General features: G+C 45.4%; 2 protein-coding genes across 2 annotated transcripts; one reads left to right on the top strand and one right to left on the bottom strand.

Moving 5' to 3' along the window:
• Positions 1-24,843: 24,843 nt before the first annotated feature.
• LOC142583275 (cytochrome P450 4c3-like) lies at positions 24,844-54,837 on the bottom strand. The gene is made up of 11 exons (XM_075693675.1): positions 54,430-54,837; positions 53,964-54,076; positions 53,798-53,883; positions 51,214-51,404; positions 44,340-44,409; positions 44,085-44,211; positions 40,856-41,062; positions 38,344-38,517; positions 32,823-32,889; positions 27,190-27,369; positions 24,844-25,208 (listed from the first exon to the last, which is right to left on the bottom strand). The coding sequence occupies exons 1-11, from the start codon at positions 54,686-54,688 to the stop codon at positions 25,033-25,035; spliced, it is 1,650 nt and encodes a 549-aa protein (XP_075549790.1). The 5' UTR covers positions 54,689-54,837; the 3' UTR covers positions 24,844-25,032.
• A 23,107-nt stretch (positions 54,838-77,944) lies between these two features.
• On the top strand, positions 77,945-130,930 carry LOC142582173 (uncharacterized). Its single transcript, XM_075691604.1, has 21 exons — positions 77,945-78,009; positions 78,608-78,801; positions 83,373-83,442; positions 85,905-86,031; positions 88,890-89,087; positions 90,334-90,507; positions 93,159-93,225; positions 93,939-94,118; positions 96,061-96,217; positions 97,731-97,758; positions 116,254-116,569; positions 117,270-117,382; positions 118,104-118,189; positions 119,367-119,554; positions 124,418-124,487; positions 124,625-124,751; positions 125,859-126,011; positions 127,118-127,291; positions 128,544-128,610; positions 129,669-129,845; positions 130,541-130,930. The coding sequence occupies exons 1-21, from the start codon at positions 77,945-77,947 to the stop codon at positions 130,711-130,713; spliced, it is 2,904 nt and encodes a 967-aa protein (XP_075547719.1). The 3' UTR covers positions 130,714-130,930.
• The last annotated feature ends 13,249 nt before the right edge of the window (positions 130,931-144,179 follow it).

The raw sequence follows: 144,179 nt of genomic DNA, 5'->3' as shown, positions 1-144,179 counted from the left end.
TTAACTAGGGCTTTTACGTGCCAAAACCACGATCTGATATGAGGCACGCCGTATAGTAGGGGACGCTGGAATAACTTCGACCACCTCGGGTTCTTCAACGTGCACCTAATCATGTCCAGGAATTCTGGACATTCTCCTTTGGAACTTCACAGCAATGCACAAGTATAATTCAATAGGAATTTTTTTTTTGAAGATGATATTTCAGCATATCGGCCGAGGGTCAAAAAGTTTCAACTGACTACAACGAGATGGTACTCCCTTCTAACAACGTGTGCATTCTGGCACTTAGTCGGAACATTGGTGGTGCGTTAAAGCAGTTAAAGCAGGTCAGAGAGGGGCGGTTAAGTCCCACGACAGAAGGAAATCGTTTTGCACCCTCCCCGTAGAGGGCACATTGTCTTCAAGTTGCGCCAAATTTAAACCATAAAGCGATTTATTACAGTTGGCATCGAGATGGTAATGGCAGAAGGAGTGTTATGAAGTCTGTTAGCACGAGCAGAGAGTGGTTATGCGTGTGCGTGTCTTGAGCGTGCCTGGATATGGTTGCACGGGCGTGTGCGCTCTCTGTATGTGTGTGCGGGCTTGTGCCTCCGTATTTGCGTTTGCGTGCGCGCGAGTGTGTGTACGCGTGTGTGAGCGTTCGCGGCGTGTGTGCGTGCCTGCGTGTGCGTGCGCATGTGCGTGCGCTTGCAGTGCATGCGTGAGCGCATGTGAACGTGTACGCGTGCCAACGTGTGCTTTCGAGTTTCAGCATGCACGGTGGTGAACAAATGTGTGCGTGCTTGTGTGCGCATGGATGTCTGTGCGTGCGTATTGTGTGTGTCTGTGCGTGCGTGTGCGTGTGTGTGTGTGCGTGTGTGTGTGTGTGTGTGTGTGTGTGTGTGTGTGTGTGTGTGTGTGTGTGTGTGTGTGTGTGTGTGTGTGTGTGTGTGCGTGTGTGTACGTGCGCGTACGACGGATAGAGAAGGAGTACGTGCGTGTGAGGGAGAGTGCGTTTGTGTGCGAGGGAGACAGAGAGAGTGTGTGGGTGCGAGAGAGAGAGAATGTGTGTGTGTGTGTGCGACGGAGAGAGAGTGGGTGCGTGCTAGTGCCTCCGTATTTGCATATGCATGCACGCGAGTGCATGTATGCGTGTGTGAGCGTTCGCGACGTGTGTGCATGCCTGCACCTGCGCATGCGTGAGCGTGTGCGCGCGTGTTAGTGCACGTGTGCGCTTGCTTGCGTGCTTGCGGTGCATACATGTTGGCGTGCGAATGTGCACGTGCGCGACAGTGCATGTTCGTGTCTCAGCATGCATGCCTGCGGACAAAAGTGTGTGTGTTTGTGTGCGCATGGATATCTGTGCGTGCGATGGAAAGAGAGTGTGTGTATGCGTGTGAGGAAGAGAGTGCATGTTCGCGCGAGGGAGAGAGAGTGCGTGCGTGCGAGGGTGTTTGTGTGTTTGCGGGTGTGAGCGAACATTTTCCTGCTTACACATACTCTTGGAAACAAACGCGATGTCGAGACCATTAAAACTCATATTTAAATCCACGATCCAAGAACGAATGACACTGCACTTGTAACATTATCTCTTTCTCAGAGCGAAACCAATAAAAAAGAAAGCGGCTGTGGTGTCAGTTTTGTCACCCTTGGCTGGCACGGCCGCGTAAACCGGCCTCTTCAAGCTTGTCGGGATGCGCGATCCCTTCAAAGTGGGACTGTCGTGGGGGCGGGGACGGGGGGGGGGGGAGGGGCCACTTGAAAACAGTGAATTGGGGTCTGATTTATCTCGAATGAGTAATTGACAAATCGTGCAACAGAAGGTCCCCGGACTGATCTATAATGACATTCTGCCACTAGCGGACAATGCACGTGATTTAGACACTTGCGATTATTTCTGGCAACGTAGCGACAAGCACAGGTTTTAAGTTTAGCGCAGAGAAATCGGCAATTATGATCTTTATTGAAAATAGGAATAATTACGACGGCAAACAACACTACCTTCGTTCTGTCCAGCTACGTTGCATTTAATAGTTTAAATGTTTGGCTCCAGTTACGTGGGAACCTTTATATAGGCATAGGTATTTATATTGTTTGACTGTGGGTATGACTTGATGATCAATTGAACCCATGTAATTATTCGTATTTTCATTAAAGATTACAATTGCCGATTTCTCTGTGCTAAACTTAAGGCCTCGGTTTGTCGCTGCGTTGCCATAAATATACACAGAGTCCACGTGGGAGAGAGGGTGATTACGGAAATGAAGAGGCGCTATTTTCTGCAGCAATGAATGAATGAATGAATGAATGAATGAATGAATGAATGAATGAATTTATAAAGAAAATGGAGTACCGAGTGCCCGGAGAAGCACGTCTTCGCACATTGCGAAAGGGGCGAAGGACATCAAGAGAAAAAAAGAGAAGAGTCCTGGTAGCAGGCGAAGTCGCAAATAAGGGTTTAGAGAATACAAGAGGGCGTTGGTGAAACCAGTTGAATTCCAGTGTAGATGTGTCATGCGGCGAGCAAACGATTGCAGTCACCACCCCACATCCATCCTTTGTAGTGGTATAGGCGCCCGCAGTTCATGGTAATAAACACTTCTTTAATACCGTTCTTGGCAGTTATTTCGTCAGAGGCCATACCTCGTTACGTATTTCTTAGCGGCAGGCGCTGTGAATGACAACTCCGTTGTCGTGACAACTTACAACTTGGAGAACAAGTCACACTTTTGACTCTTGCGATTGTGGGAATACTAAAAATATGGCTTCAGCGAAACGCTGTTCTAAACAGGCAGTTTAGAATAGCGTATCTCGGCTTACATGCGTAGGAGAGATACGTTACATATGTTAAACGTAAGCAACACTACCGCATGTTATGTTGCGCGTCCGTTCAGAACTGAGTTTACTGTACGGGAACGCCAGTATAATAAGTCGTTAGCAGACAGGGTGCTGTCTTGGGTCTCCTGACAAACATATCGAAGTCATCAAAATGCATTAGCAACCATCCTGTTGTTTCTAGGCCGACGCGTCTCGTTAGGTCTACGGAGACTGGACACTCAACGCCTGACGCTCCACGCTCGGCTCCAGGAGCTCAGTATTAATCGCTTGGATGGCAGACTGCGCTCGGAGGAAAATGTCTCGGAAGGTGTCCTAAGTACTAATAGATGCTCAAGGCCACAAAGACCAACTGCGCTTCTCGAAAATGACTGCAACTGTATACGAACGCTTGCGACTGTTAGCGGTCATTGCTCTTGGAATTCGTGATCTTGGATTGTATCGCGAAGTGAACACGGACACAGAAAGGAGCAGACAGGACGAGCGCTAACTCTCAACTAAATTTTTATTAAAACGAAGAACATACACACATATATATATAGGTGATTGCAAAAACCGCAGCATAAGACCATGACAAGGTAAAAAAACATCAGTTAAACATATCAGGAGGTATGGAAGTCAAAGAAGGAAACACAAAAAGAAACATTACTTCAGATTAGTACACGTATTGTGAAGGTACAGCAATTCGCAATCTAACGGAGACAACGATGCATGGCTAATCGCAAGTGTCTCCCAATCCAAGATCATGTTACCGTACCAACTCGCCCAACTTTCTATCATTTTGCATTACATGTCTTGGAATTCGGCCGCTCTGGCTATCCCTTCAGTATTAATCCTTATCTTTTATTTTTGGCCTATTTTTCCCTCGTTTATCCTCCAGTCGGTATCAGCGTGCAAAGCAGGAATTCAAATGAATCGTTTCCAAGTGGACAGACTTTTAAATATGCTAAGGATATTTTTTGTTGAATTTCCCTTTTCTGCCGTCCGGTGAGACCTGAATAATAAACAACAAAATCTTCTTTTCTCTTGAGACATCCTGCGAATATCCAAGTTCCTGTATTTTGCAATCTGATAGAGGAAAAATTAGGTTGTGATTTTTAAAATATTGTGTTAGAAGAGTAAACGCAAGCGGAGCAAAAGTCTATGGTCCATTCACCCGTATTCACTCAACGAAAATGTAGCATATCTTTACAGTCACGTAGAAGTGAGAGTGAAGAACAAATACAGTTCCAAAATTGTGAGTCGCGAATCTAATTCCATGTTTCGTGCACTTGTCCGCTGAAAAAGAATTAACGCTCAAAGCACAACAAAAGCGGCGCGCACTGTTTCGCTTTAGCAGCGAAGCTGTGTATGACTAGAGTTCCGTGCCTTTTTGTTCTCCGCGAACAAAAAGTATCATCATCAATGGCTCATATCTCCGTTAGCATTCACGCTCCTATAAGCAAGCGAAAAATGCAATGCCTCATCGCCACGTAATGCAGAGGCTACAAGCACTCAGCAAAGTGAAGCGAGCAGTGCTTAAATTCTTTCTAATCACGTATACAACATACAAAACAGCATGTCGAAAAACGTCATGATCGATGGCTTATACCCCCGTAAGCAAGCAAAAAATGCAATGAAGCATAGCCCCGTAAGGTTCATGGCTACTCACTTTGCGTGAATTAGCTGCGATGACACTACCTCTGTTGTCGTTGTCGGTGACTTCAATGTGTATGTGTCGGTACCCAAAAAGGGGCGGTTTACGCGTTCTGTGTTGCAGACATATCCCTTGCGATGCCATACCAGTCGGGCCGAACCGACCACCCAGCGGCGTATGTGCATTGATTTGACATCATCAAAGAATGTGATCTTGGATTGTAGCGCAAAGTGACACGGACAGAGCCTAGAAGCAGACAGGACGAGAGCTGGTCCTGTCTGCTTCTAGTCTCTGCCCGTGTTACTTCACGCTACACTCCAAGATCATGTTGCCGTACCAACTCGCCCAACTTTCCATCCTTTTGCAAAGAATGTGATAGCAGTTGCGAGTGAAATAATGACGGCCCATCAAGACAATAAATGAGTTCGTACTTTTCTTCAAAATTATGTGTCACCTCCGTGTCATGTGCTAGACAGCCTCGCTGGTCAACCACCTTCACAGAGTGGAATGGCTCATGATTTTTCTTTACTTTCCTTCTTTCTTTCTTTCTTTCTTTCCTTCTTTCCTTCTTTATTTATTTATTTATTTATTTATTTATTTATTTATTGGCTCTCTCTCTTGTTCTTTTGTTCCTTCTTTCTTTCATTCATTCTTTTTTTCTCTTATTTCTTCATTACATACAGACGGATCGGTCTCGTCGTATACGTCTGGTGCAGCTTTCTTCGTGCCTGCGCATCAAGTCATTCAACGGTTTCGTCTGCATAACAAGACGACTACAACATCTACGGAACTAGTGGCAATAAGAGAGGCCGTTCAATATATTGCGCGACAGCCTCCTCAAATATGGACAGTCTTCAGTGACGCAAAATCGGCTCTTCAACTACTTAGAGTGGTGTTGAAAGAAAGCGCTTACAGAGTGTTGGCTCTTCAAACTGCCGAGCTCTACACTTTAGCGCAAGAAAATGGCCGCCACATCACCTTTAAGTGGATTCCCAGTCACTGTGGTATACAGGGCAACGAACTGGCCGACGCCGAAGCGAAGAAAGCACTCGAAGAACGAGAGTCACTGCTTTCAATTCCTTTTACGCCAACTGTCTCCTCTCCAGCGTCATCCGAAAATTCACAGCAAAGCACTGGGACAATCCGGATAATCGCCACAGACGACTCCAGAGATTGGACCTTACCATGAATTTTAGGCTACCACCGAAAATTCAACGAAGCTGTGCCAGTCTTCTGCACAGACTAAGGGTGGGGGTAGCGTTTACGCGCGGATACGTACACCTCATGCGACGCACCGAGTCTCCACACTGTGAGGTGTGCAATGTGACTGAGACTATATGTGCTTTGTGACTGCCCTAAGTACGTGGAAGAGCGTGAAAGGTTGGACAACGACCTTACGCGTCTAGACAGCGCACCGTTGTCGGAGGACGTTATTTTAGGCCTTTGGCAAGATGCTCAATCGAGTTTAAAGGCCATCCAGGCATTACTGAACTTTTTAAATATTACGGGCTTGTATTGCAGACTTTGAGCATGCCAAATTGCTTGCCATATGTTCTACATCATTCTTCTATCGTCATCGTCACCCATCATGCACCTCTTTCTTCCCTCTTTCTTTCCCTCTTCCCCTTCCCCCAATGCCGAGTAGCTGAGGAATATACCTCAGGCCGACCTCTCGGCATTTCGTATCATTAAACTTCTCTATCTCTCTCTCTGCTTACAGGGGTATGAGCCATTCCTGATTATGTGATTTTTTTCGGGAATGAGCCATTGCTGCTGGTATTTTTTGTACCATTCATCTACTTTTCCTATATCACTCTTCTACTTTGTTTCACTAGACTAGACGCCGCTTTTTTTCGGGTTTGAGCTATTGCTACGAGCCAGTTCAGGCCTTCGCCTTAACAAACCAATATTTCATGTGTCAATGTAGCCGTGCGGTTTGGGGCTGCTTCCAACACGAGAACTACATTGGAACTCATGTTTCACTTGACTGTATACGTATATCAGCATTAATTATATAAAAAACGCGATATTTCTTTCTTTATGTGTCAACAATCGACAGTTAAAATATATTCCGCAAAGCACTCATCCCAATACTTCAGTACTTTTTGTTCTAACACACGTGCGCGCTACTCCATTTGATACAATGTACTAAAAAGTTATCCATTGCTTTCCGCCAGGCAGCTGTTTTTATTCTTAATGACGCCAGGAAACCGAGCCTGATGCCATCAACGCTCATATATGTAATCGGGAGCGCGCACAATATTCTCGCACACCTTGTGTGATATACCGTAGCGCTGAAGTGCTTCTTGTGTAACGTAGGAGAGTCCGCCGTAAAGGCAGAAGTGTACTGTTGGGCACATGTGCTTAAGTTTATGAACTTGAATTGCGCCAAGAAAACCCGTCCATGCATTCACACCTGCTTCATCAGGAGTGTACTGCGCCATGAATATCCAGGCAGTTATTTTTTAACAGCGCCAAACTTTAATAGAACAATGTAAATCTTGCTGACATTATAGTTATCATTCGAATGTTCAAATTAGTAACCTCTGGATAGGGAGTAAATTGAGCATAATAAACGAAGCTGCCATAATTAAACTTTCAATAATTGATTTTAGGCCGCTAACGTAAATGAATAGTTTGGGGCCAGTCCTCGAGATTATCTAGCTGAGCGAATAAATGTTAAACATGCTTCTGTTCTGCACAAATGTTTTGCAGATAAGCTCTTTCAAAGCACAACTGATGCTGAAAAAGAAGTCTTTAAGGGCGACCTGACCGAGCCCAGCCTTTTGTGATATTGCCATCAATTACATCACTGCGTGAACATGTTCCTTGCGGCTAGCCCGCTTTCGATACGTATTTACGTTATTTTTTTTCGAAAGTAAGCAGTTTAAAGTTTTAATGTCAATACAGCGGCGAACGTGTGCCGCCGAAAGCTTGCTTGGTCGCAGCAGGGATGCACGACGCAATGATGGTGCAGATTTAGCGCGTCATCACCGTCAAGAAAGTGGGCTGCCACTGATGCAAGGAAGATAACGAACGCGAACCGCTAGCAGCTCCTGGCTGGACCATGCCGATAGGGATGTTGCCGTCGAAACAAAATACAGGGCGGCAATACTGACTGCACAGGCGCTTTGACAGCGAAGCTGTGAACCTCTGCTCAGAAATGCATTTGTCATGTCAGTGAGCAAAAATGTGGGCCCATCCCTAATAATAATAATAATAATAATAATAATAATAATAATAATAATAATAATAATAATAATAATAATAATAATAATAATAATAAGAAGAAGAAGAAGAAGAAGAAGAAGAAGAAGAAGAACAACAACAACAAGAAAAAATAATATAAGTAAAGATGCATTGTTTCAAGTCGATGAGTATGCTGGAATAGTTTGTGAACAGCACACGGACTCACGAGCAGAAGGCATTGCAATATATGCAGAGAAGGAAATGTACATGTACAACCTTACAACCCTGACAGGTAAAAGGGCACCGACTGTGGGATTGTCTGCGCCGTACAAACGAAAGACGGAATTATTATATCCACTGTCTATATATATTCAGGCACACCCAAGTGTGATATCGAGGAGTTCATGACCACGCACTTTGCATTGGTTTGCAGCGATGACACTACCCTTGTGATCACCACTTCACTATTGGAGACTTCAATGTGCACATTTCGAAACCAAAAAAGAAATGGTTCACTGAGTTTCTGCAAGAAAAATTTGGTTAGTAGCGCTACACCAATCTAACTCAATTAAGTAACAGCTGTGATTCTTCTTTGGCCAAGATTCTGTCTAAGGTTGTAACCAGACCAACCCGTATATATCACAGTAATCACAAGGCTATCGCCGCTACCATTACCAAATGATGAAAATAAATACATGTCCCCTTGTCTAATCCTGTGTGACATGCTACAGCTTAGCTCGTCATCCATCTTCACAGAGTGGAATGGCTCCTAATATTTTTTTTCCTTTTTGCGTCGGTTTCGCTACCAGAAAGTGATAATGCCATAAAGGCAGTGTCATTCGTTCTTGTCTCCGTGGATTTAAATACGGTTCAAGTAAACTTTATATCCGCGCCGTGCTTGCTTAGCGTCTGTGGTGCTGGGCGGCTAAGCACGAGGTCGCGGGATTAAATCCCGGCCACGGCGGCCGCATTTCGATGGGGGCGGAATGGGAAAACACCCGTGTATTTAGATTTAGGTGCAAGTTAAAGAGTCCCAGGTTGTTGAAATTATTCCGGAGTCCTCCACTACGGCGCGTCTCATAATCATATTGCGATTTTGACGCGTGAGAACCCCGTAATTTTAAATTCTATTACCCATTTGCATAGGAAAGTAGGCGTAAGCAAGGAAATGCTCGCTCGCTCACACACACATATACACACAAACAGACATTCATCACTCTCTCTCTCTCTCACGCATACAGACGCAGAGATAACAGGCACGTTTGCATCCATGCACATTTACACGCGCCCACGAATCTACACACGCAGAAAAATGTACGCACGCACTCACGCACGCACACGAATATGCACGCATACACAAGCGCGCGCATGCTCGCAGACGCGTAAACGCGCTTGTGCGCGCGGAGATTCAAATAGGAAGACGAACACACAAACTCAACTACACGCGCATGCACACTCAAGACGTGCACACGCATATACCCTCTCCCTCCCTGCTGCCTCTCAAGGCGCTACTGCGTGCATAGTGAATCACAGTTGCTCTGCAATTACAGTTCCAACGCCAGCTCTAATTAATGGCTTTACTGTTTAAATTTGGTGCTTCTTGAAGTCAACAGGGCTATTTTTTATCTACAGTGGCTGCACGAGTGATGTTAGTGTAGGAATTCACCATATTTTTACTTGGCGTAGAGAAGTTTACCTCCGCCTACCTACACGAAGTCATTTTTTATAGCTGTAGTGTAGCATGAAAACTACACTTTTTACACTGCAGTTTCAATGAATGCAGGAATTGAACGTCAAACAATATTATTCATATAGCGACGATAGTAAATATTCGCTGAAGACGGTAGCGAAGTACTTGCGGGACCATGTGTCACAGAAGGAGGTGAGCTAACCTTCCAAGAAGGTCAAATTAGATATCTTGCTCATGGATGGTGTAGGATGTTTTGGAGTCCGCGCTGTTTTTGTGCTAAATAGCTGCAGTTTTTCTATATTTGTTGGCGAAAGAAAAATCGCACGCTGCGGTTTCGTTTCAGGGTAGCGTGATGTGGTTAATGCTACGGTCGTCCGCGTCGTCGTCAGTCCGCGATGCCAGCGTGTGTGACGGCGATCTCTGCTCCTGCAAGGGGCGATGGCAAGCGGCTACGAGTAAGGATCGATGCGACGCTCCCTCGGATGTTGTCGCTGCTAACACAAATATGCAGCCGGTAAGTGCGAAGTCACGTGATTTTCGTCTGCTGATGCAGAAGACGACGCGCCGTCTGCTGTGATTGGCTACAGCCCAGCGAGCCAAGTGCAGCACACGACTTCATAACCTCTGCGCCCAGCACTAAACTCGTCTGCACGAGTCTACAGGAAGTGAAGGTAAAAAATAGCCCTAACTTTCCCTTTGCCGGGAGGGTGCAAAACAAGTTGCTTCTGAAGTGAAATGTGGCTTCAACACCGATCCCTGACCAAAACACTGCTTTAACGCACCACCAATGGTCCGACTAAATGGCATAAGCACATATGTTGTTAGAAGGGGTAGCAAGGCCGACAGTCATCTCGTCGCAGTCCCGCGACCCAGGAACGTTTTTCGATACCGACAACCTTGATGTCGATGAGCGGCTCCAAATGTCCAAGAGCGTCAGCGCCAACAACAGGTGGTACCAAACTGTTATGCTGTTTAACATAATTTTCTACCAGAAAGGAATGGCATGGCTCTGGTTTTGAAACCACAAGGAAGAATTGATGAGCTGGGAGCAATGTAAGCAAAAGCTCCACGAGTTGTTCGGGAAACCTGTTGGCCGTCAGCGAGCTGTGCAAAGGGAACTTGGGTCCCGCGTAGAGGCATCAACCGAATCATGCGACATACATCCAGGACGTTCTCGCCCTTTGCCGCAAGACTGACGAGAGCACGTCAGAAGAAGACAAGGTGAACCAAGTACTGAAGGGCATAGCAGACGATGCTTGTAATCTTTTCGTGCATAAGATTTTTTCCACCATAGCCGATGTCATTAATGAATGTCGACGCTTCGAAGAAGCAAAAAGTCGTCGCAACGCGTACCACTTGATGGGTCTTCGAAATACGGCTGCTACGTCTTCGTGCGAGGACTTTCACTCAGTGCATCAGCCATCAACGCCTGCGAGCCTTGTCCGTATCGCTCGCCGGAAGATCGGAGCCGCGGCACCGGTTGGCTTCCAGACCTCTTCGAACTATTCTCGACCGACGATTTCCCATGTGCAGTCTGTTGTGCGCGACGAGTTGGCGAATGTTGGAATTCAGGCTACCAATTCGGTCAACCGAGAGGACACCTACATTTTCCTACAATCTCTTCTTCATGCGGCCAGTACACCTGTCGGCCTTTTCGCAACCCAGCGGAATGGCGAACATCCAATGACCGGCCGATATGTATCAAGTGCCGGCGCGTTGACCACATTTCCCGCCACTGCCGCAATACTTGAACGTCATGCCAATATCAGTCTACGCTCCAACCTTACCGCCACTTCTACCAGGTACTTGTCTACAGGTACCTGTAGGTACCACAGGTGGTACCTATGGTACCTGTGTACCTATGGTACCTGTGGTACCTACAGGTACCGCCACAGGTACTTGTCTACCACCACAAGATTCCACAGAGCGATACAACTCTACGCAGGCATCTTCATCTACACGGCAGAGTCGTTCACCCTCACCACGACGACCCCTGTCTCACTCATCCCATATTTCCCGTTCTCTGTCCCCCATGTACCTGCACTCTACGAGAAACTGGCGGGTGCAGCTTCAAGAGGTGACGCTGCTAGAACGACCGGGATTACAATTGCTCTACTTACCTTACCGACCGAAAGCAATTTACTTGGTGTGACGTAGATGGTGTCCCTGTCGCTGCTCTGCTTGATACAGGCGCGTACATCCGTCTGATGAGCGACCAGCTTCGTAGACAGCTCACTTAAGCCCTGACACCTGCGACGCCCTGTCTTGTGCGAGTCGCTAGCGGAAGAACACTGGCCACAATAGGAATGTGTGCCGCTCTCGTTGGTGTCTGTGGCCGCCAAACATCTGTTTTGTTTACTGTTCTTTAAGAGTGTCCCCATGACGTTATTCTAGGCCTTCATTTCTTTTCCGCTCACTCCGCCCTTATCTACTGCTCCGCTGGACTCGTTCCACTTGATTTACTTTGTCCTCCCCCTCCTGAGGAAGTTCCCAGTAGGCTCTACTTCTCTGAGCACATTCGGCTCGGCCCACAAGTCATGACCAGCATCCTGCTTTATACAGCTCCATCTGTCCCTGATGGTGACTGTGTAGTGTCTCCTCTCATGGAAGTCCTCCTTGATCATCACGTTGCTCTTCCACAAACCGTCGTCGGTATCACCAACAACTCTACAAGTCTTCGTCTCGTCAACTTCGAAATCACTGACCACGTCCTACCACAAGGCACAGCCTTAGGTAAACTCTCTTCCTCTTATGTTTGCCTGTTTGCAGCATTGACTGCTTATATTACGTCGTCTCCCGTTGACTGTTCTTTGCCGACTGTCCTTCCTCAGCTTCCAAACGTAATTGCTCCCGAACTTCCGCCTCACCACGCCAACTAGTTATGCAAACTGCTCTACGTGTTGAGCGACATTTTTGACCTAGGTCGCCCTTCATGCCAGACCTCTCTCACGACACACCATATTGATACCGGTGACGCACAGCCTATGCACAGGCGACCATACCCTCTGTCCTTGCACGAACGAAAAGTAATTCAAACAAAGGTCGAGAAGATTCTCTCTCGAGGAATCGTTGAACCATCATCCAGCCTTTGGGCGTCCTCTGTCGTTCTAGTTAATAAGGACGCCAGCTGGTGCATCTGCGTGAATTATAGGCACCCCAACGTGATCACCAAGAAAAACATTTATCCTCTACCACGCCTTGATGACGCCCTCGACCGCCTGCACGGTGCGAAGTACTTTTCTTCCATCGACAATGGTTCCAGTTACTGGCAGACTGCAAGTGACGACATGGACCGCGAGAAAACCGCCTTTGTAACACCCCATGGCTTATTCCAGTTCAAATCTATGCCCTTCGGCTTATGTAATTCTCGATCTACTTTTGAACGCATGATGGGCAGGTTCCTTCATGACCTCAAGTGGTCCATCTGTATTTGTTACTTAGACGACGCCATCGCTTTTGCTCCTACTTTTGCCACGCACCTCTCACTCGTTTTTCTGCTTTTCGCAATGCTGACCAACTTAATTAATATAAATGTCACTTCAGACGCCACCAAATTACTATCCTTGGTCATCTTGTTGATTCATCTGTTGTGCACCCAAGCCCGGGCAAAGCTCGTGCCGTACAGAAGTTTCCCGTGCCAACATGTGCTAAATATGTCCGGAGCCTCGTGGGCCTGTGCTCATGCTTCCGCCGCCTCATGCACAATTTTGCGGAGGTCACCCGCTCTCTGCTGTTCTGAAGGTAAACGTTTCATTGTCTTGGGGACGTGAACAAGCAACTGCTTTCTTGATGTTTGTCCATCTCCTAACATCTCCATTCCTTCTTGCGCACTTCGACCAGACTGCTCCAACAGAAGTCCGCACTGATGCCAGTGGTCCTGGAATCGGTGCCATTTTTGCCAACGTCAACGACGCCACAACCGCGTCATTACATATGCCAGCCGTCTGCTTTCTCCAGATGTGCGGAATTATTTTATTACTGAACGTGAGTGCCTTGAACTTCTCGAGGCAGTGGCGAAATCTCGCCCTTACTTATATGGTCGGTCCTTTACATTCAACACTGACCACCTTGGGCTCTGCTGGCTTTCGTCCCTCAAAGATCCTACCGATCGCCTAGGTCACTGGGCGCTACGCCTACAGGAATACTCGTACACAGTTGCTTGTACGAATTTACACCAAGATGCCAACTGCTTGTACTATCACCCAGACGATGCCCCTGATGTTCCTGCGACCTATGCTTCTGCTTCTGTATTTTCGCTATGTGCTTCGCTGACCTCGCTACTAAACAGCGCAGAGATCCAGCATACATGGTAACATGGACATGCTCACATCTAGGTCATGTGATCCTTCTCTTGGTATATTCCTATTCCAGGACGGCACTTTATATCGGCGCAACATGTACACTAGTGGATCTGAGATGGTGCTGGTCATCGCTAGGCTTCTTCGCACCACTGTTCTGTCCAAGCTGTACGATCTACCAACTTTTCGTCACCTCGGGGAATCGGTACGTACGCCCGTGTCCGGCGACGATTCTTTCGGCCTGGTCTGTACCGATCCGTGTTTACAGGAGGTATTCAGAGACCTGGATTGGGAAGAATCGGGGATAAAAGTTAATGGAGAATACCTTAGTAACTTGCGATTCGCTGATGATATTGCCTTGCTTAGTAACTCAGGGGACCAATTGCAATGCATGCTCACTGACCTGGAGAGGCAAAGCAGAAGAGTGGGTCTAAAAATTAATCTGCAGAAAACTAAAGTAATGCTTAACAGTCTCGGGAGAGAACAGCAATTTACAATAGGCAGCGAGGCACTGGAAGTCGTAAGGGAATACATCTACTTAGGGCAGGTAGTGACGGCGGATCCGGATCATGAGACGGAAATAATCAGAAGAATAAGAATGGGCTGGGGTGCGTTTGGCAGGCATTCCCAAATCATGAACAGCAGGTTGCCATTATCCCTCAAGAGAAAAGTATATAATAGCTGTGTCTTACCAGTACTCACCTACGGGGCAGAAACCTGGAGGCTTACTAAAAGGGTTCTACTCAAATTGAGGACGACACAACGAGCTATGGAAAGAAGAATGATAGGTGTAACGTTAAGGGATAAGAAAAGAGCAGATTGGGTGAGGGAACAAACGCGAGTTAATGACATCTTAGTTGAAATCAAGAAAAAGAAATGGGCATGGGCAGGACATGTAATGAGGAGGGAAGATAACCGATGGTCATTAAGGGTTACGGACTGGATCCCAAGGGATGGGAAGCGTAGCAGGGGGCGGCAGAAAGTTAGGTGGGCGGATGAGATTAAGAAGTTTGCAGGGACGGCATGGCCACAATTAGTACATGACCGGGGTTGTTGGAGAAGTATGGGAGAGGCCTTTGCCCTGCAGTGGGCGTAACCAGGCTGATGATGATGATGATGATGATGATGATGATGTACCGATCTGTCCGCCGCTACATCGCTTCTTGTGAGTAATGTCAACTACAGAAGAAGCCATGTGTTCTCACTGCTGGTTTACTCCTAGCTCTCGGCATTCCTACCGAACCCTTCTATCGCGTTGGTGTAGACCTCTTGGCACATTTCCCCCCATCTGACTAATGCAACAAATGGATTACCGTCGCAAGTGATTGTACAACTTGGTTCGGGTTCACCGGAGCCCTTCCAACAGACGTAGCCTACTTTCTGTAGCACAACATTATTGTTCACCACGGCGCTTCTCGTCAACTTCTTACCGATAGGGGTTGCTCCTTCGCCTCTACAGTTGTGGACTATTTGCTCCGCTCCTGTTCTACCAAACACAAACTTAGTACAGCATACCACCCTCAGACGAATGAATTTACGGAGCGGCTTATTTGAACAATAACGGACAAGCTATCCATGTGTCTTCCTGATAACCATCGTGATTCGGATACTGCTCTCACTTTTGTCACATTCGCGTACAATTCATCACGCTTCGGCACTATAGGTTACTCGCCATTTTATTACTTGTATGGCCGAGATCCATTATTGCCTTTTAATACAATACTGCCTACCGCTCAAGAGCCCGTGTTTCAATATACCCCTCACCATGTCATTGCTCGAGCCCAAGAAACATGCCAAGTTGCTCATCGTCGCCTTTATGCTTCTTAGAACAAGCAGAAAAGCATTTGTGACATTAGTCACCGGGACGCCGATTGCGTTCCCAGGATTTTGTCCTTCTGCGATCTCCCACCTTCCGCTTCGGCCACTCGGAAAGCGAATGTCCCGCTACTCAGGCCTTACTGGGTCCTTTGTCAGGTAACCGATGTAACCTACGAGATCCCTCCGGTCGCACCTACTACTCGCTCCATCCAGACGTTCCATGACGAAGTTCTTGTCAGCCGCCTAAAGCGCTACTCGTCCGTTTCGGCATAACAAACAGCGGCACGGCGCTTCCGCGCCAGGTGGAAATACGTTGCATAGCTCTGCACAACGCTGAGGAAGATGAGCACGAGCTTGGGACTGAAGAAGACAATGCTTCAGGGACTAGCCTGCTGTAGAATTATCTTTGACAATTACTGTAAATTAGTGCAGATTCTGTAAATGAAAAAAAATTGAATTATGGTGTTTTGCCTGCCAAAACCACCATCTGATTATGAGGCACGCCATAGTGGGGGACTCCGGAAAATTTCGACCCCCTTGGGTTCTTTAACGTACACCCAAATCTAAGTACACGGGTGTTTTCGCATTTCGCCCCCATCGAAGTGCTGCCGCCATACTGCAAATACGCTACCCGTCTTACTTCTTCTTTCAGCAACAATATTCTAAATCGAACCTAACGGGAAGCTTTAGCTCCTACATGGGAAATGAGTAGTCCTTTCTTCTGACAACCACTACACCGAAATGAATGACTTAGGTTGAACTCAAAAGAAACAGTTAAAATGAGATTTCTTAAAGTGAATTTTTATTTAACTTCCACTTTTTTTTCAGTTCTGAAAAAAAGCGAAATTTCAGGAAACAATACCTGAAGTATACAACCCTGCACCTAAGCAACTATAAATGATATCGCAATTATCTAAGCTACACCTAATATTTGATTTAATGCGGACGAAAATGATATACCATATGCAACCCTGAAATACCCCACTAACTTCTGAATGTGGCATTCGCAACACCTTTATGAGCATTGTAACAACTTCACATACGTCATAAATTCATACGTCAAATTTGTCCGATTTAGATGCTCCAACCCAGGTAGCACACAAAGTCTTGAAAACGTCGTATTAAGGGATTCAACGTCTGAAACGGATTTTTGACCAAAATCGACGCATCAAAGACGTTCCAAACAAGATAGCTTAAAAACGAGGGGTGAATACGTTTTGATAACGTTGGAAGCCAGACAGCTTAAAAGCGAGGGGTGAATACGTTTTGCAAACGACTCAAAACGCCACCGCCACGCCACGGCGCGTCAGCCTCTTTAGCGGCTTCTACAATATTCAACAACCCATCAACGCGATCCAACCTTGCGCAAGGTGGCGATACCGTCGTCAAATCATGTGACCAAGGTGGCCACGTGATTCGTGATGCCGGGCAGCCGGGCGAGCCGGGGCATAGTCGCGTCGTCATGGCGTCGTCGCGTCAGCGCACTCGCATTGCGCTGTGGTGTGTTTGCGGCTGTTCTGAACGTGCTGCCGCTGCCCTTTGCTATGTAAGTGTTGCAGTGTTTTGCTGTCAAGAAAACGATATTCTGTGATCAGTTTGGGTTGTGCGATATGTTTGTGTGGTTTTAATTTGGAAATCAGTAGTGTTTTCAATTGTTATGTCACCAAGGCGGCCACGTTATTCGTGAAGCCGGGCATAGTTACGTTATCGCACTCGCATGGCACTATGGTCTGTTTGCGACTGTTCTGAATGTGCTGCCGCTGCCCTTTGTCATGTAAGTGTTGCAGTGCTTTGCTGTCAAGAAAACGACATTCTGTGATTAGTTTGGGTTGTGCGATCTGTTTGAGCCGGGCATAATAACGTTATCGCACTTGCATTGCGCTGTGGTATGATAGCGGCTGTTCTGAATGTGCTGCCGCTGCCCTTTGTCATGTAAGTGTTGCAGGGTTTTGCCGTCAAGAAAACGACGTTCTGTGATTAGTTTGGGTTGTGCGATCTGTTTGTGTAGTTTAATTTGGAAATCAGTAGTGTTTTCAATTGGAGGGCGCGGAGTGGAGGGCACTAATCAGCTCTTCAAGTTCATTGTCATGTTATGTGAGGCGCCTTTTCACTGACGCTGTAATTAAGGCGTTAAGGGCAGTATAAGGACGAAAGTTAGAGGGACGAAATCGTGCCTGTGTGTCCTTAGCGTCGGGGTCGGCCGCTATGCGTGATCCTAACAAGAAAGCATTTTGCAGAATGCGAAGAAAGGCGGCAAAATTTCTGTCTGTGCGCACCTTGCCGATCTCCGCAATAGAGCCATCATCGTGGTATTTTAGTCTCCCGTTTAGCAAGAGTGTTGCAGACAAGGGAACTGGTTCAAACAGGCTTTTTTTTAATGATTCACTACTAGTGCGGTATCCCAAAAGGTGAGGTCAAGTGCTCGCCCTATTTTCTTCCCTCGCGCTACAGCGCACTGACAGAATTTTGCGTGCACCACACCGTGCTTTTATCGTTTGCGCTTCAGGTTCTCGATTGTGTTTTCGCCCCCTTTACCCACGTGATGGGTATTTCATGGTATTACCGGGTACCACATGTGTCCATATATTCTGTCAAATATATGAAACGGCCAAATTCGATTTTATTTGACGCCTCAAATGGTAGTAATGTATTGAGTCCCATGTAGCTTTGTGCTTGTTATCAATTTTACTATTTGGCGAATGGATACAGCATGTACGCTGCATAACTCGCTTGTGCATACTGCATACGTGAGTCGAGTATGCCCTTGGTATAAAATAACTTGTATGCTTTAGGTAGTACGATTGTTTGCAGTTTGGGACATGTGTCGGAATGTACGCTGTGCGCCCTTCGCGCTTTACGGCGGCCTGCCGAGTTCGTGCGGGTGCCATGTGTGCGCATGGAGTTCGCGAAGCGCTCTCGCAGTTTTTTTTAATATATATATATATATATATATATATACATGTGTTCTGTTCGCGCGCTTCGCACAACAGGGCATGTCGCAGTTCTTTGTCCTTGTGCAACACATTTTCCTAGCGTACGTCTGTGCATTATTTGATACCGGTTTCACACGGGGCTCTTTTAGCCGCTATCCAGTCCGTTACAAATCGAATTTCTCGGTCGTGATGGCTCCTCTGCGCAAGCTACGAGAGTGAGCCAGTCGCATCGATAATTTCGATCCGGATCGGGCTTGATCGCGATCGAGAGTGGTCGTGTGACACCGGTTTTACACATGGCTCCCACATAGGGAAGTTCAATGCTACTGAGTGAAGAGCAAGTGCATATATATGCCAGTGGTGGTATGTGGGCAAGTCTCTCTGGTGAAGCCAATACTTGTGCATTCAAAACATTTCAATTACCAGCGTAGTGCATCAATGTGTCTACTTCGACAAAATGGAGCACCAGTGCAGATATCTGAACATACCTGTCCAGGGCAGCAAGTGTGTCTAGATTGAAACCACTACCAGCATGTGCGGCAGTTCTATTTCCAGCAGCGGGACTGCACAATAATCAGTAGGGTGCTCTCAAGCTGTTTATCTATGAAGCTGTGCCTGGACTGTGTGCCAAATATTTTTGGACGTGAAAGTGGGGGTGAATTGGTAAACATCAGTGGAACTGTGCCTGGACTTTGTGGCAAATGTTTTTGGATGTGAAAGTGTGAGTGAACTGGCAAAGAATTTGCTCTGGGCTACATGTGTTAAACGTTTTTCTCATTCAGAGTGCTTTTTTTTACTTTAGGGGACTGGAGATGTGCGCAAAGTGTGACATGTCAGTGTGCTAATTAATGTATTTGCTGGTTTGCAAATTATTCGTTGCAACTTTATTTTTGCCAGAGAGGTACAACTTTGCCTCTTGTAAAGGGCTTTTTAGATAAAACACTTACTATTTATTATGACCATTGCTTCCTTTGTTACACAAATGCAGCTTCCAGTGCATTCCATTTTATTTCCATGTTTATGTAAGTTTCTAATATGAGGCTTGCATATTCATTTCTCACGTTTAGGAGTGGCAAGATGCAGCATTACTGTCTCATCGTTCGCTGTACTACAGTAGTGTTCACTTGTTACACTGAATCCCCCGTTTAAGTATTCTGTACTAATTTCACTTTATTGCTTTTTTGTTGTATGGTTATTTTTCTCGCCATTACCTTCTTTGATATATCCTAAAGGCAATATTTCCAATTTTGCATTGTCCCCATTTTTTTTATTTCTGTCACAGGATTGTTTTATGATGGTATGCGGTGGTATTTCTTTTTGTGCTCTTTTCAAGCTTCTAGATGATTGGTAACATTGCTTGGAGGCAGTTACCATCCAATTCATACTCTTGCATTTTTCAGTCTACTTCTTCCATTCGCTCCGATGTCACTTCTGCGTAACTCTAGTCCATCTAATAGCACGCGCACTTTACTATGATAAATTAGACACTTTAGTACACTCCAGGTTTTTCTGTTCATTTTTGTATGTGTACTTGGAATTTTGTTTATGTACTAGTGAATGTTCACTTTCGAGTTCATTACGAATCCTTTCTGCGACTTTTGTCATTGTTGATGTACTTTTATTTCTATTTGCATTTCTCACACAGTTTGTTCGAACCTTGCATAAGCATTACATTTTAATAAAGTGTTCTTGCTTTGTCACAATGTTCTCATTTCATGCACTCTTGGCATGAAGGGCTTGGTCTGGCCACCTGCCAAGACGTGGCCATTTGTTCTTTGCAGGAGGTCATTCCCATTGTGGTTGTAAGCATCGTAGCTTACTAAAGGCGGTATTACGGATTTATTATTCCTAACAGGCTCATTTTCGTGCGCCTTGGTAGACGATGCGCCGGCCATGCGGGGAACAGTGCTTGGCACTGCGCCATGGCTCTTACAGTCAACACCGACGCTTCTGCTCATCTGGGGCGCGATTGGAGATCGTTGTTCGAAACGCCCGATCAGTTTCACCTCACGCGATTGGCCTAGGCCGTGCCAACGGGTGCGGCTGACGACGTCTGCGCGGCATAGGCCAGTCGCGTGAGGCGAAACTAAACGCGTGTTTTGAACAACGATGTCTGATCGCGCCCGTCACCCGCGAAAATTAGCTTCAGATGATCGTAAACCTTTCAAGACCGCTTCTAGACCAGCTTTTTGATAACGTCCTAAAAACGTTTAGAAATTGGTTACGAATAGTTTTGGCAAAGGGATTACTTGTGTCTTTCCCAATCCTATTTCTAGACCAGCTTTTCGAATACGTCTTGCAGACCTGTTCTAGATCGTCTCAAGAAAGTAATTAAGCCGGACATTAGCAGAGATATCCGACGTTTTCCCGCCGAAGTTCTCTCATTCGTGTCTTCTTGAACCCGTTTTTATCGTCTTGGATAAACGCTACGAAAACGTTACGTATCTCTTTTGTGCTACCTGGGAAGGGATGCAGTTTATAGAGATGTGACATTAGTTTTTGATGATAACTAACGGATTTGTGAACTTCGTACTTCTATTCTTTTTTCAGATTTACTGATTTCCGACAAGTCTTGCCAATGCTGCCAAGGCCTAAATCAAATTTTTTTTTTGCTGCAATCACTGTGATTTAACGTTCCCTCTTAAATGCAACAATTCTCATTCAGATCGTTGAGCGGTTTTCTCATAAAATCATACGTTTTACATGTATTTCAGCGGCCTGCATCGAAGATAGGCCCGAGCTAAACCTTCCTCTTATTGCATCACACCGGTTCTACAGGAAACCCACGAAACATAAAGCTGACTGTACGGAAGCCTGCGACCGCAGTGGTGCACAAATTATAAGAAAAAAGCAATGACGGAAACCGAGGGGAAGCTTTGCGGCAGCCGTTATCTCGGCCAGACATCTCACCCGGAATGCCGACGAGCTGTCTGGCGTCGATTCATTGCCAGCCGAGCAAGTAGCTGGTCGCCTTCGAGATAAGGCTGATGCATAAGCCGGCTCGCTTCCGAGCGCTGAGGTGAAGCAGCAGTCTCAGGGTGTGCTTCTTTTTATTGTTTTTTCTTTTGTTGTGTGTCATGGCATACGTCATGGCGCGAATTTCAAATCTTTAAGGTCGATACGCCACGTGGTGGCGAAAAAGGAAACTAAACACATGTCCAGAATTCCTGAGTATGGCAGGGTACAGGGCCTTCTTGCATTTTGTCCCCATCGAAATGCGGTCCCCGAGGCCAGAATCTCCAGCAACCTCGTGCTTAACAGCGCAACACCAAAGTCACTAAGCAACCACGATGGGTTTGTTTCTGATGTTTCCTCTTGAGTGAAACATGCTTGCAGTTTTCCTGCGTTGCTGTATTCAGGCACCTCGTGCTTCCCGGTCCCTTTCTAAGCCACTGAAGATGGAGGATGAAAGAAAGAAAGAAAGAAGGCATGAATGCTCACCAGAAATACGTCTGCAGTGGTTGGCTACTTTACGCTAAGCGAAGCGAGAAAAGAAAGATGAGAGAGAGAGAGAGATGAAAGACAGGGTGATTTCACGCATGCGCGCAGAGGGCACCACTAAGTCAAAGGAGTTGACACAGGAAGGATGATGTATTGACTGGTGCACGTGAAGTCATACAATGCAATATCTCGCTAATTATAATAAATATCATACATAAATATAATATTTGGGGTTTTACGTGCCAAAACCACTTTCTGATTATGAGGCACGCCGTAGTGGAGGACTCCGGAAATTTTGACCACCTGGGGTTCTTTAACGTGCACCTAAATCTAAGCACACAGGTTTTTGCGCATTTCGCCCCCATCGAAATGCGGCCGCCGTGGCCGGGATTCGATCCCGCGACCTCGTGCTCAGCAGCCCAACACCATAGCCACTGAGCAACCACGGCGGGTATCATACATAAAAGAAACACCTCTGTATGGCGGTTACGGTGATTGCCTGGCATCCAACCTGGCTGGTTCGATCCCGCATAGGAACACGCATCTTTCTTTCTATTGCCCAAAACTTTCTCGTGAAAAACATACAAGTACTGCACAGTTTTGGTGTACTCGGCCATCTATCAGATTATCACTTAAAACGAACGTGTGAGCACGCGGCAGATACATGTTCTACTTCCCATGATGACCTGGTGAATTACGTCATTATGTCGAGGCAGGAGCGGGCTGCATTTAGGAGCAAACGCTTAAGTTAGTACAAAACATTCTGTCATTAAGCTTGTAAGCAAGAACTACCAACCGCACTGAAATATATTCGCGATCCATCGCGTCTAAAGAAATAGCCGCTAGAGAAACTTCTATTTTCATTTAATGCAAGAAGACACCGCGAGGGCACCGTAATAATCCCACTCAAGGTATTCGCTGTGTTGGCTGTAATAAAATATTAGAACTGAAACGGAGTAGCATGAGGCAAGCGCTTCCAAAGTTTTCCCGTCCAGCGTTGTCCACTACGTGCAAGTCAAATGTTCGCTCATCGGAGAGCTTACACGTGCGCAAAGCATTGCGCACGTGTTTAGGACTTCACCGCTGCGTGTAAACAGCTGCAACAATCGTGCTCGCCAAAGATCATCCCATCCAAACATACGTTGTTGTGGATTGTCTCAGGACGCATATTCGTCATCTTTCGCGCGTCCCCGATCGTCACTTGGCGTTCTTGCCCTCGCAGAGACCTCGTGTAATATTTTCTGACGTCATAATCACTCATACAGATTGTCTTCCATCAGGATACACACCAGCAGCAAGGCCTTCAGTCCCCCTTGTGGTGCCTCCAACAGCCTCAGGTGCGCCTAAGTGTTCCGGGTGTAAAGAAGAATGCCAATCACCCAAAAATAGCTCGGAAAGAGATAACGCTGCCACTAATCAACGAGACTTATAGGGACCAAATACACATATATACCGATGGTTTGGTCTCATCCACCAGCTCTTCAGTTGCCGTTGTCATTCCGGCTACGAAAACCACAATGAAATTCAAGCTGTCACACATGACAACATCAAGGGCGGCAGAGCTTGCTGCCCTGCGTCCTGCTGTCAAATACCTCCTGCAAGAGACACCTCAGAAACAGGTCATATTTTGCGACTCTAGGGCAGCACTTCAGAGTCTGCATTTTGCCCTATATCATAGGACTCATGAGCAGCTGACAAATGAAACAAGACAAGACCACCATCAAGCTATCGCTAAAGGGCTTGAAATTATATTCCAGTGCCTACCTGGACAGTCCGGCATTGCTGCTAATGGTCACGCCGACGGAGCCGCCCGGTCTGCTCATCTGGATGCCCGACCAGTTGCAATCACCTTATCCAGAACTGACGCTGCAAGAAACCTTCATATCGTGGCTATTGTTATGACAGAAAAATACTGGTTTTTTCCCAACCTCCCGAAGTATCACCTTCATAGGCTTGATCCATCTTTATTAGCTACAAGTGTCATCAAATGTTTCCCGCTCTGAGGCGACAGTATTGTGCCACCTCTGTGCTCGGGTTGACATTTACGAAGGCCTCCTCGTTCCGCATTAGAATGAGGGACACACCCATGTGCGACTCTTGTGGAACTATAGAAACAACTGAACATATCTTATGTCTCTGTCCCCAGTACTAAGTCGAGCGTGAAGCTCACTGGACAGCATTGAACCAGCTGAACTCTAGACCATTTACGGAAAGGAAAATCCTTGGACCATGGTTGTACGCGTCGATGGCACAGAAAGCCACGAAAGTGTTGTTGATGTACCTCATGTCGACAAGTCTTGGCAACCGTGTGTAGCCTTCGTGCGAACCTTCAAATGTGCGCGTAACTGAGCTCTCTCTATCTCCTCTTCCTCTCTTTTCGTCCTGATACTCGTTCCCCAGTGCAGGGTAGCAAATCGGACGTGCATCTGGTTAACCTCCCTGCCTTTTCTCTCTTATAATTTTCTCTCGTCTCCTGAAAAGGAATATAAGATGGCTACCCACCGATCACTCTGGCACTGGCTGCTCGGTGCTGTCGAGGAAAATGGATTTCTCTGCGTATAATAAACATGTTTGCGGAGCAGTATGACGCTATCGCGACCTTTCGGCATGTATCCGACATCGCTCTGCCCACTCTTTTTCGCGGAGGATCTGTTTTAGCTACATCTTTAACGTTCCCTTGCTGGATGCCGCGACTTTCGACCGGCCACCACAGACTAAGCAAGGTAAAGCGGACCAATCGCAGACGCCTGCACGACCCTCATAAGCCGGTTATCTACTTTAACTACACTAGCTCTGACCCATCGAAATCCTCTCCACTTCTGCGTAGTCCTCGCCTCTTGTCAGCCAAATAGACAAGAAAAATCTGTCTAGCCAGACACTGCTAATTGCACAAAAACAAAGGTGACGTCCTATAAACAAGGAAAGCGTTTGATTGGGCTGTTCAAACAACGCTGCGGGTCACCATCCGATGCTTGCGCAGACGGTTAGTAAATTTGATGTCACGAGACTGGAATAAAATCATAATGCAATGGTTTTATTTTATACTACCTTTGAGATTGTTATTTATTGAAAGGACAGAAAGCTGCAGATATAAGCGAGGTGACCGTAGCTGTCATAGGTTTCATTTATTCGGTCCGTTTGTAGACGTGGTCCGTTATTATTATTATGTTAACGCATGAAACCTTCTGAGGAAAGAATTGTCGCTGAATCCTTTCATTTCAAGTTTGAAGGCTCCCTCGGAATAAATTTCACATGCAGACCACTCTGTGGCCTCAAAACAAGCTCCGCCATGACACGGATCTTGTCTCGATGATGCAGTGAAACCAGCTTGTAGTTTCGAAGGATGTTGGCAATGACCACTTTTTCTTCCATCATGGCAAAACGTTGACCTAGGGGAAAGTAGTACGCAACCATTGTAGAGCAAACGCTTTGAATCGATGCTGTAAGCATCGATATGGTTGCAATAAGAGTAGAAAAAGAAGTCCAATAAGAAGACGCGTCAAATTACGGCCGTCCCGGTAACACGCTTTCTCGTGCAGGATTGCAGGCACTGGTTGATTTGCTTGGGCGGCATTAGAAGTATTTATTGGCTTCACACACGAACGTCCTAGGCCCTTCGGGAAAATCCTTAAATATTAGTGCAATCTACACCGGCAACAGCAATCCAATGTTGTTCACAGCCACATCGCGGCAGTCTAAATATTTTTACACACTATGTATTTTACCCATCCTTGTGAACCCGTGCCAGCGTCAGCCTACATTCCTGTCAGCGGTCTGTTCGGTCAACTTGCGGTACAACATTCTAGGAAATTATGCACAAAATAGCCTGATTAGGCATATGTTAAATTTTACACATATGACAGGATGGCCCTTATTACGTAGGAGGACAAATGCAATACATTTAAACATCGTGGCGTTCACAAAATTGAAACTGAGGGCGTTTATGTCGGGGTACCCGTTCCTTCAACCGAATGTTATCAACCGCAGCTATATTTAGAGAGATAATGCGACAATATCATTCCAAACAACAAAATTTAGAGGTTACAGGAACGAACGTTTTAAGAGAACAAGCAGGAAGGTATGCAGTACCATAGAAAACTTCATCTATGACTCCCATTGAATGAAATGTTGATGTTTCTGTTCTTTTTTATATAATCATATATAGATTATATAGCCTGCGTCTGACTCTTCAATCACATTCCATATTTTCTGCCCTGGCAAGTACGCTGTTTTCGGGCACAGCAATAAACAAACAAATCAAATCTTCGTCAGACAATTAGACCATTTTTGCCCGCGGTACTCGATTCTTGGCCTATCCCCCTTGGCGGCTGTGCCCCATGGTTTGAGATTATCGTAATCATCATCGTCACCATCGTCACAATGCGGATGAAAAGAAATGTTGTATTCAAAAGAATGTGTAAGCATGAAGTGCTCGTTTCTTCAACACACCATGTGTGTACGTTATTTATTTCACCACACTCTCCTACATGATGTGCTCGACAACGTTCTGCATCATAGTCTTCGCTCAGGATTGTGGTATAATGGTGAATCTAATCTAATCTAAGCAAACTTGCAAAAAAAGCTCACATTTTGCATCGATACCCCCCCCCCCCCAACGGTGTCGTTATACTTATCTGTTTGTTTCTTTCCCTTTCCTTTCCTTCATGTCAGTCATCAGGCCAAAATTAAACGCCCTTTTGCCACCCACTCGGTTTCTTCTCTCTCTCTCATTTCACTACAGCGTACCAAGGTTCTATGGAACGACGCATCTTTAAGTTGCAACCACGCGTTCCTCACTAGCGAAGTACTTTTATATTTATTTATGGAACAATGCACGTAAATAGTTCAAGAGATTATTTCAACTAGATCACTCGGTAGATGCTCAAGTACGCGCGGTAAATCATATTTCAGTGCTGAAATATTAAAAAAAAAGATCCAACCACACAAAAATTAAAGTAGCCCCCCCCCCCCCCAGTACAGTAGCAGGGGACGTATTCTGAAACGTTCGCCGCCGCGAAAGTTTCGCCCTGGCCACGCCTCCGCCGTTGCGGCGCGCTCTGAATGGCTGCTTTGACAAAACCGGAAATTCAGGTGGCGCAAGTGAATTTCCGGTTTTGTCAAAGCAGCCATTCAGCGCGCGCCGCAACGGCGGAGGCGTGGCCAGGGCGAAACTTTCGCGGCGGCGAACGTTTCAGAATACGTCCCCAGGATTCAATTTCATTTGCATCTACATCTACACTTACAGCACGCGCGGTACGTCATATTTAAGTGTTTAACCGTAAAAAAATTTAATTGCGTAAAAATTAAAAATGTTCCAGTGCAGTAGCAAGATTGAATTCAATAGAAGCACATAATAAAGCACAGACTCACCAATGCAGTTTCTCGGGCCAGCAGAGAAAGGAACGAAAGCAAAAGGGTGTCTCCCTTTCACGTTTTCAGAAAGAAACCTGTCTGGAATGAATTCTTCCGGCTTGGGGAATACTTCTGGGTCACGATGCAGGTTGTAAATGCCAATTTGGACGGCCGCGCCTTTCGGTAGCTTTCGGCCAGCTGGGAAAGAAGGTGGGACTACGTCAAGCAGCGAATTCTTGTCATCTAACCTCTTGCAAAATCATTAGAATGATCCGACGTCAGTGGCTATGGTGTTGCGCTGCTGAGATCGAGGTGACGGGTTCGATCCCGCCTGCGGCGGCCACATTTTCAGGCGAGAGGAATGCAAGAACGGTTCCTTAATGTACACGTTAAGGAACCACAGGTGGTCAAATTTATTCCGAAGTCTCCCACTATACGGCGTGTCTCAAAATCAGATCGTGGTTTTGACACGTAAAACTCCATAATTATAATAATTATTGAAATGTTTCAGCATCGCGCTATCCCTCCCCCAAAGTTACACCAGCGCACATGCAGCTTCCACTGCGTATTATTATTATTATTATTATTAATATTACTATTAATATTATTATTATGTGTGCATACATAGGACAATTACAGCGAGGAGAAAGAGAGCTAGCTGGCCACTGCCACAAGGAGGGGCACAACACCTGCCAGCTCTAAAAGAGAAAAGGCAGATAGATAACGAACAGTGAGTAAATAAGAGAGAGTAAGCCGTAGGGGCATGAAAAATGAAGAAAAAAGTAAGATAAACAAGGTTAGATACAGACACAAGAATAAAACATGCTTGTTTGTCACTCACTCATCGGGTGGCACTTGGCGTCTTTCAAATAGTCCACAAGTTAGCACAAAATTAGCGCCTTATTTCAAGCTATAATCGAAAGTATAGATTTGTCGTCTTCAAAATCGGTAGAAGGGCTCTGTGTGATTGGTCACGTTCAGACGGGACCAGCGGGAAATGTCATGTCATTCATTGTAGCACACCTTAAGTCAAGTGGATGGTAACCTTTGTAAAGGGCAACCCGCTGCGTAGTATAGGAGAGACAGTTCGATATTAAATCACCAAGTGTTTCTGTTGCACCTCAGAAAGCAGAGGATGCACTGAGTGTCAGCCCAATTGTCGGTGAAACCGCTCAGCGACCATGACATCTCATAATCGAAGCTCCAGTAACATAGCTCCAAGGCGGCGAGGTAAACCACGCCAACGAACGCGTGGGGGAATTGATGATCATGCGGAAGCCCGCTTATTCAGGCAGGTGGTGGCGGATCAGCCGATGCGTGTGTACTCGAGGCCCCGCATGGAGCAAGGGCATCGCGCATCGCAAGTATGCGAAGCTCTTTATTGCGACAGCAGTTATACGGACAAAAGAGGCGAGTTGGCACCGTCAGTGACGCCACTGCCGTGATATCCCGGGTGCGACGGCGCATGCGCGGACCGGGCGGCCCAGGACACCGAGCGCGCTTGGCCAACGTCACGTTGATTACTGGAGGTGTACTTTTAGCGGCTGTTGTTTGGGCCCGCGCGGCCGACAGTACGCGCGCCTAGTACGAACCGTGTGTTGCAGGTCACGTGATCTGCTGCCAGTACCGGGGGCCCCTTTCCCCGCTTAACCTTGCTCTGCCATCTGTTAGACCCCCCCCCCCCCCCACCCCATTCCTCCGCCGCCCCCCGATTAATTCAGTTGGCAGATGGAACGAGAAGGGCTTAATCAAAGGTTAAATCCCCGGACCTGCATGCTGTCTTCTGCGACTACGAGGCTTTCTTTCTGAGAGACCAGTGTTCTAGCTTCCTGCTATACCCTCTGGCAGATGACAATTTGAGCTCTCATGACATTTTCTCCACCTTTCGGCATTCTACATTACTGGTTTGCCATCTCGAATAAGTGTACTTACTCAAGATTAGCATTAAAATAGAGTGTAAGCATTGTAGGTAGAAACGTCCTAAACAACGTATATAGAACCTTGGTTTTATAAACGTGGGAACAGACGCCGCCAAATACCATGCGCCTCAAAGGATGGTAATTCTACTTGTGTATTTCTGGACATACAGCCCTCAGCGTGCTTCTGTGCTTGAAATTTACTGTTTTTGTTAAGTACTGCTTCTTTGTGGACTTACATATACGATAATCTGTGTCACTGAAGCTTCCTGCTACACTCTCAAAGAAACTTGCACCCTTTGGGGCTTACCTTGTCCCACAACAATAATCGCCATCTGTCTGGCCCGCATTTTCTTTTTTGAACGCCGCGAGCCCGGTATTTCCAAGTGACGAACGGCTTGCGGGTTGTCAGCGAGACACATAATTCTTGACCGGAAAGCGAGTGCCGAGCTTCCAAGAAAGGAAACGCAAGCAAGGCAGATGACGATTATTGTTGTGGGACAAATATACACCCCAAAGGGTACAACCGTTTCAAAAGTGTAGCACTTACATCTATTTTACAGTGAATGTACGCGATGAGTAGCCGAAGGTTATCTGATGCCGACATTTCTGTAATAAACTAAAAAAAAACGTACGTCTGATAGGCTACTTTAGCCAAAATACGCTTCAGCAAATAATAAAAAACTGCTAGAATGTAGTGACTGATTTCCCTTTAACTATGAAAATTATGGGGTTTTACGTGCCAAAACCACTTTCTGATTATGAGGCATGCCGTAGTGGAGGATTCCGGAAATTTCGACCACCTGGGGTTCCTTAACGTGCACCTAAATCTAAGTACACGGGTGTTTCCGCATTTTGCCCCCATCAATATGCGGCCGCCGTGGCCGGGATTCGATCTCGCGACCTCGTGCTCAGCAGCCGAACACCACATCCACTGAGCAACCACTGCGGGTTCCCTTACACTATTAGTGCCAACAAACTAGGAGCGGGCGAGAAAGGGAAACTGCCAGCCAGAGTCAGAGTTTCAGTAAGGAGACTTGTTTTCGTCATGACCCTTGACAAAAGCGCCAACATCTCCTAATTATCAAACGTTAAAAAAAAGAAAACGTCCATCTTCCTGTGAACCCTTTTAGATACATATTTAGAATCCTGCGTGATCTTGAAAAAAAAGAAATAAGACCGAGCACTCTGGTAAACACTGACAGAAATATTTTGTCACCTGAAGAACTCCTGAAAACTCCTGGAATACACTAAGAGGCTCCCTCGCAATCTCAAGAACCACGTAGTGCCTGCACGCAGCAGCAGGCAGATGCGTCCTGTGGTATCCCACAAATCCCGGAAGGTTGCACTCCCCGTCGCGCGTGTATGTCTCTTGCAACGCGAGCACGTCGTACTCGTGCAGGAGTAGGTGTTCGGACAGTTCGGCGTGTCGTCGGCGCAGCGAGCGGACGTTCCATTGCAGGATGCGCGGCCGATGTTTGGCTGTGCGACTAGCCCTGGTGATTGTGTCGCTGTTGACATGCCACTGCCTGCAGGCAAATGGCCCGGAGCGGATGGTCAGCTGGCAGCATGGTGCTGACTGCTTGCATGGTGAGCAGCGGGTTTTCCACCAGCTGATCCATAGTAGTTTGGGCGGGTGGAGCAGCAGTATCCTGTGTCTGCTGGCGTTGAGATGCACGAGGGGCTGGTACCGGATGCCTGGGTGCAGGGCTGGGGCCCTTCAGCACGCTCGCGTAGGACCGCGCCGGAGATAAGGAGGACTGCTGCGGCTGCTTCTCCTCCCGGACTGCTGCGCTGACAGCACGCCTCGACAAAGCCGAGGTGGAGGAAGCCATGATGGTGGCCACCTCCCGTTCTTCCTGCCATTTGGGGCAGGCGGGAGTGTCGGCCCTATGGGGGCCGCCACAGTTCCCGCAACGGACTTTCTGGCAGGATGCGCCCTCCGCGTGACTCTTGCCGTAGGAGATGCAGTCGGTCGGCCATCTGCAGACTCCAGCACGTGCCCGAAGCGGCCGCACTGTCGACGTTGCACTGGACGGGGCCTGGCAGGCCTCACCCTGAACCCGAGCTTGAAAAGGCGCACGTGTTCAGGGGGGACCGGTCCCGCGAAACGGATGGTGATGGTGCTCTCCTCCCTCGTTGCCGACAGCACGGGAACGCTCGACTGAATGGCTCCCAGCAGGTCTATGTCCGCGGGTAACCCGACTACTCCGTGCAAGAAGCCGGTGCTCTTGCCGCGCTCGGCTGGCAGTCGGGCAGTGACTGGGATTCCGTGCAGCTCAGTGACTGCCAGCAGCTTCTCCAGGCACTCCCGGGTGGTAGTATCGGCGGCCACGATGTTGCGTCTATGGTTAACGCGAACCACTGCAACACCGGGCCGCGAAGAGAGGGTTGCAGCGAGTGAGACCTTTGTTGTCAAACGCAGGTGAGAGCGCGGCTGTAAGCCCCGCATTGCTTCTTCAACCTTCCTGTTATTTTTTTCCGCCTTCTTTTCCTTCTCTCCCTGATCTTTTCCTCCCCACTCCGCTTTCCCCGTGCAGTGCTGTTGAGGTGTCCTCCTCTGAGAGACAGTTACGGCACTGCACTTTTCTCTTCCTCTCCTTCAAAAGTCACTACACACACACAGATGCGTCCTGTCCTCAGCGGCGTCCATTTCCATGTAGGACATGGAAGACACCCGCCGTAAGCGAGGCCTCCGCGAGGCGCCCTTTCTACAGTTTGCCTTTGCAAACTTAGGAAAGGGCTCTTGAAATTCATTTCAAGTGGATACGTCTTGCAAGCTCACCGGCTACAATTCGTAAATAGCAATATGTGCCGCAAAGTAATTAATTAAGCAGTTAATCAGTGATTCTTTAATTAGTCGAATATGCGTTTTCATTTCTCGTGCTAGTAATGTCCGTCTCTTCGAATAATCCAGTTCAACGACAACAATTATGCCATATCTGCACCAGGCGATCTTTCAAAATTCCATAAAACTTAAACATAATAACCCTGTATAATTCACATACATTGAAACGTAGCGCTTCATCAGTATAAATGCTCAGATATTTGAATGAAGAGTTGCCTAGCATATATTACAAACATTTTCTGATTATAATTCAAATGGGTCTTTTTTTTACATTCGACGAAGTGAGCAAATGCTTTCGAAGTTGCTTGGACTACTATAGCTCAGCGCGCAGGGGCTGATGCAGCAACAACAAAATTATGCCTAGATTTACTTCGCTCGTTTAGAACATTAAGCCGTCATTTGGTGTTTGTTCTTATTTTTATGAGGGAAGAGGCGTCACGGCCACTCATAGCTTCATGTCACGTCATGCTATGTCGCGTCATGCTTTATTTTATTTTGTGTTTTCCTTATCCCTTTATTTAACAATCTGTAAATGCTTTTCTTTCAAGTAAACTGACTTTGTTGACACTGATATGTTTAATGACAGTATACGTTTAATGGAACATAAGTATAACTTCCCTGTTCGTTTCAGCAAGAGAACAGTTGGATTTCTTTCTATTTGTTACATCAGCTGTATTTATATTGTTTTTCACAATGCTCTTCGCGATGCCAGTGCTTCCTAGAAGGCCAGCCTGGCCTCTGCACTAACAAAGCACTCACTCACACTCGCACGCTCGAATTCTGGCCTTAAGAAAAGGCACATTATAGTACCATTCTATGGGCACACGGTGACCTGAAATGGACGACTAAAGCTTTCTGCTTCGAGACAAAATAGGGAAAAACCTTACCGATCATGACGTCTTGCTCGCACGTTCTGCTGATGTATGGAACTGATGGATACAATCGCTGGGACTCCTGTAAGCAAAGACAAAACACTCGCAAAACAAAGTGCGGATAGCTTTATACGCATAAAATCTCGTATCAATTGGCCCGATCTAAAATAGGCCAACATCAGAAGCGAAGCAAAGTGAAAAGCTGTTGCAGACACTCAAACTGTCTGTAATTATGCATATATTATCCAAATGAAAAGAAGAAAAATACGTGAATGTACACGTTCTGCATGCGTTGCACCAATGCGCAGCCGTACTTTCCTTACGGCAGGTAAAACTGGCTTTGCTCTTTATGTTTTTCCTCTTCATTGAACCCCCGCAGACTCAAGGCTGCAGGCGAGAGTGAATGACCGCTCCCTCCGTTCGGCCCTGGAAGTGGGACAGCGACGTCGCTTACACGTGTCAAGTGATATGTTTCAGACCACCAAGAAGACATCGGATTCTGAAGCCTCAGGACGAAACACGCGTAACGGCCAGTGTCTCCCCGCTACCCCTAGAGGCAGCGCCACTTTTTGACTGGGTGAAAAACTGAACGTTTTGAGTATCAACTTTCCTTTAATCTACTCAGTGTAATCAATGTTCCTTTTAAATGTTCAGTTGCACTCGACCTTTATCTAGTAGTATAACGGACGCATAAATCCTGTTATATGTGATCCGCTAGGCCAGCATGGTAAAGAAAGGTCGAGGCAGTGATTTCAAACGTGATGCAAAGGTTGGAACTATCACAGAAGCATCGTCTGTCAGCAAGCACGAGTTTAAAGATAGTGCTCACTTTCTTCTTTATTTTAGCATCTGAAGCTTCACCGAAATAACTTTATGCCTTTGTTAGACAGTCAAGAGGTTGAACTGATGCACTGTGCGCGTGGTTCTGTGAATATTTCCTGCTTCAAATAATTTACGCGCTTACTTAATTTTATTTCTGCTGATGATTTCCACTTCTCATAGTACCTAATGAAGAACTAAATTCTCTTAGATCAAGCTACTGCTCCTGATAGCGAATAGTTGGGCACAAGCGCAATGCGTAGTTTGGCGTAGCTAAACATAATTATATATATAATACACTCTTTCCCAGTAAGTTAAGCACTGTCACGCCTATACGGGTTACAATAACTTTAATTATGGGGTTTCTAACCTAACTCTAACTCTAACCACGATCTGATTATGAGGCACGCCGTAGTGGGGGACTCCAGAAATCCGGACCACCTGGGATGCACACAAATCTAAGTACACGGGTATTTTCGCATTTTTCCCCCATCGAAATGCGGCCACCATGGCCAGGATGCAATCCCGCGATCTCGTGCTCAGCCGCCCAACACCTAGCCACTAAGCAATCACGGCGGGTTCAGCAAAAAGTGACGAATTACAAGAGTAATTACTTGATTTAAAAACGTATGCTGTGCTGCTAAGCTCGAAGGCACGCGATCAAAACACGAACGCGGCGGCTGCATTTCCATGGGGTGAAATGCAAGAACACACATGTATCATGAATCGGGTGCGCGTTAAAGAACCACAGGTGGTCAAAATTATTTCGGTGTCCCCCACTACAGCGTGCATCATAATTATATCGCCGTTTTGGCGTGTAAAACCTTGCAATGTAATAGTTCATTACAAAACTACCGATAAATCTAATAGATTACACTTACATGTAGTTCGGTACGTACAAGTCTGGCGCTTTGGTGTCGCTTTTTGCCTCAATAACCACCATTTTCTCTCTTTGTGCATGTGTGTGCTATTTTTCTTTCTTCAAAGTGAATAAGGACGCGAAATTTTGTGGCACGTGGCGCTACAGTGCACCCAGACAGCGAACTCAGGCCGATATGAGCACCGGTAAAAGAAACGCGCTTATCAAGCGTCACTACTACGGTCAGCTACGTGCGCACTCCTACGCCATCCTGCTTAGACGAGGTCGCTATTTCAACCAAGCATCCGCTGCCAAGCGTTGCTTGCGTAGTACATAGATAAGCACAGAACACTCGAGCGCGATGCTGCGCTATGCAGATCGCCAGGTCAGCTTCGTATCGCCTGCTGCGTTGCTCGGTTGCACCAAAGCTGCATGCGCTGAATCCAACTGCACTCGCAGTAGTGTTGCACGAGCAGACCCGTAGCGACGAAACTAGCCATGTGTTTGCGCCCCGCATGCAAACGGCTGGCTTTTTCCCTCGGAGGCACATGAACCGCATTGCCTTCAAGCAAATTGTTCTCTCTTGAGGGAAATGCATTTGTTTTTTTTTTTTCTGAATTACTTCCAGCTTTCGCAGAAGGCCTTAGGCAGGAGTGGGACGTACATAGCAAAAGAGCAAAAATGCATAACGAAAAAAAACGAGCTTAACTATATGTGAATCAAGTAAAAGAAAACACAATCTAACAAGAAGTGAGTATAAAAGAATAAGACTTGATGAGCTCGCTTGGGGAGCTGGCCTGTGGCGAAAAATGTGGGTCGAATGACTTGCACATCGGTACACTGTTCGTACAGTAACTGTGACGAAAAGTAAAGAAATTTGGCTCCTTCCTTGAACAGCTGAAGGTAACAAGAGGGCACAATTGCTTTTCCGTGATGAAAAACCACGTCTATCTGGTTCATTAAGGCCCAATCTAGTGAAACCGCCGGCCTTTTATATGCTGCACACAAGCGCAAGGCTGAATTCTCCGTGACAGCGATGCGCTACTGAGGCGGCATTCTTTTGAGTGCAACACGGGCTTGCCGAACACTGAATGTAACAGGCCATGTTGTCAATCAATGTGCATGCGCAGGCTTCATTCGATGCGCGGCCACGCTGGCTACAATGTCACTTCATGGAGCCTAGGTAGCCGCCTGGCCGCGCGCTCTCGTGTTCGCCCGAACTCTTCTCATCGCTGTACATAAGAGGTGAAGGGCTTCGATGCCAGTGCCGAAGCGGAACAAGCTCATGTGCTCTGCCCAGCAGTGAACAGACTTTTACTTATCAGCGATGCCTGTGTTTTGATTTAGCAAATGTTTTAATACGAGAACTGCACCCTTGAGCTCAAAAACAACAATTTTTTAGAGCATTTCTCCTTTAAAAGCAGAAAGTGTTTCTAAAGCGACTATGAATAAGTAACGCCAATAAGAACCTTGCAACATAAGTGACAAGGTTCCACTGCCCTCTTAGTTACAGAGTGTTCTTTTTATTTTATAGAATATACAATTTTTTGCAAATCCCCTGTGGTAGATAGCGCAATTATAGATTTGAGCTCGATTACTCGTAGAGGTGGGTGGAAAACATAAAACAAGCCTGTTGCTCTTGAAGCCCACAATATCAGTTCTTTTTGAGACATAGGATGTCTAGATCTCTCTTTTCTTGTTCATTGACTCAGTGGGTACCTTCAAATGTGCGCGAAACTGTGCTCTATCTCTCTCTCCTCTCTTTCTCTTTTCATCCCTATACCCACTTCTCCCAGTGCAAGGTAGCAAACCGGACGTGCGTCTCGTTAACCTCCCAGTCTTTCCGTACTTCTCTCTCTCTCTCTCTCGAACGCGCGCGAACATTTTCTTCTCGTTCCCTTAACCCAACGCAGAATTACAGAAGAGGATCATGTTCTGCCACCAGACCTCTTCACCTCTCTTGTTAACATTAAGTCCAAACACCAAGTCCTCCCGCTTCCATAGACGAGTTTACATAACAGCCAGTAACGCCAGTCTTACTGTGAAATCCTACCTTCAGTGCTTTCACTTTCGTGGAATGAATGTGAACAGATTCGGGAGATAAACTACTTAATGAGGCAGTACAAGCGATAATTCAAGCCTCCCAGGATGCTGCACTTTCGGCATCACTCCGGTGCTTTTCATTTGAAGGCTGCACCGTTCGTTGCCTGCAGAACCCTGCGTGGAATGCATCTCTTCTTGTCATTTAGTTTAATCTTGTGAAAAATCCGAAAGCTTGCAATCAAGTTCAATTAATCGAAATCTGGAAGAACGCTAACATAATCCTAATCCATAAGGAAGGCGACGCCAAAGACTTGAAAAATTATAGACCGATCAGCTTACTATCCGTTGCCTACAAACTATTTACTAAGGTAATCGCAAATAGAATCAGGAACACCTTAGAATTCTGTCAAGCAAAGGACCAGGCAGGATTCCGTAAAGGCTACTCAACAATAGATCATATTCACACTATCAATCAGGTGATAGAGAAATGTGCGGAATATAACCAACCCCTATATATAGCTTTCATTGATTACGAGAAAGCGTTTGATTCTGTCGAAACCTCAGCAGTCATAGAGGCATTACAGAATCAGGGTGTAGACGAGCCGTATGTAAAAATACTGAAAGATATCTATAGCGGCTCCACAGCCTCCATAAAGTAGTCCTCCATAAAGCAAGCAACAAAATCCCAATAAAGAAAGGCGTCAGGCAGGGAGATACGATATCTCCAATGCTATTCACGGCGTGTTTACAGGAGGTATTCAGAGACCTGGATTGGGAAGAATTGGGGATAAAAGTTAATGGAGAATACCTTAGTAACATGCGATTCGCTGATGATATTGCCTTGCTTAGTAACTCAGGGGACCAATTGCAATGCATGCTCACTGACCTGGAGAGGCAAAGCAGAAGAGTGGGTCTAAAAATTAATCTGCAGAAAACTAAAGTAATGCTTAACTGTCTCGGAAGAGAACATCAATTTACAATAGGCAGCGAGGCACTGGAAGTCGTAAGGGAATACATCTACTTAGGGCAGGTAGTGACGGCGGATCCGGATCATGAGACGGAAATAATCAGAAGAATAAGAATGGGCTGGGGTGCGTTTGGGAGGCATTCTCAGATCATGAACAGCAGGTTGCCATTATCCCTCAAGAGAAAAGTATATAATAGCTGTGTCTTACCAGTACTCACCTACGGGGCAGAAACCTGGAGGCTTACGAAAAGGGTTCTACTCAAATTGAGGACGACGCAACGAGCTATGGAAAGAAGAATGATAGGTGTAACGTTAAGGGATAAGAAAAGAGCAGATTGGGTGAGGGAACAAACGCGAGTTAATGACATCTTAGTTGAAATCAAGAAAAAGAAATGGGCATGGGCAGGACATGTAATGAGGAGGGAAGATAACCGATGGTCATTAAGGGTTACGGACTGGATCCCAAGGGAAGGGAAGCGTAGCAGGGGGCGGCAGAAAGTTAGGTGGGCGGATGAGATTAAGAAGTTTGCAGGCATGGCATGGCCACAATTAGTACATGACCGGGGTTGTTGGAGAAGTATGGGAGAGGCCTTTGCCCTGCAGTGGGCGTAACCAGGCTGATGATGATGATGATGATGATGAGCCTTCACTTCTGAAATGACTCACGGAAACAGGCAGTGCACGCATACGTACAGCATGCAATGCCTTCCACGGACCACGGCGCTGAGCCCGGAGCTCTGCATTCTGGGCTGCAGAATGACTGCTTGTGATGCACAATCAATCATACGCAAGCCATCTAGAGCATGCACTGATAATTGAATGTATGATATTTTCACAACGCTTCTCACCTTTAGGCAGCATTCCATGTACTTCATTTGTTTCAAGTCTTCCGAAGTGATAGGCCGGGTCTGGTTGGTGCCAAATATGGTGTCTAGCTCTTGGTGCATGAGTTCCTGGTGCTCCGAGTACAGACCAAAGAGATACAGAGCCCAGCTCATTCCCATGGCTGTTGTGTCGTGACCCTTAAATTCGTTGCACACAACATTTTACACAACACAAGCAAAAGATAAGACAGTGCCGTAGCAAATAAAACAGGTTTTATCAAAGGCTTTCTTTAATTAGGGAACTGCTTTTTCATGTTCACAGAACATGTAGCGGCGACATTAATTTGTCTTGGCAATCCCAGAAACCGTCGGCGAATGGCACAAACCACAATGCAGAGGTGAAGTTGTTTTGTTACATCTTGAGCTAGTCACCTTTAGGCGTCTTTTTTTTTCTCCATCATTGTAGAGCATTTCAACTTTCCGCTCAGCTTCTTCAAGAGGAAGGTATAGCTGGGGGCTAACTCCTATCCCTCAGTTCAATGACATGTTAAAGCACAGAAATGCTCTCATGAGACCAACGTTGGACCGATTTCAATTAATTTTGTTGTATTTGAAGAAGTTGAAGTCTAGCAAGTATACGAAACATAATCCTGATTTAAAATTTCGGAAATGATATTTCTTTTCAGAAACATTGCCGCAAATGAACAAGCTTCAAAAGAAATGAAGCATGAAGTTTACAAATCCGTAACTCTGCACCAAGCACCGATATCGTAGTTCTGTAATGTGCATCGGTAAGAGCACCTAAAGTGGGCAGATTGGACGTACGAACTTACAGCTTACGTGACGTTGTTATAATACGCAGGAACATTTTGCAAAAGTCCTTCTACCAAATTAGTCATATATTTGAGAGCGGTGTATGATGCATCATTTCTGTCCTCTTCATAAGTCCTAATAGGTACAGTTTACAAAATTGTGATATAATCATGTATCGTTGAGTTGCAGAGTTAAGAATAAAGCGCTTGTGTATTGTTCACATTTAGAAATTTTGAAAAAAATTTTGAAAAAAATCACATGTTTGTGCAGAAGCACAAACATGAGAGTTCCGGGCTTCTGGGTGTGAGGGGCGGCTATGATTTGCACAAGGCACTCCTTTCTTACCGTCGCTAGTTGTCTTATCACGGTCAATGATAACATTTACTGCTGCTGCCGCACGGATTCTCAAGCCACGCATATGATTGCAAAATGGTTCTGCAACCAAACAAAATTAGAAGACAAGAGTTGACCTTTGGTATGCTTGTTAAAGACAGAAAATCTATGGGCACTTTGCTGAGCTAAACTGCGATAGGCGAAAGCCTATGACTGCCTCTGTTGCTGTTGTCTGAACTGTTCTGCGAACGCACGCAGCCATGGCCGCGAGCATGGGATGCAGTCACAGCCATATGGCTGCAATGTTTGTCGCCGATGTTCGCGCACCCCCACGCTCATGTCCGCGCTCTCCCACGCGCCCGCTCGCACAGCGCTACTGGCATGGCGCCTTCTCTCCTTGCCGGTGATCACCGCTTTCCTGCGTTCACCACGGACTGCACCCAGACACTCATGAGTCACTAAAGGCTTACGCATTAAAAAAAGCCGCTCTAAGATGTCAAAAAGTATGTAACGCTTACTGCACCGATCATAATTTGCTTCTAACGTCCAGAGGTGAGAACCGCTAGAGTAGAACACGAGAGCGCCAGACCGACAGTGCCGTCTGCGCCGTCTGCTGATAACCAGCATTGCTATAGGCGAGGGCGCAGAGTTCTCGGCACTAGGCCTGCTGCGCACAGCACGCGTGAAAACCACGACTTATATCGTTCACCTTACGGACGGAGCCCGCTTTTCTCATTTATATATTTTGTTTGTTTGTTTGTTTGTTTGTTTGTTTGTGTGCTTGTTTCATTTTGGAGGCGTAACTTCACGTCTGGTGTGCAGGCTAGAAAAAAGTAATAATAAACAAACCTCCATCTATGTCTTACGCCTGTAATGTAACATCGTAGTTCTGGCATGCGCTAGTATGATCACAGCTCTAAACCCCTTCAAGACAAGTACAAGCGACAGCACGCAATACTGGATTCCTGGATGTGCACTCCCGTCACGAAAGCGCTTTGTGCTCAATGCCTTTATACCAGGGAAGAAAATATAATCAAATTATTCCCCCCCCCCCCTATCCTCCCTACCATCCATAAAAAGAAAAAGAACCAGCCTTAAACCGGCCACGCGCCACCCTTCTCTTCAATAAACGTGTTTTCATTTTTTTTTCAAGCGCATGATCACGCCATCGACCGGCGTATATCAGCAGAGGGCGCGAATGGTTGTACCAGCCGTGCATTCACGTGCTGCTAATAAAATATATCCGCTGTGCAGTGTTGCGTTCAGTAATACAGCTAAAATTTTGCAGACCTTTCTGAATGGCACTGAAGATGGCAGCGAGCTCATGACGCTACTGATTCGACACCGCTATAGCCTTGCTAATTACAGTGTCTGAGGATATGTGCTGTACCTCAAACATAAAAGTGTCCACTTCTTCTCGAACATCTTCTTCGGTAAACTTTTCAGGGTCCTTGATGTGTTCTCGGAGGAGGATATCGAGAAATGGTTTCCTGGTTTTTCCTTTCACGCCGTAGGTGTCACTTTCCAGAGATGTTTCCTCGAGAGACTCTTGTAGTTCAGGACACGACAGAAGCTCTTCCTTTCGCTCACGGATAACCTGCAACATTGCACCGGATGAATGTGGTACAACAAACTCGTTGCATAGCTAAAACCATTCGGATGGCAGGCAAAAGAAACAGAGGATTACTTAACAAGAATAGTAATAAGGACAAGTCGGTCTATGTGTACGGCGAAAATGCAGCTTCGCATGCATGCCTTCATGCTGCTTTTTAATCATGATCTTCAACGAACTCTTTGAAGTTGTCATGAGCAGCAGCTTTCTCCATTGTGTCGACTGCACGACGAAGGAACCAAGGGAAGAAGGCCCTTCCACCATCAATTGCCACAGTTTTGAACCAGCCAATCGCATCCTATTTCAGCAAAGTTCCTAATCACATCACAGTTCCCAATTCCATGTCAACTTCGACTGCATTCATGGTAAGGGTTGTAACAGCGCACCCAAGACAAGGACAACAGAAGGAATAAAACGACGACACAGCGCTCTGTCGTCGTTTTATTCCTTCCGTTGTCCTTGTCTTGGGTGCGCCGTTACAACCCTTACCATGAATCCCAACCAACTGGCCCAACTTGCCATTCTGATTCGACTGCATTACCCAACTCATTGAAACGCTTTGTATTGCTATAAAACATCGTAGCTAGCAGTAAAGTAGTCAGCATTTGAGTGCGCTCTTCTGCATTACTTTCTGCTCGATACACTTCGCGCTTTCGCACCGAATTTTAACTACGATGACGCGTTGCACCTACCAGAAATAAATATTTCTTTGGGAATAGTAGTTAGCTCCATAGCTGCAGCACATTTGTAGCGGCAGACAGTACGTGCTCAGCCTGTGCGCATGAACCTATGGTGCGTGTGCTGTTTATGAGCTTGTGTGTATGCAACGAATGTGTAGTAGAAAATGTAAGAGCCATGAATAAACCATAAAGCACTCCCATGTCTGATTTTCGTTCATGTAAGTAAGCCAAATTCTCTTATCGACATGACTTTGTTGCTTTATGAATGGCTGATTACACATGGTATACTTGTGCCGTACGGGTGCAAAGATCACCTTTCTAAACAAGTTGAAATGTTCCTTTAGAAGTAATAAAATCCCCTCCACTGTCATATTCTCTTTACCGAAGGCTTCCCATATATGAAATACATGCTACTGGCCTGAATTTTGCGGCGCGGATGTTTAATTATTTCGCGTATGGCACTTGGCCACTTCTTGGATATTCAACGCCGCCAACTATCATCAGCAATGTTACCACGGAAGAACGGCGCCGCGTTAGACATTGTCACAAGGCACAGACGTCAGCGGAAGAGGTGAGGGAACTGGAGCCGTTGCCTGCAATGAAGTGCCCTAATGGGCTTTGTGCATACATTGTGGACTAAGACTTTCTTTTATATTTTTAGTGATTAGTCTTAGTGAAATACTTGGAAGATGGAGTTGCAGTTTACGCCGTAGCAAGCGATGGCGTGCATAGATACGCAACGGGAGAAGCCATTCAATAAAAAAAATGTGGCTACGAGACACCTATGAAGTTTCTTGCGTTGTCATGCATTGCTTCTTGAGCAGCCCTGTTCCTGGCACGAACGCATATCAAGCATTCTTTTTTCTTTCAATTTTTTTGTCAGATAGGTCAGCAAGTAATCACGAAAGAGCGTCGCATTAGTTAAGAAAGTTGCTTATATTTAATAAGCGAGATCGCGAGCTCCAGCATAGCTGAACTGCAACCACATGCAAAGGTGTATGAATGATAGTGAATTAACATTTACAGTGTGTATTAACATGGAAGTTGACGGAATATAGTGCGCGTGGGAATTATGTAGTAATACCCCCTCTAGGTGACAATTAATTCGGCCCATTAAAAATTATTGTCACCCCATTTCTTACACATTCAGCTGTGAAAGGATTGAACATTTTCATTTCATCAGTGAGTTTTATCAAGCTTATAGAATTTGGACACCATGCGAGGACTTTTTAGAGCACTTTCAGATATGAGAGCGTCAAGTTTTCATTCCTGCGATACTTGTAAATCACCTACGTAGCTTCTTCGAGAATATGTTTGTATTAAAGCACTGCGAAAAACAATGAAAGAAGTGAGAACCAGTTACATAGATACATACTAACTCTGTGAGCAGACGCTTCGCCATATACCTCACCAGTTTTACTAAAAAAACTTTACAGTTATTGTTTTAAGTTGTACCACTTTTAAATAAAGATATATTAAGCAGTTCTTTCGTTTTTGAAGAACTATCAATTAGCGTGCACAACTGTGCACACAGCATCTGAAGAGGATATGAATGCGCGTTGAACCCCATTATATTATTATTATTATTATTATTATTATTATTATTATTATTATTATTATTATTATTATTATTATTATTATTATTATTATTATTATTATTATTATTATTATTATTATTATTATTATTAATTTGAACACGTATACACAAATATACAACGAGGAAAAAATAAGGGAAAAAGCTGCCACCGAAAGGAACGCTACTCTTCAGGACGAAGGGAAGGGGAACATATAAATTGGAAATAGGAAGGAAAGAGAAAATAATGGAGCAGCACAGAGCAACACAGGTCATGTAAGGGCACCGCACACAGACGCTCGATGAAAACGAAGGGCAGCCACAACAAGCAGCCAGCCTTGCTAGCGGTGGGAAAGAGGAGCTAAAGTTCTGAACGGAAGGCGTGGGCTCTTTGCACAGGGCGATCTGCAGTGCATCTACCGCCGTCAGCGAATGAACCGCGATGGTGCGAGCACCTCACCTTTGTCAAGCATTGCGCCTTCGTGAGACAAGTGTACTTGCAGTTGCAGTGAAACGAATGCGAACCGCAAATTCGCTCTCGAAATTATCGCGTTCATTTCACCAAGAGTGAGATATTTGGCTTGAATCAATGATGTGACACGAAATGTACTCAACGCCTCGCTCTACGGATATGGCGTTTCATTCGATGAGCAGCGAAGGTGTTAGCAGGACAAAAGTCTTAATGGAAACGATGTTACGTCGACACACATTCAAAACGCATTAACAAGAGCGACAATATCACGCGGAACGTTACCTTCAAAGTAAATTGATGAAGTTCTCCAATTTTCTGATGGAACAGCTTACCAGGCTTCGAAAGACGGAATATCGCGTCTATCCAGTATAACGGTGACTCTATGCGCAGTGTGAAGCTGTGACCAAGCCTGTGCACGTCAAAGAAATACAGAGCTTTGTAAAGTCCACATGAGTATTCTTTTAGCGGAAGTTCAGCATGACAGCGTGCCTAAAATGTACACGGCACAAAGTTTGATTAGCGATTCAAAACACTTACACTTGGATGGCTTGAACATAATCCGAATGCTGGTTACTTTGAGCATTGATCGTGTAGCCCATTATAGTATCTGAAAATGAAAATTTTGATTTCATAGCTATATAAAAAAAATGCCTGATGTCAAGAATACTGTGAAATGTGAGAGCATGTGGCGTGTATAGATGTATTTACACGCATCAGCGCTGCACCAAGAAAACCTTCGCTGTCAATAGGACGCACGACAACACTGTGGCATTATCGTGCACCTAATCTAGCACCTCTCAGCGTCAGATAATAAGGTAAGTAATGTGTAAATCAGCAAATGCTAATTGTGGAGTTCAATTTGTCACACTTATGTTAATTACTGGTCAATTGTCCAGTTTACTTTCTCAAACACAGTGCTCCATTATCCCTGACTCATTTCATGCGTGGGAGCATAGTGCATCGAGCTGTCAGTCGCGCGCAATTTGGCGTGTATTCGTTGGCTTCTTTCACGCTCGGAAAAACAAAAAAAACTTATGTAGCCCGTATTGAGCAACAGAAAGCTGTATCGGGAGTTTTTAATGTTGCCCTACCATTTTCTCATCGGCACTTTTCATCTAGTTATAATATTTGAGAAGCTGATTAATTAATTACGGGTCGCGGGATCGAATCCCGGCCACGGCGGCCGCATTTCGATGGGGGCGAAATGCGAAAACACCCGTGTGCTTAGATTTAGGTGCACGTTAAAGAACCCCAGGTGGTCAAAATTTCCGGAGTCCTCCACTACGGCGTGCCTCATAATCAGAAAGTGGTTTTGGCACGTAAAACCCCAAATATTATTATTATTATTAATTAATTACGACTACTCATGTAATTAGGCGGAATGCAAAAAATAATCAGAGTATCTCCAAGCGACAGCAAACAACATTACCTTGGTGCTGTCTAGCTACGTGTCATATTTAAATCTTGGTGCATGATAGTTGGGACACCCTGTATATTATTTTTGATAACAGCTGCACTCGAAGAAACTTCGTGTAACCTCGAAGAATTTTTCAGTGAAGTGACGGCTTTATATGAGAATTTACAAGACCCAATAGTGGGAGAAAGTTCAATTTCACAGCCTGAGTCCCCTCGCACCACCAAGAGTATGTGGAGTCTCTCAGCTGAGCCCCGTGACAAGCGGCTTCAGTTAGACGCATTAGGGAGATATATTTGTTTTGTGCCTATTAAGTCGCACAAATGCACATCAATAAGAAAAGTCACGTAACGCAGTTGAGAAAGTTTAAGTACACGAAGATACCATCAAGAAATCATTTCCTCGCGCCGAACGCGATTGCTTCTCGGTTGGATTTTTTTGTTTTGATTTTGGCTGTCAATTTGGGGGTGTGGCCCTCCCTCGGGTGCGACCCTTACGCGGATTTATACGGTAAGAACCTTCCTTCTTGTAACTTTGCTATCACTAACTCGGCTCCACCTTTCCGATGAAACTGCTGCCTCTTCTTTCTTTCTTTTTTTTTTTTTTTTTACTATGAGTGTGAGTAGAAGCGCTGCTGCGCACGACTGCTATTGATTCTGATTTCGAGTGAACCCATCTTGGCCTCATTTCGGTTACTGAGTAAATTATATATATTTATGACCTCTGCATGCAAGTGACGATGTTTCCATCTCTAATAAATGTAAATTATTAGAAGAGGTTTTTTTTTTATGAGAAGTTAGCATTTACTACTGGAAATAGAAACGAAACTGAGACACATATCATCCACGGAAATTTCACATGCCGTTGGTAAAGGACTCTGCCGAAGGGGTCACTGAAGTCTGCAGATTTATTTTCAGGATGCAGAAAGCAGGCAAAGCAATTTGAAGCGCGGTGAACACACATCAACATATTCATTCCCTAGGCATAGTCTATCCATACGATTACAAATAATTGTTTGTAGACTACCTCATTCTCTTCAAAAAGTATATTAAAGTTCGGTCTGTCTATATATTTAAATATATTGTGTCGGTGCATGGTGTTCACAGTGGAAATTAGAAAAAAAAAATGTGCTGAAGTGAAAAAAATACGGATGAGGTAGCCTGCCGCTGATGCTTCTAATGCGCTTGTCCGCCTATTGTCAGGATTTGCAGAAATAAAGCAAAAGTATGAATTAAAAGCCGTGCACGTCTGCACCAAAAATGATGCAGCAAGTTTTTTTAGCCACAATAGAATTTTGAGTGAAAAGCTAGAGGCAACTGAAAAGAAACATCCAATGATGTGGGTAACAGAACTCTGGTAATGACACTACTCCTCCCCCTCCCCTCCGCCCGGGAAACTTCAAGGGGGGTTCGATCCCCGGAGCATCCCCGTAGCTGGCGCATATGGAGTAGATTAGTGCTCATATATTCCATTCGTAACACTCCAGCTGGAGCCTCCCGGATTTTCAGTGTGGTTTGTTAGATGACAGCTAGGAGCGCAGACCTTAATCAGCAGTGCCCTACTGCACACGAGACGCACCGGACCCGCAATTCCCCCATTGCTCTCGACAGCCACCCATGAGAGAATGTGGCCATCATCAACCCCCTGTACACCCGCGCAAATGTACCATAACTGCGAATACAGTATTCACATCGGCATGGCGGACGACTCGTGACGACTGTGGCGACTACATGTGGATCTGATGTTCTCTACACTTGAAAAGCCATCTCTCAAAAGGCAGCAAGAATCACTGCGACCAGTCACCACAATTAACACGTCCTTGTTTGTGGGTCACGCCAATGTCAAGGTGCGCGCGACATCGGGTCACATGGCTTGAAGCCTGTCATTAACTAGATGTGGCCTCTGGTACGACGAAGGAAAAAATAAACAGAAAGCAGAAAGGAAAGCATCAGAATGCTGCCAGGAATATTTCAGAATATTGCAGTGAATACGGCAAGTGATTCGTCCTACGATCGTGTCGCTAAATACAAAAGCAGGTTCTTGCAATCGGTAATTCTAGTTGTTAGGTGTTCTCACAATCTCTACGCTAGGCAATTCATCCTTGATATTTTTACTATGAAGCTGCAATGGTACTAAGGGACGAAAATTTGGTAATTGCAGACGGGCCAACCAAAGCAGGTTGATTTCAAGCTAAAAAAGCAGGAAGTCATCGTAATCACCATAGCATGCGATCAGAATAGGTGTTTCAAGGTAGAGCCTTGCTCCGCGTTTCACCTTGAAAGTGCATCGTGATATAAAGCCCACTGCAAGGCTTTGTAACGTTGCAGTACGCAAGGTGAGGAGTGTGAAAAGCAAAAAAAGAGATATTCTATTACGAAAGGTCAGATGATGACAAGTGACAAGCCTGTGTGCAAGGAGACGTTTGTTGTTTTCTTGGCGTTACGGCGCGACGCAGGCGACAGAGACGGAGCATATTATAACTTTAGAGGTCATTCCTACCTTATCTGTTAGAACATCGCTCGCGCACGATACAGAACGGGCGGCCAGCCGATCTGTGATCGCTTTTCTGTCTCGAGGCTACAGCTCCTTCAGTCGAAGGACGAATTTCGTAATGCATGACATCCGTAGATACCTTGCAAAGCACTATAGCCAGGGAAGATGAAACAGAACGTATACATGTCGCGCGTGCTTTATTTCATTGCTTGCATACAAAATGCCTTAAGACTTGTTATAGTCCATACAAAAATGATAAGGGCCCTCTTCTGATGGACGTTCGCAGTTTATCATATGTATAGTTTAAAGAATAGAAGCACGTGCGAAAAATACCAGGACTTTACAAACTTGCGCGTACACACGGTGGTACTTTATATATATATATATATATATATATATATATATATATATATATATATAGAACAGTCTATGCCCACAAGCACGCGTGCAAATACAGTGGCATTGTGCAGAAAAAAAACGAATGAAAGCTAACCAGGTGTAACCCACACGTCAGCAGGTATATATATATTTATCGGCTTTTGTTCGGCTTCTTAGGAGCCGATGAATGAGTTAGCGGTAAGAGGGAAAATAGAGCAATTCCGGATCAAGCTACAGAACAGGTATTCGGCCTTAACTCATTCAGAGGACCTTAGTGTTGAACATATGAACGACAATTTTATGGGCATCATTAAGGAATGTGCAATAGAAGTCGGTGGTAACTCCATTAGACAGGACGCCAGTAAATTATCGCAGGAGACGAAGGATCTGATCAAGAAATGCCAATGTATGAGAGCCTCTAACCCTACAGCTAGAATATAACTGGCAGAACTTTCCAAGTTCATCAACATGCGTAAGACAGCTGACATAAGGAAGTATAATATGGATAGAATTGAACATGCTCTCTGGAACTGAGGAGGCCTAAAAGTAGTGAAGAAGAAACTAGGAATAGGCAAGAATCAGATGTATGCGTTAAGAGACAAAGCCGGCAATATCATTTCTAATATGGATGAGATCGTTCAAGTGGCTGAGGAGTTATACAGAGATTTATACAGCGCCAGTGGCACCCATGACGGTAATGGACGAGAGAATAGTCTAGCGGAATTCGAAATCCCACATGTAACGCCGGGAGAAGTAAAGAAAGCCTTGAGAGCTATGCAAATGGGGAAGGCAACTGGAGAGGATCAGGTAACAGGAGATTTGTTGAAGGATGGTGGGCAGATTGTTCTAGAAAACTGGCCACCATGTATACGCAATGCCTCATGACTTCGAGCGTGCCGGAATCTTGTAAGAACGCTAAAATAATCCTAATCCATAAGAAAGGGGATGCCAAAGACTTGAAGAATTATAGACTGATCAGCTTCCTGTCCGCTGCCAACAAAGTATTTACTAAGGTAATTGCAAATAGAATCAAGAACACCTTAGACTTCCGTCCACCAAAGGACCAGGCAGGATTCCGTAAAGGCTACTCAACAATAGACCATATTCACACTATCGATCAGGTGATAGAGAAATGTGCGGAATATAACCAACCCTTATATATAGCTTTCATTGATTACGAGAAAGCGTTTGATTCAGTCGAAACCTCAGCAGTCATGGAGGCATTACGGAATCAGGGTGTAGAACAGCCGTATGTAAAAATACTGAATAATATCTATAGCGGCTCCACAGCCACCGCAGTCCTCCATAAAGAAAGCAACAAAACCCCAACAAAGAAAGGCGTCAGGCAGCGAGATACGATCTCTCCAATGCTATTCACAGCATGTTTACAGGAGGTATTCAGAGACCTGGATTGGGAAGAATTAGGGATAAGAGTTAATGGAGAATACCTTAGTAACTTGTGATTCGCTGATGATATTGCCTTACTTAGTAACTCAGGGGACCAATTGCAATGCATGCTCACAGACCTGGAGAGGCAAAGCAGAAGGGTGGGTCTAAAAATTAATCTACAGAAAACTAAAGTAATTTTTAAATGTCTCCGAAGAGAACAGCAGTTTGCGATAGGTAGCGAGGCCCTCGAAGTGGTAAGGGAATACATCTATTAGGACAGGTAGTGACTGCGGATCCGGATCATGAGACTGAAATAATGAGAAGAATAAGAATGGGCTGGGGTGCGTTTGACAGGCATTCTCAGATCATGAACCACAGGTTCGCCATTATACCTCAAGAGAAATGTGTATAACAGCTGCGTATTACCAGTACTCACGTACGGGGCAGAAACCTGGAGGCTTACGAAAAGGGTTCTACTTAAATTAAGGACGACGCAACGAGCTATGGAAAGAATAATGATAGGCGTAACGTTAATAGATAAGAAAAGAGCAGATTGGGTGAGGGAACAAACGCGAGTTAATGACATCTTAGTTGAAATCAAGAAAAAGAAATGGGCATGGGCAGGACATGCAATGAGGTGGGAAGATAACCGATGGTCATGAAGGGTTACGGACTGGATTCCAAGGGAAGGGAAGCGTAGCAGGGGGCGGCAGAAAGTTTGGTGGGCGGATGAGATTAAGAAGTTCGCAGGGAGAACATGGCCACAATTAGTACATGACGGGGGTAGTTGGAGAAGTATGGGAGACGCCTTTGTCCTGCAGTGGGCGTAACCAGGATGATGGTGATGATGATAATGATATATATATATATATATATATATATATATATATATATATATATATATATATATATATATATATATATATATATATATATATATATATATATATATATACACACTAGGCTGAACACGACATTCATTCATGCACGGCACGTTTTGGATTTCAGAGCACTGCGATCGTGGCGCGGAGGCAGAATGTCACTTGTTTTTAGCCATTTCTTTGTTTATTTGTCATATTTCGTGAGTCCCACAAGAAAAAAAATATTCCGCATTTAGGTACAAAGTTAGAACGTGCTAAACCGCGCGTTTCCATTGACCGCTCCGTAGCTTTCTCGTTGGATGTATTCACTTGCATTTACTCCTTGTGAAGCTGGTTAATTAATCTTGACTATTTTTGCTTATTGACAGAATATAAAAAAATTGTATGACTTGCTCTACTGAGTGGCCAACATGCTTTAATTGCGTTCCACTACAGCAGACCAACACACATAAAAAAATAGATTTGCTAGAATTGGCTGAAACGCCCTGTATATTATGTTACACCGCGGCAGCGAAAATGTGGAACGGCTCTCTTTCTGTCTTTTACTTAAAAGCTACAAGAAATAATGGTTGCCGCTCTCTTTGCATCGTGTAACAAGTGAAAGGACTATGAACTTGCGCCACCTCATAGTACCCAATCATATAGCGAAATTCTGTAACGCCAGCCTGTATATCAAGCGCCAGCGAAATACATGTACTATAGAAGTTGAACATGCGCAAACTCTATTGCCACCAATCCTTCAAGGAAGAAATGTCGCTCTCTATTTTCGCGAAGTATCATATGGTTAGGTCAAGCTTTGGCACTCGTCCGGAACGTAGGCACTAACATGGAGCATACAATAATTATAAAAACTCACCGCATATAATGTCTAAAGCACAAAGGGTTACTAGTGGAACGATGTCGCAGGAACGATCTTTTCCAAGCTGGCCAAGTTTGTGTACCAAAACTTTGGACTGTTCATCGACGGCAGGCATAAAGTCCTCCAGGATTCGAAAGTGGAACGCAGGCGTCAGAAGTTTCCGCCGAGAGCGCCACTTTGATCCTGAACTGTAAAAAATAAAGCTTCCTTTACAAATATCAGGTGACCACGAAAATACCGGCTTTCTTCAGCGGAGCGTTGTCATTCGCCTCAAATAACAACGCTACCCTTTGCAGCTATAATACTCCTGCTGCAACAGCACGACACCCTACGATTCGAGATGAATTATTTGGTTCACGGTTCTGAAACGATGGTGTTATAGGAGAACGCAGGTTCAGTTCCCTTATGTTGCTTTGTTCAGATCAAGTGCTGCTTGTTTACTTTTGCTTCGACATAAGCGTGCTAATCTACAGTGTTTTTGCTTTTTTTTAAGACGAATATGTGAGCTATTTCTGCTGCGAATCTCGTTTTGTCATTCGTGCTTGCATTTCTTAAAAGAATAACAAGAGCAGTGATGCGGATGTAGTCAACGCACAAATATAATTGAGGCGCTGACACTGGGGTATATACACTGGGACACGGACACTGGGACACTGGGACGCTGACACTGGGACACTGGCTGATAAGGCATTACTGTGACATGGAACTAAACAGGAATGTGAATGTATTCATAGCGTTGCAAAAAGCACTGCGCGATGCGGGACAAGATATCAGCGCTAAGGAGTGAGCCAGCTTGACGAATGCGATAAAGACGCCAATGCCCCGCCCCGCGCACGCACACATGCGGTGTGCGTGCGGGGAGCACACACGCCCCACAGGGGGTGTAGATTGACGGCGCAGAGTAATAAGAGTTTTATGAGAACTGCGGAAACCACTTGTCAAATAGTGGGTTATGGTGGATACGGGGTCGTCGGCTCTTACGAGAAAGACAGCATTAGTACGCGAGCCCATACAACTCTAGTATTTCCTCTAGTTCGCAGACGCCTCCTATTTTGATACGACGCCTGCTGGGGGTGTCTAAAAATAAAAGACTTACATACCTCATTTAAGCTATTATGAGCGGTTGAATAAAAATGAGCTGTTTCTAAAAGGCCGTGCCATATAAAAAGGAAAAAGTCAAATCTTTTTTGCAAATAAGTTGTCTTATTTTCAAAAGTCATCAAGGAACTTCAATCTGTTGACGAACCTCCAATAATATGCGGCTGATAAGGCATTTCTCGTAACGCCCTCAAAAGCGGCAAAGCTTTCGTTTTATTTTAACACGACTCACTTTGCTGCCTTATCGAAAGGTAATAAGCGCTGCATATGTGTTCTGGGACGACAATAAATTTCAAACGCAAAGTAACTAAGTTTCAGCTCAGGGTTGAATGCTCCAACTCAATGAGTTTTCTGATTTCCTTTGCTTTTCTTTTTTACCCTAGCTGGCGGTGTCACTTTGCTATCACTGAGTATAGGTTGATTACGCAGTCAGGCGAGGAAAGTTGCGAACATTTACAATGTCAACTAAATAAATCACTCATTAAACTGAGTGCTATATTCGCCGTGGTGGCTCAGTGATTGTGGCGTTGTGCTGCTATAGGTTCGAGGTGGTGGGTTTGGTCCGTGCAGCGGTGGCCGCATTTCGATGGGAAATAAATGGAAGAACGCTCACGTACTTATATTTGGGTGCACGTTAAAGAATCTCAGGTGGTCAGGGTGATCCGTAGTTCCCTACCATTGAGTAATTCATGATCAGGTCACAGTTTTGGACGTGAAAGCACCAGTATTTAATTAATTTTAACTGAGTGTTTCGCAAGTACTACTTGCGCGTGGGCTTTATGCGCGCGAGTACGTGTAATTTATTAGCATGAATTATTTTTAATTTTCCAGCTCTTTCACCGCTTCCCAATGTTGTAAACTGTTGAAGCGAAGGCGAAAAGCCGAATTTCACAGGTTTAGCAACCAGGTTTCTAAACAAGTGCAGCTGCTTGCATGTATTGTTGTGATGCATTCATCCTCCGTTAAACTGTGGCAAATTTCATCGGTATTTTAAGCAGTGCAAGAAAACCGCACTCCACAAAGTACACACACTGTACAATGAAAATAAAAAAGAAAAAAAAGAATCGGAAAGAAATGAGACCACTTCAGCGCGCGTGAATAGCGAAGGACTTGTTAGATATGTGATCCCTGATGAGATAATACCTTATTTTTATTGAATATTGATTCGTTAACTTAACCTTCCCTGATAAGACTGGCAACGAAGTTTGACATTGCGGGAATGTTAATGACAGAACATGCATATAATGAAAGATGTAGGAAGGTGCGACTATATACAAGTATCCCCCATGCATATTCATTTCCCTATATGAAATATCCTTACATAGCAATAAACTGAAAAAGTCTCGCACAAAATATTCGTCTGTTTACTAGCAATGTGCTGCTATAACGTCGTTTTAATCTCCTCCCATTTTCTCTTTCTGTATTTAGCAGCAAAAGTTAGAATAAAACACAAAAAAGAGTACGAAACGATAGAAGCATTTACCTTGTAAGAAGACCAGTTCCAAGCCATGGCCCTAATAGGTCGTATTCATGACCTTTCTTAAGTATTGTACTACTTGTCAAAACTTCCTGAAAAAAAAAGTTGAGCCTTCAGACTTATACCACTCACAGTGATTTCGGTCACAAGATATACTGATCTTTATAATTACCTCAATAGGATCAGCTTTGAACACTACTAGAGTGGGCTTAGTGGCGTCATAAAAGTGAAGCATGCCATGTTTCTGGTACATTCGAGAAAATCCGACGGACAGCTGGAACAAATCTGTTAGCAGAAACAAAAGACAGCTCACAGAGGCACTCACAGAAACAGCGCATAGAGGCGCACACGTGCAGAGTCAATATTGGTGCCTCGATGGCTTACGCAACGCGACACGGCTGAACGCGAGCATCGCTGAAGCCATACAGTGCGATCAAATCAGCCGGCGTAGACAGAAGATCCAAGGTTAACGGCTCTTACGGTTTCAGCTAGACGATGCACGACTGCCACCAGGCTAAGGTGGCATAGGGGACTGCGCCAGCTGATGAAACGATAATAGATGGACACCGAGGCAAATCGCCAGAAGCAGGACGTGCCACTACTGCTCGAGGAAACGCGCGAGGAGTGTGAGAGCTTACGCGTTCCGACGTCCAAACGATGCGCCTCTTTGGAAAGGGTCCGATGTATCGACCACGTGGTCAGCATGGGGATGGGCTCCGTTAGCCCGGGAAACTTCTCCATGTAGACCATCGTCTCGCGCCGCTTGTGTTTAACGTAGTACAACAGGCCGGCCAAGCAGGCAAACGCACCGACAACGAAGGCCACGCAATACAGCACGAATGATGCGAGTAAGGCCGGTAGAACATCGCCAAGCCCGTGAAAAAAGACTGCACCCATAGCGCTGCTTGCCGCCTCGCCGCTGGAACCCAACAGCGAGGCGGCGAAAGGAGCAACCCCCTGCTTCACATTGTCATTTTTGCTGAGCTCAAGCAAAGTTCCGATAATGCATCCGTCAATGGGGCGGCCGCCGCAGGAGGCAGGAGACAGGCTTGGGCCGCGGCGCCATTCGCGGAGGCCCTCATCTGATATTTTGCCGCTGCGCGAGGAAAGATTGCGCAAGATGGGGGTCAGACACGTGGGCTCGAGGCTCCCTCCTGATTCGGTCCGTCGAACTACGCAGCCCGAAGCGCCACGCGACCGACAGTAGGTGGTGCTCGAGTTAGCACAAATTCGTAGGATAGGGGACGGGCCAGCGAGAATTCAGCCCCAGCCAGAATCACTGATGATTTGTCATCGAGGAACTCGTTACGCAGCGTAGCTGACATGGATGTTTTAAGGACATGGTATGAAAAGGGGTCTAAACGTGGAAATCATCCTAAAGCGAAGCTGTCGCTTCGTGATTATTGGTTGATTCGAGTGGTAACCGTCGCGGTGGGAGCGAAGACCGCAAACGCTCAGCAAAAAATAAAGAAAAAGAATAAAAATCAGCAAGGAAATACAAAATGTAGAAAACAATAAACACAACCTAGGAGGGCCCGCCGGTCAGTTTAACATGGAGAGTATCCCTCGACAACTTTCTTTCTTTTCTTTTTTAACCTGACCATGCCAATCTCATTACAACGATATGCGTTTGCTTCCAACATGATATGAAACGCCTCCCCAAACCTAAGTATACCGAAAAAGGCGCCAGTTTTCGCTCTGCCTTTTTATCTCATATGTACGAACAACATGTGTGAAGGTTTAGAGGGTCAAATTCCGCGACATCACTTTTGGAAATACGAGCGTTTGTAGCTGTTACGTTAGCTGCTTCTAAAAAAATTTCGGAGGGAGAGTTTTTTCAGGTTATGCGCGTAATATTAGAAATACCACGTGCCTTTTCTTAAAATCGGGATCGAATTTATTAAAAATCGCCTAAACAATCAGAATTCTACTGTCTGAGTTCTATTACCAAAGGATGCAGACATTAGACATTAAGTGTATGAGCAATTGCTGTGTATACCTAGATAATTAACAAATTTAATACAATTTAGTATACCACAGACGAAGCCGCCGTCATGGCCCAGTGGGACCCACGGCGCGGCTGTGGGAAGTACGTGGCTCCATCCCCACCACCGGACGCCCAGCGTTCTCTAACGCTGCCCCCAACCAGCATCCGGCTTTGCAGGATGTGTTGCGTGGGAGAGGTTCGTACAGATCGCTATGCTTGCTGTGCAAGAACCGAGACACACAGAACACCACACAAATTGAAAAGGAGCTCGCTGTCACATGCCGCCAACTTCCCAATAGGTGGGTTGATAGTTTAAAGGGCATTAAATATATTGTAAAGTTAACACTTCAGGTTAAACGTCACAAGTGAGGAAATGAAGCCTTCGCAGCAGTTCTCAACGCACGTCCACTTGTAACGTATATTAAAACGCGCACCAATTTTAAATTGAACACCCTAAAAAAATTAAATTATGGGGTTTTACGTGCCAAAACCACTTTCTGATTATGAGGCACGCCGTAGTGGAGAGCTCCGGAAAGTTTGACCACCTGGGGTTCTTTAACGTGCACCTAAATCTAAGTACAGAGATGAGCACCCTTAAACTTGTGGCAAAATGCACTGCTGTTCCACTTCTCCCTTTAACGAAACGCCTTTTTAAGCAGTGACGGACAGGCTTAACTAGAACATCGAAGCATTTCGTCGCACATTTTGGCATTGGATAGCTAAAAACGGGTGCCGCTTCCGGAAATACATCTAAGTGAATAGGTAGGGCGAACTCCATCAGCTGTAATTGGGAAACGCAACATGCACCTTAATGTTATTTCGTAAAACTATATTTAATAGTGCTTCTTTTTTTCTTATAATTATTGATTATTTATTACCAATTTTGATTTAGCGTGGAAATGAAGGCTCACCATTCCGAGTAATAAAACTCAAGCAGCACCATTGCGCTAGCAGTCAGGCGCACATTTAAAAGAGAAAGAGAAATCTGTTCGAACTCAAAAGAGAAAAAAAACTGGTATATCAGGGGAGTTTGGCACCTATGCGTGCCCTCTGTGTTCACTTAGAGCTGTGGCCCCGGAATCATGGCTTGCCATGAGCAAACCCTTCCTGCTACGCGCATTCGATCAAGTTGCACACATGCACGACACATCATCTTATGCGCAAGGACAAAGTTCATTCTTGCGTATGGTACTCGCTAAGATACCGAATGTAACGTTGATTCGGCTAGTAATCTTGTTACTAACTTCGACGTGACCGAAAACGAAACAAAAACAAAAATGTCAAGGCAGGGTTGTGCGAGATAGGTGTAGCGAGATATACATAAACCGAACATAGATCCAGCGAGCACGGCAAGCGACTCGGCGACTTCGACCGAACGAGCTGTAGAAAACGCGTGCGCAGAAAATTCTGGCGTCGGATCTTAAAGATGCAAGAAAAGATCGACCTCCGACTCGTTGTATAGTTTCCGCTCGAGCGGTGCTGTGTGGAGCGGTGTGGCATTGAAAAAGCACGAACGATGCTTCGCTCTCTTTCGCTCACAACTCGCCACTCGCTGAGCATTCGCATCGCAAGTGCGCGCTGCTTTGACTCATGGACCTTGAGGCAGGGCACGACACGACATCTTAAACGAATATTCCGCGGCCTCCAAGTTTTCTTGCTGTCCATGGCCCGCGTGGCGCTAGCACTTCGCACGCAATCCGCTGGCAGGAGCAGTCGGTGGTCGGCAAGGTGAGGCTACGTTGCTTGCAGTCACCTTCATTTTCTCTTCTCTCATTCCTTTGCAGCAAACTAGATCATTCCAATATGTGATAGCTCCTTGCTATTCGATAGATGGATGGATGGATTGGAGTTATGAGCGTCCCCTTTGGAACGGGGCGGTGGGTTGTATCACGAAGCTCTTGCTATTATACTGTATAATTTCCTACCTAGGTTAAAGAAGAAAAAGAATAAAACGAAAAAGAAACACGATGAATTCTGACAACCAAATTTTCTGACCCCCTATTGTGGTCTATCTTTTTGTACGTCTCCGTTTTTTGTCGTTTCCCTACTTCCGCCAATCTTCCAATAGCCTCTTACTAATATATGTTGCGGACATGTTTACTTTGCCCCAGCTCTCGCTGAATACAAGGGCTTTGAGGAGGCCAGTGGCGCCTAAATCGACCGCTGGGCAGATATCTTCACGTTCTAAGAAAACATGCTCCATCGTTTCCCTAGCTTTACCGCAGCAAGCACAAAGACGGCCCTGCAACGACTCCTACAAACACAGCTGTTTCTTAGCATCACCGCCTCTCTCTCGCACCTCTCTTTTCGGGACAAATGTGATGCATTGGTCCCGGTGGCAGCATGTAATGCCCGCTACTCTCCTCCAGCCACATGCTATCCTGGGGAGCACTTATTTCGCGCCAACATTTTTAACGTGCCTTGCTATTGCAGTCAACACAACATGTCATTCCTTTTGTGAACGTTTTTCCCTTCCTGCACTGCCGTTTGAGAAATGCGGCAAGATTGAGTAGGCACCTGTGAGTAAAAAAATATACAAAAAGCAAATGCTTTCAAATGCTTTGAGGTGATTTTCAAGCGAGCGATGCATTAATTTCGCGCACTCGTCTTTCAGCGGCAATTATACTTCCCGGGGTCATCAGCCCTTTAGCGCTCAGGCTACCTTGAAATCACTGTATGGGCTTAATTTTATTTCGCAAACCGCTTGCGGCTGTGCGTTGTCAACACGGTGTGAGCCAACAACTGTGACTGCGACAAGAACGGGGAACGCACACGTAACTATAGTTGGTAAGTACAGGAATAGGCGTGTAAACACGAAACCTAAAGCCGGACCCGACGCTGTTGTCGATGCTTACGCGGTCACTGCTGCGCCCGCTTTACAGGAGATGCACGGTACAATACATAGTATGCACGTGTCGTCACATCCGCTGCTGTCGTCAGCTTCCGCACTACCTTCCGCCATCTTGGCGTACCTTATCAACAGGCGCGCGCATAGGCTGGCATAGGCCTATAGGTTCCCCAACATGGCGCTGCCGTAAACCGGAAGCCGCGGAGTATCGTTGAATGACGTACGTGCATACTATGTATAGGTATAGTCGGACTCGCTGCCGTTTGAAAGCATCCAGTTTTTCCGTTTGACGCTGTGGAAGGAGAAAAATCAGGGTCAGTTTGTTCTTAGATGATAATGGCCGGCGCCCGAACGACGGCCAATTGAGAAACGCTCTCACGTGCGACATGTTTTGTGAATACAGACAGAAGAAGGTAGAACTCACTGAGCTATTTAATTTTGAAGGGACCCTCGCCAGGTTTGGCCATTTTGAACAGAATAGCACAGCGTATACATCACGCGCTGACGACCATGTTTGCAAAGTATTACAACGCTGCGTGAGCACTCCGAAAACAGCTGAAATTTCAAACCAAACGCCGCAAGCTCTCCCTCAAGGAGAAGCTGCTCTGCCAGCCAGGATGTCAAGGTCACACGCACGAATGCCTGTACGTAAACGCATCGGTAGCTACGTGACTGATCATAACATGTTACTTCGGTTAATCGTCTAATGCGAAGGGCGCAACGCCGCTGGTGTCAATGCTCCGCGAAGCAGGAAAAAGGAATAAAAAAAAAAGAGGTGCGGTTCGACGTACGAGCATGACGCGGTCCCTGGACTCTGGTATGTAATAAGGCAGGGAAGGAACACCACTTGCGGATGCTAGTCGAGACAAAGGGAGAGAGTGTCCCCGTTGGCAGTGACAATCCCCTTCTGGCCCGATATGGTAACGGGACAGTTAAAGTGTTCTACCTCCTCCAATACTGAATCAATTAGAAAAATTTATTCCTGTAATGTGCTCCTTAAAAAACGCACATTTTACAACTTTCCAACGTATAACCAAAATTGACAATAGGACCTGGTGAAGTCTGGGGTTTTACGTGCCAAAACCACGATTTGAATATGAGGCACGCCGTAGTGGAGGACTCTGGAATAATTTTGACCCCCAGAGCATCTTTGACGTGCACCCAATACAAGGGATATGGACGTTTTTGCATTTCGCCCCCATCAAAATGCGGCCGCCGCGGCCGAGATTTGATCCCGCGACCTCGTGCTTAGCAGCGCAACACCTAACATTCCTAACATTCAAGGTGTGGAAACATGAGTGGAGAGCGCGCGGCGAAGTTCACAATGGCGCGCCGGTGCGGCACCGGTCGCAACGGCAGAGCGGCGGCCGCCGCCTGCGTCCCGACGAGTCGATGTGACCGGCATGCCGCATGCGAAGCCCCGCACCGGCGAGCGGCCGCAACGAATGAGAGCGGGGAGAGCGCAACGTCACGATAAAGTTGTAGCTAATTCGGCGGAGCACCTCAATAAAACAAAAAGAAAAGCACAGCCCACTGCAGAAACATGCTGCGACCGTCATAACAAAGCTTGCGCTAAAACTAAACATTTTTGTAACTCTGTTATTACAACAATCATGGCACACCAGAATGTACAGGGGAGTTCACTTATAATGAAAGACGACTGTACCACACGTTCGAAGAACGTGAATTGCCCATATGTTTTCGATTCTTTCACGCGGATTCAGAAGAAGGGAAGAGCAGTCTAGTAACAATGAAAATAGGGGGAGCTTCACCGAACAGGCGCCCCCGGCACGCCGCTGCTGCCGTCGCTCCTGTGTGATGCCGCCGGCAGTCCAGCGGCAGTTCGTAAGCGGTGACCGGCGTCACGTGCCGGTCAGGTTTCCGCACTTGTGTCCCTCGCTTTAATCTCACAGAAATTGAGACGGATATCGCCAACACGATCCCCCTCCCCCCTCCGCATCCTAACTCCCTTCCCCGTTCCGACGACTTTATTCGTTCCTGGACTTCCCGGGTGCGTCTTTAGTTGCCTTCGATGTATTGCAACGTACAACTCTATCTCGCACTGCTCTGCATGCACCGGCAAGTAATAAGTTTATTGAGCGCAGGTTGCATCAACAACAACAAAAAATGCCAGGCTAGACACCAATCAAATATAATAAACTACATTCAGACAATTCCTAGAGTAAAATATCCCGCTCGCTGCCCGTAAGCTCTTGCGGGCCAGGTGAAAACGAATCCACGTGACTCATCGTGTTGCTGTTGCTCAAATGTACGGCGGGGCTACCTTTGTTTGCGAGAAATGTGATCGGCACGAGTGGCTTACTGCCCAATGGCTCAATGCTCGAGCACCGAACGTTGCATTGCACAGACGCCGCAAGTCCCTAGCCCACACACTACAACCATCCCAGCAGGAGGTAGGGTTGGTTCGTTGCGCTTATTGACAATGTTGCGTCGCGGTCCACGCTGAAAGGAAAAGCAATCCGTGACAAATTTGTTTTAGAAAACGTGCCCGGTGTAAGCACCCCGCGGCATAAGGTCTTGATTACGATATTACATAGAGTGAAGGGGCTTCTTTTGAACTTCGCTCACCTCTTGTATCTACATATACTTGCCATTCTTCTTAACCCAGCATCGTTGCTCGCTTATAGCATTACGACTTTAACGAATGAGAGATGAGGGCTTCTTAAACGTCTTTCATTGTGAAAGCCAACGGCTCGTTTCACTACATTGACACATTTCTTGTATTAAGTGTTTCAAAAGCGCCCTTAATAGTATTAGACCCTCCCTCCCTCGTCTATGTTAGGCCGGACCTGTAGCGCCCATCCTCAGCCCTCATCAGCGCCATGATGTTCCATATATATGCAGCAGTAGCAGGGACAGGCATCGAGCGCATCTGCTTTATTTCTCGCATTTATACTGGCCTAATACGTGGCTCTAATTCAACTGACGTTATAAGATTTCCGTACTTTTTTTTTCACCATGCTCATGCGAACAAAGCTTCAGTACAGTATCCTGGCCTCGGCGCCCACATTTCGATGGGGCTGAAAGGGAAGGCGCTCGAGTAGTTATATTTATTTGCGCACTAAAAAAGCATACATGTGATAAAAATTAGCCCGGAACCCTGAACCACGACCATCGCGGGCGCTTCCAGGGACGGCGCCATGCGAAAGCGCTCGCGTACTCGGATCTAGGTCACCGAACGCCAATTATTTTTGTCTAGGAGTCGCATAAGGCACTGTGACTGCCACGGAGGGTCGAACCGATTTACTAAACAAAATTTAATCAACATCAGCTAATTATGTGATTTTTCTTCTGCGTGTGTGTGTGCGTGTGTGTGTGTGTGTGTGTGCGTGTGTGTGTGTGTGTGCGTGTGTGTGTGTGTGTGTGTGTGTGCGTGTGTGTGTGTGTGTGTGTGTGTGTGTGTGTGTGTGTGTGTGTGTGTGTGTGTGTGTGTGTGTGTGTGTGTGTGTGTGTGTGTGTGTGTGTGTGTGTGTGTGTGTGTGTGTGTGTGTGTGTGTGTGTGTGTGTGTGTGTGTGTGTGTGTGTGTGTGTGTGTGTGTGTGTGTGTGTGTGTGTGTGTGTGTGTGTGTGTGTGTGTGTGTTACTGCTGCCGCTAGGAATGTATCCCGATCGAGCAATAAAAATGTGGAACAGGCTGTCATAACAACGTTGGTGGCTATATTGCGTGGCAATGGGTCAGGTTTGGCGGGCACAGGTGAAAACTGATGGAGGACCTCTTGCAGCCCTCCATCTGCTTTTTATATATGTATACCTGGGCCGGGAAAATGTTATGATTTCATTGCATTTCTTACTCTTTTAGAGCTTCGTCAGTGGTCCGCGATGCGCTCCACCTACATTATCGCCAGCATCGGCCTATCGTGAGGGGTGATGATAAAAAAGAAATAGAATCGAGAGGAAGGAGTAGCTGCATTATACCGGCCCGATACACGATATTTGCCCAAAAATTCATTTGCCATGCACTTAAGTTATATTGCCGCATGCTAAAGAAACTTGGGTGATCAAAATTAATTCGCATTCATGCGCTAGGGTCTCTCTCAGAGCCCATTGCACAACATCATGACGTAAAGGCGCCAGTAAGTTTTTGCAGCTCCTAAAGTATTCCAAGTTAGAAGTAATGCGCGATGTGATGTATGATGCGTAGTGGGGCTTTTTTATGACCAAATTACTCAATGTATTTGCAATATCTGGCCTTTAATGTATTGGTTTGTTTATTAACGGTGACGGTACGGGAAGCGCGGCTCTGAAATGCCCACTATGCCAAAGTTTTACCTGAAAGCTTATTAAAAAAACACTAAACGAAAGACCACTATACAGACAGGCATAATTAAATTAATCGCAACATTTCGCGAGAAATTTACACTACACACTAAGAGCATGATTTAAAGCTACGAATATACATATCATGTGTGATGTAAAGCCACATACATAGTTATCTCTATAAAAATGGACAATAAGTTCTGTAAGCTGCGGTAAGAGCCCCCGTGGCGGCTTAGTGGCTATGGCGTTGCGCGGCCAAGCACGAGGTCGAGGTTTCACTTCCCGTTTCCGGCTCTCGAATTTCAGTGGGGGTGAAATGCAATAACGTCCGCGTACCGTGCGCTGTGTGCTCGTTAAAAAACATCCAGGTGGTCGAAATTAATTCTTAGACACAACGTTTGGCTTGACGTATTTTAGCATATCATCATTATTTCAGAATATATATTTCGTGTCCTTGGTACTCCTCATTATTCATTCCCATAATTTTATTACATTTAGCTTTGACAGGTTTTACAGAGATCGCTTTGAGGCCCTTTTACAGCCACGTCACACCTACCTCTCGGAATTCATCACCAATTCGAGACCAATTACTTACGGCACGCCTTACTATCTGATCATGGTTCTGGCCCGTAAAACAATACAATTTAGTTTTTAAGCTCTTGTAGGATTGCTGTCGTGGAAGAGATGGCGTAAATAAACTTTATCCTTTAATCGTACCAAAAGATAAAGTCGCAAAATTTCAACAAAAGCAATCCATGTATAAAAAAAAGAAATACAAAAACTAAACAGAGACTGCGCGATCGCAAAATAAATCATCAAAAGACAAAAAAAAACGCTGACGGTGTCTCTGCTGGTACGGCTCGGGATGTCCGATACGAATACAAACCGCATACTTCAAGTCTTAAAGCATGTGGTTACACTCGGGCGCGCTTCGGAGCTAGAATAATGTAACAGTTCTAGACCAGTTGTTTTTATTTATTTAGTCGTGTTCGTCAGTGGTCCGAGCGGCTCTCTGCCTACGTTATCACCTGGATCGGCCGGTCGGGAGGAGTGGACGTGAAAATGGGAACGTAATCGAACGAAAGGAATTGTTACGGTGCACCGAACCATGGTTTCATTCCTCGTATTTAAAGAGTAAAGACCGAAGCATAAACAGGAAGTGTATTCAGATCAGTTTGGCCGGGCATGTCCGGTGACATTTTTTTAAAAATTTTAATGAACAAAAAATATTTTTCTGCCTGAGTGCCACAGACAACAAACGCAATATTGGCTTTTCGAGAAAAAAAAAAGCTGTCTTCGGGACAGAAATGCAGAAGGGCTGGGTCAGTCAGAACTCGCAATTCGGTTAGCTCCCGAAGGAAGATGGTTATTGCTACGTCTACAATATTGTTTAGTGGTAGACTGCGGGTCACTAGCATTGATTCTAACTAATTACCACGGAGTATCCCCACTCTGATATGGAGAAACAAAAATCGCGAGAACGAAAAATGCACAATATCGGGAAAGTGCATATTTTTTTAAAGATAGCCTTCTTTGGCGACTTCACACTGGTTTGACGCACATTCGAGCTGGGTATCTATTTATTTGTTTACTTATACATACTGCAGCCCTAGAGAGTTTTTGCAGGAGTGGGCACAAGGTACAAAAGAACCCGACGCGGTTGCTTGGTGGCTGTGGTGTTGGGCTGCTGAGCACGAGGTCGCGGGATCGGATCCCGGCCAAGCCGGCCGCATTTCGATGAGGGTGAAATGCGAGAGCACCCGTGTACTTAGATTTAGGTGCACGTTAAAGAACCCCAGGTGGTCCCAATTTGCGGAGTCCCCCACTACAGCGTGCCTCCTAATCAGATCGCGGTTTTGGCACATAAAACCCCATAATTTAAGGTACAAAAGAACAAGGTGCCCCCCAAAAAACACCTGATATATGATGCTAAACAGACAAGAGCCATAAATACTCTAAAAGAAGCAAAAGTGGAAGCACGCGACTATGTAATAACCGCCAAATCTGGCTTCTTGATATTCGCGCCTCCAGGACGGCGTATATATATCGCAAAGGGTATCAAAATGTAGGTCTGCACGAAACAAGAAGACATAATTAGTCACGCAGTAGGTCTACAGTAGGTGTACAGTAGGTGCCAATATTGCGGAAAATTAACCACATTGCACCAGAGACTGCACAACCTCCGAGATCGGCCCATCTGGCCTCTTAGTCAAGAAAGAAAAAGGCTGTCAGCTGAAGTTGACGCGAAAGAAGAGAACGTCGACATAAATGCGCGTAAAGAAAGCGCATGTAGAAACTGGGAATGAATAAATAACTAGGGGGTCCGGAAACCAATGTATAATGTCTAACAAGGTACAATGAAAATAATGCAAATGTAGAATATATGTTGCCACATTGCAACATATTTATAGCTTCGCCCCCATTTCAGTACAAATAAATAAATAAATAACTATAGCGTGTGCGTCGACCTTGTATTCTTTCGCGTCAAATTGGGCCGACAAGTCACTTTTTCTTCTCTCCGCATCTATCAAGAGGACGGTCTTCATTCAGTACGGTAGAAACTTGGACAGTTTGATGATGCATAGTTGAAACACTGGAAGACCTTTTCTCTGTGTTTCGCTTGAGTGATGGTCTACCAGAAATTGAATAATCTTCAAATTTTTTCATCCTGTTGTCAAGAGACTGTTGAAATTTGAAGCTTTGAGCTCATCGACGCTAAAAAATTCATGAGCGGCCCTCAAGTTTGGGCCGATATAAGTAAATTAGTGTTCCATTAAAATAAATTCTTAAAAAAGCCACTGTAGATTTTATGAAAGAATCTCCATTGAGTCTTGGTTTGAACTAATAAAATATGAAAGAAAAACTTTTAATATTTGCTTGGTCTTTTCCTTACAAAGCGAGAAACGTGAGCCAATAAACGTTCAAATGACATATGGCGCATGGGCCCCATATGACATATGGGGCCCATGCGTGTTCGTTGTTTCAGGTTTCTTTCCTTTATGGCACGCAAATTCTCCGGGATGGTTTGGAACCTTCCCTCATGTCTCACCAATGGCTTTTGTAGCGAAGAGGTTGACTGCTCGATTTTGCATTTGCTTGCTTGTTGCTAATCCCGGGTTTACTGCATTCTGTCTTGTATGTTATCGTTTGCAGGAGCTGAAACCTATGCAGCGCCATCGAATGTGCTTTCGATTGCGAACACATTCAAAGCAATGCTCTGCGTAAGTGCATGGGGCCCTTCAAAACTAGCGTATTTATATCGCAAGAAAATGTGCATCCGTTCTTGCATATCTTACGGGCTGCAATGCGGGAAACGTTGTAAGCTGCCTTGCGTGTTGTCTCTATCACTTAAAGTGCGTCAGTCGACGAAGCGTTGGTTGCAGGGCAGCGAATATACTCTTTGAAGAAGCCTCGGGAGCAAATAAATCAACTGTTTACGCGAGCCGTCGTTACTCAAGCAAACGTTCACTGTGTCTGCAGAATCCTAAGTTAACTTCCTTGGGTCATGCAATGAATGCCACTGGGAACTGTCGAATCGCTGTTTCACAGTAGCCTCTATAGCAAATTTTATGCGCTACCTTATTATGTAAATCTAAAGCAACTGCACAAAATTTATCTGTATAACATTTGTTTACATGTTTACAAAGGGTCCTTGCTAGGTAATGGCGTCCGGGAAAAATACAGTTTATAAAAATTCAGCGTTTCACTCCTGCAACAGGAGGCGGGCACCACAACAATTAAGATATCGTAAGTAGCAGAGTAACTAACAAGGAGGCATGAAACAAAGTACGGAAGAACATACGGCGTACATATATGTATATATATATATATATATATATATATATATATATATATATATATATATATATATATATATATATATATATATCAACCGAACACATGCTATCCACTGCACCCTCAAAGCACAGTGTATGCAGCACAGTAACTTGAACCTAGGGCGCTACACCGTAAAGCTATTCCAAACTTTTCTATTCCAATTGTGCAATCAACCCTCCGCGCTTGGTCACAAACTTGTTGGACCCCTCCCCCACTTCGCCTGTCTGTCACGCGACGTCATGAAAACCACGATAACTCCCCATGTTATAACTCGCCGCGTCCAAGCGACGTGTACGAGTTAAAGATGCATTAATATGCCGAACAAAACTGAATTTCTTTCTGAATGGCCGCAGGCTGCCCCGTTCCGAAAGGACTAAAACATGGCTGCGGCCGATCGCTCATGCTCTGGCAACTCGCACTTGCCGGAGTCGCACGGATTTATTTTTGTACGATAAAGCTTTTTGCGTGGCCGTGTAACGTTTTCGAGAACTTTTGGCACGTTTGCGACCTCGCTCTGCCAGCTGTTCTTTGCTGAGGATCCGTTTTAGCAGTATTTTTAACCCTCCGTTGCATGCCACCGCGATTTTCGACCAGCCACCGCAAGCTAAGTAAGGGAAAGTGGACCAATAGCAGACGCCGACACCACCCTCTTCATCGGTTGTCGATTTTCAGTGCAGTGGCTCGACATAACGAACGCTCTCTACTTGAGCGTGCTCCTCGCCTCTTGTCAGCCAATTAGATACGATAATCCGCTCAGTGTAAACAATGTTATTGGTTTTTAAAGCCAACAAAAGTGACCTCCTATAAATGAGCAAAGCGTTTGATTGGTGTCTTCAGAAAACTCTGCGGGTCACCACCCGATGCTTGCGTCGGTGGTTACGCAAACTTGACGTCAGGAGATTGGAATAAAAACATATTGGCATAGTTTTACTCTATAGGGACGCTGATGCGCATATGGACGTTTCCTTAGTTCAGTTCTTGGACTGATTTGAATTATCAGTGGCAGAATGTATTTGTACCTCTAAATTTACGCATTATGAATTTCGTCGGCTTTAAAGAGGCCCGTCATGCTTAATCTGCAATTGTTCATTCCTTCATTCGTCGATGTAAATTATACTGTATATTTTGGCTTAGAAGTTGTCACCCGATTCCCTTCGCGTCAAAAAGAAGCTAACATAATACAGTGTCAGTGGCTTCGAATTGTGAGAATTCCTCACTGCAGATAATTCAAAAGGAACGTTGCATATATCCTACCGGATACAAGAGGCATCCCCTTCTGCCCGTGCCCAGCAGTGCAGGGCAGCCAACCAGGATCGGCCATATTGGCCTCCCGGCCTTTCCTTTATCACTGCTATTTCTCTGCAAGCAGGAGTTATGTCGATTCACATGACAGCACACAACGATTGGAGCGAAAAGATGTGATCGCATGCATTGTCAATGCATGGATCGACGACAGATGATGCGATTGACAACAGACGCTGGCTATGGCGTTGTTTGACCACGGGACTGTGTGGACTTTCTGTGAGTGAGCGCTAAGTCCCAAGTTCAATTCTCGGCTGCGGTGGCTGCAAACCGATAGGGGCGAAAAACAACAACGCTCGTGTGCCTAGGTTTAGGTGGATGTTATAGAACACCATGTGGTCCAAGTTATTCCGGAGCCCCCGACTGTGCCGTCTAACGTTGCCCCAGGGTTGGTTTCTGACGTTAAACACAAAGAATAAATCAACCGAGTAAAAATAAGAATAAATTGCATAAGGATAAGACTTGTTTCGGCACTGGTTCTCCACACAAGGTTTTTGAAAGCGCGACATAATCGCGACTCTCTCCACGCAGACAGTCAGAGAAATACAACGGTGTGCTTGCAGCGTTTAGAAATTCAGCAGCGCTGTAATACTGCAGAAATAGAACGCTATTTCTTGATAGTTAATGCACCGCGCGGCTGTTAGTCGTTCTTATCTCATCGCGGAAACCCGAGCTAAAGGAGGCACGACGTGATGACCTAGTGATATGTGAAAGGTGTATGACCTTGATACCTCGATCGGGGTCCTTTCCGCGAAGTTGTGAGCATCGGAGGTTGTACACAAGGGCAGTGCGGAAAAGGCACCCTATCGCTTCATCGAGGACATCACCACAAGGATATGTTATCAGCGATGTTTTATAATCGAAGGTTTCATCGCGTAACGTGTTACGCCGAAAGCTAAATATCACAAAGAAAGTAGCCGTCTGTACTGAATGTGAATTTTCTATGACATGAGAAATAGGTCAGTCAAGGGTGCGGGCAATGGAATGAGTATTGCCCGGAACGTTTGGTTTTGGCAGGCTGTCAACTTTCTTCGGCATAGGTGATCGAAACCACGTGATCCAGGACTGAGGACGCCGTTCTACCTGTCTTTCAATGACGCCGTATAAAGCAGTGGGGCCAAAAAAGCCTCCAGTGAGACGAGTGAACTGCTGGAAGCGAGGAGATGGACCCGTCCATCGCTAGCTTGCCCTATTTCCTGCCATGGACAGCGCTGAAAGTTGTGGCGACCTTAAGTGCGACATTGCTGGGTATTGTGGCCGTTCTGGTTGTTTTCATCTACTACCGGTGGAGACGCACACATGTGCACTTGAAGCATCTTCCGGGCATCGAAGACGACTGGCCCTTCATACGGAATATTATCACCCACTGGCACATGAAGAGCAGGGAGAAAGAGCACGATTTGGATTACAATGTCCGTAAGTACGAGATCATCTGCGAACTGCACGCCAGCTCTTGACGGACTTGTACACATTCAGCGTGGACTGAGGGATTTATTCCCTCCGCCTACGTAGGATGTGTCAGTTTGCGGAAAAAGTTAAGAGCACAGGTAGCCAGGAAGCTGCGCTCTCCCTAAGACGACTTTGGGAGGGCATAACAACACTTTCAGCGCGAAGGCGAAACGAGAAGCTCTATGTTGAAGGCGTAGACTAATATTAGGCTAACGTAGCTCTATGGAGAAAGATGAATGACGATGAGGAACTGACGTTTCGAATAAAAATTAATCTCCGTCTCGATTTTCATCTGAGCAGGTCATGACAAACATACGGGAATAACTGTAATCTGGAGATGCAAGAATGATGAAAAAAATTTGTACATTAAAAAACAAATACTTCAATATCAAAATCACCACAGCACGTACGCCGACCAATAATCGTTACACATAATTTCATGAAAATGCTACTAAACTCCCGATGACCCTGCGTCCGCCAGACTAGTTTAATACAAGATGTTATAACTTTAGTAAAATTGACATTAGAGTGTAACTAGTCACTTCTGAGGCCTGAGAAGTGAACAGGTTAGGCTCATAGTACCTTCCTGGTTTATAGCATGCAGTATACTAAAGTAATGCTTAAGAGGTGAAACTAGGTATGTACAATCTAAATTACTAGTTGCGATCTTCGATCATCTACGAAGTGCAATTGTCTTCAATGATGGGAGCATGGGAGCTAGGCCTACGCCGATAAAAGGAGGCGCAGGTCTAATTTTGTATTCTGGTAAATGTGGGGAATGAAAGCAAACTAATGCGACGTAGAAACACCAGGATGTCGGAAAATTTCCACACCAGCTTCGGAAGTGTTCAGGAACGAAAAAGAAAAGTGAGAATATAGCGTACCATAATTTAACCGCATTGGAGTTCGCCACGCTTTTGGCCATGCCGCAGAGCAGAAGGTCTGGATACAAGAGTCGTCTAGAAGGACATTTATTGTCTTTCGCAGTCTTCTTCGAGTACTTGAATGCGGGCTCTCAAAGGATGAAGCACCTGCCCTACTTCCGTGCCTACATGGGAGACGTCCCCTATCTGGTCATCCACAAGGCGGAAGCTGCTGAAGTACGTGAACATCCATTGATGGACTATTTGTCATGGAAGGCGTCCGGCTTTACTACATTGCGCGTTGTGGAGGTTGCCATGGTTTGCATAGCACGACTCTATAAAACACAATAAAAGGGTAATGATGCTTTGTGTGCGCCCTGTATTTCGCAAATTATAAATTATCGCTCGATGAAAAATATCAGCTGATTGATTTAAAAAGACGGGGCAGTGTTGAGTTTTGATGTGAATGCCCGAATGTTTTTTATGCGAAGATGCCAAGAAGTTATACATTGCTTTTGATCCACGTGAACAGAAGATGCGAGGTATTGAGGCGTTAAGAGTCAAAACAAAGCATTGTACCCGTGAACTAATTTAGGTACCTGTTAAGACCTCAGGCGCACTGAACACGCGGTTAAAGCATTTAATGATATATTGTACAGTATCAAATGAGGTGAACACGCATGGACATGCCGTTTGCTATCAGATGCTATAATTTCAATGAGCGGCGCAACTAGAACAAATATCGCAAAATTATAGAAAGTACCGGTATTTTATAAAATTTGGACTTCCCAATGCTAGAATCAGGCTACGAAATTAGCAAATATTTGGATAAAGAAGTCTTGCTCACCATAGTCTAAAGAGTGGTGCCATCACGCTCCGCATTTCTGCAGCAGGTAATAAGTAACTCAGTTTCCTGGCGAATAGAGAACAGGTGGCATGATACTGATGGGACATATGGGGCATTATGGCAATGCAATAGAATTTGCTACACGGATCAACCGCCATCGGTGAATAAATTAGCGACCCGATCAGGCACACGTGTAGGTAGGTGCACAATAGTTGCAGATGGCTGAAATAAATGGGGTGACGCGAACGCGCTTTGTAAAAGCTCTTATATGACTCTCGATTTACAGCAACGTGAAAACAGAAAAAAAAACTCGCTGCGGTAGCTTAGTGTTCATATCGATTCGCTGCTGAGTGCGAGGTCACGGGTTCAATCACCGCCGCGGCAGCTGCATTTTGATTGAACGAAGTGCAAAAACACTCGTGTACTTAGATGTTGGTCCATGTTAACGAACCTTAGATAGTCAAAATTAATCCGGCGTCCAACTCTACAGCCTGCCTCATAATCAGATTTCGGTCTTGGCACATAAAACCCCAGAGTTTTGTTTTACTTTTATGTTTTTTTACAGGCTGATTATTTAAGCAAAGTATGCGAAATTCATTCTAACTGGCCGAAAGCTTATGTCGCAAGAAGTTTGTATGGTAACAAAGCTAGTGGATTCATGTTTTATATGGCCCTCCCCATGAACTTAAAGATGCCTGCAACAAAATCCTCGTAAAATTCAGCAAGTGTTGACAAATGCCGAGGAAGGGCGAATGAAGTTCAATGCGAGGAATGCGGAGCGGTTGGCCTAAGGAGCATGGATTTGGCGTGCTACTGCGCACTGGGGCGAAGGGGAAGGTACAGATATACCGTAAATTAGTGAGGAAGGTGACGCAATATTACCATGACCTGAGCAACTGCAGTTCGATGATGTGGATGAGCAGTAGTTGTCTGCACAAATAGTAAGAGTTAAATGAGGACATGTGACACAGACTATCCAACACTATGTTGATACGCAAACCATCTTCATGAAGTGTACTAGTGCGTTACTAGTGTAACAAAAAAAATAAACATATAGAAACAATTTTCACTCGGTTCAGTCTATGCCCAGAGAGACAGTCAAGAGTTAACTTGTGAGAGATGCGCGCGCAAGATCATTATGTTCGCTCCGCAAACGGTGTATGGGTAGACAAAGCTATGTGATTAAAATGTTGTACATGCCCTAACGACTACATATCGCAAACGCGCATCTAGATTTGTTTCTGTGTTGCCCCTGCACATTTGCCTAGAATGTATATCCTCTGAAAGGGGGAGGCAGTGCTAACAAGACAGAGTCTTTTTGAGCGTCCTCCTGTTAGTCGGGCACTCTAATAACACTCAGATGATATAGTTAATGGTCTCAGCCCGTGCAGGAATCAGATCTGAGTATCTAAGCTGGTCTAGGCATTTCCGTCTATAAAATGTAACGCCAAGTCTCAGGCGACGTAACATTGCCTCCCGGCCTCATCGTAAGCGAAGAATAAATCGGTACCTTTAACCTGCCTTCAGACTGTTCAGATAGTCTTGTCAATGATTAGGACCACCCAATTTTCTCCGTGGCTATTGAAATGGAACACAGAACAAGGGCTGTAACGCCAGCTCGTAAAAACTTGAGGCCGGTTTCGCATTTTAGTGAATACTGTCCGTGACTTTTAAATAAATACCATTGGAGTACGCCAGGTTTGCTTGTGCATCATCTTGTAAACTGCACGACAGACTAAAGTGACATATAATCCCCTATACAGTGCAACGACGTGCCCATTGAGAAAGGTTAATTTAACAAAATCACAACAACAGTGATGCTATTAATTATCGATGTGCACTTAGTTTTCGGTTTATATACGTAATTTTCAAGTAGTCGTATAGCGCTATCAAACCAGTAATGAAGAAAAAAATAATTTGTCGCAGTAATCCTTGCGGATTACTGTAACAAATCTGTAAGGATTCTTGCCCATCCGTGGAAGCAAGGGATGCAACAAATCCGTAAGGATTTGAAGCGGCCACATCTTGCCTTCTGGGCAGGGAAAGTATTTAGTTTGCGTAGAGCGGCAGCAATGGCATCACTCTCCGTAACCGTAGACGAGGCCAGATGGTCCAGCCGATCAGGCCAAGCTGCTCCATAAGTTATGCAGAGCTCAGGCGCACAGCGATCTGTAACCGCGCTTGGACGAACCCGACCGTGTATATTACGTGATATCTCAGTAAGCTTTAGTATAAATGCGCGAGAGCGTAGATTTCGCTTCTACATGAACGCGCCCTGCTGCTTAGATTTGCGTTCATTTAAACTCACTAGGTACAAAGGTCAGCAAATTGACTCTAGTTTTTATCGCAGTAAACGTGTTTGCAGCGTCTAGACCATTAAAAGCGAAAAAAAAGATGCCACTCTATGGTATTTATGGGTCATGTTATTTTAGTCATGCGACACATTTTCCATTGTCTGTGTGCGTGTGTGTGTGTGTGCGCGCGCGCGAGCGTGCGTGCAAAATTACCTGCCACGTCACATGACATCATGTAGAAAGGCCGACATTTCCAGTGAGAGCCATACTTTAGAACAAAATGAAAGTAAATAAAGCTTTGCTGTTGCCATGCTTTGAATACATGGGCTCTCGACCGTCTTAGATGACGTCATGTGACGTGACATGCATGCCTGGAAGTTGTGGAGAAGGTGTCAGAAGCACACCCTATAAAGATGTATGCTGGGAATTGTCGCATTTTTCATTTCGAATATGTTCCTCTCCCTACCCACCTTTTCTTCAATTTGACTTTCTTTGCGGTAAAAACGAAGTACAGCGCGAAAGACAAGGACTGAGAGAGACGGCAAACACTGCGCTGACTTCCAACAATATATTATTGCCGCTGCTACATCATGTGTATATCTACAAGAAGGGGCATGCGCAGAAAATGAAAGGTGGTCAGAAGGGGTGTTCTAACAGCAAGTCATTGTACCAAGTGCATGGTCACATGAAAGAAAGCACAAAACTTTCACTATCGGTTCAGCTACATGACATCACTATGTGTCAGCGCGACAGAGGGGGCACTAACGCACGAACCAACAAGTTTTCTGATGAAATCTGCTTCTATTATTTCCCGCGTGAGCTGTGTCTCGTTGAAACCTCCGTATCTTCAAACAGAGGCACGCAGCCAACGCAGCCACAATCCCGGCAATGGATGCCCACGTGGTCTTGTACAGTGTTATGATATCATGATATCATAACACTGCCTCTCTTTGAAGATACGGAAGCTTTAGCGAGACACAGCTCACAGCTCACACGGGAAATAATAGATGCTGTTTTCGTCAGAAAACGAGGTCGTTCGTGCGCTAGTGTCCTCTCTATCGCGCCGGCACCTAGTGAAGTGATGCATCTGAACAGATAGTGATAGTTTTGTGCTTTTTTTTTCACGTGACCATGTACTTAGTACAATGACTTGCTGTTAGAACACCCCTTGTGACCGCCTTTTATTTTCTGCGCATGCCCCCCTTGTATATACACATGACGTGGCAACGGCAATAAGATATTGTTGGAAGTCAGACCAGTGTTTGCCGTCTCTCTCAGTCCTTGTACTTCGCGCTGTACGTCGATTTTACCATGAATCACCAACTAGCCCTAGCAACCACCCTTGTCTTCTTTGTTTTTATTGCAGGGATTTAGAGGGTAAACGATTGAACTACTAGTATTACGGCGACATATACTCGGGCTATGGATTTGCATTGCAGTATTGCCAGTCTGGTCCTGCTCATTTTTAATGTTACTAAATTGATTTACCGAATGGGATCACTTTCTGTAGTTTTCACTGCTTATTTGCAGTCAGTTGACGTTTGGTTTCAAACTAAACAACGTTCATTCATGTAAAAATAACACCATGAATAAGGCGTGAATTCGAACCCCCTAAAAGATAAATACTGACAGATGAGGCGTATGTGGGTGGCCTGAGAAGATTACAAGCTCCGCTACTCAGTTCCAAGGGTACTTGTGACAAAGAGTAGTAAATGTGTAAAAAAAAGGTGAGAATTTTAAGCCAGCTGGCCAGCTATGCTTAGTTGATACTGTACTAAAAGGTACGAGGTTTAGGTACATTTGCGTCTTCCATAGTGAGTAAAGCATGCTTTCTGTTAATGTGTGAAAGGAGATGCGAACAGTTGGTAGTTAGTTATACGAGTATTTAAGTACTCGTCGCTCTGACTGCGGGGAAACAAACCCATAGCACCATTAGTCGTAAGAGGCAATGAAAGAAGACATGCAGATGGGAAAAGTTGGGAGAAGCTCTTAGACAAAAAAAAATATTACGTAATGTCATATCTTCCGCAGGTCTTTTACTGAATTCAATTCGATGAAGAGATATAATGCCTTAACAGTTATCTGAAAACCTAATAAGAGCAGCAGGTGCAATTATTTTGCTTGAAACACTTTATAGGACTTAATGCATTCGGGGATGGCCAAGATGTCTAAACATTCTGCTTAAAGGGAAGCTGAAGAGTCTGTCGAATTCAATAAGACACTCATATACGGATGCGGGAACCTTACAAACCATGCAGGTAAAATTTTGGGGGTGATTTTTCACTTAGGAGTGACATAATCATCGGTTAAAATTGCACTGTAGCCCCGCCCCCCGTCGCGCGCATCGTGCTACTGCTGACGCTGACGATGCCAGCGGAGACCGGAAACCGCGGCGTAGTGACGTCAGCACTGGTGTTCCGTTCCTTCGCAGTCTCCGCGAACGTGCCTGACCGTGCTTATTTCTGCGTGCGTGCCGTCCTAATCTGCTTCACTCGACCCTGCATTCCTTTGTTTGTGTGTATGTAGAGTGGTAGTTGACATGCGCAGCATCAATTGAACTGGTAGGCCGATCATGCCGGCGCTCTGTGCAGTCTGCGGTTGCACGAACACCAGCGGCCGCGACGATGTTCCGATGTTCCATTAGTTCCCGCAAGAGAAGACGCTTTCAGCTAAGTGAGAGGCTGCTGTGAATCGAAAGAACTTCAAGCGCTCAAGAGCAATAGCGCTGTGTTCTAACCACTTCCGTGACGACGAGTACTACCAGAGTTTATCGATAATGCGTGAATGAGTGAGAGTACGACTTGCTGCTCGCAGGCTTTCTAAACGCAGCGCGAAATGGTCGGGGCAGCGAATACACAAAGACGGGACGGGTGCGGACGGACGGATGGTAATTGGTCTTGGAACACCTTATGAATACACGAACTCATACAAACCTGGATTTTGATTTACTGCTAGCTCCTTCGTGTTAGCACGCTGAACGGAAGGTGCATGTTTATCTCCTACCCTTGACGCAGGTTTCGTCGGAAACCGCCGTTAATTTTCTATTCGCGCGTGTGTTGTGAAACAGCCTACATGCAGCTATCATAACGCAGTGCAACTGTAAAGTTTGCATGTGTCTGAAAGCCGGCGCACGCCAGGACGCTGCGCTCCCCCTTCTCTCGCGCACAGAGAGAAACCGGCCGTCTCACGCAGGTGACGGAATTCGACGCCTTAACGGTTCCGGTTGCGAGTAGCGTGCGCATGGTGCGCTGATCAAAGTCACTACACGTGCTACAAGAGCCGGAAAACTTTTCGCGCATGTAAACCGTCTATGTAGATTCCCGACAGCTTTGCGGCAGCGCACAAATGCCGACAATCGCATCCCCGCTTACGTTCCACGAGGACGCATGCAGGAACATAACAGTGCAGTTGTTCCTCCGGAAACGAACTCACTGTATCACTGAATGCAGCTTTGCAAAAAACATCCTCACCAAAGAGCATTTCTAACACGAGGAGATGCTAACACTTCGCTTTCGTTCGTGTCGAAAGCACTGCTTGCTACCAGCATCTTTTGCTTCTTGGAGAGGCTGGCTCCTCGCAATCGGCTCGTAGATGGAGGGAGCATCGCCTAACTCCTCAGAGAAACGCAAGATCTCGAAATTCACCATTACTGTCTCAGCAAAACAGCAGCGCCAAACCACCTTCCACCGTGCTTTATGTGTCGGGGTAGCGCTCGGTCCGAACGAACACCGTTGTTGACGTCAAGAGGCGCCCGACCCATCACAGGCGGAAACGAGGCGCGCGAGCTGCCCCCATTCTGCTGCTACACTTTTCGTTGAAATAAAAGCTGTTTGCGCTTTTTTTCGCTCAATTTTGATGCGATATTCGAATTTGGAGGGTTGAAAACCATTATTACGTACAGCTATTCACTCATTTGTACTGGAAAACCTTTCAGCTTCCCTTTAAGAGAAAATTGAACCCTTTTTTAGAGTGTACTTACATGAACTCCCAAGGGATACGGGCCAGTTTTCTCAAAAATTCTCTTACACAAATGCTGCTTGTAGTTAGCCATCACTGCTTCGATCCTTTTATTGCGATAGCATATATACGAAAACTCTAGGTGCGTTCACACCATCGCCATAGCTCTTCATCATGCAAGCGTTGTAAGACGCTTGCCAGCTTCCAGGGCGCGGTTCCTTTTGTCCGGGAGTAGTTGCATCTGGTGTTACGTCGCACTAACATGCCGCACCCGCGTATATTTCTAACACCATCCTAGGAGTTCGAGCGCTCAACTTTGATATCGCTGTCAATACTTCCCTTTTTTGTGTGTATGTTTGTACTATAAGTCCATTCCCGGTCCAGTCGTTTCTCCTTCGCATTGCTTCAGGTCATCTCCTAGGTCACCATGTCATCGTATTGATTTGTCTTGCTCATTTCTTCTTCCTCAGGCAATTTTCGGCAGCCCTACCATGCTGCAGAAATCTATCGAGTACACGTGGCTGCACCCATGGTTGGGAACAGGCCTTCTGACAAGGTAAATCATTGTTACGCTTGCTTCTTCATTAACGATTAGCAGAATGTTGCTGCTCTTACTTTTATACTTTTATGAATACTAAGAAAGGAACAGCCTAACTGATCCCCGTTTGGCTCCTCCGTATATTATTGATTTCCTTGGCGAAGGTAGAGCGTCGACAGATTCAGGGACAATGGATGCAAAAGAGTTTCAGAGGCGAAGAACGACACGCCTGCTCGGACGACCCGTTTCTTTGCACGAACAATGGTCTGAACAGTTCAAAATGGAAGTGAATGTAGAAGTCCAGCCAAAGCAATGGAATGAGGTTTTCGAACTGAACAAAATATGAGCGAGAGTTGAGGAAGGTTCATAGTCGCAGGCTTGACATGTCCTGACTCAGAACTTGATAGACAAAACTTTCAGTGGAACATCTGAGTCACCCTTTCTGCCATGCCTCCATCTGCAGACTACCGTTCTCTGCCGACTTCCAAAAAGTGGCAAATTAACGCGTTGTATTAGATCCAGGTCATTGCTTTGTTTTCTGATAAGCAAAAAAATTTACGTGAACATGCACGAGCTGGTGCGACGCGTACGCGACACTATGCTCGCCGCTTTGCAGCACGGGCGCCAAGTGGAAGACGCGCAGGCGAATGCTGACGCCCGCGTTCCACTTCCGCATCCTGGAAGACTTCCTGCCCGTCATGAACGAACACTCGGTGGTGTTCAAGGACTTGCTCAAGCAGCACGTGGGAAGACCCGACGGTGTGGACGTCGTGCCCTCGGTTGCACGCTGCACCTTGGACGTCATATGCGGTGAGGTCCGCAAGGCTGCTCTTGCATGCGCAGATTAGCCACTGACGCCTGTTTTATGAGAACCCAAGGAGACTGGTCCATAGAGAGGAGAACACAAACACACTGGACTAGCACTGACTTACAGCCGTTTTTTTTTTCACTCCTTTCGGTGCTGCTTCTAAATGCTCACAAGACTCGCATATCAAGACAACTAGAGCAGAGAAGAAATTGGCGACAAGTAATCGAGCAATACCGCACAACTGGACAACATCATCATGTTATATCAATCCAGGAAAGCTTAGTCTCAAGATTATGATTACAAGTTATCATTTCTGATGAAACAAAACCAGATAAAGTGTGTTGGTAAAGTGTGCAGAAACGAACAAAAGCAAACAAACAACATACATACAAAATCTATACTAATAATCTACTTTATGTGATTTAGACTGCGTCTGTGACGAAACGCGATGACAAATTGAAAAAAAAAGGAAATGAGAAGCGTAGGACATATACAACCTAAATTACTCATTTGAGAAAGTCTCAGCACCACTAAGTAATACAGAACACTTGCTGATGCACTTACCAAGAAAAAAAAATACTGGTACACTTTTGCTTCAGATTTGTGTTTGTCTTTACGTTTAGTCAAGAAATTTGAGTACTGCAAGATTTTCTTGCTGCCCCGTGATCCCTGAATAGTGGCATTCTACGTGCTCACCAAGTATGAACGAGCTCTCCCAAGTCAAGGCCTTACTCGACTTCCACTGATGGCATATATCGGCTTTAGGGACGGTGCCGGGACAAAACTATTGCGTTTCTCAGCCATGACTTCTTATACGTGTTCGCCATTATACGGCGCAGATATTAACGTTTATAATTCGAAGGTATTGCTAATTCTAGTAGATTAAGGACAAAGTCAATAGCTGCATAATTATGAAATTGCTGGCCTATTTCATTTAAGCTATAAAATGTTGTTCATCCACATTGTAGGAACTAGTTGAGCTTAAATTATGGTGTTTTACGCGCCAAAACCACTTTCTGATTATAAGGCACGCCGTAGTGGGGGACTCCGGAAATTTGAACCATTGGGGTACTTTAACATGCAACTAAATCTAAGTACGTGGGTGTTTTCGCATTTCGCCCCCACCGAAATACGGCCGCCGTGGCCGGGATACCTTGTTGAGGTTCTATCGTAGCAAGCATTTTAACGCGAGAGAGAGAGAGAGAGGAGAATTCAGGAAAGGCAGGGATGTTAACCAGTCAATAGTCTGGTTGGCTACCCTACACTGGGGGATGGGAGAAGGGGAAGAGAAAGAAGGGAGAGAGAAGGTGTAGATACGCGTACGGACAGCACTTCAGTTAGAGTCGCTCGAGCAAACCAGAAGTTCTGAGAAAACACAAAAGTGCCTTCACTGCCTTCTGAGCCGATGATCGGTCGGGACGGTGCTCTAATATGGACTGTTCACTCAGAGGACGATCGTCTAGTTTCCTCAATGTGTTGGACAAAGACTGTCTTTGTGCTTGAAATTGTGGACAATGGCACAATAAGTGGTCAATGTTCTCCTCGCATCCGCAAACATCACATGCAGGAGTATTAGCCATTCCAATTAGTGCTGAGTAGGCATTCGTGAAGGCAACTCCAAGCCATAACCGACACAGAAGAGACGCTTCACGTCGGTGTAGACCCGCTGGAGGTTTGAGTCGAAGTGACGGGTTTAGTCTGTGCAGTCTTGTGCGCCTTGTAGGTGCGGTGTTCCACTCTGCCAAGGAGATCGTGCGTGCTAGAATGCCAAGTTGCCTCGCGGCGTCGGTCCTTGAGAGAGGAATGGGGACGCAGCGGTCTTCTTGGTTTGACGTCCGAGCTGCCTTATCGGCGTCATCATTTCCAAGGATATTGCAATGACCTGGTATCCACTGAAAAGAGATATCATGTCCTTTTGCTATTAAGTGATGAACAAGTTCCGCGATTTCGCACGTGAGCTGATCGTGAGTTCCATGTCGGAGAAACGACTGCACACATTGCAAGGCCGGCCTTGAATCGCAGAAGACTGCCCATTTTCTAGGACTTTCAGCGTTTATCACTTGAAGCGCGTCGCGGAGAGCCGCGAGCTCTGCAGCTGTGGACGTAGTGACATGGGAAGTCTTGAACCGCTTGGTTATTCTCATTGCTGGTATAACTAGAGCGCCGCCGGAACTGGTTGATGTAGTTGATCCATCAGTGTAGACGTGTGTGCAGTCGCTGTATTTCTCGTACAAGAGAAGTAAAGTTAGTTGCTTGAGCGCTGATGATGGCAAGTCCGACTTCTTCTGAAGGCCTGGGATTGTAAGGTTCACTTGAGTACGGCGCATACACCATGGAGGAATGGAAGGCCTTGCCGCAGGTGTGTAACCTGACCTGAAAGAGGCACAGTGCGCGAAGACAGTCGCACTGAATGTCGTGTGGGGCCTATCTACTGGGAGACTTGCTAGGTGGTGGGTAGGGGTCCGGGCAAAGTGTCGTATGTGCACACGCATTGTTTCAATGATAATGTGCGTTTTAATAGTGAAATCTTGAGCGACTGCAATAACCTCAGTCGTTGACGCACTCCGCGGTAGACCGAGACATATCTTGAGGGCTTGGGCTTGGATGCTTTGAATTATATTCAGGTTAGTTCTGCAGGTGTTGGACATGACCGGTAGACTGTACCGTAGGAATCCAAGAAAGAGGACCCTGTACAGTTGCAGCATAGAGTGTATTGGTACTCCCCAGGTCTTTCCTGCAAGGAACTTAAACATATGACAAATTCCTGTCAGGCGCTTTTTCACATAATTCACATGAGGGGTCCAGGAGAGATTTTTATCAAGGACCACCCCCAAAAATCTGTGACTCGTGTTGTACGAGATCATGTGTCTGTCGACGGATATCATGTATGGAGACATTGTTTTCCTGGTAAATGCCACCGCTGCGCACTTTTCGTATGATATACGAAGTCCTTGTTCTCTAAGGTAGGATGATGTTAAAGTGACTGACTTTTGAAGCCGCGCGCGAAGCTGCAGTCGCGTCACAGCCGACGTCCAAATGCAAATGTCGTCGGCATAGATGGAGAGCCTAACGGTGCCTGGCAGGATGTCGGAGAGTCCAATGAGTGTTAGACTGAAGAGCGTTGGGCTGAGTACTCCGCCCTGAGGCACCCCACGGTTACTGTAATGCTGTGAGGTCGGGCCATCCTCGGTAAGCACGAAAAAGGATCTCTTATGTAGATAGCTACTTATCCAGAGATAGACTTTGCCGCCAAGTCCTACTGCCTCTAACGCGTTGAAAATCGCTTCGTGCGTTACGTTATCGTACGCTCCTTTAACATCCAGAAACAGGGCAGCAGATAATCTTTTGCAGGACTTCTGGTGCTCGACGTACGTCACTAAGTCGATAACGTTGTCTATGGAAGAACGGCCACGCCTGAAGCCGGCCACTGCATCTGGATATACCTGGTAATGTTCGAGGTACCATTCTAGCCGTGCTAGAACCATCCTCTCCATTAGTTTTCCGATGCAACTGGCAAGCGCAATTGGTCGGTATGATGCAATGTCTACAGGCGACTTGCCAGGCTTGAGTAGTGGAATTAGGCGACTGGTCTTCCATTCCTGCGGAACCGTACCTGTCTGCCAGGAGCTGTTGAACAAGAGCAGGAGCTCTTTTCGAGCCTCTTCGCCAAGATTACATAGGGCACGGTAGGTTATACCGTCGGGTCCTGGTGAAGATGAACGCTTGCACAAGGCCAGTGCAGCTTCGAGCTCGTCCATGGAGAAAGGACTATCCATGCGGGGGTCGCGTGAAACCGGTGAGTGGTGGAGCGTCGATGTTCCAGCGGAACTAGTTTCGCCAGCAATCCTCCTGCAGAAAGCTTCCGCTACGTCAATCTCGCTGCATTGTTGGTGAAGGGCCAAAGACTTAAAAGGGTGGCGCTGCAGAGGGGTTCCACGGAGACCACGAAGCATTTTAACGCATTATGCAAAAATTACAGTAGCCAGCCCCTCCACATTTCGCCTTTGCTTCGTTCATACATTTTCACGCATTTTAAACAGCTGTTATGATGATAATGACGATAATAACAGGATAGTTTTATAGCGCATGGGAGAAATATGGCCAAAGAGTGCCAATACACTCTGTTTTGCGTGCGCTTTTGTTACAATGCACTAAAACCATTCGACCAACGGAGGAACAGAAAACTTTAAGTATTAAACGGATACGCAGTCATCATCAGTTCACGCGTGCAAGTGCGTTCCACTCGATGCTGCTCAAATTTCTGCTAAATTTATTTGAATTGGCACGATATAGCTGGCTCTTTCCAGGAGTCCTGTGATCTTGACAAGCAGCATATGAAGAAAAAATATGCTTTGAAGTTTGTTGCGTCAAAGAGATAAAGAAGGAGGAATGCACAGAAAGATGCTGTGATGTTGAAAAAAAAATAAATGAAGATTTATGTTTTGTTTCTGACATTTTCGTTTCCTCTGTGCCTTATAACCGACGCCAATATTTGCAGATTCAAAGCATTAAACTTTGATTACAGAGAATACAAATTTAAAATGAAATGCTTGTGCCGCACCTACATCTGCAGAAACCGCCATGGGCACATGTGTCAACGCCCAGCAATGTTCCGACTCAAAGTACGTCCGGGCTGTGTTGCGGTAAGTCTGACCCTTTCTTTCAGCATTCCCTTATGGCACGCCAACCGTGTCGCCATAGATTACTTGCATATTCTCACACTGTTAGAAAAATGACAAATGAAGAAATCACTTACCACTTCCAGATTCAGCTGTTGTTAGTTTATATTACCTGAGAAACTATACACGAAGAGAAGTGCAATTTGCCACAGTATTCCATACTAAAAAAGCGCATTTTCGTTTAAATAGCTAAAAACCTCAGCAGGTTAGTACGTAACACTCGCCTGTTCAGTTGAGCTGATAACATTTTCCTGCAAAAGCCATCGCAGAAGCGAGCCCTCCATTTTGTACCCAGCTCAACGCAACACTAAAAGTGTGCGCGATAAAAATGCCACACTTTTCTTGAGAAGCCTGCTGCAAGTTGAGTACTGTATTGTCAGTGTGTAAAACGTAAAATACAAGTGTCAGTGTCTGACGCTGGCGGCAGCCGAGACGTGCATAAACAGACCACGCAAGCACACTCGCAAGGTCCGCAGTGAGTGTATAATATGAGAGTAGGCTCACGTAGTCCAACGACTCTCCATTGTGCTTACGAAAGCGAGCCAGCGTTGTTCTATAATTCCCGTTATTTTGCGTAAATATAGCGATTCTGGCAAGGCTGTTGCGGCCACTGTGAAAGTCCTTGCTTTCAAAAGGCGCAGACTTTCTTTTTATGCGCTGTATGCAGGGCAGACAAAAATTCCTCCCACTAGTTTATTTATTTATTTATTTATTTATTTATTTATTTATTTATTTATTTATTTATTTATTTATTTATTAACAGAACATTGCACATACTTACATTGTACACCCATGGAAATAGTAGAGTACAAAGGTTAAGACTCAGAAACAGGGCTACACAAGGAGTTTTAACTGTTTCGTATCAACAAGGCGCATATGTCAGCATGAAAGCTTCAACCCAGCCGTACAGCGAAACAGAGAGCGCTAAGCTGGGTTTACCGCGGCATTGTACCAGGAAATAATCCATCAGACGTGTTACGCTGAATTCGCCGGTTTTTTTCAGGTTACCAAAGCCAAGCAGCAACATGCATAGACAGCATTTGGTAAAGACAAAGCAAACACGGTTATGATGGCTGGCCCAGTGCTCCGAATAGACTACGTGTCTGGCTTGATTGAGAAATTTGTGTCGCCCTCCTCCAACCCTTAACACGCATTATTGCTGCTTTTAAATGTTCGCAGTAATTGACAGAAAAGTGGAATTACAGTTTTTTCGTCTGTCTCGGTAATTTTGTTCCGCTTGACTTCCAGTCTTTCGCCCACTCCCAGCAATCATGGGTGTGACACTTTTTGGTATGTCGCACTTACGTTTTGGTATTATACAAATAATTTACGCGAAAACCTGCAAGGTGAAGGGGATATCAAAAGTGGAAAATTTGTCGTCACTCTACCTCTACAGAAGCCAATCAACCTTGAAGGCCTTAGAAGGGCACTAAATGGGGGAAGGGGGGGGGAGTCACTACATTGTTTCTTCTTGTCGCTTCCAGTTGACGATCGCTTCATTTCATCCGTTAGCCTCTGGGTAAGATAACATGGCAAAACGACTGCCCCAGACAGCTAGTGGTATCAGGGGCTTATTACAATACTGGTCAGTTATGAAGTGTACTTATCGAGAAATATAGGAGGAAAGGCTACACTGCGTGTCTTCACTGTGTCCGTGTCAGTGCGCTGCTTCACCAGCAAGGTATGATGATTAATAACCAACTAGCCCAACTTTCTACATTACTAAACGTAGGAGTGTTTCCCTTTCTTCGGTGCAATTAAAGGCCAGGTAGAAAACGTATTCTCCTTTCGCCGATGCGTCTGACGTCAGAAAAGGAAAGAGAGAACCAAGATGAATCATTCAAATACTCGCCAATATTCACGCTTATTTATTTATGAGGTGTTTTCCTAATGAATGCTGCTCGCCTATTGAACTCCATTGTGCTAAATGTGGCATACACGATACAGGAAATCAGCCATTTACAGAGAATTCAAACATATAAGTCACTGATTTCTTTTTCAGCTTAATCTTTGCACGAGTTTCCGGCAGGAGGAGCAGCACACTTCAGCACACATTCAATTAGCATCCTTAAACTACGTTCCTACGGTCCTGCATCCTTAAACTACGTTCCTACGGTCCTGTCTAATTTGTTGCGATTGCTTGCTTTACGCAAGCTCTCTTCCGCCCATACAACGACAAAACATAAACCAGAATGAACACAACTCCGTGCGCTGGACTTCCAAGGACAGCCATCAGAAACACAGAAATCTTGAAGATGTAGCCTTTAATAAATGAGAAAACGCAGGGGTCAAACAGTGGATTCATCTGTAAGGAGCACGCGCATATATATATATATATATATATATATATATATTGATTCTGCACACCGTCCTCTCGTGTCCACTTATGTCAAATAACAAAAAAACTGCACTCCCCTCTCTTGTAGGCTGGGTGAGCTTTGGTTCTCACGCGCCACAAAGCCCTGGACTTGGAATGACTTCACCTACAGATTCACTGCCGATTCTGTGGAGTTTGATAATTGCGTGAATACTGTGCACACGTTCACGAGAAAGGTGTGTTCGCCATTCATCACAAGCGCGTATATTACGCTTAAGAAAATTATTACTGAGAAATGTTTTATTACGCTTTTATTTATTTGAGCAGGAATAAAAAGCTTTAAGGTTTGGAGCTCTGGAGTCATCGTCGTTTAAAGGAAATAGCAATGCCCTCACTTTGACAGACGCTTCTTAAAAATAATAAAAAAGCTAATTCATTTAGGTGTCTAGTACGTGAACCTGCTTACTGGCAGCGGCACTACATTAATATTTTTGACAATGTATTTCAGCTTCGACAGGAAATATGTGGGTCATTAGTCGGTCAACTCATGGGTCATTAGTGACCGAGGAGAAATTTTATCATTTAAAACCACTGCTCAATGTTTCCTTTCACAACGAAAAACGTTTGCATGCATATGCTTTCTTCATGCATTCATATACAGGGTGTTCTCTTTTTTTTAACTGCACCAATTTTTAAAAATTCCCTATGGCAGATAGCACACTGCTAACCCATGATCTAAATTATTAGACGAGGTGGCCATTACTTCTACGAATAATCAAAACGTCTAATTGAATAATTATCATAATTAGGTTCATTATTTTTAACTTAATTACTTTACGACACATATGTCAACCTACCAATTAGAGCCGGTGAGTTTGGAAGACGTATCCACTTGGAACGAATTCTCAGGACTCCCCCAATTTCACGATATTTATTTTCAATGTGTCCAACGAAATGAATTGGCGTTCCAATGATCTTTAAAGAAAACGCAGTGTTATGCAGTGTCCGACGAAAAGCGCTGCGTTTCGTCGGACAGTGAAAATTAATATCTCAAAACTGGTGCAGTCCTGAGAATTTGTACAAATGGATATTCCTTGCGAACTCACCCGATGTAATTCGTAGATTGAAATACGTGCCGTAATATAAGTAATTAAAACATAATTAACTTGATTATGTTAAGTATTCAATAAGGCATTTTGATTTCCCGTAGAAGTAATAGCCGCCTCGTGGAGTAATTTCGATCTAAGGCTAGAATTGGACTATCTGCCACAGGCAATTTTTAATAATTTGGTGCAGCTAAAAACCCCCTATACATAACACTTGGTGCTTCCTTAGTTCTTATTTAGTCGGCTTTTTTGGAGATTTAATTCCATACACAGGAACAGTCAAGATGTTTGAGCTAGATTTATGGAAGTTTTTCATTTTCTCTGCAGTGAAATCTGATATTTTTCGAGTGACAAAAATTACGCTCACAGTTTCTGCAATACACGTCATGTATTCTGTGACCAAATCAAACTCAAGGGAGCGCCACTTGTTAAATCGCTCGTGACATTACTTCACTTGAATTGTATGCTGTACCTTTATTTTCTGCATTGTAAAACCTGACTTCACAGTACAAGAATGTAGGAAATTTTAAGATTATCAAACTATGCTAGGAAATAGTTGTTACAATGCTATAAAAGTTTACTATGTGAAATTTTATAGTAAAGCCATTAGTGGCACATAGTACAATTTCAGAATACAGAATTGAATTTTTTTTCCTTTCTCAACGACTGGCGTTTAGCAAGCGTTAAAGTAAGAAGTCACTTTTAAAATAATGTGCGGCTTGCTCCAACCCAGGTCACAACGCAAGGTCTTCTCTTAAAAATGTGAAAAATTGACCGTTTGGCCACACGTTTAGCCAGCTATCCCAAAATCACGGGTAGAAAAAACAAAAACACATGACAGAAATGCAAAACACTGTTGAGAGTCTAAATAAAATGGCAAAACATTTACAAAGCAATGCCGTGGATCACTGTAAAAATGATAAAAAAGGGCATAAGACTACACGTCCTACAGAAGCATGAACAGGTAATGTGAAGAGGAAGGAAATTAAAGATGCACATTAACTGGCATTCGCAAGAAATTTATCAATTCACTGTCTACGAGAAAACCTCAAAGAACGTCGAAAGCCAATATTTATTTGCTGGGGCATGACCGAGGTCCAAACACTTTCTGCGCAGAGAAAAGGCATCTACCTAATGTGTTCAAACGACTGCGAAATATCTCTCGCTGAACGTTATGTTGCGCGCGCTGAACGAGACAGTACTCAACAGAAGCTTCCATTCTGCCGCAGTGCGGACACTCAGATGATGTGTGTTCTTTTAGGTCATACAAAAAGTAAGGCGCATAGTTTATCATGAGGCGTAGGCAGTTTAAAAGCACGTCAAGCGTGCAGTCGATCGTGAGGTTTTACAGAGAAGAGCAGCAGAGGATCAATGTATGCAACAAAGAGCACCGCTTTGCGCGCTCATCAGACTATGTCATTCAGTGTAACTTCTTTGGCAGGCCCTAAAGGAGAACCTTGGCATCCTATGGTGAGAAGACAACTGTCAGTGAATCTAAGGCATGTCAGAAAGACATTGTAGTGGCGTAAACATGGGGGTAGAAATGACGCTCACGGGGTGATATTTTATACTTATCTGGTTCGTCTCACTGACGAATGAAATAGGATGGCAAAACCCCGCAAGCGAGCCCTCGAAGGAATGAAACAAAATCCATGCAAAGCTGTACCGAGAGGCCGACAGGATAACTAGCTTGTCAGGATGCTGTGTTATACCTGCTCAGCAATGTCTGATAATATAAAACAAGTTCTAAATGCCCCAGTGGCTCCAGCAGACTGCGAACAATATAGGATTAAGGTAGTGGAAGCAACGAAACTAGAATTAACTTCGCATAATTACCAGTGATAATTACGGCACGCCATTTACGATGCACTTGCGTGAAACGTGGATAAAAAAACATAGCGTCCGTTCATTCAGAGCATAGAATAAACGTTTGGCATTTTCACTTCGTGAGGCAGAAATGATGTGACAAATTTTTGTCCTTTCCAAAGGTCATCAAGGACCGGAAGAAAATGCTCCTGGAGCTCCAGGCAGCGTCCGAGCAGATCGATGGTGCAGGCGAGGACGAGTACCTGAACCTTAGTGGTTGTAGAAGGGCCTTCCTGGATCTGCTGCTATCGCAGCATTTCAAGGACCCGTCGTTCACAGAGGAGGACATACGAGAGGAAGTCGACACATTTACATTCGAGGTAAGAGTACAAACAAAAATTGGGCACTGGAAAATCCTGATCTCATTTTATCACACCGTTTTCCTACCTCAGTGCTGGGAAGCTCTCGAAAGTGGTCTGTCGCATGTTGGAACGTTAGCGGCTCAGGTTGAGTGATCGTAGAAGCCTCATTTCATATATGAATCGTTCTGACTGCTTAGCGGTTTTTCTTGTCGCAAGTAACCAATTTCATTGTCTCTGATTGTGCACGTATTGTGGAGTTTCAGAGAGTACTGCGACATAACCTCCGTAACACTGTAACTTCAATATCACTGAACATCTTTGGTAAGTATGTGGGAAACAAGATAGAAGAGGAAGAAAAGCAATGATGAAAAATATTTAAAGTCAGGCGTTCTAGGGACAAGCAAACCATAAAAACTTCAGCTTTTTTACAAAATGCTGTCGAATACCCCATACTGAAATGTTCATTCCTTATGGTGTAATTTTCCTTCCTGTAGGGTTCGCAACACATGCAATCGTCGCACTTGTTATTTCGCGTGCTTTGTTTTTTTTTTTTCTGCTCCGTCCTCTCACCCATTTCGCTATCCCTCTCATTTCGGCATTATATTTTTCTTTTTCTCATGAGTGTAAGCTCACGAATTGACCGGCATAGTCGGCCAATTATGCGCAGCGGAGCTGTGCGTTTTCTTAATCTTTTATGTGCCATCGAGCGTGAGACCATGTTCTGACCGAACCATTCGAACAAACCCGCCTATAGCTTGTACTCTTATACACAATACAGATGACAGACTACGATAAACTGAAGCACAGAAAACCGTGAACAAGGCTTTCACACGCTAACATCCAATGTCCCCGCCTTTTCTTTCTTCTTATCGGTGGCCTCTTTTCCCACCAACAATGCATAAGATTTACCATTCAGCCGCTCCTGATCCTTTACCTTAATCCTGTGATTTTTACCTTCTATATTTATACGACAGTGTTTATTTCGGCTCAAACTGAAGTTTACAATAAAAGTACCCTCGCTATCAGCATGCCGCCTCAAAACAAAAGTAAATCAACAAGTGCTTGCCCAAGTAAGCCTTTCATTTTTCCTTTAGTTGACAATATGTAAATTATGAGAACCTTCAGTTCCCAGTGTAAAAAAATACAATAAAATAAAGCAGACCATGCCAAAAATAAAAGTAAAATATATAATATAACATTCTATTACAAAGCTCTCAGGCTTCGCTAATGTTCTGCGCTTTCCCGGCTGGGTTCTTACTTACAGGGTCACGATACGACAGCTGTGGGAATCAGCTGGACCCTGTATCTGTTGGGGCTGCATCAGGACGTGCAACAGAAGGTGTACGAGGAGCTGGAGGATATATTTGGCGATGACAGAGACCGAGACGCCACCATGGAGGACATCAGGCGAATGAAGTATCTGGAATGCGCCATCAAGGTTCGCTGTTTTCGTGTACGCGAAAGAGGTTGTTGTGCTGAAGTCGAAAAATGCACATCGTTAAGCAGACTACATGTGGCAACTCCACAAACAGCGACCCTAGCTAGTGCAGGTGGAAAATTAACTCTGTTTATACGGGAAAGCTTCGTTTTTTCTCAAACACTAATCGTACAGGCGCGACATGTTGGCAAATTTCTGAGCAAATATTTCCCACACGCGCGCAGTAGCACGTTATGGAAATAGTGGCATTGGTTTTCCTGGGTAAAGGCCACTCAGGAAATGCCCGAGACGTTTAAAATGTGAGATCATGTTATAACATTTATATTTACGGGAATCTTGACACTGAAGGCAACGTTATCGAAGAAACAACTACAGCAGCAATCGGTCTATGACAATGGCTGCATCGGGCCGAAAGACTCAGCACTGAGCTCCTTTTATCGGAAAGTCTAAAAATGACTTGGAAATAGTTACAAAATTGCTGTTTTCAGAACGCGACTACGAAATGTAGCGCAAACTTCCGCAGGTGTAAGCAATCTCGTAAGGGGAAGTGCACTCTCACTGGCTGTTCAGCCGATCTGAGATACGACTCTGAAAGGTGGATGTGAGTACGCTTGCTTATTTACTCGAAACATGTTTCCGCATTGCTGCTTCGCTTGCGGCTCAGACACCCACACTCATTTACGTCCTTCGCAAGAGATTTCGAAACTTAACGATCTCGTACTCCACGTCGTGTCGGAGCGGGCGAACTGTTGCGATTCTGCCGAATCCTTAATTGTGTCTCTGGCGCAGGCGTCTCTCGACCAGCCGTGGCCATTTCCTTTCCTCCTCTCGCGAAACCCAAATTTATGAGATATTGTAGCGGGGTCCGCTGCTGAACGACGAGTTCGGGCGTGAGTAAGCACTGTAGCTCCTAACCAAAGGGTGATTTCTTTACTGCGCTCGACAAGCTTTAACAGAGCCACCGCTATGCTGGTAATCTCGAAAAATTATTCAGATCACTCCGAGTTGTTTGGAAGGTCGAAAATTGGGCTAGCTTATTCGGCGTTATCCAAAATGTAACGGCGTGACTTGGGACGAGGAGATAAGCATAAAAGCAGAGGAGGAGGATAGCACTCGTCCGCGACTAGAATTCAGTTTAATGTATTCGTCCGAAATCTCATTCTTACATCTTGAATCAAGTAATTTGGAAGGCCCGAAAAGGTAGAAGACTTCTTTCAATCGCACACTTTATCAATCGCACATTATTATAAATCCCATTATTATTGCAAAATATTGTGAATGAGACAGGTGGCCACCGTTCAATAACCATAATAACATTTTTGTAAAGAAGCTAACGAGTTCTGAGCCGACGAACATATGTAGCAATCTCGCTGGAATGATTCCCTTAACTCCCGCTGAGACACCAGGAAAAAGAACTATTTGCCGTAATCAGAGAGCAACACTAAATTCTGCGCCCTAATGCTGCTCTCGATGATAATTTTTTTCTTCAGCGTATTCCGTACAACCCTTGCATTCAGATTAAATAAAGATTGCGCGACTTTCGTCGAGAGAGGAAAGAATGTGCTTACACTGGTGTCAGGGCAGAGCCACGAAGTTATGACCGCCTAGAAATAAAAGCATTGGGGCTTAATTAACGGCGAATGCTTTTGAAGAGAACGAAAGTCACCACAAGGCACCGGAAAAAAATTATGAACTATTTGGTATGACTGGTAATCACCATGCTTGAAATATTTAAAGAGCGATGAATTTCTTAGTGTAGAGCATCTTATTTATTTTATACCTTTTTTATTGGGGACGGGGGGAGGGGTGTCATTTGTGCGAACAAGCAGTGTTTTCATAATCGTTGCATCGCGAAGTTACCGGAGTATTAGGTTGCGTGACCACTCTATCATTCTGGTGAAAAGAAAACGCTGAGCCCGTTGAGCTTAGTCTATCAAGCTTTTCGACTGGGATTAAGGAGCTCTTCCTGACATTTCTGCGAGGATCGTAATGGATACGATCTGCTTTATAACTGAATTTCTATTTGTAAGTGCCTAAATATCAAGCATATACAAGCAGCATCAAAGAGACATATTTTTCGAAGTTTCTAAGTGTGCGCTGAGCAATGAGGGTTCCAGCCAACTAGTAAAATCCTCTCACCGAAAGGGTCTTACTACAACTTTACGAGAGAAAAATAAGCTGCGAATTTTGCACCGATGCAAGGTATCATGAAGCATGGTTCTTCTTCCATCATGCAATTTTCTTTCAAGGTCAAGCTTGGTGCGATGAAACATTGCGTTATTTGAGCGCAATACAACAAGAACACCCCTTGCAATAGAAAGTTGTCTTATGTAATGCTCACCACTTTATTTTCATAGATGGAAAGCTGCCGTCTCTTACTGGTACTTCTCGCTATGTGATCATGTCTTGTGGTCATAAACGTCGAAAACTACAATGTCAGAAGAAATTGCATGTACTGGTTTCTGAGAATAAGTGAAAGTTAGTGTGGATGCGACACACGCATAGAAAATTTCTTCAAAGAACGGCGGGGGGTAGGAGAGCTTCGTGGGCGCTAAATGTACACGCAAAATCAGATGATGCGATGTATTTTTCATAATCCCTTGTTTGTTATCGTTTTTTCTTTTTCTAATAACTTTTGCGAGTTATTTTAGGAGGCACAAAGGCTGTTTCCATCAGTGCCACTCGTCGGGCGTCTTCTACAAGAAGACTGGACGTACGGTAAGTGACTTCAGGAGAATAATTGGAATTTGGTTTTCGTTGTTTCTTTCTTTGCATTTTCTGCAGCCATTTTATACCAGTCGTTAGCGTTACCATATCCCGCGTTAGTAATCATTTATCCCCGTCAGACGTGAGAGAACATGAACTTCGGCTGTTGTCGGGTTAGCAGGCGTTAAAATACAGTTTTAGTTTTTTAAACTATGACTGGCACAATGTAAGAAAATAAAGCAAAAAGAATCAGAATTTCAGTCAAAATCAGCTTGTTCCCCTTGTTCTCTTAATATTGATTAAAGCCTCATCGCGATGAAAATATGGCAAATAGACTACAAAACTGAAAACTGTTACAGGTAAAATTGAACAAAATACAGGCTTTAATTTGGAGCGCGCATTCTTTCGGCTCCTGCTTGTTGAGCGGGCTTGAGGGCTAAAGTGGGCTTGAGCTTAACAGGCAATGTACGTTGCATTGTGTTGCAAACGAATCAGAAAAATACAACGAGAGGAAGTATGGCAATTATTTTTACCTGCCTAGCATGCGCAATACATTGCTTTTATTTTCTCGAATTTCCCCGATCAAGGTTAGTCGCTTATTTATGTCCCAATTGCGATCATCCTAAGAAATACATCGCGCATTTTTATGAATAAACCACACTTTTGCAGGAGCACGTTTCGCGAATCTTCATGCTGCGGGCCACTAAAGATTTCTCTTCTTGCAGATGGCTACATTATACCGAAAGGAACAGTGTGCACAGTCTTCATCTACGTCCTGCACCGTGACCCTAGGGAATTCCCCAAACCGGAGGAGTACATACCGGAGCGATTCCTACCGGAAAACTGCGTCGGCCGGCATCCGTTCGCCTACGTGCCTTTTTCTGCCGGCTACAGGAATTGCATCGGTAAACAAATTCGCATCTTCGTGTACAACTGTACGTGTCATAATACATGGCGCTTCTTATCACATGCCGCGATAAGAAGTGAGGCCGAGCGATGAATGAGACATGTCACGCCCTAACAACATGGGACAAATACGAAAAACGAAAGGCCATACTTAGTGCGGGAAAGGGCATCGTCATTTAGATGGGGTCTCTCATTTATAGTCGCGAGTTCGTTCTCATGGCAATAGTCAGCCGCTGTCCAATGGACAAACGGAGACGCTGCAGCAGTAGTGAAAAGGTGCGCCCTCGCTGCTGCCGCATCCAGCAAAGGGCGAACGCGGCGGCCACAGTTCTTGCTATCTTCATTTTATTTAAGTAACTACATCACATGTACAGACATTATTACAGCAGGAAGGTATAACAACAAAACATGAACAAAGTCAAAATTAGACAAACACATAACGCATGACAAGAACACCATTTGATGAATACGAAGCAGCTCGGGTGGTACGGCTACTGCGCTCTCTGATAGCGCGTGCGAACAAAGAGTAAAGGGATACACGGAATGCAGGCCGTTGAATACACAAAGTCGGTATCATGCCATCAACTTTTATCGTTGATAATTTTCACTATATGGGTAGCTATCAGCCGGTTATCGTAGTCGAATTGGCGGGGTGCGCTCAGAGCTTTCAGAATTTAGTTTCTGAAGCGCAGCTAGACGAAAATGTTCACAGGAGGCTTCAGAACATCGAGCTCAAGCCAATAACCAATGCCATTGCACCTTAAGCACGCAGTGTTTGAATGATTCGTGAGGTTGAACGCCCCAAAGTAGTACTGGGGCTATGGCAAATGCTGTAATAGAGAGGGCTCTGCCTTATCTTGACAACCTGTGCCTCTCTTACGTACATCTAATAATAAGTAAACAAGTCTTTTGTTGTTACATTTCGCCCACGTCGAAATACAGAGGCTCTGGGTCGAACCCACGACCTCGTGCCTAGTAGCAGAACGCCACAACCACTGAACCACACATTTTGGTAGCCGCATAATGGACGTTTCTTATGGCTTTCGTATTCATAAAACTCCCTAAGATGCTGATGTGAGTTGCAAGAAGCGTTTGATGTGGATTTATATACCGAGGTAAGCCTTGAATTTATAAAGTTCAGTTGACTGAGGAGTACGTAGGAACGTGATGAAAACATAGGTGTAATGCGTAAGCGTAAACAGTGCACGTCGAAAAGCACCTTTCGCTTGGAAGACGAACTGATGTGTGCTTTCATGAAATACGTGACTGATTATGATATTTCTTTTGGTGTACCATTGCCGGGCATATCACTGAGCCCGTTTAACTTAGTGTTTAGCTAAGAACGAAATAGTTTAAAGGCCTGCAATTAACGGTCTGCGCACTGGTCTCGTCAGTATGTGCCCCTTGTTGTCGCTGTCTTTTCGCGCTGTTTAAAGTTTCACCATCATAACGTCTTGTTTTTGACTGCTCAATTTGAAATTAATGCTGTAGGTGCTGGAGATACCCATATGTATGTTTTTCATCTCCTTTAAGAACACTATTGCATGGGCCCATGGTAGCTAAGCAACAGCTGTGTTTCAGTGCAAGCTAGGCATGCGGTTAGTAATGAATAAGTGAACTGTGCGCACACATGTCTGACTTATGCACTGTAAACTAACTCCAGGCTGCGTTTCTTAGTGGTCCGAAAATTGACTTTTTGTTTTTCTTCGGCGATTTCCGCGTTGATAAGTGATTCTTTGGCTAGTACGCAAGCTCTGCAAAAAAAATTGTACAGCGGGGAAATTTCATGAGGGGCCAGTTCATGCCATGCTTGTTTAAGAATTATACGGCTCCAGATTTTTTTTATTACGATCTATTAAATGAAAAGCGAAAATTCACATTCAACTGGCGCTGCCAGCTTGCCGCGGGTCTGTAATCTTTCTGTCCTTCGTTTCTATGCAGGCCAGAAATTCGCTTCGATGGAGATGAAGACACTTGTGTCCCGCGTGCTGAGGAACTACAAGCTAGAATCGATGTACCACAGGGATAAGGTGCAAGCTGTGGCAGAGCTTGTGCTTCGCGCTCGCAACGGTCTGCGGATACGCCTCATTCCACGAGAGTAGTGACACCGTCGTTGTTATGCATCTCTGTTTCTTGTTATTTACATCATGTGCAAAAAGCATACTGTCTAAACACAGTTCTCTCCCGGCGACATCAGGGAAAATGTGTGTGTGTCCATTAATTTCACAATGTGTCCGTACGTTCGCTCACTCATGTCTGATGACTAGTCTTGATGCCTTATTTTTGCTCATGTCTCTATTTCACAACATAAGGCTTCATCAAACTGTAAACCCGAGAAAACTACGCACAGTGACACTTTAACAATTTAACAATTAAAGTGTTCGTTATTCTTTCACCAGTAATGAGCAAGTCTCCATTTCTTTTTTTCATCTTCTGCTAGGGCTCACGAAGTTGGCCGCAATCACAAAGTCTGACTAACGCAGCCAGACTAGCCACGCATGTATGTCATAAGTTTGTGCTCATTGAAGGGCAGAAACGTTTCTACTTCAGCGCCAATATTCCTTTCGAGATAGGGAGGTGGTTATCCACACGCACGTATGCACGCGTATGCACGACCGAGCACGCTTAATTCAGGTTTGTTGGTGTGCGTCCCCGACACGATAATGTGTACTACTTCTTCATATTGTTACAGGAAGAATCTATGTACAAAGGGTATATTTACAAGGCAAGGCGCGCAACGGTGCAGCAATGATATGGCTAGAGCGTTCACACCAGAAAGTCCCACCATCATCGTCGTTATCGTCCAAGCAGCGACCGTAGGATCGCCGCCCGTGAAAATACCTTTAAGCATAGGCTGCTTGTCGACAAGCAAGGTGGGTATTCTGCAACTGTCCACCTATTGGACATGTCCCCCCAATCCAGCGAATTAGAAATTCAGCAGCAGACGAAATGGACATGTTCATTAGGTGGCCACTTACAGAACGACCCGCCCGCCCTCACCTCCCCCCCCCCCCCCCGGGCTGAGAAAGCAAAATCTTATTCGTCCAATGAGGAGTAAGATTAAATTACGAGCACCTTGCTGAACCAGTAATCATATTCTCAACAATTCAAATCCCCGGACAGAGTCTTCACAGGCGGACTCATTATGAATTTTTAGCATCGACAAACATTTATAACTTCAAGACCAACAAGCATTTGCAGCTGCTGCTGTTTGTGAAGCACATGGTAAATATCAGCTCTGATTTTAAAGAAACTAGTGATCATGTTAAGCAGTGCAGTGAGAAACACAGCAGGGACAAAATTGGTACACCTGAAGCGCAATAAACAAAAGTACCATGGTGGCTAAGTGTTTCTGTTAGCGCAAAATAAACAGTGGCGACCATTATCAGCGGGCAGTTACACAATATGGGGCAAGCGGGACACCGAGTACGCTATTCCGCTTTGATTGTAGCACAAAGAAGTGCCCTCGCGGGAACGAGTCTAAGGCCGGAAGTCTAACCGAGTGTTGTTTCATCTTTTACCCTGCGCCGGTGATGGAAGTAAAGTGGAAATAAAAAAAATTTAGATGAAATTGAACTCTTGTGAATTTTTTAACAACCTGCTTTTGGCAGCAAACAGCGGCCTTTCTCATCGAGCACGGCAAGTTTCTTGCCTGACTTCAAATGTTGATCAGCAGCTTTATTTTTCTTCTTAGTGTAGACTAAGACGATTCAGGCATTATATGCTCATTTTGACCGACACCTCACAAGGCTTCAGTCCTTCACATCGCCTCTACGTCATTAATGGCATGCCGAATTTTCGGTGGAGTAATAGCAAATATGGGCGCACCTGCACGGTACTTTTTACTGCACAGCACAGAGTGCAACGGCCAAGAATTGTCTCTCGCGGTCGGAATAACACGATACTCAACGATTGGGAAAATAGTCAGCTTCTTTCTGGTGTGAGGAGTCGAGCTGAATTTCAAGCAGAAAATAAACACCGCTGGTTTCATGGATTAGATCGAGTAATCTTAAATGTCCTAATTTTCAGCAAAAAGAAAAACGCGTGCCACCTTTTTTTCACAACAAACGCTCGACAGTCACTGAGCCAGTGGGCCCACTTAAAGTAGATGTCACTCGAAATATTTAAAGTAGTGTAAGCTTACTTTCAGACATAACTATAGTGATGTGCAATGGAGGGTATGTTACTAAAAGACCTATTTGCACACAGTATAGAGGCAATAACACCATAACCAAAGCAAACATAGTGTACAGTACTGTCTAATGGAACCCTCAGTGTCAAAGCATACTAAGCTTTTTCCTGAGCTGCCACTTGCAGTCCCTACGCAAGAACCTCAAAAATTTCTTTGTGTGAAAACAGGAAGAAAATGCAAGGTTGAAAAGGAAGGACAAGTGTTGCATTTTTTTTCTTTTACGTTCGCCTTTTCTTCTGCCATAATTTTCTATGTGATGCTGTGCACCGAGTGCCGCAAACGCTGGTCGATAATTTAATTGAGGCTACTGATTGAGAGCGTATGAACAAAGTCCCCTATCTCTTCTATTTCTTTTATACGGCGGCATTAATATTAAATGTGAATAAAAGGCAATATCGATGCTTGTGTTAATGGTATAAGATGCAGACGACTTATCATTGCGAAATCATTGTTACATCCACCAGAGCTAATCGAGGCAAAATTCGGCAAAAGCAAACTGTTTTATAAATGACGTTATTCGAGCCTAATTATATATCTTAAATATCGCATAGAACCGTCACAAACAAGCGGCGTGAATAAAAATCCATGTGAATTCTACCCTTTCTTTATATAAGAAATAATACTGAATCACTTCCGAGAGAAACAAATAGCTATTAAGAGCCTAGAAAAATAGGGTTACTTAAACGGACTTCAATGCCAGTAAAGCAGTGCTTAGTGTGAAAATGCTATTCTGCAAACACTGTTTTTGCACGCCTATTACACAAGAAGCTCTGCAGCTGTGCAGAGTTCAGCCTTCGGGCTGTACTTCAGCCTTGTCTCTTCGTTAAAAACAAAATAAAGGCAAAAAGTGAAAGGCGATTGTCAGTACACGTGTGATCGCTAACCACGCGAGAGGCCCAGCTACGCAACATTAAACGCATCCCGAGCTCTCTAAGCACTGCCCATAGCTCATTGCAAAGCGGCCGCAGGGGAAAAAGTAACACGAGACAGATCCATCGTTACATATCTACGACAGCAAACGTTTAATTCAATCTCCGCACAAAAGTCCGCACTCGCTACAACTTGCGCGCGCGTAACGAGAAAAGCAGTGGGGACAAGAAAGCAGTATGAGTGGCTTGCGTTAGGCAACCTTGAGCCTGTTTTTTTTTATATATACGCTCGTACCGCAAAGCAATTTACGGAGCTGTGCTCCGATTGCGCCACGCACACAGTGGCAGAGCAGATTACGGTTCTTGCGGGGCACGTCAGTGCGCACCAACGGCCTTCTCGCTACAGAGATTTGGCTCGCAAGTCACCGCCTGTGCCGGTCGGCGGGCTTTTTTTTTTTCTCTCGTGCAGAACCCGAGTGCGGAAATACCAATCGCTTCAAGGATTTCCGGTTGCATCCTAGGTAGGTCCTGTTTCATAGGCAGGCGGTCGTATGGCGCCCGAGAAGCCGTCGCCCCGAGCCTCAGGGCCACGGGCCGGCTCCACAGGAGCAGAGCGAACGCGAAGAAAGAAACGGCCCACACGCCCACTGACCCACACACAGGCAGCGACCTCGCGCTCGCAGAGGCGCCTTTTCGTGGCACTACTATTATTGTGGTTCAGCGTGGAAGGTCGGGTTCACCGACGAGCGCTGGTTCGCCCCGCTCCGCACCGAGCTTCGGCGAGGGACGCCTTGCCGTGGGACCAGCGGCCATGACAACAGAACGCATTCAGTATATCTGTATTAATGATGCTGCGCCGTACGCTTGTTGCGCACTTCCTCGAAGCTATAAAGATTCGCGCGCTACGCATGGCAACGCGATATACTACCGAAACGTAAACACGCTGATTATAGCTTTGCTTGCGTCACTCACCATGACCGCGCGAAGGAAAGCCAGAACGTGGCGAATATGGCGCTGTGCGTATGTGAAGTGAGGAAGTCACTGTGAATTTTTCCTTAATTATTATGTCGTGGAGTACTCTAATGTTTGACATCGTTTGTGTGGCTATTTACAATCCATGACGTAGAACTTAGAGCTATAGGAGTTTGATTCTGGCGAAACCTCAGCATTCATGGAGGCATTACGGAATCAAGGTGTAGACGAGCCGTATGTAAAAATACTAAAAGATATCTATAGCGGCTCCACAGCCACCGTAGTCTTCCATAAAGAAAGCAACAAAATCCCAATAAAGAAAGGCGTCAGGCAGGGAGATACGATCTCTCCAATGCTATTCACAGCGTGTTTACAGGAGGCATTCAGAGACCTGGATTGGGAAGAATTTGGGATAAGAGTTAATGGAGAATACCTTAGTAACTTGAGATTCGCTGATGATATTGCCTTGCTTAGCAAATCAGGGAACCCATTGCAAAGCATGCTCACTGACCTGGAGAGGCAGAGCAGAAGGGTGGGTCTAAAGATTAATCTGCAGAAAACTAAAAAAAAAGTTTAAATTATGGGACTTAACGTGCCAAAACCACTTTCTGATTATGAGGCACGCCGCAGTGGAGGACTCCGGAAAAGTCGACCACCTGGGGTTGTTTAACGTGCACCTAAATCTAAGTACACGGGCGTTTTCGCCCCCATCGAAATGCGGCCGCCGTGGCCGGGATTCGATCCCGCGACCTCGCGCTCAGCAGCCCAACACCATAGCCACTGAGCAACCACGACGGGCAGTGCGGAAAACTGAAGTAGTGTTCAACAGTCTCGGAAGAGAACGTCAGTTTACGATAGGTAGCGAGGCACTGGAAGTGGTAAGGGAATACATTTACTTAGAGTAGGTAGTGACCGCGGATCCGGATCATAATACTGAAATAATCAGATGGATAAGAATGGGCTGGGGTGCATTTGGCAGGCATTCTCAGATCATTAACAGCAGGTTGCCATTATCCCTCAAGAGAAAAGTGTTTAACAGCTGTGTCTTACCAGTACTCACGTACGGGGCAGAAATCTGGACGCTTACGAAAAGGGTTCTACTTAAATTGAGGACGACGCAACGACCTATGGAAAGAAGAATGATGGGTGTTATGTTAAGGGATAAGAAGAGAGCAGATTGGGTGAGGGAGCAAGCGCGAATTGATGACATCTTAGTTGAAATCAAGAAAAAGAAATGGGGGCATGGGCAGGACATGTAATGAGGAGGGAAGATAACCGATGGTCATTAAGGGTTACGGACTGGATTCCAAGGGAAGGGAAGCGTAGCAGGGGGCGGCAGAAAGTTAGGTGGGCGGATGAGATTAAGAAGTTTGCAGGGACGACATGGCCACAATTAGTACATGACCGGGGTAGTTGGAGAAGTATGGGAGAGGCCTTAGCCCGGCAGTGGGCTTATTCAGGCTGATGATGATGATGATGAAATGTACTTCGGCTTAAAACTAAACCAGCGCTATTACTTCTATAATCAGTAACAGTGAAATCTTCAATGCACACGCTGAAATCCACTTGATTCTGCACCCTTTTAATCTAAACTGCGAAATCATCTTGCTTTTATCACTGGATCACTGGCGGTTGCTTATATCAGAACATCAAGAAAGAAAAGATTCTGTTTATACGTGTGCTTCTCGCCCAAAAGCAAACTACAATATATGAAGGTGCCGTAATCGCGAAAAAGAAAAAAAACAAGAAAAAAGTTTAGACTACGTTGTATCATCCTCCTCCATAGGAACAGGGTAAGTACGTATATGCAACAGGACATGTATTGGAGTTTTTTTTAGCTTAAGGCGTGAGCGCAGTAGACAACCGAAGCTTAAAATGCATTTATTTCGATTTCTGTGGGTTTAAATTTTGTTGTTTTATTAGTATAAATTACATCATGGGCGTTACAGAAATAGACAATGGAGGTCGCCACAGGCGGAATTGTCACTCTTACCTTTTCTTCCGAACTGGCGAGTAATAGGGAAGCCACTCATAGCAGTGCGAGCGCTGTTGTAATAATGCCAGGACACAAGCTACTCGAGCTGCTCAAACAGGGACACATAAACTCACTAATAAAACAACAGATAAATGTACCACGCCGCCTAACACGCATTTAAAAGGCTATTAAGCCCGAACGACCAAGAAATGCGCTCTCGACATGCAAAAACAAACCCATACCAATAACGATGTGCGCTTGTCGCTCCCTCATTGGCACCCCCCTCCCCATTTTCTTGTTCCTTCTTTGCGGCAAGAGACCCATAAAAGATGTGCGATAGCAATGAAATGCAAAAACATCATATTCCTTTCCATGCCAGTTGTGCCAGTCTACAGGAGTGAAGCTTTTTAATGGCGTTCTAAAGAAGCACACACAAAACTGTAAAAAAGGTCCTAGGGTCTGCTCGGATGCTCTATTCAACCTATGTTATTAGGCGTTCGATGGGAAGCCGGAAAAAGGGCATAGAATTTCAGTGGACAAAGGCTTCAAAGATCCCGTAGACTTCGTTCACAGTCCTTAGAAAGAAAGGGCTTAATCATCTTAACGTATTTTTCCTAAAATTTTTAAGGTACACGTGGGAAACGCATCGCAGTGTTGTCCTCGCCAATTTTTAAGCAAGTAAGCGCTAAGGCGTGGAAAATTTCACAGAGAAGCGAAGTCGCAGATTTTTTTTTTTACGTGTAGACTTTTTATTCCCATGGGAACAATATACTAATGCTAAGTGACGTAGTTATTTTTGGCTGCCACATGGGGTGCAGACATACATAATGACCTAATTACAACAGCATGAATGACTCCAGTTTTGAACGAGCAAGAATTTCGGTTGTAAGGGAAGACGAGCTCTTGATGTTCCTGTATTAGTTGAGACACATTGCGGTATTTATCATTCGACAATGTACATGTACATCGTAGCACCGTTTCAGGATGGATATCTCAAAAGTGGAGATAGTCTTAGGATTTATTGGCGGTGCATGCGGCTACCGCGCATATGTACTGAAGCGACGAGCTCAAGACATTTGGAGTGGTGTTAGCTCAGTAGCTATGGAGCCTGAACACGAAGCCGAGGCTTAGATTGCTGGCCGCGGCGGCCACACAGCGACATCGGTCGCGACTTCAACTGAAGCGCCGTCGCAAATTGGACTCATCCGCCGACATTACTGTACGCCATCATCGAGTATACGGGAGAAAACACTATGTCACTTTCCGTACAATCCCCACATTTTGTCAGAATGTCCTAGTAGCTACGTGGCAATCCTTACTAGCCTCGCTCAACTTACGGTGTAGGCAAAGAAAGCTTCGCTTCAAAAGATAATACGGCTGTGCGAGTGGTTTGGGTGAATACACTGCCACAAGCCATTGTCACTAGGTCCTCTGTTCGCAACTACCTACGAGTATTGTCGTAAAATGTAGTACTAATTGGTGTACTAACTAGCTGACTAGTATTTTAAGCTTATCCTGGCCCCGGCGGCCACCTTTCCGTGGGGGTGAAATGCCGTAACACCTGTGTACCGGGCATTGGGTGCACATTAAAGTGGTCACAGTGGACACAGTGGTCAAAATTACTCAGGAGCCCCCCCCCCCCCCATGTCCTACGCCTTGCCTCATAATCATATCTTGGTTTTCGCACGTAAAACCCCAGAATTTCTATTTGCTATCTTAAACTATAAAGTTTAGAGGCTAAATTCGAAAAAGATTCTCGCTCGTGAGTGCCATTTGCTGTTGGCCGTCCGCCTTCGCTGAACATATGTCTAGAATCAGGATTGGTTGGAATTATTTTTTTTGACGAACGATTCTAGCGTGAAAGCTTTTTGTTTGTACAGGCCCAGAACTACTTTGTTGGCTTGATCTGACTTGACGCTCTTTAGCTGCCATCAGCGGCGGTATTGTGCCTGAATCAATCGCAGGTGTATACTCCTTGACCAGTTTCTTTAAGCAACTGTAGCGTCGGGTATGGGCTGAAGCACTAACCTGTATTTTGAAAACTCGCGTCCTTCATTTGCTAAAACTGTTCACTAATCAACAAGCCTTGTAACGACACCTCCTACAGAGGGGAAGCCCACTTTACGAGGAAGTCCGGCCTCTAAAGTCGGGAAAGTTTGTCATTAATAGGCTTTGCCCCTGCGGCAGCATGGTGTATATGGCCCTTTATATAAGACCAATGAAAAGGTTCATTCCTGACACGCACATAAATCTACCTGAGGATCTTATACAAGGTAATATTAATAGACACAATCTTTCCCATCTATGTATGAATGTGAACGCAAGGGAAATGTACTCGGCTACTGGTTTGTGTGGTTATTTTAAACACTATATCGTTTCTTCGCCGACTTCCCTATATTTATCCTGCATCGAGAACAAAACAGCTTCAAAGCAGTCGTTTGCACCTCTGTAATTGGATCGAGAGTACCCTTTGTTTCGAAACTGTGTATCATTTTAATACTGCCGCAGAACTTGTTGCTATCCGGGAGGCACTTCGATTTCTCTCCGAGGAGCCTCCTCATGCATGAACAATATTCTGCGATTTTAAGTCATCCTTCAAATATTTGACTATGTGGTCAGACGTATGGGGCCCGTATTATTCAATGGCTATAGAAATTACAGAGCAACTCGCCTATGCAAATAGAAATGACCATAATATCCCCCTTTAGTGGATGCCTTTTCACTGTGGCGTGACAGGGAACGAACAGACAGATGCTGAAGAAAAAACTGCTTTAGATAATGCTTCTGATGTACGCATTCCGTTCTCACCAACAGACACAAACGCCCTACTCCTTTGTGAATACGCAACCATACGTTGGAGCACTGGACCCAACCAGATCGACAACACAAGCAAGTGCATAAATGGGACCTAGAAATTAAATTTCGTATGTCTCACAAGGTCAAAAGAAAGCAAACAAGCATAATGCACCGAATTCGCCTTGGTGTCGCATTCACCCTCCATTATAGACATCTGATAGGTTGTAGTGATGCCAGCCCGAATTTATTTATTTATTTATTTATTTATTTATTTATTTATTTATTTATTTATTTCCAATACTGTGAGCCGTGCCGGGCTGTTACAGGGTGGGAATACAGAGCACGAAGTTCACGCAAACAACACGTTCAAAATTTTCTTCAAAAGAGTAAGCCATGTTATTGCTCGGAAACACACACGAATTCAAGTTATTACACTCAACAATTGTCTTGACAATGAAAGAGTGCTTAAAGACATCAACTCTTGGCAAATAAAGCATTATAGTGTAATTGGGATTAGTTCGCGGTGAAACCCTTCCAGGAGGTTTCAACTACAAACTGGAATTGAGGTTCAGCTTATTGTAGTAGAGCTGATATAAAAACTTAAGGCATGCGATTTTCCTGTGCACAGATAACGTAGTGAGACCAGCCCAGACGAGCATGGAAGTTACCGAGTGCGTTTTGTCGTAATCAGAAAAAATAAAGCTAACTGCCATTCGCTGAATGCGCTGTAATTTATCTATTATGTATTGTTGATGAGGGTCCCAAATTAAACAAGCATACTCTAAATTTGGTCTAAGAATAGTACCGTATGCCGTAAGTTTAATATCTGGTGCAGCGTCTCTAAATTTACGCCGTAGCAAGCCAAGCTTGCGCTGGGCTGATCCACATATGTTTTGGTCGTGTGCATTCCAGTTGAGGTTACTAGTGATGGTTACACCAAGATATTTTAGCTTTGTGGAACGCTTAATTACGTTATTATTCACACCGTACGAAAACATCAATGGAGTTTTCTTATTCGTAACTGTCATGCAAACAGATTTATCAAAATTGATTTGCATATGCCATTTTTCACACCAGTTATAAATTCGACATAAAGCTTCATTTAGTTGTCCTTGATCTGAAACACTCGTAACGCGGCAAAACAAGAGGCACTCATCAGCAAAAAACCGCACTTCAACCATAGGATGTACATCAGTTGCGATTTCATTAATATAGAGTAGTAACAAAATTGGACCCAAAACAGTCCCCTGAGGTACACCTGATGATACAGGAAGGAAAGAGGAGTACTGGCCATCTATTTCAACAAACCGTTCTCTGTTGTGTAAGTAAACCTGAATCCATTCAATAATTTTTGAATTTACGTTATACCCATAAAGCTTTTCAATTAGCTTCCTATGGCTAATCCTATCAAATGTCTTTGACAAATCCAGATCGGATTGTGAATACTGTCAGTTATCAGAAACATTTGATCATATATTTTGCGTTTGTCCCGCGTACGCGCAAGAGCGACAGAAGCTGGTCTCTACCATTGCAAACGTCGATAAGAGGCCTCTGTCAGACGAGTTTATTTTAGGTCCTTGGCTGAATGGAAACAGCGCAGCCCTGATAACAAGTGCCGCTATAGCCGTTCTACAAGCCAGTGGGCTGTACGCACGGCTTTAGAGATGCCACAGCGCTGTGAACTTGTATACTATACCGAATCAGACCGTATACCGAATCCCACCTTATATACCGACACCCTGAATCATCATTCATCATCTCTTTTTCTCCCCGTCCCTTTTCCCCACTGTAGAGTAACAGGCCTGAGCACGTTATAGCTCAGACCGACCTCTCTGCCTTTCTGTAAATAAATTTCTCTCTCTCTCTCTCTCTCTCTCTCTCTCTCTCTAAGTGAAGCATCTGTGGGTTAGTTCTTAAAGATTGCGTGTCCTTGAATGCTCTTCCATCGAAAAAAGGAGCAATCCTTTCCAGTCATATTCTGGTTATTTTGCTGTATTTTGATTACAGAAGGAACTTTTACATATGGTATAGTTGTTGCTGTTAGCCGAGAAATATGTGACTCATGCCTATAAGTTACTAACAGGACTCCATGTTTTCGCATAAATCCGAGAAAAATCGGATAAACGCTGGCCGGTAAAATTTTTGACAGTTCGGATTCATCCGATAAACTCCGATTTTGACGGCCGGTATGACCCTCTTCCGTTCTTTATAGAAATACTTTCGATAAAGGGCATGTTCTAAGCGGTCATTGATACATCGGCCGGTTTGGCCGATATAAACTTTACCTCACGTCAACAATATCTCCTAGACCGCGCCCATCGCTCATTTAATAAAGGGCTTCTCGCCCCCGGGATCGCGAGACGACATCTTGATATACGGTACCCTGACGGCACTAGAGCCCCCGGGAACCGAATCTAGCACGGAAAGCCTCCTGGCGGGAAGCATGGCATGCTCACAGGACGCATTTCTGCAGCGCGTGAACAGAAATTTTGGGCAAGCAAAATGGAAGGACACGAAAGCTTTCCAGCGACTACGTAAAGGAGTTAAGTGATTTTGAAGAGTCAACATCATCTGAAGGAGTGATTGTTTGCAAGTTTTGTCGTGTGACAGTTAGCATTGCCAACGGAAAGGGCACCTTGAAAATTGCGGAGCATCTACAAGCATAACGCCACGTCCGCTGAAGAAGCCCCGTCTAGACACAGGTGACTCCTTTTTTAACTATTGGTGCTCTGAATTTGTGGCTATGTGAGAGTTAGCATGCTTTTTACTGCCTGACACAGTTTCTCCATTTATTTTGCACGCTTCCTTCTATACCAGGTGTCATGAGAGACTTCATATGGTCGCAATCCAATTTGTACACATCATCTTGTACGTTATTCCTATCCCTTCGGCAACTCGTTACAGCAAAGCTCCCTTGAAGAATGCATCACACGGGCCCGATCCAACAGACAAGACGCGGATGACATCCCGCACCAGTTTTGCCGTGCACTCTGTCATGCCGGGATTCCAGTGCACCAGGCTGATGGACCTCTTGGCAGCCTCTTTCGAAGCAACTGTCCGCCGGCACGCACGATGTCAGGCAGTGGTCAACTATATCGGAAATACCTACATGAGGCCAGTAGGAAACACATTGTGACGATGAGCTTTTTCGAAGAAAGACCGCCCCATTTCCATCACCAAGGATGAGTCGCCGGAACTCAGCGGACGTCCGGCAGTGGCGGTGCTTGCAACCTTCTACGACGGCGAGCTTCCTAGACGTAGGACCCGCATAATAGACTTGCAAGTAGTTCGGCAATGCAACGTAGTATTAATTGGCATGTTGATACAAACCACTCTTCAGAAGGTTGGAAAAGCCTTAGCCGACGTAGCTGTGTTGTGCTCCTATTCATTTTCCTACATGTAGAAGCTTCACAAGGACTTGCAACTCTCCAGCCCTATTTCAAGGTAATTCACTTCAAAGATCCGTGCCACCTACTTAACACCGCTCTGGAGGAGGGAATTAAGACGAGCTCATTGAAGGTGGTTCATGATATTGTTGTGCACTTTCCTGCCCTGCTGAAGTCGTCGCGGGAACTGCTTCTTAAGTTTGGTCTTGTGTGCGTGACCATGGGTACGACCATCAAGTCGCTGAAAGCTGTATGTCCGTCTAGGTGGTTCTCTTTTTATGAAGCCATAGAGGATGTTCTGGACTACTGGCTTGCCATTTTGTCTTTCTTGTGAGGCGACGATGACAAAGGAAAAAACTGTGAGAAGCTCAAAACTCTTGTTTCATCGCTTGAAATTGTGCACGACTTCCTGATTAAGCTGAAGTTTTTTTAGACGAATCCGTGTGCTGTGCTCTCCATCATTAAGGAACTTGAGGAACAGAGTACCCTGGTACACCAGGTTTACCCCATACTGGGGGTTCGTTTGCACACGCTCCTCAGTCAATGGCGTGACGCACCTGAGGTCTTCACATCAGGGGTGATAGATAGATCTCCTTGATGAGAATGACCGCTCAACGACTGTCGCAGACCTTCATGGATACTACGCTGCTGTCGCTGAAGAGTGGAGACAGACAGTTGAGAGGAACCTCTGCGATGCACTCCAGTACACCAGTGAATCATTTCGGTAGTGTTCAAATTATTAATCCAAATGTGATGCATGAGCCACCCTGCACGTTCGAAGCCTATGCGCCGATTTTTAAGTTAGCGTTTCTTGAAACTGACGACATGAGCTAGCTCATGAGTGATTTTGCGAACAGAGCTATGAAATCAGTAACATTGTTGAACCCCTGTCATTTTGGAGACTTCCCACTGTCCAGTGGCCAGTGCTTTCTCGCTGCGTGCGGAGTCCTCTGGCTCTGCCTGTTTCTAGCGCAAACGTTGAAAGCGCATTTTCAAAGCTGAGAATCACCAATCGAAAGGAGCGCGCTTCCATCAGTGACAGCAACCTCGTAAAGTGTGCTCGCGTCTATTACAACAAGCTTTAATGTTGTTGTGAGGTTAAGTTAAGACGAACAAACCTAGGTGTTTTGTATTCAAGCGTTTGTGCTTTTGTGAATATGCGTTTGCGTTCAAACCTTCCAGACAACTAAAATACGCTTTGTGTCTTCTGATGTTTTCGTGTTCAGATATCATTTCATCTAAGATTTGGGAGTATTGAGAATAATGCAAAATTAAACTCCGAATTTCGGAGAACTGGGGATTTACGAGAAATAAACTCCGATAAACGCCGAATTGCCGCCAAAGAATAAAGTCCAAAAAACACTAACGGAATTTCAAGAAAAATAAACTCCAAAAGCACGGAGCCCTAGTTATTATACATGAATTCCGGAAGTCATTGAAACTAACAGTAATAACTAGAATTCCAGGCTAATAGCGGCAACAGTATTGTATTTGAGGGTGGCGGACGCTAAAGAAGACTGAAGCGGCGTAAAATTGAAAGAAACAAGAGTCAAACAACGCTTGGGCTGTGAGCGTGGAGAGCCTAGGAAAAAAATTCGAGTCCAAAAAGAGAATACACCCGGGACACAATGCACCCTTCGGTCACTGTTCAAGAATGTCGTCCAGAGCACACTGATTATTGGAGAGCTTTGTTGGGGTTTTCTGAATATTATTTAACATATTCTCTCAATATTTTACGTCATGGAGGGTTCACATTTGTTTCACTTGAATTCAGAGGGCTTGCTTTTATTACGAGGTTTGTACCGACAGCCAACACAGAAGTGGGTCGTATTTTGTGATTCTAAGGCAGCTCTTCACAGTATCAAATCTACATTACATCATAGAACTTACGAGCAGATGATATCTGACATCAGGGAAGTGCACCACCAAGCTCTGGAAAGAGGACACCACATTATATTTCAATGGATTCCTGCTCACTGTGGCATCGTTCGCAACAACCTAGCTGACAAGGCTGCCCAATGTGCCCACGAAGATACCAAGACGCGTCCAACACCTTTGGCGAGGTCGGACGCTGCCAGAGAACTTCGCCTACTTGCACGCAAGAAGTCACAACATCTCTGGATTTCAAGTGCTTTCAATTGCTGATTGCGTAAACTGGACCCCACGCTACGGCTACAACTGCCATCTGGCCTTTCCCGCGGCGAAACAACCTTGTTGTGCCGCTTGTGTCTGGGAGTGGCTTTCACGAACGCATACTCCTAGCGTATGGGAATGGCCGAGAGCCCAATGTGCGACTCCTGTGGGTGCGAGGAAACCATCGAGCACCTATTGTGTACCTGCCCTCGCTACGATGTCCAACGCCTCTCTCTGCGGGCAACTTTACGCAGACTGGACTCGAGACCGTTCACCGGGTCAAAGATACTCGGACCGTGGCCACACGGGTCACTGGCTCGAAAAGCAATTCGTGCACTAGTGCAGTACTTGAAGTGCACCTGCTTAAGAGACCGTTTATAGTGTCCCTGTGTATGGTGTCCCTCCCACACGTACTCAGTGCTTGCTCGCTCCCTTTCTTCTTCTTTCTATTCCCCTTTCCCCCACCCCCAGTGTAGGGTAGCAAACCGGATGCTGTTCTGGTTGACCTCCCTGCCTTTTCTATCCTTGCTTTCTCCCGCAGAATGGAAAGAGGCCGAGGTGCGGTTCATACCTAAACCCGGCAAACCTCTGACCATCGAGAACATGCGCCCTATCTCGCTCACGCCCGGTGTGGGCAAGGTCATGGAACGCATGGTTCCCAGACGACTTCAAGCACACCTGGACGAGACAAATCAGATGCCGGCGACCATGTATGGATTCCGCCAGCACCTGAGCACCCAAGACGTCCTGATCCAATTACACGAACTAGTGATTAAAAGAGCAACGAGGCACGCGCCCCGGGGTATACTGGCTTTGGACTTCAAAGGGGCCTTCGACAACGTGTCCCACGCCAGCGTGCTCGAGAACCTGCGCAAGACGGGGTGTGGCCGCAAGACCTTCGGCTATATTAAAGATTTCCTAACCAATAGAACAGCAACTATCCGGATAGGAAATGAACGGTCAGAGCCTGTGGAGCTCGGAGACAGGGGTACCCCACAGGGGTCTGTCCTGTCGCCTCTGATTTTCAACCTAGCACTCCTGCCCCTGCCCGAACTACTCAATCAGATCGAGGGCGTGGACTACGCGTTCTATGCCGACGATATAACGGTGTGGACGAACCGCGCAGGGTCCGATGCCTGGGCGGAGGAAGCCCTGCAGAGAGCGGCAACGACCGTCCACGAGTATGCCACGACCTGCGGCCTGAGCTGCGCTCCACAGAAATCGGAGCTGCTCATGGTACAGCCCGGAAGACCAAAGAAGGAGCCGCCGCTGAACATAATTATCACCATCGACGGTACAGAGATCAAACCAACGCAGCAGATCCGGATACTGGGCCTGCTGTTGCGCAGCGACGGCAAGGCGCACGCAGCCGTCAACAAAATCAAGACCATATCTGAGCAAGTCCTGAGCATGATCCGGAGAGTCACCAACCGGAACAGAGGAATCAAAGAAGAAGACGCACTGCGCCTGGTGCAGGCATTCTTCGTGTCACGCGTAACGTACTCCGCCCCGTACCTCCAGCTTGCGAAGGTGAACCGCGAGACGCTGAACACGACGATAAGGAAAGCAGTCAAACTCGCCATGGGAATCCCAGTGTACTCGTCAACGCAGAAGCTGCTGGAAATGGGTGCCCACAACACGGTGGAAGAGCTGGTGGAAGCACACCTATCCCACCAGAGAGTAAGGCTGAGCCGGACAGAGCACGGTCGGGCCGTCCTACGCAAGATAGGATGGCAAATTGAACAGCTACCGACAACGGAGCCGCTCCCCACAACGTGGAGAGACATTATTAAGACCAAGCCCCTCCTCCGGAACATGCAGCCGGGGAGGAACCACGAGAGACGCTATGCGCGGACCAAGGCACTGGCTCGACAGCTGGAAGAGGACCCCGAGGTCCTCTACGCGGACGCCTCGCTTCCCAAGCACGGAACCAGAGCAACGGCGGTCGTCACCCCATCGATAAACTGGTCACAGGCGCATCGATACGGACGACGAATACAGCCGAAGCAGAAGAAGTGGCCGTGGCCCTCGCACTCGCACAACCGGGAGTGAGGACCGTGGTCACAGACTCCCAGACCGCCTACGCAAGCTACCGCAAGGGGAACATCTCTCCCGCGGCACTAGCGATCCTCACCAAATGCAAATCACCGGGACGGGCCGTTGAGCGCGTGTGGGTCCCCGCTCACTCGCAAGTGGAAGGCAACGCACTCGCCGACCACTATGCCCGAGAACTGTCAATCCGGGCCGAGGACGAGCCAGAGCTACCGCACCCCGTGACAAGCTACAAAGAAATCACGCAAATGTACAGAAGCGGCAGATGTAGGCTTCTCCGTCCGCATCCGCAACTCAACCAAATGCAGCAAACGATCGTGCGACGCACGCAAGCGGGGTCGCTAGCACATCCCGTGCTCTTGCACAAGATGTTCCCAACAGAGCATGACACTTCATGCCCTTTTTGCAGACGGTCAAAAGGCACTCTAGCACACATCCTTTCAGAGTGCACTAAGCTCAAGAACCCCCCCCCATCCCTACCCCCCCTCCCCAGCCCCAACCCCCCCGAGCGATGGGAGACTTTGTTGTCCAGCCCCAACCTACCGACCCAGCTCGTGCTGGCGGCTAGGGGCCAGGAACTGCTGGACGCATATGGGACCTGAGAAGAAGGTTCCACCCCATCTGGTGCCAGCGCGCACCAACCGTCACTAAGGGCTCAGCACAAAAGTTGATTCTCTCTCTCTCTCTCTCTCTTGTAGAGAAAAAAATACTGAACTGGACCGAACATTTTTTTATTAATTGACGCACGATGAACCTACTCCAGATGCTACTAGAAACTCTCATGTTGCATGCAAAGTTCGGCCTCCCATAAAGTGGTGCATATGCACGGCTTGAAAACAGCTCTAGACTTTACTTTAAAGGGCAAAATATTTTGTGAATGGTCATTGTAGAAGCTTTGAAAGTTCAGTATGGTACAGATCAGCACGGCATATATATATATATATATATATATATATATATATATATATATATATATATATATATATATGTGTGTGTGTGTGTTTGTGTGTGTGTGTGTGTGTGTGTGTGTGTGTGTGTGTGTGTGTGTGTGTGTGTGTGTGTGTGTGTGTGTGTGTGTGTGTGTGTGTGCCTTTTAGAGTGCTTCGCTACGTCGGTGATTAGATCGTCTACTTGTGAAATTGTGCAGTCAATACCAGGGTGGTAGATGTTCCCAATCTCTTTAAGGCATGCGGCGTTGTTCTGAAGTTTACCTTGGAGCTTCTTAGGGAAAATAAGTTGTAATTTCTAGATTTGAAATTAACTTTTATTGTAAGGAATGGCGCTGGTGGCCCTCATCCCGCTTAGAGAAACCGCTCCATGCACGTTCTAAGCTTGGGGAGAATATCACTTCTTTTGTCTTTGCGCTCAGCGCTAAGAAAATCATGTGTGCATGCGTGAATGAAAGTTCTACGAAGACTACGGAAACTAAGGAGTTGATAAGAATAAGCATACTCCCAATACGATGAGTATTAAGGCTTATCATATTATCAAAGCGGATGATGAATGCCTAAGCCAGGCTTCGATCACGTTGTCGCCGAAGGAAGTACAGCTTTGCTGGATACGTCACGATTTTCTCTGTTCTTTTTTTTCCTTAGTTTTTCACTGTGATAATGATGCTATCCTGCCCATATATTTGTACACGTACCTATATTCCAATAAATTTTACTCGAAATTCATCGACTTGTCAATTCTTCCTCGTATACGTGTTTTCTTTTTCTTGCGCTGTTTATAGCCCCAATGAATGGTTATTCTGGGGCCCTCTTGTTCACCACCAGTTTCACCTCATGGTCTGTGTGCGGAAGTTACCGTTTGTCGAGTTTCATTCATGACAGTGGGCACGTGAAATCTCGGAGGTGGCAGGTCTGCTTCGCACGTTCAGGAAGGAATAATTACCCTGCTAACATTGTGCACAACAGTGTCGGCTTACGAAGGAGAGCGTTCTGAGCTTATATTATACAGATTTATAGTGAAAGCACAAGCCACTTCGCGCACAGTTTACCACAGGCTATTTCTGCATACAAGTTTCTTCGGGAGTATCTGCCGAAATCACGCACCACGACCGCTGGCGTATATACGGACGTTCTTCTGTCAGCGTGGGTCATTTATTGCGTCGGTGGAGATGAATGTAGGAGCACGTGTGATCAACCTTGTTCCACAGCGCGGTTCCGGTAGCATTCTAGGTTCTGCGTTTAAATTTTTTCACCCGTCCATGGACATTTCTGGCGTCACTGGTGCCGTCTGGAGTAGTCTGTAGACGGCACCAGTGTTGTCAGAAAGGACATTTCTATCATACCACCCTAACTCTTGGGCCAGGTAACTCGTTGTAAAAAAATTAACTAAAGGCCTCTTCACGAAATTTGTGGGAGATTTGCATATAAATAGCTGTTCAGGTGTGAGGTAGGAAAAAGAAGGTTTTGGTTATACCTTTGATTACGCAGAAACTATATCTAACTATAGTTAACCTATAAGAGATCATAAATAACTACAACTATCGGCCTACTTCTCAATCCTCTTCAACACAGCCCTGCAGTTTTTGCATGCCAATTTACTGTTACCCCCAACTGTTCGAGTTTACCGTGGTTACGCCAGCTCCGTAGCGTTAGAGGCGCTAGAAGACGCTGCAGTCTTCTCCCGTGGTCTGTAGTTCGCATGGCGGGAAGGTGTTTCTGTTGCACTAGCAATATTTACGAGGCATGTCGGGAGAGAAACCTCCATTTATACATATACTGCAATGCCTTTCGGTAGAAAATGGGAGCTCTGATTGCTGATTTCTCGATCAAGAAGTGAGTCACGACGCCATATTAGCCAATCAAGATTGAACAAGGTTGGCAGATTTCTCCGACAAAACATGCAAAGAAGCGTATTCATCACGGACACGGCGTCATCACAGGCTGAGCGAGTCGCGTTGATAAACGCAAAGCCTTTGAGATGAATGAAGCACGACGCGCTTCCGCTTCATACCGCCGCGGATCATTGAAGCGACCGATGCACGGGCGCCGGTTTCCGTCAGCTAATAAACATTTGAACGCCGCAAGGAAACGACGCGCTCTTCGGTGGCCAAAGGCCAAGAGTGCGCGTGTTTCAAGTCACGGCGTCAAGACCCTCAAGATGCTCCCTATAGAAAGGGCAGACGCGTGCCCGACTTGGGTCCAGTCACGCATGCCATTCGGTCCATCGCACAACCGCGACGGCACGTGGCGTGCGCTGTATAGGCAGCGAGGTTATGCAATATCAAAGTCGACGGATGCTCTGCACGAGCATGCACCGGTGTCAAGTGTGTGTCCGTGAGGGGTGGTTCGAGAGGGGGGGGGGCGTTGGGAGGGGGAGTTGGGAAGCAAGGGCCACTGGGGCAGCTGCGAGAAGGTTGCGCGAGAAAGCGGGCGTTCTCGACGAGGGCGAGTGGTCACATACGCACGCATTGAAGGCCGCCAGATTTTTCCCAGGTGAGAAGAGCGATACGAGTGAGCACGCGCCCGTGATTGCGCTGGCTATGCGCGTAACGGCTGTTCGAACTTTCACTTCCTCCGAGGAGGTGCAGAGGGTGCCGCCTTGTCATCGCTGGGGGACAGCGAACCGAGCGATCGCCTCACCCGCGCCTCCTCGCCCGCCTCCGCCGACAGCTTTCCGGTGCGGCGAGCAGCGACTGTCTAAACAGCAAAAGCGCATAAAAGAAGCGAGAACGGTATCCGATCAGCCAGTTGACTTTCAAAAAACTGAGGGGCGCAAGCGACTCTCAGCAGCTGCGCCGAATGAACTGAGGAAGCGTTTCCAGCTCTAGACGGCGTGAACAGTTGGGTCCAAAACGCCGCTGATCGCGAGCGCCAGCCGCGTGGTGCCATGGAGCCCGTACCACCGTTGTACAAGCCCCTGCTGCACAGCAGAATTGTTTCAGCCTGCGTATCCGTAGCGGTGATTGCGGTGCTCTTCTACTGCGCACGGATGCTGACCCGCACGATTCGTGCCTACGCTTGCCTATGGAACATTCCGCATCCGTACGAGCGCTTTCCTTTCTGCTTGCTCCTGGATCTGTGGCAACGCGTCGCCTCGATGGACTCGTCGCTGGAAGTACCAGCCAGTGAGTAGAACTGCCACCTTTATTCTCTTCGCTTGCTTCGCGTTCATCGCTTCGGGTTTCTTATTTTTGTGCAACTTGACATTGGTATCAGCAAATAAAGAATCAAAGAGAAATGCCCGCCGGATGAACAGGCTTCAGCGATGCCAAATTATGGACGCTGCAACGTCTTTTCACTGTGATCATCCACACTATAAACAAGATCACAAGCGGAGCTGCTATAACTATTACCAAAAAATGAGGCATCACTGAGAGCTAAGCGTATTGCCAACCCCAAATATTGGCGATAGGTGTCCGCGATCAGTGATCGCTAAGCGATGTGAAGGAGAAAGCAAACATACCCATGAACCACGAATCTCGCAGACTGAATGTACCGGTGGCGAGTCGCAGAGTGGCGCCGTTAGGGATACCGTAGCAGTTAAGCTGATTAGTCCCAACGTGGCTCTCTGGTTGGACGGTCCGGCCTTCTAACTGAACCTTACTGGACGAATTCACTTTTTTACTGGCACGTAAACTTTTAAAGGCTTTTTCGTCCCGGTGTTCCACCGGTTGCGTGCCAGATTCCTTGCCCCCGCGTAACCTCATTCGGTGGCATAGCTATCGCGCATAAAGTTAGCTATACATAATGTCACGACACTATAGTAACCATGAAATTTCATTCATCGAATGTTCCCTTAATACGTATTTGCGCTGCTTTCCACAGAGATATTCAACTATTTGGATTCCGTGTTTTATCAAATCCATGACCAGGACGTTACGGTTGCCTTCTATGGCCCCAAGCCATTTCTAATCGCCGTGACCCCCGACACTGTTGAGGTAAGAGGGCTTCAGAGGTTGCGATAGTTTGCATGAACCTTGATTTTGGATCACAGTCGTGCTTTAAACGCAAATATTCCGAGAAAATTGTAGAGAAGAAAGCACCTGTGTTTTCGTAGCCTTCCTTGTCAGTTAGCTGTTGAGGAACTGCACTTTGCCAATCGTAATTACATGTTCAGGCGTTATGTAATCGCATGCTTCAATTATCACAGAGCCCACCGCGGCTACAAAAAACTTGTGCTTCGCCCCTAAAGTACACAGCAAAATTATATTTCGGGCAGTCCTTTCGTAGCAAAGCACGACGCCTGCTGATTGTGCAGATGTCCTTCAGAAGCATATCTCTTGTCTTGGCCACATCGGCAACGCGCGCCCGAATTTTGTAGACTTTTCATTATTATTTTTATTCATCTTGTTTCCGTGTCCATATACTCTGCCGAGCGCCTCTTGCTTCGCAAGTATTGCCGAGTCGATATGAGATATATCTTGGCTCAGTTTTCATCAAACTGATTTGTTTATTTGTTGTTTTTTCAGTGCGTTGCTCACGCACTCACATTGTCATCTTCAGTACTTAGTAAAAATGATTATGACAGACGAAGACTAGAACCTTAAGGGGCACTGTAACCAACGTAGCCAGCACACATAACCTAGATATCCGAATGCACGATACCCTTATAAGTGCTTAGATCCATACGTGACTTAATTGCTGTTCTTTCTCTTGTAGCGGGTGCTGTCAAACACAGAGAATGTAAACAAGTCATTCCTGTACGCCATGTTAAAAAGCTGGGTAGGCAATGGCCTGTTGACAAGGTAACTATCACGGTCTATTTACGCTTTACCGATTTTTATGGGGTCTATTGAACAGCAACTCCGCCAACACGGCCACAGAAAAAAAAAATTATCATTCTCATTCTGCCCTAACAATTTTTGTTGCTCTGGGAAGCCAGTGCTTTCGAAATGATACTGTCTGTTGGCAGTAGTGTTAGTTAATCTGTTGCCCCCTTCGAGAGCCTTCTTTCACAATATTTTGGCCACTCCTTCCCATAAATTACATTACCCTATAAAGACCAAAATGCCGCGCCTTACCTTTCTTCAGTACATCTTGGAACTTGTCTGTACAGACCTCTTAGACAAATTCCAAGTTTACTAATATTTTGTCGCGCAGTATTAATGGTACAAGTTATATAAGTACGCAAAATTAGTGGGCTGCGAATGTATAGTTGCGTCTATCACTCGCCTCCTTAGCATTTCATTAAAATGCAGTAAATAACTAAGTATATAATGTCATGCTGTTTATTCTTTATTTGACCTTAATATTGGGGCAGAAACATGGAGGTTGACAAAGAAGCTCGAGAACAAGTTAAGGACAGCGCAAAGAGCAATGGAACGAAGAATGTTAGGCGTAACATTAAGAGACAGGAAGAGAGTGGTGTGGATCAGAGAGCAAACGGGAATAGCCGATATTCTAATTGACACAAAGGGAAAAAAATGCATCTGAGCAGGCTATATATTGCGTAGCATAGTTAACTGGTGGGCCATTCGAGTTCCCTTGAATAAACATCGTTTCCTATTCACAGCGAGAAGGAATACACTTTGTTTCCCTGCGCAGTAAAAAATATTTTCATTTTCCGTGCCCTTAAGAAATTGCTGAATTCAGAGTGGCACGCATAACCTCCTATACGCGCGCGCTTTATTTACCTTGACGTTTCTCTACAGAGAGCGAGATGCTCGACATTAATTGTAGATAGCTGTGCGTATCGTACAAAAGAATGCAATTGCGCTTACAGCGGCTCGTAGCAAGCCAACCGTGCAACTCATCGACATTTTCGGACGCACTTCTCACTTATATTTTCTAGTAATATTGCACGAATCTCCTTACTTTCCGCGCAGTGAGAGGCGTTAAAGCTATCAGAATAATCAAGATAATAGCGTTGTTATTAAATGGTAGTCGCCCTGTAGACTAAATGAAAGGCGCTTTCGCTTTCAGCGAGAAGGCGATATGGAAGACACGCAGGAAGGTGCTCACACCGGCGTTCCACTTTCGCATCCTCGACGAGTACGTGCCCATTATGAACCGAAGGGCGGCCCTGCTGTGCGACAAGCTGGCTGCGCTGGGAAGGGACCACTTCGACGTCCTACCAGTGATGAGGATTGCGACATTCGGCATTCTTTTCGGTGAGTGCTCACGCGTCGCGTCGCGCGAACACGCTTCCACCGCCAACACTCTGACAGGCCATCCGTCCCGTTTGAAGCGTTCCGTGTTCCCCGTTGTCCTTCGAGAGGGGCCGCACGCTCAGCCTTTTCGGAGAGTGCGCCTGAAGCGGACCTTAACTGATCGGGAAGCAGCACCCGCACGCACACTTTCTTTCTTTTATTCGCTGGCCTCGTTCCCGTAGTAATCGCCGCTTGTGCCTTCTCAGATGTCGGAGCCCGTTTAGTTCTCGCAGCTCAATGGGAGACAAACACATAATAACTTACAGGAGATGGAGCGTAAAAGAAATAAAAAGAAGGACTCCTAACAAAGAGTGGATTTGTACGTTACCACAAGGCAATAGTGTTTTGACAGGTTTAACTGATAACTTCCAGTCCGTCGATCGAGAACGCAATACGAGTGGCTAGAGAGAGCGAAAGTTAAACAGTTATACACTCCTAGAAAAACAAAGCCACGCCACTTACTAACTGAAAGCTAGTAATGGCTTGTCACAAATTTCACCAAGGTCTTAGCAGCCTGAAGTAGTAACGAAGCACGTACGTGCATTTACTACCCAGGTAGAAGAAAAACATGAAGAAAAACATTTCCGCGCGGTTTAGTAATTATTTTAACGTCATCAGATAAAGGTACTTAACGTTCATACGAGCCATGAACATCGTGGTTTGTGTAATTACGCTGCACAAAAACAAACAATGAATAGGGACCAAACATCTCGAAATAAAATGACCGCAAGACTACGTGATACATGTAAGAGGATGACCTTGTATGCAATACATCTTGTATTCTTGGGAGCACAGATTTTACAGGTGAGCACTCATGTATTTGGGGAACTATACAAATTTATAAATATGAGTTTGCATAACATGCAGTCTGTAGAAATGTGCATTACGAACTGACAGATAACGTTTGATCGAACATAATAAACGAAACTGCACTTCACCTAAAGGTCGCGCTAATACCGCTACTATACAAGATATAAACCAGGCGCAAGATAAACATAGGAATTGCTAAGACTTACTTTTTAGAGGCAGAACTAGTTAAGTCTCACGAGTAACGGAAACGCTTACTACTAGGTCTGAATGTTTGAAGGTAGTAAACAAGTTGTCAAATGTTAGTAACGGCTTATAAAGTTTATGCCTGCACCCGATACTATCTTTTTACTAAGAGTGCAGTGAAGGAAATGATCATTGTTAATTGTTTTACCAAAATAGTCTCTTCACATTCAGAAGTGGCGTAATTTCCAGAATTGAATTTCGGCAGTTCGTGCTGCTGGAAGTGTGATGCAATAAACGGTGGGTGGGAAATTATTGTTGATTTCTTAAAATGATCTTTTCTGATAGCAGCGTATCCGTATAAGTGCGGCATAACGGGACGAAGAAAAACTTCCCATGAAGTGTTGTCGCTGCATAAGCAATATGAACACGGTGAACTCACTTATAATTGATAGCCAGACCTAATTTTTCAGTAGTATATCATCCTCTGCGAGAACTCCGACCACGCAGAAAGCGCACACCAGAACTGAGTCGGAGCAATGCAGTGATGTTTCTTATATACCTCGACCCATACAATGCAACGGCGTCTTAAAACAATCATATTCTTATTGCCTTTATTCGAACAGCCGCATCACTATACGAGCCTGCAGCGTGTCTAGTTACGCGATTGATGGCTGGGAAACTATTCACAAGGAATATGCGTGCTTAGACTCCGTAAAACTGTTGTTTCTCTGCTTGTGTTCACTTGAAATAGAGATGCATTTGTAACCGTAGGAGAGAGAAAAAAAACTAAAAGTAAAAAAAAAATCTGAAAAACATGCAGGACACGATAATAAGTGAGGTATGCAACGAGATAAGTGCACAAATCACAACGAGGAAGAACGAACCAGTGCTTTAGTATATTTAGTGATGATATTTCTTGTTTTCTGTTGATTTTATAATATAATAAGGTAACAGTGCATTAAGGGCCCTCTCTCGGCATACTTGTATCTGATCGGTTCCCACAAAAAATGCGGAAAAAGAACAAGGGTTGTACATTTATGGCAACACTGTCATAATAAGAAAGGAAAAAAAGGAATGCGAATTGTGCTGATACCTTTATTTCTACTTAAAGAATAGAAAAGTTAGGCCCAAGTTGCCGGAGATGCGGGTGGTGGTAAAGAAAGAAAACAGGGTGCTATAAGGTAAAACTATTCCAAACTTTTCTATTCCAATTCTGCAATCAGCCCTCCGTGATTGGTCAAAAACTTTTTTGGACCCCCCCCCTACAACTGTCTGTCACGCGACGTCACTACAACTGCGATAGCTCCCCACTGATATGACGTGTACACACTGATTATGCATAATTTGACCGAACAAAAGAAAAATGGTTATTTCTGATTCGACACCTTTTCGCCATTAGCCCTCGGCAATAGTTGAAATGTTTTTGGGCTGCACCCACTTCACCTGCCTGTCACGCGACGTCACAAAGCCGCAAGAACTCACCGCGTCATAGTGACGTGTACGCGTTAAAGATGCATTAATATGCCTAACAAAACTGAATTTTCTTCTGAATAGCCGCAGGCTGCCCCGTTCCGAAAGGAACAAAAGATGGCTGCCGCCGATCGTTCAGGCACTGGCTACTCGCACCTGCCAGGGAGCATGGCTTTATTTGCGTGTAATAAAACTTCTTGCTTGGCCGTGTAACGTTTTCGGGCACTTTCGGCACGTTTACGACCTCACTCTGCCTACTCTTTTTTGCTGAGGATCCGTTTTAGCGTCATTCTTAAGCTTTCGTTGCATGCCGGAGCGATTTTCGACCAGCCACTGAAAGCTAAGTAAGGGAAAGCGGACCAATCGCAGACGCCGGCACCATCTTCCTCACGCGGTTATAAATTTTCAGCGCAGTGCCTCGGCCCTATGGAATCACTCTCCACTTGAACGTGCTCCTCGCATCTTGTGAGCCAATTAGATAAGACAGGCCGCTCGGTGTAGGCAATGTTATTCGTTTTTCAAGCAAACAAAAGTGACCTCCTATCAACGAAGAGGGCGTTTGATTGGTCTCTTCAGACAACCCTGCGGGTGACAGCCCGATGCTTGCGTCGGCAGTTACGCAAATTTGATGCCAGGAGATTGGAATAAAAACATGTTGGAATAGTTTTACGTTATAGGGCCCCAGTGTGCCTCATTCGTGTGACGAAAGCTCGCCAGTAATGTTTCTTAATGCTTCATGAACGGATAGATGCGCAATGTCACGGACGTTTGCAGATTTTAGGTGTTTGCGGCTTTCTTGAGCAATATAGAGAGACCGGAGAACACTACACGGCAGCAGACGCTGGAAACTGTCATGCAAGATTCAGGAGTGCGTGTGTTGTCATGGCAGTGAGTCATTGAGAACGCTTTAATGAGCGGCACGTAGATAAATGCGCGCCAGAGAATCTGCAATGCTTATCGCATAATTTATCCCTGTCTAAGCAGCATCGAAGTAACGGATCGTTAAATGCTCAAATCGACAGAGGTAGACCAATGAGCACTTCAGCAAACCATTCGACACATATTTGTGGGAGAAAATTGTGCGCTTCTGACGTGAGTGACATAATACGCACTACAAAAGGAAGGTTCGCTGGATAGTGAAACGTTCGCGCAACCTGCCGATTGATAAATAAACGTTTTTGTAGAACGACCTCGTGGGAACCCCATTTATCGAGCCGAATTCATACCATGAATGTTCGCCCTTCAATGCTCGGGAAGTTTCTACAGACGGGAGATTGCATGCGTTAAGAGTAGCACTGGTTGGCAACTTGACCGAAGCCAGTTACTGGTGCACCTGCTATGCATCTCGGACCATAGGAAGATGGGTAGCTTGTGCACCTGGCCGAGATTTCAAAGGAACGTGAACCTCAGTCAATTAGTGTTGCTTTCATCTATGAAATAATGTACACGCTTCCGCGCTTTACGTCCCAAGAGAGTTATGCCACTGGCAAATAAAATACGCATCGTTTTCCAAGCTACCCAACCAAAATGTAAGCTCATAATCACACTCAGAGGTACAACTCTCATTGTCAGATAGATTTCTGAGGAATAAATTTCATAATAGACTTGCGATGGCGCTAAAATTTCGGACTTTTGTGGTGTAATACAAGCACTACATAAATAAAATTTATTACTGCAGGGAGGCACTGGCATACGAGCACTGACTCGTAGATAACATTTATCGAGGGACACTATTAGGCGTTCAGCTCTTGCTGCGGGGTTCCATCATCAGTGATTACTAATGTGTTTAAGTGCATTCTTAAAAGTTCATCTAAATTCTCTATTACACGCACCCAGATTTACTACTTCTTTATGCACACACCAGGAAGCCGTTGTATGCGGTTGCAATTTTTCAGTCTGCACCCAAATTTTCGCCATTTCTTGCGCGTGAGAGGTTGATAAGAAACTAGGAGATTTGGGCTTCGATGGGGCTCTCGGAGGTTTCAAGAGGAAGGCCGCAGATGCCGGAATGATGACAGAAGCACTTTTGTACATAGACGACAGCGTTACAACTTTTGGTTTGTTTGTCTTTCTTTCTTTTCTTTTTTTTGCACTGCGAAGATGTATACACAACGATGTGTACAGTGGTCAAAACATAAAGTTTTGAAAAGCAGCCACTCAAAATCGATTGCTTGCACTTTGGCAGGTCAGGAACGTTATAATTGCACTGGCCTGCACGCACGAATATAAGCAGTTGTGAAGGCGGAGAATTCCGCTCACCCGTCGTTCTTCTTTATTTTTTTTCTTGATTTGCTGAGCAAGACCGCAAAGATGAAACCGTACGCTGTCTTTCGCATAAACTGAGGCACCTTGCTTTTTCAGAGACTGCTATGGGAATAAAGCTTGACGAAGAAGATGTCAAGAAAACTGGATTCCTGAAAGTGAACGACGAGTAAGTGGCCTTCCCTACTTATTCCACTAGACCCAAGTTCATATAGGTGTTGTCCTTAATTGTTTAAGATTGTTAGCCATTTGTTTGCACCCATTTATTTATTGTTTATTTATTCATTTCTGCCCGTTTATTTACAGAATTGCTACGGCTATCGTTACGAGGATGATGAATATACACCACTGGCCGGAATTCATTTACAAGCGCACCGAGGTTGGCAGAAAGTTTTATGAGAAAGTGGAGCTGATAAAGAAATACACTCGAGATGTAAGTACACGATTATCGTACAGTCAAACTATGATATGTTTGCTGTTTCGGGCTAAGTCATAGCACTTGGATTGAAAATGTAGATGAAAACAATGTCGCGGCGTCGTATGTTAGCTACTGTAAGAAGGGAGGTGCCAAATAACAATGGTTTTGATTTATGTTTTTCTCAATTGGCACAAATTGCTCTCGATTCATAGGAGAACCTGAAAGGTGATCTTTCTGATACATATTGCAGTAGCCTGAGAGCCTAGAGCTCATTTGCCGACGAACCATATTTCTTTTGCAATGAAAAAGTTACTCACTGCCAGCATTTCATATCTTGACAAATAACTAGGCAAATCGCATCTAATTTCTTCATAATGCGGCCCACTTGGTGCCATAGTTCCTCATCATAAGATCGGAATGTTAAAGAAATAATTAAATTCTGGGGTTTTACGGGCCAAAACCACGATATGATTATGAGGCACGCCGTAGTGGGGGACTCCGGATTAAGTTCGACCACCTGGGGTTCATTAACATGTACCCATGCTGGCGTTTTCACGTTTCGCCGCCATCGAAATGCGGCCACCGGGGCCGGTATTTGATCCTGCCCCTTCAAGCGTAGCAGCGCAACACCAAAGCCACTAGGCCGCTACGTCACCGCGTCGGATAAAGTCAGAATGTAATTTGATTAGTGAGTTTAAATTAAAACGTGACAGTATTGTTTTCAATTGCCTGATAAAGCCAATATATCCGTCTGATGGCCGGTGTGCGGTACAATCCTCTAGAAAAAAAGGTTCGTTTATGTCTGAAAGTTGTTTTTTTTTTCTTCACTTTAAATTCGGCGCACTATATTGACACATAAAGTCAGGTCTAAAGCGTCTCTAATCGCCTACGCGCATTAAGAATGGAAGTATGGGGCGGATTATTTTGAACTGCGGCAACTAACATTCTCAACATTTTCACAAGTGGCTAAATGCACTGCACTTTTGGAAAGCAGACCATTAAAACATCATTACATAATAAATATGAGCAAAGATTCCATCAACCTGAAAGGAGACTATGTGCATATCATTAGTCAGATGGTTCACGCTGATTTATGCAATTCAGAATTGCTGTTTGCTTCAGATCCTCAGCTGCCGCAAGAAGACCTACAATATTGAAGGCGGCGAGGCTGTGCAGAAGAAGAGTTTCATGGACATCCTTCTTCGCATGCACATGGAGGAGGGAATCTTCACGGAAGAGGAAATAAGAGAGGAGGTCAACACATTCATGATTGGGGTGAGCATTCTTCCAGCAGCCACGAATGTCGGTGCGAAACGCTGCGCAATCATTAATCAGGGAAAATGGTTCCGGTTCGCGCGCGCCGCCAACTGAAACCTTTCCTTCAGGTCTCTCGCGATAAACACGCAAGCTCGAACATGGTGCCCTTGGCTGTTCCCTAGAGACGATCCGAGAGCGCGTCCAAGGGACACGACTTATGATTGAATATGTGAAAATTTTATTATAAGTAATTTTGCATGAAGAGATCACGTGGTGACTGTTAACAAAGGCTGCCCCTTGTCGAAGTATTACCACTTCCCATGGTGGTGCAGTGGCTATTCCGTTTAGCTGCTAAACTCGGGGTCGCGGCTTCGATTTCTTACTACAACGGACGCGTTCCGATGGACGCGGAGTGCAAAAACGCTCGCGTACTTAAATTTGCATGGACGCTAAAGAACATGAACTCGTCTATATTAAGATTGATCGCTTCCCTACTCCGGTGTCCCAAGCAGCTTCTTGAGCAGCTTCGTCTCTCTACTCCCATCTCTCTCTTTCTCTTCCTTCTTTCTATTCCCCTATTCCTTTCCCCCAGAGCAGTGTAGCCAACCGGACTCATGACTGGTTAACATCCCTGCCTTCTTTTTATCTCTCTCTCTCTCTCTCTCTCCAGTTTTTAAACTTTCAACATTGATAGTAATGTTGTCAGATTAGGCGTGACTCGTTTCGTGCCTCCTGAATTCCTAACAGCGTGACTAAGGCTCGATTCGGCCTCGGTCACCAGGCTGAGCTAACCTGCAGCTAAAACCCGCCACCGCCCCATTCGGGCCATCTAGCTGCAAAATATAAATAGCTAGATACAGAAACAGCCATATCTTTTGACTTAAAAGTGCTTTTCTGGAAAACGGAAGATGTCAATTTTGTTTCACGTAGCACGACTTTCTAGGAGCAAGAGAGAAAAATAAAATTTATGTCTAGTAACTGTCAAACAGCTGACTATTCTAGGCCGATCTTTGCCCCTTTCGTATTCACGGTGCGGTTTCTCTCATGTTACCAGTTCGTTTTTCCCGATGTGGTTAGGAAAGTTTTAGCTCACCTAAATGAAGGCATTGTGCACCCTTCCATAGGGATTCGACACAACTGCAACGGCAGCTTCTTTCGCTATGCACCTACTGGGAAACCACCCGGAGGCTCAGTCGAAGGTTCACGAAGAACTAGACGCCGTGTTTGGCTCTGACCGAGAACGACCTGTAACCAGAGAGGACATTGCGCAGCTCAAGTACTTGGACTGCGTCATAAAGGTACGTCAGTGCAATGCAACTATCTCATACTACATTGTTCAAGGCTACATAATACGTTCGAGGCAAATATGGAGAGGGCAAATTTGTTGACTGGGTCACCTAGTCGAGTTTGGCATTCTCCCAGCAAAATTACCGTGCATCTGTCTAATTGCTGGAACCTGCCAGTAGAGTGCCTGTGTCATGAACAGCTCAGCTTTTACTTTTCTTCTCCACCACGTTAATACACGGCTATTCTGGGGGACTTTCGTGGTGACACGTGGGCTCGTAGTCTCCAAAATTCTCCGGCGTAAGAGCATTTTCTCAGTAGCTGAGGGAGGTACCAGCACTCGCCATTGATGATACCGATTGGCATGTTAACTGAAGTACCAGCGCCGCGATGTCCAATCGGGGACGGCACTTATGCAAGAGAAGTTTTGTGAATACGAGCCCTGAAGATTAGAAGAAGCTTTATTATGCGACTGATTGTTAAGATAATCGAGAAATATAAAATAGCAATTTTTCTGCCCGCTATACGCTACGTACGCGTATTATGGTGAAAAGTGCTTCTCTGCCTTGACTGCCAGACACTCAGCCAGCTAAAAGTTTGCCGCCTGTAGTTATGGTCCTTCATGTATTCATATAAAGAGTGGAAACCACTTTCTGCTTTCAATGCGTCAATATGACAGGAGTGTTTACTAAGTTCGCACACATCGTGCCACGACGGATGTGTCGCGAGCACCTTCCCTTAACTCGACGCGTGCAGGAGGGTAGCGAGAAAGTAATAGCAAAAAAAAAGCGCAGCTTTATAGAATTTGGTTTCGAGTAGCGACTGGCGAGCACTGGCTATTCCCTGCATGACCTTGTAGTTGTCATTGTTTACGTAGGAGCGCATCTGAAGCTTCAGGTATAGAGCTCTGTTGTACTGTCAGTAGTTGCACAGATTCCTGGTGCAAAGTCAGGACTATGTCGCTTAATGTCTCTGTGATAAAAAGAAGGGGCAAACAGGATTTATTAAGGAATATATTATTCGCCCCTTGCTTTTTCGATTACATTCCGATTGGTTAGTAGCCAAACAATGAACGTCAAACTAGCAGGTTAGTCAGCACTGCTAATGCGTTTATAATTGCTTCTGCACCACAAGTGTCACTTCCTTCATTCGTTGTCAGTGTTTCTTTCGATGAATGCGTCGTGCTTCTGCGTAAGTAACTATACAACACAACTAGCAATACGTTTCCCACCGAGTTAAGTGAGACCTCATATTTCTCATTTGCAGGAAACCCTTCGGCTCTACCCACCGATTCCGGCTATTGCAAGGAAGCTCGGAGAAGACCTTATTCTTGGTAACGTTCAGTTGTTTAATCTTACTTTCGCTGAGATCTGCGCCCATTACAGATAGGAAAAGAAAATACAGTGAACTGATGAAGCCTCTATAGCAGACGTGGTCACTACTTTCCTGACTCCACAAATGTAGGAGAACATAAAATGATTATATAAATTCAATCAGCGAGTAAATCATACAGCGAATGCTGGTGACATATTAAAATATAAACAGAAAAGAAAGCAATTCTTAATAGGAGCGTTTAAATTGATAGGCGTTGTTGAACTTGCTGACCTCTGAATAGAATTTATTTCTTAAACTTAAGCGAGGTCGACGGTAAAGCGAGGCTGAATGCGTGCTTCCGTTTTTTCACGAACACAATATAGCTTCAAATATCAACGTGTGTTCATGAAGTTGCTGCGTTGTTCACAAAAGTGCCAGTCTGTTTCAATATCCCGGAACTTGATGGCGCAAGGAAGAGCAGCGAAGCTATTACGGAACTTTGTATGAATGTATATGGTTGCATTATTTTTTTTTTGCTATCAATTTGCAACTTTTCTTTTCTTCGCACTCAAATGCAAGACGATAAGTAGTTGTCTGCTTATAGGCATGTCACAGACAGTAGTAGTGTGCTTCGATAAGGACGCTGAAACGATTTTCCCTCACGATATTATGACAAATGCGTATGTATGTTTCTTGTGCCTTTCTTTGGCTACGTGGTGTACCACTTAAACTGATGATGTAAATGTCGCGTAAGTGATGTACCACTTAAATTGAGCACAAGGTCACGGTTATATTCCAGGCCGCAGCAACTGCCTTCCTACTAATGCACAAAAAACGTTCATTGAAAGCGCCCGTGCACTGTGATTTCAGTGCACGCTAAAGAAGTTCAGGTGGTCAAAATTAGGCCTGGAAATCTCCAGTATAGAGGCAGTCATAGTCCACGTGGAATTTTTGAATGGATTGTTTTGTGAAGCTTTGTTTTGAATAAGGGAAGACAAGCTTATGGTATAACTAGTAACATTACACCGACGTTCATTATCCTAATGGTTTATTCACAATTCCTGTTTCATGTTTCAGGAAAGCAAACAATACCGAAGGGAACCGTCACAATTATCTTCATATACTTCATGCATCGGCACCCACGGTTTGTACCCAAACCGAACGACTTTATGCCAGAGAGGTTCCTAGAGTTCGACAAGGAACGCCACCCGTTTCTGTACATCCCTTTCGCCGGCGGCGCTCGCAACTGCATAGGTACGTCCAGTGGGTGGTACTAGATCGTTTGCTCGCGAACGAGCCTTACTTGCTTGAATAATGAGGTTTCTTACTCGTATTTCACCTGCTTGCCATTTTATGGACACCGAGATGAACGGGAAGGAAATTATTAAAGTACTTCGAGATCGTTGATTTCAGTCAGCACTCAGCTTGACGCTTCGAAAGAGGCACGGCGGGAAGTCTACGCAAATACAAGTGGCGATTCATAAAATGAAACTGAAAGCGACTTCCCAGCTATCAATGTTGCCATCAGGCACGTACTACACGCACGATGATTTAACTTTTTGAAGCACCTTTTAGTGCTTCGTGAACTGAAAAATTGGAATTAAAACAAAACTTACAAGCTCTTCGGCGCTTAAGGGCCATTGAAAGCTGATAGAAACATAGCTTCATTATCTGAATAATACGCACACATATCATGTATGAAAAAAAGAAGAAGAAGAAAGGCTTTTCGAGCAACTTTCATTAGGAGGGCGATGTTAGGCCAGACTCCTGCGACTGCTACAAAAATAAAACGTTAAAAGGAATATCGCTTTAAGAACGAAAAAAGAAAATTACGAAAGGCGTGCCAACGCAAGGTTTCCTGTGTATTTCAGCCACCCGCGCGTATTGAATACTAATAGAGCTTCCGCCTACCTCTTCCTTCTTTTCTTTTTTTTACCTCTGTACGACAGGGCAAAAATTTGCTCAGCTGGAGGACAAGATTCTTTTGGCTCAGATCCTGAGACGGTTCAAGGTGGAATCCAAGACCCGTAGCGAAGACCTGCAGATGTCGCTAGAGCTCGTCTTGCGTCCCACACAAGGCCTGCACATAAAGCTGACGCCAAGGAATCACGCGGTCACGTAAACCGGAAGGCAGCCGTTGTGGTGCTGCACTCAATTTATAATCGCACGCATGGTCAATGTCACTATAACTGCATCTTGCAGGAGCACAGCAGCAGCATCGATCTTTCGACACCGCGCAAGTGGATTGTGCGGACAGAAATCTCTTACGCGTGCTGCTGGCCATTGTATATATGTACAGTACGCCAAATAACTTTATTGAATAAAGTTCCTCTAAGTAATATTAACAAATGCCTACGTGTCGTTCTATGCGCGTGCCTTGATTTTACTGCTATTTTCTTTTTTCGAAGGAAAGGGCTATTGGCCTCAAGTGATGTTGGATTTTTGTACACAAATATACGAAGTGTTCTCCCAAAAACTGTCCCACTATCTTCATTGATAGAGAGAGAGGAAAGGGGAAAGGCAGGGAGGTTAACCAGAGAAAAAGATCCGGTTGGCTACCCTACGCTGGGGAGAGAGGGGAGGGGGAGGTAAAGTGGTAACAAAGTAGAGAATCTTCATTGATAGATTCCTGTTCAGCTTCCATAGTGGCTCTTACCGAAACCTGGTTGAACGATGCTGTTCCTGACAACTTTATCTTGGTCAGCGGTAAAGAATTTAATTTTTTTCGTACTGACGGGCTTAAGCGAAAGGGAGGCGGTGTTCTTATTGCCATAAAACATGATGTAGTGGCCGTTCCCGTTGCTGTTATTTCCTTTCTTGAATGTGTGCTAGTTTCCCTCAAATGTGGCCCGACGTCTTTTGTTATCGGTGTATTTTATCGCCCTCCTGACATGACGTGCACGTTTGCGAGCGAATTTCGCAGAGTTTTGCATGATGTGATAATCCGATTTCCCAACTCGGTATTAATTATTTTCGGTGACATCAACTTTCCTTCAATAGACTGGTCAACGCTCACAGTTGTGTGCAAAGATACCGAAGCGAACGAGTTTCTTAACACTTGCCTAGACCACTCGCTAACATAGATCAACCTAAGCGGCACTCGGCAACCTCTGCCAATATTCTCGACCGGATCATTACAAACAATCCTGACCTTTGCTCTGATATCACCCACTTAGATGGCCTTTCTGACCACGCCATTATCACCGGCAACCTCACACGCCCTTTTAACACAGGACAACCCACCAACAAAAAAATCAGATGCTACAACACAACCAACTTTGCTAGTATGAATTCCGAATTATTGAGTTTTTCACAGCACTTTATTGACAGGCACCTATCATTCACGGTAGAAGAAAATTGGCTTCTGTTTAAAAACTTCCTCAAAGAACTAATAGAAAAATTCATTCCTACCATTACAATAAAAAGCAACCGTACTGCTCCCTGGTTAACGCAGCAGCTTCGGTGTTTAAACAATAAAAAAAAGCGACTCTACAGACGGGCCGATAAAAACGTTACGTCGGTTTCTTGGCTGCGTTGCAAAGCCTGCGATAAAAAATACCAAACATTACTTAAAACCACACGCCGTCATTTCTTCTGCCATAACCTAACATCTATGCTTAAAAATAACCCTCGAAGATTCTGGCGCATCGTGAATCCCAAACAACATCCTGATATCACTCTTCATGGTAGCAACAACACTTCACTTGCGTAATCACAGTGCACAGAACTTCTAAATGAGACATTCACGGCTGTCTTTACCTGCGAGGATATTACTACCGCACCTATGAAGGATTGTATATCTGACATCGACATGCCAGAAATTGATGTAACCGAAGCGGGCATATTTTCCCTTTTAAGTAAACTGAAAATTTCTTCTACATATGACCATAATGGTATCAATAACACAATACTGAAAAATACACGCCATGGCATCTGTAGTATTCTGACGGCCCTTTTTCACAATCCCTCGCGACAGGCACTATCCCCGATGATTGGCGAATAGCCAAGGTAACACCCTTTTTCAAGTCAGGCGACCGTTCTTCACCATGCAACTACAGACCCATTTCGCTAACAAGTACCATATGCAAGGTCATGGAACACGTCATTCACTCCCAAATTGCCAAATACTTAGAAAGCCACAACATAATATACCAGTATCAGCACGGTTTCCGCAAGGGCTACTTTTGTGAAACACAACTTGCAGGGTTTGTACATGACTTACACTCATCTGCTGACACTGGTTTACAAGTAGATGCAGTTTTCCTTGATTTCTCCAAAGCTTTTGATCGCGTTCCGCACCACAGATTACTTCTCAAACTTGCATGCCTAAACATTCACCCTGACGTCCTCGCATGGGTTAAAGCTTTTCTTTCCTCCAAGCTCCACTTTACTTCCGCTAACAACTATAATTCTTCTTTTGGCCACGTTACTTCCGGTGTCCCCCAGGGCAGCGTGCTAGGTCCTTTACTTTCCTTAATAGATATTAACGACCTTGCTTCTTGCGTAACGTCCCGGGTTCGTCTCTTTGCCGATGATGTCGTAATTTACCGCCCAATTTCCTCTGATATCGATCGCCAATGCTTGCAATCTGACCATGATGCAATTACCTTATGGTGCTCCAAATGGCTAATGTCGCTTAATATCTCTAAAACCAAGTTAATGACATTTAACGGCCGAAAGTCTCCAACTGAAAACACTTACTTCATTAATAACAGCACGATTGAGTCTTCCACTTCCTACAAATATCTTGGCCTTCATTTCCAGTCTGACCTAACGTGGCATCACCATATAAATTTAACCCTGGCAGCTGCTAACCGTACTCTTGGAATACTTAAACGAACCCTCAAGCAAGCGCCACCACTCGTACGAAAACAGGCATATATCACTATCATTCGCCCGAAAATTGAATATGCTGCGGCAATTTGGGATCCCCATCAGGTATATCTAGCCTCTAACCTTGAAGCCCTGCAGAACCGTGCTGCTCGATTTCTTTTTTCAGACTATTCAACATTCACCAGCGTTACATCTTTAAAGAAACGTGCCGGTTTGCAATCGTTGAGCCTTCGTCGAAAACATTCTCGCTTATCACTATTTCATAAAATTTTCCACCACTCCTCACTTCGTGATGATTTTTTTCAGTCACCGCCGATTATCTTTCCTCGCCGCGATCACCCTAACAAAGTGAAACGCATTTTGTGTCGGTCATCAACTTTCGCTCAATCCTTCCTACAACGCACTATCATCGATTGGAACGATTTACCCTCATACATAGCCATGGAAACTGACATAGCCAAATTTAAGGAAACAATTTGCACTACTGTGACGTGCTGTTAAAAATGTTGTTTTCTTATTAAGTGTGTTTTCCTGATATTTTTTATGCTTTATAAGTTGTTGCTTGCTCCTGACGTTTTTATGTACGTTGCTTTTTTTTTCTTTTTTTTTGGTTTCTTGATTCAATATAACTACACTGCCTTGTTGAGCAGAAAAAAAAATCTCTTGTAAATGTTTTTCTTTTGATGTATGCTGTAGCTGAATGTACACTTGTGTTTCTTTTTTTCTTGTAGCCCCCCTCCCGCTATGTAATACCCTCCTTCGAGGGCCTTTAGGGGTATTGTAAATAAATAAATAAATAAATAAATAAAGGTGCGTTGAGGCACAGCAATTCCTCATGCAGCTATTCAGTAAACTTCCGAAGTCAACGATGACGCTGACAATCAGCTACAGTGAATGACTGTAATATAGAAAAGTTTTCCTCATTTTATCGTAGCGCTTTAACGAGGTGCCGATAGAGAAGAGTTCGCAAACTTGCGGCATCTAGTTTTCAGAGCAGTAGCAGACGTGCCCCGCCAAAAACATTCACAATCTTCTAAAATATATAGACGTATCTAATCCTGTCCGAGACATCTGTGAGTGAATGCACGAAAAGTAATAAAATCGCCAATAAGCAGTCTTCGTTACGCAGCGTAGCAGGCTGCTAAATCCACTGCGCATTAGCGTTACTGCACTAATACGAAGGTTTAGCTGAGGGGCTCCTGTCTAAAGACATCATTTTTCTCGTCAACCAGGGGCAGAAATTTTATTAGATTCGTTACATTTAAAAGAAAAAAAATTAAAACCTTGTGAGTGCAGGAAGCAGAATTTTTACCTAGGCCATCGATTATTTCACAAAAATTGCTGCAAATTGTAAATTTCAAGAAACTAAGCTATCAAGTTTACAGCTCTGTGAAGAGATATAACAATTATGTAAACCGCGCCGCAAAATGCCTCGAAAGGAAACAAAATTAATACATTATACAACCTTCTCAAATACACCTCTCTGAGGGGGGCTGTTGAGAAAGCTTCGTATAACAAATTTATGTGACCTGTAAATTATACATCAAACTATTTCGCTTCAGACGCTCTAACGAGTTCTGGGGCCCTATAACGTAAAACTATTCCAATATGTTTTTATTCCAATCTCCTCACGTCATATAAGCGTAACCACGGACGCAAGCATCGGGCAGTCACCCGCAGAGCTGTCTCAAGAGACTAATAAAACGCTCTCCTCCTTCATAGGAGGTCTCTTTTGTTTGCTTGAAAAACGAATAACATTACCTACACTGAGCGGCTTGTCTTATCTAATTGCCTAACAAGAGGCGAGGAGCACGCTCAAGTGGAGGTATTCGATGGAGGTGGAGGTATTCGATGGGGCCGAGCCAGTGCACTGAAAATGGATAACCGGATGAAGAGCGTGGTGCCGGCGTCTGCGATTGGTGCGCTTTCCTTTACTTAGATGCAATGGCTGGTCGAAAATCGCGCGGCGGCATGCAACGGAAGCTTAATAACGACGCTAAAACCGATCATCCGCAAAGAAGAGTTGACAGAACGAGGTCGTAAACATACCCAAAGTGCTCGAAAACGTTGCACGGCCACGCGAAAAGCTTTATTATACACAAATAAACCCTTGCTCCGGCAGGTGCGAGTAGCCAGTGCCTGAGCGATCGGCGGCGGCCATCTTTTATTCCTTTCGGAACGGTGCAGCCTGCGGCTATCCAGAAAAAAATTCAGTTTTGTTCGGCACATTAATGCATCTTTGACGCGTACACGTCACTTTGACGCGGTGACTTTTTGCGGTTTAGTGACGTCGCATGACAGGCAGGTGAAGTGGCTGCAGCCCGAAAACTTTGGACCAATAGCCGAGGGCAAATGGCGAAAAGGCGTCGAATCAGAAGTAACTATTTTTCTCTTGTTCTGTGAAACCATGCATAATCAGTGTGTACACATCATGTTAGATGGGGAGCTATCGCAGTTTTCGTGACGTCGCTTGAGAGACAGGTGAAATAAGGGTGGTCCAAAAAAGTATTTGACCAATCGTGGTGGGTTGATCACAGAATTGGAATGGGAACGTTTGGAATAGTTTTACGTTATAGCGTCCCAGTTTACAGAACTGCGATACCTGTTTTGGTGCAGAGTTACAGATTTGTAAACGTCGGGGTTCTATTCTTTTTAACGTGCCAATTTTAAGAAACTTTTGTAAGAAAATTGAGGGCCTACAGCAAAGCCTTGCTCCCGACAGATACTTATTAAATAATTTTTTCAAACCCGACAAATTTCAACCAAACTGGTCCAGTGGTTGCCTCATAAAAAGATTTCCGTGTTTTACATATTTGAATAGGGAAATCTGATTTTTCTCAGAGCGAAAGCTTCTTATTAAGACATAGTGAAAGAGGCTTCAATCAATGGCAAAATGTTCCCAGGAAATATCATTCGCAATCTTCACCTCAGGTAGCCCTGTAATACACATTTTCTCGTTCTTTAAGGAGCTTGTAACCAGTGCCGCGTTGTTCGTCGGGAAATACACTGAGTTCAGAAGTTAATCTCTACAATTATCACAAGAGAAACACAGCTGAGGCGCATGCACAAAAACAACTTGTGCTTTACTATAGAAGTAGTACAGAAAGAGAGATACGACAATGCGGAAGGGCGGGGGGGAGGAATAAGGGCAGTTTGGCATATTATACATTTTTAAAAAATGTGTGCAATACAAGAAGCATGCCACGCCTGCAGCCTTCTGCTCCACCCGTTTTTGACCAGGTCGAAATTGTGACACCAAGAGGAGATGATTGGCTCAAAATTAGCATTGCTCATTTTGACCTTAGTCATCCCATGCTTCTTAAATGCTATTCTGATATACGACCAAATAGATTTAAATCCTAACGACACTTGTTGAAGGGTATTCTACATATATGCACTATTAGGGCCCGGTGAGGACGTTGTCGGCAAATAAGTCTGACTCGAGTTGACGTGAGTTCATTGGGCAAGGAATCACCTCGAGTGCGTCAAGCATAGGAGCTATGCGAAGAGATATCACATGGTGTTCGCCACTACCGGACAACTTAGCGACAAGAAGCAAGTGCGTAAGACACCCTGCAGAACATACATGCTGAAGTGGACGCGATGTGTAAAGACGTACAATGAAAAATATTTTGACCCCACTCCAAATCCAACATATATATATATATATATATATATATATATATAATGACGCAAAATAAGTTTGCACGTGTTGATACGGGACCCTTAAGAGGAAGCTTTAGCTCGAGTGCTCCTATCTAAATACATGTAAAAGGAGAATTCGTTTTTCTCGGCAACCACTGCACCAAATTTGACGAGGTTTGTTGCATTTAAAAGACAAACTTAAAATCTAGTGACTGTTGGTTTCGAATTTTTGAGTTAAATTGTCAATTCTTTATTAAAAATTGGCAAAAATCGGAAATTTTCAAAAAACGAAACTATCAAGTTTACAACTCTGTAACTTAACCACTAAAAATGATAATACAATTCTGTGAATTGCATCTAATTGTACATCTAAAGCGGACAAAATTGATATGTTACACATGAATATAAAAAAATTTAATCATAGGGAAATACAACTTTTGCAAAACCGTTGTAACCAACGTAACAAATTCACGTAAGATGTAAGATGACATATTGAATTTGTCCGCTTTGAATGATCTAATGAATGTCGTTTACAGAACCGCGATATCAGTTCTTGATGCAAAGCTATGAATTTGTAAACTTCGTGATTCTATTTTTTTTCTAACGGTCAAATATTTGAAAATCGTTTTAAGAAAATTCAAGCCCTAAATCGAAATTCCGCTTCCAACAGTCACTAGAATTTAACTTTCTCTTTCAAATGCGACAAATTTCATCAAAATCGGTCCAGGGGTTATCTCATAAAAACGTTTTTGCGTTTTACATGTATTTGAATAGGCCGCGTCGGAGTTGGGCCCGAGCTAAAGCTTCCTCTTAAGGCGAGAACGACGAAGTTCGTGGTTGCGCGCGCGCTCTCCGAGGACAAGCCATCGCAAAAGGCAGACATTTTTTTGCCAATCTGTCGGTGGTAAACTGTTTTAGTTGTATTAGCTGGGTGACATTTCTGGTGGAGGTGCTGGGTGCGGTCGATGTTCAGATCTCCGGAGCATACCCCAGACCTCAACCCGGCGAGTAGTTCAGCCGAGCTTACCCCTGTGCACGTACGTGCCAGCCGACGTCTCCAGGGACTCCAGCCACAGCACGGTCTGCTACCTGAAAGCACTAGAATGACGAACCAACCATCTCCTGCCACACCTGCAGCATCGCACGTTGTCGTCAATCACATCCGGACGCCGAATCTGTTCCACGGAAGTGCTTCAGAGGACGCCGACGACTGGATTGACCATTTTGACCGGTTTGCCAACCTCAACGACTGGAACCACGACCGTGAGCTACGCTACGCGTACTTCACTCTTGAGGATTCCGCGGAAACATGGTTTGAGAACCACGAGGCGACACTGACGTCATGGGAAGAATTTCGCAGACAGTTCCTCAATGCCTTCGCCAGGGTGGACAGGAAGGAGAGGGCGGAGTTAGCGTTGGAGGCAAGAATTCAAGGTCCGAATGAGCGAGTCACGGCGTACGTAGAAGACGTGAATCGTATTTTCAGACGTGCGGACCCTTCTATGACTGAAACAAAGAAGGTGCGCCATCCCATGCGCGGCGTCAAAGAGGAAATCTTTGCTGGCCTCATTTGAAATCCGCCGACGACACTTGCAGAGTTCCATGACGAAGCCACCACTATAGAAAAGGCCTTTCAACAGCGGGCCAGGCAAAACAACCGCGACGCCATGATTTCGAGGGAGCTCTCTGCCGTTACCCTCGGTAACGACGTTGGCGCCTTGCCAGAACTCATCAGGGCTGTCGTCAAGGAGGAACTGCAGAAGATGCAGACGACCACTGCCCCTGTGGGACAACTTCCCATTCCGGAAATGGTGCGCGCCGAGGTCCGACAGGCCGTCCATATTCCTGGACAGTACGAGGCACCACAGCAGGGACCACACGCCGAAATGAGTTACGCTGAAGCAGTACGCCGTCCGCCACCCTCAAGTGCGTGCAGCATGGTACACCCCACTCAACAAATGGACGTAAGCTTCAGGCTGCCTCGCAGCCCACCGCACATCGCCGAAGCAAGGACTAGGAAGAGCGACGTCTGGCGCACCACAGACTACAAGCCCTTTTGTTTTCATTGTGGTGAAGCCGGACACATCTACAGAATGTGTCCTTATCGTCCTGTGGGGCTCCGTGGATTCTCGCCGAATGCACCTCGTCCACGACCTGGTGTGCGGCCGCCGGAAATAGAGAGTTTCGTCGCGAATCGTCGCAATGTTGATCAGCGATGGCAGGAGCCCCGTTCGTCGTATCCTGCTCGTTACAGGTCACCATCACCAAGCCAAGCCTTACTCGCGGCGCTCTGAGACGCCGCTCGCCTAGCCAGGCGGGTCAGGAAAACTGAGTTCAGCGACCTCCGGAGGTGAGGCCGCTGACGACGACCGTACGCAAGATCCTCCCCTACGACAACAACGACGAAAACAGAACGACGCAGACGTACAGACGGAGTCAAACACCTTACGAGAGGTAGTAACGTCGAACATTCCCGTCACCATAGGCAACGAAGAAATAACGGCGTTAATCGACACTGGAGCGGACACCTCAGTTATGAGCATGGACCTTGCCTGCAAGCTGAAGAAAGTTTCTACCGAGTGGACTGGGTCGTAGATTCGCACTGCAGGAGGTGATCTGCTAACCCCGGTAGGAAGATGCACAGCGCGAGTGAGCATTCGTGGGTTTACGTACCTCGGAGATTTCGTTATCCTCCCAAGCTGTTCGAGGGACCTAATTCTGGGAATGGACTTTCTGCAGGCTAATGGAGCTGCGATTAACTTACAAAAGTCGCGGGTAACGTTTTCGATGGCGCAGGCCTTAGCAGGGAGCAGCACTGACGACACGTATGTCAACGCCTTGAGGATTGTTGACGAGAACATCACGGTGCCGCCAAGGAGCAGCGTATTGACCCTCGTCACCTGTGACGCATTCGACGGCTATGAGGGTATTGGTGAGGCAAATATCCCGCTGCTGCTCTAAAGACACATCTGCATCACCCGGGGACTTGTTCGAATACAGCATAAGTGCTCGCAAGTTTTGTTGACAAACTTCAGCCATGAGTATCAGCACGTCCCTCACGGTACAGCTGTGTCATTTCTGAACGACATTGCTGACTTCTCAGACATCGGTACATTACAAGTGACTTCACCGGATGCAACAACTCACGCCAGCCTGAATACCCGCGTCCACATTAATGCTGACTTAACAGATGTACAGAAGGATCAGCTGCTGGGCCTACTGACAGAATTCTCCGGCTGTTTTTCCACGGAATCCAAAGTCCAGCGCACTTCCGTTACGCAACACCCGATCGTTACAGAGGAGTCGGCGCGGCCTGTTCGTCAGCATGTGTATCGCGTGACACCTATGGAGCGGGAGGCGATTAAGTGTCAAGTTCAAGAAATGCTAAATGATGACGTCATCCAGCCGTCGACAAGTCCGTGGGCATCGCCTGTCGTACTAGTAAAAAAGAAAGACAACACACTTCGCTTCTGCGTTGACTACAGACGGCTTAACCGAGTCACCAAACGCGACGTTTATCCCCTGCCACGTATCGATGACGCTTTGGACGGTCTGCGTCATGCTCAGTTCATTACGTCGTTAGACCTAAAGTCAGGCTACTGGCAAATCGAAGTGGACGAGCGTGACCGTGAAAAAACCGCCTTCGTGACTCCCGATGGGCTGTACGAATTTAAAGTGCTGCCTTTCGGTCTCTGTTCCGCTCCTGCTAAGTTTCAACGAATGATGGACACTGTACTCGCTGGACTAAAGTGGAAGACGTGTCTAGTGTACCTAGACGACGTGTTGTGTTTTCCAGCACGTTCGATGAATATCTCGCCCGGCTACGAAGTGTCCTTACCGCAATACGCAACGCCAACCTCACCATCAAGCCTGAAAAATGTTACTTTGGCTTCCAGGGACTCAAGTTTCTAGGCCACGTGGTCAGCTCCCAAGGAGTACGAACAGACCCAGAAAAACTCGCTGCCGTTGCCGAGTTTCCTCGTCCTAAAGACGAAAAGGCTGTTCAGCGGTTCCTGGGCCTCTGCGCTTACTTCCGTCGTTTCGTTGGAGGCTTCTCAAGGATTGCTGAACCGCTCACGAGACTGACGCGACAAGATGTGCCCTTTGCGTGGACGGAAGACCAAGAGCAGGCCTTCACCGAATTGCGTAAACGCCTTCAATCCGCTCCAGTGCTGGCGCATTTTTATGACACCGCGGCAACTGAAATACACACCGACGCCAGCAACGTAGGACTCGGGGCCATTCTGGTTCCATGGCAAGATGGCGCAGAACGTGTAATTGCGTATGCGAGTAGTAGTCTGACAAAAGCAGAAGCTAATTATTCAACGACCGAAAAAGAATGCTTAGTAGTCGTGTGGGCCATCAGAAAGTTCCGACCCTACTTACACGGCCGGCCATTTCGAGTGATCAGTGATCACCACTCGCTCTGCTTGCTTGCCAATCTACGAGACCCGTCAGGTCGCCTCGCTCGTTGGAGACTCCGCCTCCAGGAATACGACATAACTGTTGTCTACAGATCCGGCCATAAGCATAGCGACGCTGACTGCTTGTCACGTTCTCCTATTCCCTTGACATCCTCCGACTTGGAGCTAGATTTGCCGTTTCTTGGTGTCGTCGACGTGGTGCGCATGGCTGACTATCAACGTGCAGACTCTGAGCTGCTTCCAGTCATCCGATATCTCGAGGGAGCTGACGTTGTTGTCCCATGCCCACTTTCACGAGGATTGACGTCGTACTGCCTGCAAAACGATGTCCTGTACAAGAAAAGTTTCGAGAACAGCCAGGAAACGTTCCTTCTCGTCGTCCCGACGGCACTGCGCGAGGAAGTTTTACAGGCGTGTCACGATGATCCCTGTGCCGGCCACTTAGGCTTCGCGAGGAGATTTGCGCGCATGCGGCAAAAATACTATTAGCCACACCTATTTTCGATGGTTCAGCGCTATGTGCAAACGTTCCGTGACTGTCGGAGGCGTAAAGTTCCACCCGTCAAGCCTGCCGGCCTCCTTCAGCCTTTGGATCCGCCTCCGGCGCCGTTCCAGCAAGTGGGAATGGACCTTCTTGGGATGTTCCCCACGTCCATCCTTGCAAAATAGGTGGATAATCGTGGCAACTGACTATTTAACTCGCTATGCGGAGATGAAAGCTGTGCCACGGGGAACTGCTGCTGAAGTCGCCAGCTTCTTCGTCCACAACATCGTGCTTCGTCACGGTGCACCCGCTGTACTCATTACTGACGGCGGTGCAGTGTGTACAGCGGTGTTATTGCAACAAGTAGTCACGCTGACGCACACCGACCACCGAAAGACCACAGCCTATCATCCCCAAACTAACGGCTTAACAGAGCGCCTAAACAGAACATTAGCGGACATGCTCTCCATGTACATTGATGTGGAACACAAAACATGGGATGAAATTTTGCCATACGTCACGTTTGCTTGCAATACCGCTGTGCAGGAGACCACCGAGTTTACACCATTCGAGCTTCTTTACGGACGTCGCGTTACAACCCCCTTAGACGCCATGCTCCCGGTAGACCACGGAGCCATAAGGAATGACACCACTGAAGATTTCGTCGAGAAAGCCGAGGAAGCTCGCCAGCTTGCTCGGAATCGAATCCGCACCCAGCAGAATACCGACGCCTACCGTTACAACCGGACCCGACGGAATGTCCAGTACTTACCAGGCGACCGCGTGTGGGTGTGAACACCTATCCGACACCGTGGGCTCTCAGAGAAATTGTTGCGCCGCTATTTCGGCCCCTACGATGTTGTACGCCGCCTCAGTGGTGTGAACTACGAGGTTGTGCTTCAAAGCTCTGATCCTGGTTCGAACCGGCGCCGTCCCCGTGCTGAAATCGTCCACGTAATACGGATGAAGCCGTACTACGCACGCGAGGGATGAGCAACCCTCACAAACCGCTTCAGCATTGTGTACATTCCTGTATGTTTTTTCTTTTTGTCTTTTCATGTTGGCACTCTTGCCCATACTGCGCGCCCGCTGCCCTTGAAGCGACCGGGCCGGTCGCTTTTGAGAGGAGAGCAATGACGCAAAATAAGTTTGCACGTGTTGACACGGGACCCTTAAGGCGAGAACGACGAAGTTCGTGGTTGCGCGCGCGCTCTCCGAGGACCAGCCATCGCAAAAGGCAGACGTTGTTTTGCCAATCTGTCGGTGGTAAACTGTTTTAGTTGTAATAGCTGGGTAACAATATATATATATATATATATATATATATATATATATATATATATATATATATATATATATATATATATATATATATATATATATATATATATATCGTGTCTTTCAGGGAATTAAGACAGCAATTTCTTTATGTTGCCTGTGGCTGATAGCACAATTCTTGTCTTTGATTGCTCTGCTCGAAGAGGCGGATATTACTTGCACGAGTAATCCAAATGCAATAATTGACTAATTATAAGAAGAGTACTAATTAAGTTTTAATTATTTATATATGACAGGTATTCCAATTTACGCATTAGAGCTAGGGAGTTCGCAAGGCGGATCCACAAAGAACGAATTCTCAAGATGGCACCAGTTTCGAGATAAGAGTTCTCGAACTTTGTGAAGAAATACATTGCCGGCACAGCTATTATTGTGCTTCAATGCATAAAACGGCGTTCTGTTTAAAAAGTAAGTGGAAGCACAATGCATTTTTACCACAAGTTTGATGGCGCATGTCTCGAAAAGGGTGTCAGCCACTCAATTTTTTAAGTGGATATGCTTTGAAGTCTCACTGGCTGTTATTTGTAAATCGGAATATGTTCCTTAAGGTAATCAGTTATGTAGTCAATCAATGACATTTTGGTAATTAGTTGATTGTGCGTTTCGATTTCTCGTTCAAGTAATGCCCGCCTCAGCGAGATGACCAGCTCAATAACTAGAAATGTGCTCTCTGCCATATGCGGTTTTTTTTTAAATATTACACAAATTCTTCACAGAAACACCTCGTATATATCATCTCTGAAAAGATCTTTATTCTGCAGAGTGGGATATTAGCTTTGGCCCAACGATGGATGGAGAAACAGCAAGAAAAAAGGTGATTTAAACCTTCGGGTAGCGACAAGAAAAAAAAGTTCACCGAGCACG

This window comes from Dermacentor variabilis, chromosome 1 (genome assembly GCF_050947875.1).
Source record: "Dermacentor variabilis isolate Ectoservices chromosome 1, ASM5094787v1, whole genome shotgun sequence".
Classification (NCBI taxonomy): Eukaryota; Metazoa; Arthropoda; class Arachnida; order Ixodida; family Ixodidae; genus Dermacentor; species Dermacentor variabilis.
The sequence above is the reverse complement of the archived record's forward strand: the minus strand, read 5'-3'. Positions and strand labels throughout refer to the sequence as shown.

Excerpts from the sequence above, each read along its gene's own strand:
- LOC142583275 (XM_075693675.1), bottom strand. The coding sequence starts at position 54,688 with ATGGGTGCAGTCTTTTTTCACGGGCTTGGCGATGTTCTACCGGCCTTA. Across the intron at positions 38,518-40,855 it reads TGGACACTTTTATGTTTGAG|GGTCACGACACAACAGCCAT; the intron begins GTACAGCACATA and ends AACGAATTTAAG. Across the intron at positions 32,890-38,343 it reads ACATGGAATGCTGCCTAAAG|GAGTCCCAGCGATTGTATCC; the intron begins GTGAGAAGCGTT and ends CTTTGCTTACAG.
- LOC142582173 (XM_075691604.1), top strand. The coding sequence starts at position 77,945 with ATGCTGCAGAAATCTATCGAGTACACGTGGCTGCACCCATGGTTGGGA. Across the intron at positions 90,508-93,158 it reads ATCTGGAATGCGCCATCAAG|GAGGCACAAAGGCTGTTTCC; the intron begins GTTCGCTGTTTT and ends GAGTTATTTTAG. Across the intron at positions 117,383-118,103 it reads TGACCCCCGACACTGTTGAG|CGGGTGCTGTCAAACACAGA; the intron begins GTAAGAGGGCTT and ends TTTCTCTTGTAG.